At 41.2% G+C, this 144,179-nt stretch overlaps 6 protein-coding genes and 12 non-coding genes across 19 annotated transcripts in view; 16 read left to right on the top strand and 2 right to left on the bottom strand.

Moving 5' to 3' along the window:
- Positions 1–866: 866 nt before the first annotated feature.
- On the bottom strand, positions 867–7,662 carry hspd1 (heat shock 60 protein 1). Its single transcript, XM_077616725.1, has 10 exons — positions 7,465–7,662; positions 6,528–6,863; positions 6,032–6,127; positions 5,763–5,856; positions 5,506–5,674; positions 5,328–5,427; positions 3,450–3,695; positions 3,210–3,384; positions 2,289–2,467; positions 867–1,622 (listed from the first exon to the last, which is right to left on the bottom strand). The coding sequence occupies exons 1-10, from the start codon at positions 7,636–7,638 to the stop codon at positions 1,461–1,463; spliced, it is 1,731 nt and encodes a 576-aa protein (XP_077472851.1). The 5' UTR covers positions 7,639–7,662; the 3' UTR covers positions 867–1,460.
- Positions 7,663–9,561: 1,899 nt separating this feature from the next.
- hspe1 (heat shock 10 protein 1) lies at positions 9,562–12,009 on the top strand. Its single transcript, XM_077616727.1, has 4 exons — positions 9,562–9,814; positions 11,426–11,581; positions 11,660–11,749; positions 11,827–12,009. The coding sequence occupies exons 1-4, from the start codon at positions 9,812–9,814 to the stop codon at positions 11,875–11,877; spliced, it is 300 nt and encodes a 99-aa protein (XP_077472853.1). The 5' UTR covers positions 9,562–9,811; the 3' UTR covers positions 11,878–12,009.
- Positions 12,010–14,873: 2,864 nt separating this feature from the next.
- trnat-ugu (transfer RNA threonine (anticodon UGU)) lies at positions 14,874–14,947 on the top strand. The gene has a single exon. It is a non-coding gene; the product is annotated as a tRNA-Thr (tRNA).
- Positions 14,948–15,725: 778 nt separating this feature from the next.
- On the top strand, positions 15,726–15,799 carry trnan-guu (transfer RNA asparagine (anticodon GUU)). The gene has a single exon. It is a non-coding gene; the product is annotated as a tRNA-Asn (tRNA).
- A 2,418-nt stretch (positions 15,800–18,217) lies between these two features.
- Positions 18,218–18,291, top strand: trnan-guu (transfer RNA asparagine (anticodon GUU)). The gene has a single exon. It is a non-coding gene; the product is annotated as a tRNA-Asn (tRNA).
- An 877-nt stretch (positions 18,292–19,168) lies between these two features.
- trnat-ugu (transfer RNA threonine (anticodon UGU)) lies at positions 19,169–19,242 on the top strand. The gene has a single exon. It is a non-coding gene; the product is annotated as a tRNA-Thr (tRNA).
- A 2,462-nt stretch (positions 19,243–21,704) lies between these two features.
- Positions 21,705–35,137, top strand: LOC144087206 (uncharacterized). The gene is made up of 3 exons (XM_077617573.1): positions 21,705–21,853; positions 23,632–23,798; positions 32,473–35,137. The coding sequence occupies exons 1-3, from the start codon at positions 21,705–21,707 to the stop codon at positions 33,735–33,737; spliced, it is 1,581 nt and encodes a 526-aa protein (XP_077473699.1). The 3' UTR covers positions 33,738–35,137.
- An 8,203-nt stretch (positions 35,138–43,340) lies between these two features.
- On the top strand, positions 43,341–43,414 carry trnat-ugu (transfer RNA threonine (anticodon UGU)). The gene has a single exon. It is a non-coding gene; the product is annotated as a tRNA-Thr (tRNA).
- Positions 43,415–44,143: 729 nt separating this feature from the next.
- Positions 44,144–44,217, top strand: trnan-guu (transfer RNA asparagine (anticodon GUU)). Its single transcript has one exon. It is a non-coding gene; the product is annotated as a tRNA-Asn (tRNA).
- A 2,051-nt stretch (positions 44,218–46,268) lies between these two features.
- Positions 46,269–46,342, top strand: trnat-ugu (transfer RNA threonine (anticodon UGU)). Its single transcript has one exon. It is a non-coding gene; the product is annotated as a tRNA-Thr (tRNA).
- A 2,108-nt stretch (positions 46,343–48,450) lies between these two features.
- Positions 48,451–48,524, top strand: trnan-guu (transfer RNA asparagine (anticodon GUU)). Its single transcript has one exon. It is a non-coding gene; the product is annotated as a tRNA-Asn (tRNA).
- A 354-nt stretch (positions 48,525–48,878) lies between these two features.
- Positions 48,879–48,952, top strand: trnat-ugu (transfer RNA threonine (anticodon UGU)). Its single transcript has one exon. It is a non-coding gene; the product is annotated as a tRNA-Thr (tRNA).
- A 3,890-nt stretch (positions 48,953–52,842) lies between these two features.
- trnat-ugu (transfer RNA threonine (anticodon UGU)) lies at positions 52,843–52,916 on the top strand. The gene has a single exon. It is a non-coding gene; the product is annotated as a tRNA-Thr (tRNA).
- A 739-nt stretch (positions 52,917–53,655) lies between these two features.
- trnan-guu (transfer RNA asparagine (anticodon GUU)) lies at positions 53,656–53,729 on the top strand. Its single transcript has one exon. It is a non-coding gene; the product is annotated as a tRNA-Asn (tRNA).
- Positions 53,730–54,379: 650 nt separating this feature from the next.
- Positions 54,380–54,453, top strand: trnat-cgu (transfer RNA threonine (anticodon CGU)). The gene has a single exon. It is a non-coding gene; the product is annotated as a tRNA-Thr (tRNA).
- Positions 54,454–55,161: 708 nt separating this feature from the next.
- On the top strand, positions 55,162–64,049 carry mob4 (MOB family member 4, phocein). The gene is made up of 8 exons (XM_077616726.1): positions 55,162–55,343; positions 55,852–55,914; positions 57,507–57,607; positions 57,697–57,739; positions 60,435–60,521; positions 60,588–60,667; positions 60,747–60,858; positions 63,210–64,049. The coding sequence occupies exons 1-8, from the start codon at positions 55,284–55,286 to the stop codon at positions 63,342–63,344; spliced, it is 681 nt and encodes a 226-aa protein (XP_077472852.1). The 5' UTR covers positions 55,162–55,283; the 3' UTR covers positions 63,345–64,049.
- Positions 64,050–67,377: 3,328 nt separating this feature from the next.
- rftn2 (raftlin family member 2) lies at positions 67,378–91,216 on the bottom strand. Its single transcript, XM_077617324.1, has 9 exons — positions 90,777–91,216; positions 79,485–79,665; positions 76,842–76,950; positions 74,255–74,432; positions 73,952–74,170; positions 73,572–73,678; positions 72,887–72,990; positions 70,674–70,755; positions 67,378–67,871 (listed from the first exon to the last, which is right to left on the bottom strand). Exons 1-9 carry the CDS (start codon positions 90,913–90,915, stop codon positions 67,677–67,679), a joined length of 1,314 nt encoding a protein of 437 aa, XP_077473450.1. The 5' UTR covers positions 90,916–91,216; the 3' UTR covers positions 67,378–67,676.
- Positions 91,217–112,219: 21,003 nt separating this feature from the next.
- plcl1 (phospholipase C like 1) overlaps positions 112,220–144,179 on the top strand; it is a 74,898-nt gene continuing 42,938 nt past the window's right edge. For both annotated transcript variants that reach the window (XM_077617042.1, XM_077617043.1), the window contains exon 1: positions 112,220–112,857. In XM_077617042.1, coding sequence (XP_077473168.1) covers positions 112,693–112,857 — 165 coding nt within the window. In that variant the 5' untranslated portion in view covers positions 112,220–112,692. The remainder of the gene's footprint in view (positions 112,858–144,179) is intronic.

The following is a 144,179-nucleotide window of genomic DNA, read 5'->3' on the forward strand; positions in this document are numbered from 1 at the left end:
GCATTCATAATGGTCAAAGTTGAAGCCTTGACGTCCTCGAAGGAGACCCGAACCCTTTTTCACAGCCGTCATTGAATGCCACACATGCTAAACAAGCTATGTACACCTGCCATCTAAGCACAAGCCACAAGTCCAACAAACAAGTGATGGCAAAGAGGTTCCATAAGATAATGATTCCCAATTTTCACCTCCAGATTCATGGTTTTAATAGGGAGTACAAATGTGTTACTTTGAAGGGAAAATCTTTTTTAAAAAGCCTGTATTTCTGAGATATATGAATCAAAAGCACATTAGGGTCACTATCATAGGGGATTAATTCATCCAGTAATGGTTTTCTTACTGCAAAACAGAATATAACCAAACAACAGCAAATGTAACTGTGCTGACATCTACTGGTGAAAAAGAGTACAGCATGCGTTGTGCACATTAATCCTACCATTGATTCAGTCATTTTATTGAATTACAAATACATCTCATATGCGATAAAATATGGTACTTGCGGTAGTACCAAATAAATCCCATGACTGTCACTCAGGACACAAATTAAAAGGTGGTGTTTTACTGCATTTGATTTTAACAGGAAACAACTGTTTATTGCAACTAAGCTGTAATACTATTGGCCTCCATTTTAATATTAAAAGGTACCTAGTTTGATTTAGGCTTCTAGCTTCAGCAAGGAATGTATAGTTCTTTAATATGTGCTCAACAATTGTCAAAAAATAGAATTAAACACTAACCTTGACAGCCAGTATGCTATCTTTAAAGCGATGTTATATTACCTACTCACACTATTTAGATTTTACATGGAATTCATATAGACATATTATACATTGTAGGCATCCTAACCAATCAAGACCAAACACAAATCATTTGAAAAAATCTTTTAATTAAATCAAATGAGCCTTCACCCTTTTCATCAGCCGGGCAAAACTATGACATATATATAAAAAAAAAATTAAGTCAAGACAAAAACAAACAACATTGACACATTCCTGACTCCACATATGTTCCATGATTTTTTTTCCTCCTTAAAGATGATCTCTATAGAAGTTGAAGCAGATTCCCACTGCAGGAAGTCAACACGCGGCCAAACAATGATCCCATTGTTAGTAAAACCTCCCATTTTAACATTTGGCGCTGAATTAACACGGTCAACGTAGGCAAGGGCTGCACATGTAAACCTCGTGGCGAGTTCCTGCGAGGGAAGAAAACTTACACCCCTACAGACAGTCGCACATATTTTACAGGATGTTGTGGATTAACTGATGGGGGGGAGGCACAGGCAGATCTCTTCCTGTAAACTGGCTCCTCCAAAGTTGAAAGGTTAACTGCTTGCAATGCCAGCTTCTTATGGGTCAGGTTCAGTGAGTTATGGCCGCAGAGTCTCAGGAGCCATTTGAATCGAGTCTATACAGTCATGGAGGAATGAGAGATGGGCGAGCTAAGGCGGCTGCCGCCTTTTAGAAGCCCATGCCGCCGCCCATGCCCCCCATACCACCCATGCCGCCCATCCCGCCGCCCCCCATCTCCTTCTCTTCCTTGGGGACCTCCGTGACCACCGCTTCGGCGGTGGAGAGCAGCGAGGCCACGCCCGCCGCATCCAGCAGAGCTGTGCGGACCACCTGCAAGAAGATGACATGTCAGTTTATACCTACAAATGTGGCTACCCGATGGTAGATTGTCTGATGTGTTTAAATTGTTCTGTGACCAATTTTGTCACTCAATTTACAGTTAAAAAAATCTATATAAATATAAAAAATCTTTTACTTTAACTACATGGCTAATTGTTTATATAACTCAGATTTTTCCACATCGAAAAACAGATCTCATTTCAAATTGTATAGATAATCGTCGGCTTGGAGGACTACAAGAAATCACAGATTTTCTGGTCTTCATCAACTCTTTTTTTTTTTAAAATGTATAATGCTCATAAGACAAGTAGGAGTGAATAACATTATTTTTGTATTTCACTAAAGGTGAAATAGATAATGGTATTTGCCCACCCTGCATTTTTAAAAACTAAATAATTTAGGTTCCTTTTGTTTTTGCACAAGCACATTTAAATTAAAAAAAGGCTTCACTAATTAAAATCAATTTCAAAACATAAAGAACAAACAAGTTAAAAACAAACTCGTCTTTTCCCCAAAATGTCTCATTAGCTCAGAAACGTGAAGAGCACTATCGCATCTTTTAGCCCAAGCCATTTGGGAGTGGGAGGGCAGGCACGCCCGTCTTTCCCAGTCAAACATTATAATATTGAACATCTAGCAGAAGTAGCAAACGCTTACCTTGGTGGGGTCAATGATGCCCTTCTCCACCATGTTGACGTATTCGCCCAACATGGCATCGTATCCCACCTCGACGGGCCCCTGCAGAATCTTCTCCACCACCAGGGAGCCTTCAACACCAGCGTTCTTGGCGATAGTCATGGCGGGTATACGCAGTGCTCGCTTGATGATTTCCACGCCTAAGAATTGAGCAAAGATAAACCGAATGCTTAGACCAGGGAATTTTTTTTTTGATATTGATGGTGGTCTGACATCGTTGTACAAGAATGCAGGAACTTTCTGTGCTTTCAGATATAAAAGCAAAAACTAGAGACCTATTGACCCCTGATAATCATAATACTAAAAAGTATATCCATCATGATTTAAAAACAAAACAAAACATATAATTTTAATAAAAAACCATTCAAAAATTATTTTTCATAAAAATAAAATCAGGCTTTAACAAAAGATATGTCTGAATGTTAAGACCAATCGAATGTATACAGATGTACACACACACACACACTTCATGCAACACGCTTATTTACTTATTACCCATTTATTTCTGTCTAAAATGTATTTTCCTGTGTCTGTGTTCTCAACCCTCTTGCTACTGCTAAAGTGAATTTCCCGAATACGGGATGAATAAAGTTATGATCTAATAAACACAGAAATACACTACAGTTGTGGCCACTAATAACACTTGAGCTGCATTTATTCTTTTGAACGTTGATGGTATTTAACTCATTGCCTCCCCTTGGCATACATAGATATCCAATTTATTTAAAACAGAACTCGCCAAGGATCACTGTCAGGCTTCCCAGTCAAAAGGGAGAGGGTGTCTAATGCCGTCGATGACAGTTTATGAGGTAATTTAATGCCCTTTAAATTGACTTATGACTTATTTAATTGACTTTATGAAGGGATGAGCTCTTTACTCACCAATCTTCTGGTCTGCGTTGGCAGTTTTGATGGTGTCCAATGAGGGAATGCAGCGCAGCAAAGCACAGCCGCCACCGGGTACAATGCCTTCCTCCACGGCAGCCCGGGTGGCATTCAGGGCATCGGTCACGCGATCTTTCTTCTCATTCACCTCGACGTCACTCGTTCCCCCGATCTGCACAGAAAGCGCTAGCGTTAACGCTGCCTTTGCAACGGCAAGAACATGTCAAGTGCGTGTACCTTTAGCACGGCGACGCCGTCCGAAAGCTTGGCAAGGCGCTCATTGAGCTTCTCTTTCTCGTAATCGCTGGTGGTGCTCTCCAGCTGCTCCACAATCTCAGCCGCCCGCTTCTCCACCTCGGCCGGCGCGCCACCGCCCTTCAGGAGCAGCGTGTCGTCTTTGGTTATCTGGACCTCGCCAACCTTGCCAAAGTCGTGTGCTTGGATGTCCTCCAGAGCTATGGTCAAAGCATCATCGCCGAATACCTGATGAACAAACCCATACATTGTCAGACACAGGATGTGGCTTAAATGTTCAGAGACATTAATACATGTGAATTCAACAAAGTGCGTGATTAAAGTTATACCGAACAAACAAATTCTATTTTTCCAAACACGTGGACCGGGGAGTGTCAAACTTCGTCACAGGCCACATTGTAGTTATGGTTTACTTCAGAGGGCCATTTCACATGCTAGCTAGGGCTGCATGATTAATCACTTGATCGGTTGTTAGGACATTATTTAGCCAATAATTTAGATACCCTTTTTAAAAGTGGTGGTTTGTCTTTTAAAATGACCAAAAATGGTGAACAACAGTAAATGGTTAAACCTGGAAAGGAGACCTGATAAGTACTACCCTACCTTGTGGTTAAAACAACGTTCTTCTTTATTTAATAGTACTAGTGCGAGTGAAACGAAGAAGTGGGCCCTGTCATCCATCGAAGATGCAAAAAATAAAAATATAATAATCGATAGTAGAGGTACTACTTTAATTAATCCTTCAAATTCCTGGGGGTCCATGTCACGGACAAGCTCTCCTGGTCTACCAACACCACGGCAGTGGTGAAGAAGGCCCAAAAACTACTTCATTTCCTCAGGGTACTCAGGAGGAACAACTTGGACACTAAGCTTCTGGTAACCTTCTATTGAGCCACTGTGGAGAGCATCCTGGCATACTGCATTACAGTGTGGTACGCTGGAAGCACGGCAGCAGACAGAAAGGCCATGCAGAGAGTGATCAACACTGCCCAGAAGATCATCGGCTGCTCTCTGCCCTCACTGGAAGACATTGCCAGCCCTCACTACCTCAGCAGAACATTGTCAGGGACCTACACCACCCTGGTAGACTTCAGGACAGTTTTTCCCCACAGCCATCAGGACTCTGAACTTGCGGTAGCACGACACACAATCCCTTCTGTGCAATAACTTCGGGGTCAGGTAACATGAAAGACGTGGGGCGGTGATTTGCCTCCTGCTGGCTGATTGAACGTAAGTGAGGAGGTAAGTAATCCAAGATGGCGGCGCGCACGGGTGCGGCGACTCTTTGCTCTCCAGTTTGGTGTTTTATTTCCTCAATCTTATTGTTATTTACTAACATCTGCGAGGCAAACTTTTTCTAGTCGTCAGGATTTAATTACTCTCGGGTAGAGATCCGATATATCCATCACAACAGATTACCAACGAACCTACAATATCCCGAGGACATCGAGACCACCGGGATCTCCGTGGATAGTGATAATATCTTAGATTAGGCAGTATTTACCTTAACTGGATGTGACTCTGATATTTCTATATTACTTATCTGTGGTCTTTTGCTGAGAAAGCACACTGTGGAGTAACACCACCAATTCCATCATACGCAGCTGTGTATGATGACAATAGGCTTTTGATGATGATGATGATGATGATGATGATAAAGCCAATGTCTGAACATTAATTCCCCTGAACAATTAATGGGCCTTTTTAACTCTATGATTAAGATATTTTAGAATGTAAATTGGCTTAAAAGATTTTAAAACAAATCGTTTAAAGATGTTTTTGAAGGCAGGAGTTGAAAATAATTTTTGGGTGTTGGTTTTTCTCAAGTCTTTTTTGCACAAAAGAGAATATAAGACCTACAGTGCCACCAGTGGCGATGGCCATATCCTTCAGCTGGTTCTTCCTGTTGTCTCCAAACCCTGGTGCTTTGACGGCAACAACCTGCAGGCCGACCTTCAGCCTGCAAAAGAAAACCATCATATCAAATATGTTCCTGTGTCAGTCTTAAGTTTCAAGCCTTTTGTATTTTTAAGCTGACCTGTTCAGGACCAGGGTGCTGAGAGCCTCTCCATCCACATCTTCTGCCACGATGACCAGAGGCTTGCGGTGCTGATTGGCGATCTCCAGGGCGGGAACGATGCTCTGGACGCTTGAGATTTTCTTCTCACTGAGCAGTAGGTAAGCATCCTGGAACTCACATTTCTGACCTGCGCAAGCAAAATATACAGTCAATATAGCATCCCTCACAGAAACTAAAAGGTTGATTGTCAGAACAAGCAAAAGGAGCTTTCTCACCCTTCGCGCTGTTAATAAAGTAGGGGGAGATGTAACCACGGTCAAACTTCATACCCTCAATGACCTCCAACTCATCATGAAGAGTTTTTCCATCCTGAAAGAGAGCATTGAGGGGGAAAAAGGCAAACAGGAAGACCGGAGTGTTGAATTGAACATTGTGTAGGTTCAACCAGTTGTCAAAATAGTGCACTAATCGAATTATAGAGCAATCTCTGTTTTACATGACAGGGGAAAAATATTCTAGTGTCATAATGAAAAGCATTGGCTACCTTCACAGTGATGACTCCTTTGCGACCAACTTTCTTCATGGCGTTGGAGATGATGTTGCCAATCTCAGTGTCGCCATTAGCGGAGATGGTGGCAACCTAAAGAAACAAATTGTTTTTAATATAGATCTATATTCAAGAAATGTTACATAGGTTGACATACTTAAGAATAATTTTGATTGTCGATTAATCATGTTGATTTGATTGTTGACCTTCAAAATAGCCCATATATTCACACCATTTTATTTATTATTATAAATAAAACAGGAAATGTATATATATTCTCATTTCCCCCTCTTTTTTTTGTAAAAGGTTTTTTTTCTTATGAAAACCACAGATAATCATTTACCATTTGCCAAACTAAAAAAAAAGTAAAAAATAAAACGAATCATACAACAATTCCCTATTTTTTAAAATTTAAACAGTAAATACAATCTGTGTATCACGCAATAACAATTGTTTGTGGCAACTTGACTTTAAACTGAACTCAAAGGCCCACCTGCGCAATCTCCTCAGGTGTGGTGACGGGCTTGGAGAGCAGCTTGAGCTCGTTAATGACGGTCTCGACGGCCATCATGACACCGCGACGGATCTCCACGGGGTTGGCGCCCTTGCTGATGGTATCAAAGCCCTCTTTGGCAATGGCGCGCGCCAGCACCGTGGCGGTGGTGGTGCCGTCTCCGGCCTCCTCGTTGGTGTTGTTGGCCACATCCTGCACCAGCTTGGCACCAATGTTCTTGTACTTGTCCTTCAGGTCAATGCTCTTGGCCACAGTCACGCCATCTTTGGTCACCTTGGGGCTACCCCAGCTCTGCTCGATGATGACTGTGCGACCCTGCAAGACATTACCGTGTTAATATATTTTTTTTTTAATAAACAGTTTGACAAACTTCCCTGAAGGTTATTTCATGTCAATTCACACAACCTCACCAGGGACGCCTTCTCAACCATCTGAGGTCGGCGCACGTGCGCCTGCTTATTTATATTTTTTATTTTTTAGTGATTACCACATATATTCGCAAATAGGCTGCATTTGTCGGCCAAAACATGACTAGAGAAAAGGTGCGACTTAATAGTCAGGAAACTACAGTACGTACAAACACACGCTTATACATAAGTACAGTTATAGCAATTTACAGGTCTGCATCAACCCTAAAACAAAAGCTGAAAGTCTCCAAAGGTGGTCTAAAACTTAGTGTGCCATTTCCAGAACCCCAAAGTGGGCATGGCACACAAATTTTAAGCGAGAAACGTGAAATTTTAGCTTCTTTCATTTGACATTACAAGTCATTGATAATAAAAATATGACAAATTGAAGTGTCACTGGGAAGGTTCTGGGTTATTAAGTGAAGTGACACAGAATTACCAATAACTATTCTACTATTTTTCTTTACACACAATGACTAAACATAGTATTTGCTGTAGTCTTGCAGTACCTTCGGGCCCATAGTTACAGCGACAGTATCAGCCAACAGGTCGACCCCCTGCAGCATGAGCGCGCGGGCATCTGCGCCAAACTTGACGTCTTTGACGTAGGCGCGCGCGAGGTGAGGGGCTAGCGACCTGCACACAGGCCTCACCTGCTTCATGATTGTGGGGAGACGAAACATGCCTGCGGAACACAAAGAATAATTCTAGTTGTGTGTTAACGACAGCTGTCATGTGGTACAACAGGTCGAATTACCCTAGGACCTGGCGACCACATTGTGGACATCACATTTTTGGTTGTCTCAAGACTACAATGTTAAATTTTGGACTACAAGGGCCTGGCGTCCACGTAAGATGTGGACGTCATTTTTCTCAGAAACTATCATGTAAAAAGATAATTCTTTGTTTTGACACTCATCAGGTCCCAATTAGCCTAAATATCAATCAGAAAATAAAAATTCATGCCTTGCAAGAATCTAGGTCTTAGGAAGTTAAAAACTTGATGAGTTGACCTATTTGTGAGTGAAAGCAAAGTACAAGTAAACACTCATTTGCAATCTGTCATTGAACAAATCCACACTTGAATGAATTAACTTTAAAAAAAGTTTTCTAAATGGGCGGCGCAGCGGTTGAGTGGTTATTAGCCAGCCTCACAGCTCTGGGATCCTGGGTTCAAACCCAGGTCGGTCCAGCTGTGTGGAGTTAGCATGCTCTCCTGCGTGGGTTTCCTCCGGGTACTCCAGTTTCCTCCACCGTTCCAAAAACATGCAGGATAGGCTGATTGGACACTAAATTGACCCGAGGTATGGGTGTGTGTGTGTGTGTGTATGATTGTCCGTCTCCTTGTGCCCTGCGAACGGCTGCCCACCGATTCAGGGTGTCCCCTGCCTCTAGTCCAGAGTCAGCTGGGATGGGCTCCAGCACCCCCACGACCTTAATGAGGATAAAGTGGTTCAGAAAATGAATGGGGAAAAAAAGTCAACTAATGTTTTTTTCCTTTTTTTCCAGTTATACGCTAGTTCATCTCTATTCACATTATAATACATTTTGACAATTCCACCATGGCAAATTGTACGCACCTCGGTTTCTGTGTGATTGGGGAAAATAAGAAAATCACCCAAACAGTGAGTTTGCTCTCTTATGAGATAGATGAGGCAGCCAATGAACCGTAACGCTAAACGTGACTTAGCTAACTATCTAACCCACGTGTTCTCGTACAGGGTCGTCCGTCACAAGGTCAAATAGTAAGAACGCATGCGCACAAACTGCCTCTCCATCTCTATAGTACCAGCCTAATGGACAAAATACTACTGCGGTACGGGCATTCCCTATTGAAGGCACCAAATGAAAGTCACGCTTCCTACACATGATATTCAACACGCTTGAGATAATTACGTTTGGATTCTTAGATACCTCGGTGCGGCATATCCCATGTTAAGGATACTTATGTAGGCTTGCAACATACATGAATAAGGGTGCCCTTGCAGAGAAGTAGTAAAAATTGTTAGCAAGGAACAAGTCAAGCTAGCTAGCTGGTCACATTTTTATACTGTCGCTTCTCAGCAGTTTTGTTACGCGGCACTCTAGCTTTATTGCCTGTAAGCGGTAGCGATTGATATGAAATCTTTTGAAAAGTGTTGCACTTACTTGCGTCGTGTGGGTTCTTGGAGCTGCTCTGGAGGAGACGCGTCAGAACGACGAGGTGATATAACGACTGGAGGTGAGGGCTGACTGTATGGAAGTGCACATGGCCTATCACGCATCCGGGTATTTCGCCGGTCAGCCCGGGACGCTGTATAACGTCATAAAACCATAAATGAGTCATTTATAACCATAGATTTTAGTGAAATGAAACTTTATTTACCTTGGAATTATTATTTAATGTTATATAAAATACATAAAAGACATTATTTTGCTTTAAAACTGAGAGAATTGGGAGTGAGTATGAACAAATGCTCGTTCCGGGGCGTACCTTTCCAGAAGTTTCTTCCGTCCTATTGGAGGAAAAAAAGAGGTCAAAGTTGACATTGTGCAATGTTGCTCTATGAGGAAACAGTATAAAATAAATTTATTAGCGAGGTTCCATCTCATTCCTTGTGAAAATAATTATAATAATAATCGATATTGGGTTGTGAAAGATAGAATATTTAGGAATCAGACCGAAACTTCCGGGAATTGCCCGAGTCTTTGCAGAGCACGTTAAGGACGTACGTAATGCGCACGCGCACAAGCCTTCTGGACGGTTCCTCACGTGGAAGCTAGTCCCCTTGATCAAGTTGTCGCATCCACGCTCAACGAGAAGAACCACGAGTACTCGCCGCGCCTCGTCCACACTCAGACGTCACAAATTAAGTCATGGTAAGACCGTGGTTGTGATCATATTCATAATTATTGCCTTTTTTTGGAAAGGTCTTACCATCAAGCTAACATAATCACCGGCTAGCATCAAGCAGCATGAAATAGCCTTCCATAACCACAAGGTCATGGAGCTGATGAAACAGTTGACTTGTAATATTTCTAAAACGGACTATTAAACGTGCAAGTTTTTCAATGGTGGTGTATTATCTAAGTTATAAAGAGATACATAAATCGGTTCCCCAATGAATGGGTAACACCATGTGTTACTTGGTGTCCATCTCAAATGATAAATAGGCTGCAAAGACTCATTTGCACTGTTATTCGTCTCCATTGTAATAGTTTTGCATGGACGGCATATGGCTTTATAGTCCGATAACATTTTGCGGAATTATACCTTCATTTCAATTTTCTAAGCAAAAACAAGGTTTATAGGTAATGTGTAGTTCTAGGTTAAACTAAACTAATTTAGGAATGAATGTGTTTCACTGTTCATTTGAAGAAAAACCACATGATACTCGTTTGCCATTTACGCATTATTATTCAAATTGTTGTATTCTATGAAAACAATGAAGTTGCTTTACCCTAAACCCAACAAATTCACAAATATTCATTTTTTTCTTTGTGCTCCAAATAGAGCAAGATTAATTAATACCTTGGACCAGCAATTCCCACCCCCAAATGACCTTGTACGAAGGTCATATGAATAGCTGACGCTCTTAGCAGAACACTTTTACAACTAGCTAGGTTCCTTTCAAATTGCTGGATAAATACAAAACTAAGAGAAGCTGGCTTTTATTGCGATCACTTAATGGCGAAATTGTAAACTAACTTTTCTCATGTGATGTGCCCACGGCGTGGTAATATTCCCGTTACAGACTAAACTGACATTTATACATCTATACATGTTACTATTTCATCATCGGACAAAATGGAGACGACACCGTACATCCGATTTGGATGCGGTTTTGAACAAACAATTGCAAATGTACGGCTCCAGGATGTTACCATGCTCGATTTTTGAATTTGGGCCCCAGTTTTTCAAAAAATCTATTTTTCACGACGAGACGAAACGGTGAAGCGTTCATTAATTGCATTGCAGTCGTCCTCAAAAGACGGTTGCACTAACCTCTCACTCTGGTTAATGGCAAAATGAATTTTAAAAAATTCCAGCAAGTTAGTACCTAAGAAAATCAAATTCAATATTTCGAAATGACAAGTCCGCTGACATTTGATGTAGAAGCCACTGGCGAGCAGGAAGGCGCAAAGGCATCTGATTGGTCAGTTCCGCTTCATTTCAAACTTTTGAGTAGACACAAATCGATTAAATAGCTTACTTAATGCCTTGCATTATTTCCCTTTGCTTTATTGCATGCATGCAATTATATTTGAGAATTGAAACTAGCTTTATTGGCCTAATAATGGAAGATGTGGAATGTGTCAAAATCAAAATGATGCTTGTTTTTACTAAATTCTTGCTTGACCAAATTTGACGACACAACAAAATAGTGGGAATGTTTTTCCTACGTCTTTGTGTTTTTCCCCCCCGAGCAGATAAATTAGTAACCTATTGAGGATCGCCATTGTTTGGTGATGCATTTTTCATTCATTTAGGCCTTCAGAAAATTCCTGCCTCTGTTTGATCGTGTGCTGGTGGAGCGTTTCACGGCAGAGACTGTGACAAAGGGTGGCATCATGCTCCCTGAGAAATCTCAAGGCAAAGTGGTGCAGGCCACCGTGTTGGCAACCGGGCCCGGATCTGTCAACCAGGTCAGAGCGTGAAGTTTTTATTGATATTTTTTTTCTTATGTAATATAAGCAAAGTAACCTTGATGTTTTCTTTGGCAGAAAGGAAATGTACAACCTGTCAGCGTGAAGGTCGGTGAGAAGGTCCTTCTACCGGAGTACGGTGGGACTAAAGTAACATTGGATGATAAGGTAGTGTCTTGTTTTTCTGTTTAAAATCATCAGTTTAGTCATCTTGTTTTTAATATTTCATCATTCTTGTCATCTAGGAGTACTTCTTGTTCCGTGATGGTGATATCCTGGGAAAATATGTGGAATAATGCAAGATGTGGAAGAAACAACCCAACGAGAGAAGAAATCATGTCTTTTTTTTATTTTGTCATATGTAAATAATTCTAATCACATTTTGTTACAATAATAAAAATGGCCATATGCTTTTGTCTCCATGTAAATTGTTTAATGAGCATTTTTTAGTGGTAATAGAAAAAGTATACTACCAGATGAAAAAGATTTGGAATATAATCACGGGTTGTGGTTGGTGGAGTCGCAGTTTCCTCTTTCTTTCTTTTGTTGCTTTATATATATATATATATATATATATATATATATATATATATATATATATATATACATACATACATATACATACATATATATTTATATACATACATATACACAGTGGCGGTCGGTGCATTTTCTCATAGCGCCTTCAACGTATCAATCCAACCCTCAAAAACTATTTTATGGCTATAAAACCTACTGCAGCTAGAACTGCGACACATGAAAAAATAATCAATAAATCAATGCACAAAAATGGGGTAAAATCCACTTCCTAGCAGCAGTTCATGATTAAATGCAAATACTGGAGCTTTTCAGACATTAAAACCAGGCCAGGGGGCGATATTCCCAGGAAAAGACAGCGATGAACGTCAATGGCGTACGGGCAAACATTGCCCGAAAATGGGGTAAAATCCAGCCAAAAACAGCATTTATTGATATACTGGAGCTTTTTAGACATCAGAACCGGGCCCGGGGTATAATTTCCCCGGGTAAAAAGACAGCGATGAACGTCGATACGTCCATACGTGAAATGACAAAAATGCACTAAAATTAGGTAAAATCCCCTTCCTAGCAGCATTTATTGATTGAATACAAATACTGGAGCTTTTGAGACATTACAACCAGGCCAGGGGGGTGATTTCCTCGCGAAAAGACAGCAATGAACGTCAATGCCGAAACGGCAAAAATTAAACTGGGGTAAAAATCCACATCCTAGCAGCATTTAGTGATAAAATACAAACACTGGAGCTAAAATAAAAACACTGGAGCTTTTCAGATATCAGAACCGGGCCAACAATTGAAATATTATTTAGGAATATAGCCATATTATACTCACCAAAAATTCTTTTTAACTGTACACAATATCCATCCTCCTTTCTTTATTCCTTCTTTTCTATCGCCATCGAAGCTAATGATGAAAGTCGAGCCTGTCCTGTCATATTTCCGGCATAGTCCGTAATGAAAATGGCTTTAAATAAACACAACAATATATTTGTTTGTGCAGCTAAGTTAGCGCAATGAAAGTGGCGCACACACCATTTTCCCGGCTGTAACAGGCTTGCTAGCTTCGGAGTTGACCGCCCTTTCTTAATGATGTCCATTTTTTTCTGGAAATGTCCGTCTGGAAAATAGCTTTGTGAACAAATCTGCAACCAAATCTGTCAGCCATTATAATAATAATAATAATAATAATCGGACATAGGCCCTGTCGTCATTATCACAACACAAAAGCCTACTTGTCATCACACGCAGAAACTGCGTGTGACGAAATTGATGGTGCTTCTCCATAAGCTACGTTTTATCGGCAAAAGATCTAATAAGTGTAAGTAACGGACTTGTAATGTGTCATTCCGCTGTTGAGGATACAGGTCGCTTACCTCTCGCTTACCTCTCACTGTCTTCCACTTACCTTTCCTCAGTCAGCTAGTAGGAGGCAGATCACCAACCAAACATCTGTTCATATACCGCAGAGGGGAATGTGTGTTATGTTAGCGCGAGTTTAGATTTCTGATGGATGTGGGGAAAAAACTGTCCTTAAGCCTATTTGTCCGTGCTTTGTGGGACCTATAGCGTCTGCCAGAGGGCAGCAGCTGGAACAGATTGTGACCAGGGTGGTAAGGGTCCCCTATGATGTTCTTGGCTCTGCTGAGGTAACGAGGGCTGGCAATGTCTTCAAGTGAGGGCAGAGAGCAGCCGACAATCCTCTGGGCAGTGTTAATCACTTTCTGCATGGCCTTTTTGTCTGCCGCCGTGCTTCCAGCGTACCACACTGTGATGCCGTACGCCAGGATGCTCTCTACAGTGGTTCTATAGAAGGTTCTCAGAAGATTGGTGCCCAAGTTGTTCTTCCTAAGTACCCTGAGGAAGTGGAGTTGTGGGTGGAGTTTGCGATCTCTGGCTGCCTCCACATCCGCGCTTTGGCCCGCCTACTAGCCAATCATAGTTGGTGAAAGCAATGAAGTATCCCAGCCAGCAAAATGCTAACCCCTATGAAAAATCATTGTGGGGTTGCCAACTCGAAATCTGATTGGTTAAAAGCAACAGTCTTGTTTAATGCAGCAGACCCCGCAGAACTGATTGTGAAGGCTTTGAGGCAGATCTGATCTGGCAACAAATAACGGCTGAAATGTGATTGGTTAAATGCTTCAATATGAAAACACACATCTGGAAGCAGTGACACCAGGGGGAAAAACAATGAAAGGAAGCTAACCGACCATATACTACAGTGGCGGGCCGTCAGGGCCTTCAAGGCCTTCTCTGCTGGCCTAAGAAATATCTGAATCATATTATATTTTGTCCATCAATACTTATTATTCCAAATGGTCTGTTAGCTTCCTTTCATTGCTTTCATCATTAGCTTCGATGGCGATAGGAAAGAAGGAAGAAAGAAAGGAGGATGGATATTGTGTACAGTTAAAAAGGATTTTTGGTGAGTAAAATATGGCTATATTCCTAAATAATATTTCAATTGTGGGCCCGGTTCTGATATCTGAAAAGCTCCAGTGTTTGTATTTAAGCTCCCGTGTTTGTTTTTAATCACTAAATGCTGCTAGGATGTGGATTTTATCCCAGTTTAATTTTTGCCATTTCGCCATTGACGTCCATCGCTGTCTTTTCCCGAGGAAATCACCCCCCTGGCCTGGTTGTAATGTCTCAAAAGCTCCAGTACTTGTATTCAGTCAATAAATGCTGCTAGGAAGTGGATTTGACCTAATTTTAGTGGATTTTTTGTCATGTGCAAATTTGTGTAATAATGGGCACTGTGGCTTAGCTGGTCAAAGTGCCTGTCTTGTAAACAGGAGATCCTGGGTTCAAATCCCAGCAGTGCCTACAAACCTCTTCCTATATTTTTCAGGACACCTTAAAATTTAGATCATAGGTGTGAAATGTATTAACATGTTTACTGCCATGCTCCTTGTGTAACAAAAAGAATGTTTTCGTACGAGTTATAAATGCATCCTTGTCATAGCCCCGCATCATTGTCATAAAGACTTTGTATGTCGCGCAATCTTGTTCTAATGAAACCCGTTGATGCGGAAGAAGGAGTCGGAGATTGGTGGGCGGAAACAGTCGGAGATTGACCGGAGTCTTATGCAGAGTAATTCTCTCCGTGCTCCCCTTCTGCAGAAGCGTCAAAATCTCACTCCATCTGTCTTGGTGTGCTTACTTGTGTTCGACCTTGTTGAATGTTCAGCATGGACCTGACAATAGGTGTCAAACTGATTCCAGAAAGGGCCAGGTGGATGCAGGTTTTCTTCCCAAATGAAACAGCACAGACAATTTGACCAATGAGGTTTCTGCTGGAATAAGCAGAACCAGACTGCCATAAACTGATTATTGTAAGATAAAAGATTGGATGAGAACAAAATGTGTCTGCGAGCTAATGTAATGGTTCTTCCCACCTTGCATTTCAAATCACAAAAAAAGTTAAAAACAAGGCAATATTCTCACTTAGACCTCGTTTTTCTTTCATTTTTTAATCTATTTCAGTATCAGACTTTTCACCATAACATTGAACAACTTACAGGAATTTAAATCTAAAGTCATGTTCCTTTCTGTTTCTTGTTTTATTTTATTTTTTTAATGAGTACATGCACAGGTGATCAGTGTCTCTGTGGCGCAATTGGTCAGCGCGCTCGGCTGTTAACCGCGAGGCTGGTGGTTCAAGCCCACCCAGGGATGTGACTCTTTGAAGAATTCCACTGTGTTTTTTGCCTTGCAAATGTCACGTTCTCACTGGCCCTGCATGGGCTTTCTCTTGGTAATCCATTTTCCTCCCACATTCCAAAGACATACAGGAATGGCTGACTGAACACTCAAAATTACCAATAGTTATGAGTGTCAGCGTTAATGATTATCCATCTACTAGTGCCCTGCGATTGGCTGGCCACCAAGTCAGGTTGTCCCCTGCCTTGTGCCTAAAGTTGGCTGGGATAGTCTCCAGCACCCCCACAACCCTTGTGAGGTTAAGTGCTTCAGAAAATGAATGAATGAATCACATCCATCAGTAGCAGTAATTGGTAACTATTTGTATTGTTTGTTTTTGGCAAAAGTGGGCATTAACGCAAGTTTATACATTTAAAACAATACTTATATTATTTTCAAACTTGGTGGGTTCGTTAGAATTGAGTTTGCAAACTTTGAATTATGCAAAGAAAGTTGATTTTTATAGGAAAAAGGAAGATAGTGTGCATATTTGTGTAATAATGGGCACTGTGGCTTAGCTGGTCAAATCACCTATCTTGTAAATAGAAGATCCTGAATTCATATCCCAGCAGTGCCTCTAAACCTATTCCTAGATTTTTCAAAACACCTTAAAATTTAGATCATAGGTGTGAAATGTATTAACATGTTTACTACCATGCTCCTTGTGTAACAAAAAGAATGTTTCAGTACGAGTTATAAATGCATCCTTGTCATAGCCCTGCATCATTGTCATAAAGACTTTGAGTGTCAGGCAAACTTGTTCCAATAAAACCCGTTCATGCGGAAGGAGTCGGAGATTTAAAGTTAAAAACAAGGCAATATTCTCACTTAGACCTCGACTTTCTCCCATTTTTAAATCTATTTCAGTATCCGACTTTTCACCAAAACATTGAACAACTTACAGCAGGGGTCCCCAAACTTTTTCTTGTGAGGGCCACATAACTTTTCCCTTCTCTGATGGGGGGCCGGTGTCAGTTTGTAACAGAAAAAGCCATGGAACATTAACTTTCTGTTGTGCCATGCACAATCTTCTCCCTTTGCTTTGAAGTTTATGCACGACACCACAACCGTCATTACAGAATCCGACGTCAACATTTTGCAGCACAGTGCTTGGTGGTGAATTTGGCAGTGGACTCGTAGCGGGGCGGTGAGACCCCTTTTTTCCAACTCCCGGTTCATGCGTCCCATTATTAGACCGCGAGTTTCGGCCACCATGCTAGGAGCCCCGTCAGTCGTGATGCTAGCTAGCTTTGACCAGTCCAGGTCCAACTTCTCCATGGTTTGGCACACTTTGTCAAAAATATCCTCTCCCGTTGTAGTCCCTTTGAGACTTTGGAGGGCTGCCAGATCCTCGCAAATCTCAAAGTTTGCGCTAACTCCACGAATAAAAATGAGCAGTTGCGCTGTGTCTTGCACGTCCATGCTTTCATCCAGTGCTAATGAAAAAAAGTCAAATTATTTCGTCTTCTGCTGCAGCTGGGCATATACATTACTCCCGATTTCTTCAACGCGTCTGGTCATTGTACTCACCGACAGACTTACGGCATTAAATGCATCCTTCTTCTCGGGACACACCTCCTCCGCGACAGTATCCATACATTTCTTAACAAACTCTCCGTCAGTGAAAGGCTTACCGCTGCTTGCTATCAATTTAGCAACCCAAAAGCTGGCCCGAACGGATGCCTGGTTCTGCTGAGATAGTAGTCCACTTTTTCGCTTTGAGAGTTTGTCTGCTCGTATTTGGCCTTGCAATCTATCGTACTTGTCTTTGTGACGGGATTCATAGTGTCGGCAAAGATTGTATTCTTTGAATACCGCCACCGTCTCTTGACAAATGAGACAACCAGCCTTTTCTTTGCATTGAACAAAAAAATAATCGTTTGTCCACTCCAGGTTAAATACCCTGCATTCTGAATCAATTTTTCTCTCACCTAACTTTTTCGCCATTATTCCGTTCTCAAACAGGTTGCAGTTTTAATATGCTTGAATAGTCCGCGATGGTCCCAGGGCTCCGCCCTCACCTGCGATCGTCCAGATGTCTCGGTAACACTGCTCGTGCATGCAACGGTGGACGTGCCCGCATGCATCAAAGGGAAACACTCTCCCCGCGCGTGTCACCAAAGAAGCAATGCGAACCCCGCTTCACTGGGATGATTTGTGGGCTCAGCAGGGGTGCAATGAACCAAACACAAGATTAAAATGTCCCAGTCTTCAAGGCCAAATAGGAAAAAAAATCCGATAGCGTCTCTGGTATTGTTCAGAGGGCCGGTCCAAATGTGCCGGCGGGCCGTAGTTTGGTGACCCCTGACTTACAGGAATTTAAATCTGAAGTCATGCTCCCTTTTGTTTTTTGTTTTATATTTTTTCAAATGAGCACATGGCTCATAGCCCAGTGTCTCTGTGGCGCAATTGGTCAGCGCGCTCGGCTGTTAACCGAGAGGCTGGTGGTTCAAGCCCACCCAGGGACGTGCCTCTTTGAAGAATTCCACTGTGTTTTGGCTTGCAAATTTCACATTCTCACTGGCCCTGCATGGGTTTTCTCTTGGTAATCCATTTTCCTCCCACATTCCAAAGACATACAGGGAAGGCTAACTGGACACTCAAAATTACCCATAGTTATGAGCAATGTTCCCTCTAATTTTTTGTTTGTCTGGGCAGAAAGACAGCCTCCCTGAGCACACTGAGTACTGGTGTGAGCAACATCATCATTGCTCGCTAAGGGCACACACCAGTATCACACCTGCCATAAGCAGGTGCATGTCTACTACACATAAATGATTTATTAATAATAAAATGTAATGATTAATATCTATGAATGGGCGGCCCAGCGGATGAGTGGTTCGCGCGTCGGCCTCACAGCTAAAAAAAAGGGATTTTATTTTGTGCGCTCCATATGATTTGATGTGCGCAGAGAAGACGAGAGTAGTGCGCAATCCCGCACGCGCGCAGCTTAGAGGGAACATTGGTTATGAGTGTCAGCGTGAATGGTTATCCATCTCCTAGTGCCCTGCGATTGGCTGGCCACCAAGTCAGGTTGTCCCCTGCCTTGTGTCTAAAGTTGGCTGGGATAGGCCCCAGCACCCCCGCAACCCTTGTGAGGATAAGTGCTTCAGAAAATGAATGAATGAATCACATCCATCAGTAGCAGTAATTGTTTACTATTAGCATTGTTTGTTTTTGGCAAAAGTGGGCATTAATGCAAGTTTATACATTTATAACAATACTTATATTATTTTCAAACTTGGTGGGTTCGTTCAAATTGAGTTTGCAACCTTCAAATTATGTAAAGAAAGCCTTGATTTTTATAGGAAAAACAAAGATAGTGAGCAAATTTATGCATTAATGGGCACTGTGGCTTAGCTGGTCAAAGTGCCTGTCTTGTAAACAGGAGATCCTGGGTTCAAATCCCAGCAGTGCCTACAAACCTCTTCCTATATTTTTCAGAACACCTTAAAATTTAGATCATAGGTGTGAAATGTATTAACATGTTTACTGGCATGCTCCTTGTGTAACAAAAATAATGTTTCAGTACGAGTTATAAATGCATCCTTGTCATAGCCCTGTATCCTTGTCATAGCCCTGCATCATTGTCATAAAGACTTTGTATGTCAAGCAATCTTGTTCTAATGAAACCCGTTGATGCGGGAGAAGGAGTCGGAGATTGGCGGGGGGAAACAGTCGGAGATTGACCGGAGTCTTACGCAGAGTAACTCTCTGTCTGTTTCTCTCCGTGCTCCCCTTCTGCAGAAGCGTCAAAATCTCACTCCATCTGTCTTGGTGTGTTTACTTGTGTTCGACCTTGTTGAATGTTCAGCGTGGACCTGACAATAGGTGTCAAACTGATTCCAGAAAGGGCCAGATGGATGCAGGTTTTCTTCCCAACTGAAACAGCACGGACAATTTGACCAATGAGGTTTCTGCTGGAATAAGCAGAACCAGACTGCCATAAACTAATTATTGTAAGATAAAAGATTGGATGAGAACAAAATGTGTCTGCAAGCCAATGTTCGTCCATCCGTTTCTGTATATTGCGCTATCTGCTGGAATCGGAAGGTAGTGACATTCAGGTGCTGGGCTTGGTCCAGCTGCGCATACTCTGCCTGGGCTGAGAACACAGTGTGGCGCACAAGTGGAGTGTCTCTTGCTAGGCGTGGCAGCGCAGCGCGGCTCAGCGTGTCACTAACATACATTTCAGGCCCAGGCTTATCCACCACATCCAGGTTTTAGTACTGCAGTTGCATCAACATTCCTTGGAGATGTTTTGGCAAACTCAGGAGAGGCTTCTTGAATATGGTGATCAGCGGTTTGTGGTCCGTTTCTGCTGTGACCATTTCTCTGCCATATAAGTACTGGTGGAATCTTTGGCACGCAAAAACTACTATGAAGACCCGAATAATCGTATGCCTACGATTATTTTTTCAACTCAAATTTTCGCATGCCTACGATTCTTATTCGGGTGCCTACGATTATAAATTTTTGCCTCAATTAAGTCCGTACAGCAGCAACATTGTTCTATGTCATTAACTTTCTACGTGTAAAGCACACGTGCTGTTTTTACTAACGTACTAGTACTAGTAAGAACGTGCAATTGCCACTGGTAGAGTTGCAATATACATAATTACAATGTCATACCTGTCAACCTGGGCCAATTCCTCCCCGTATTAATGATTGGAATTCCCCGTATTAAGCAATAGAAAACCTTACAAATGCAACGCGGAACATATTTACTCACATAGGGTGCACGTAAAAGTGTTATGGTCGCGCCGCGTTGTCGTGACGCGACCGTGAATGTATTCGGACCCAAGCGCTATGACTCATAGCTGCTTAAATAACGAAACAGGAAATGATTTAATCATTTCCTGTTTCGTGTGAAAGGGGAATGCGTGTGCGCATGTCATGCTTAAAGCATGACAATATTAGCAGTTCTGTTTAGACACTAATTATCTCGTGCCTACTAATATTCATTATTTTTGGAATTTTCCACTGCCTACTATTATTCCGGTGCCTACTATTATTAATTCATTTGGAATTTTCCACTCCCTACTATTATTCCAGTGCCTACTATTATTCGGGTCTTCATAGTATGCTCAGACACTCTTTCTCGATTTGAGCATAATTTTGTTCAGTTTGTCTTAGGGCTCTCGAGGCGAAAGCCACCGGCTGTCCGCCTTGCAGCAAGCAGCATCCAAGCCCATTCATGCTGGCATCACTCTGGATGGTGACAGGTTTTGTGACGCCATAGACAGGTCTGAGAACAGGTGTGTTGGAGACCAGCCGCTTTATCTCATTTACTGCGTCCTCATGTTTGGCCAGCTAGTGTGTCAGGCCCCAGACTAGACTGGTGGCTGGTTGCACCTGTCACCTGATCACAGGTCCAGCCTCTAATGACTCAAGTGCTGCCTGGTGTTTAGTCATTAGCCTACAAGGAGTATTTAAAGCCACCAGGAACATGTCCATGCTGCTGGATCGTCTAAACAGTTTACTGTGAGGTACACTCTTGTGGTTTTCCTTGCCTGTCTTATTGATATTCGACCTCTTGTTTGCTCCCAGGATTCCGGCCATGCTCTGCCCCCACGACCACGGATCACGGATCACGGATCACGGATCACGGACCACGGACCACGGACCACGGACCACGGACCACGGACCACGGACCACGGACCACGGACCACGGACCACGGATCACGGACCACGGACCACGGACCACGGACCACGGACCACGGACCACGGACCACGGACCACGGACCACGGATCACGGATCACGGATCACGGACCACGGACAACGACCACGGATCACGGATCACGGACCACGGACCACGGACCACGACCACGGATCGCGGACCACGGACAACGACTTCGCCTTCGACCCTGAACACGCCACATGGACTCCACGGCAACCGACCTTCCCGCTATGGCTAACGACCCGCCTCCGCCGTCCCCTCTTGTGCTCGCCCGCCTCGCGGACGATCGAAATAAAGATTTGAAAGAACCCAACTCGCACCCTCACCTGCTTTGGGGTCCTACATCCCCGTACGTAACAGCACGATCCAGCCAGAATGGACGCCGCGGGCTCAGACCGAGCCCCCACCGACCAACCTGCGCAAGTCGTGGACCAGCACACCCAAGCTATAAATTGGACCACAACCAAAGATCTTGATGAAGCTCTGTCTGTGATGTGATGAGATGAAAGAGAAAAGGCATTTTAATGATTAAAAACAGAAATTTACTTATGTTACAGCTCCAATAAAATGGTAAACTTGCTTTAAATAGTTGATGGTATTTAATTTATTGTCTGCCATTGACATCGATAAGTGTCCAATTCAGTTCCATGCTGAAACTGTTTTGCTTTTATAGTTACTTTCCCACCAGTTTTGTTGAGGGTGTTGTGGTCATCATATGTTAAGCAGATTATTGTTATTAGTATAATAATTATTATAAAGACCAAAAAGATATTTCAATGTAATGTTTGTGTTGCAAACCCACTTCCACCTGCTCGGTCTGCATCATTTTACAGGCCACTGGCACTTAAATCTTAATGAAAATGAATTAATAAATGAGACTAATTAAAAACAATTAATGGAATTTGGGAGAGAAACAAGCGGCTTAAATTGCCACCATCCAGTGGCGGGCCGTCAGGGCCTTCAAGGCTTTCTCTGCTGGCCTAAGAAATATCTGAATCACATATTATATTTTGTCCATCAATACTTAGTAAATAATTCCAAATTGTCTGTTAGCTTCCTTTCATTGCCTTTCCCCCTGGTTGCACTGCTTCCAGATGTGTTTTCATATTGAAGCATTTAACCAATCACATTTCAGCCATTATTTGTTGCCAGGGTCAGAAATCTGCCTCAAGGCCTTCACAATCAGTTCTGCGGGCTCTGCTGCATTAATCAAGCGTCGATAAGACTTGCTTTAACCAATCAGATTTCGAGTTGGCAACACCACAATGCATTGTCCCAGGCGTAGGGATACGTCATTGCCTTGTCCTAGGCGTAGGGATACGTCATCGCTTTCACCAACTATGATTGGCTGGTGATTAGCCATAGCTACCAAACTGTATTTGGAGCGAACTGCACACGCAAATATATTGTTGTGTTGATTTAAAGCCATTTTCGGACTATGCCAGAAATACGACAGGATAGGCTCGACTTTCAGCATTAGCTTTGATGGCGATAGAAAAGAAGGAAGAGAGAAAGTAGGATGGATATTGTGTCCAGTTAAAAATGATTTTTGGTGAGTAAAATATGGCTATATTCCTAAATAATATTTCAATAATGGGCCAAGTTCTGATATCTGAAAAGCTCCAGTGTTTGTATTTAATCACTAAATGCTGCGAGGAAGTGGATTTTACCCCATTTTAGTGCAATTTTTGCCGTTTCGCGTATGGACGTATATGGACGTATCGACGTTCATCGCTGTCTTTTTCCCAGGGAAATGATACTCCAGGCCCGGTACGGATGTCTAAAAAGCTGCAGTATTTGTATTTAATCAATAAATGCTGTTTTCGGCTGGATTTTACCCCATTTTCGGGCAATTTTTGCCGGTACGCCATTGACGTTCATCGCTGTCTTTTCCCGGTAAAATCACCCCCCGGCCCGGTTGTAATGTCTGTAAAGCTCCCGTATTTGTATTTAATCATTAAATGCTGATAGGAAGTGGATTTTACCCGTTGAAGGCGCTACGCGAAAATGCACGGACCGCCACTGCCACCATCATATCTGGCGGTCCGCAAGAGGCGGGGCCACGGTCCAAATGTAGATCATAGAGCGTGACGTCACCAGGAGCGCTTTGCTCTTTGATGTCACCAGGAGCTCTTTGCTCTTTGATGTCACCAAAGCAAATATGGAGCAACCAGAGGATGGCATTCAGTCAGATGCTGCAGTTGGACGTCTTCGATCAATCTGGAGACACAAGACTCACTTGTACAAACTTTTCTGCCATCTCAACTTTTTGGAAACACTGAAAATGCTTAGAGGTAAGTTGGATTCAACTTTGAATTAGTTTAGCCACCGACCGAATGAAAGAGTCCTGCCCGTCTGTTGTCGTTTATTTAATTTTGGAATGCGTGTGATGAAAAAACGTGACTGAAACTTATCAAATAAAGTCTGTTAAGATTGTAAAGGAGGCTAAAAGCTTTTACTAAACTTGTTTGGTCGGTCGTTGTCGTTATGCTTCGTGCAAAGTCATCGAGACGTTTTTATTTCATTTGCGACATTTTTTGACGGCTAATATTGATGTTTGCAGGCAGCTCTTCTTTTTTTTATTTAAAAAAAACTGCCATTTCACCTAACGGCAATTTTGCTTCGCATTTAACCGACTGATATCTATAATTTCGTTTCGTCAAGTCGAAAACAACATTTGGCATATCGCGTTGTGCTAAACGCACAGTCGTTAACTGCAAAAATTCAAATTTTTGAACTTAAACATTGAACGCATCAAGTTCAATATTAAATTCATCATTCTGTATGGGTAAATTGCTCAATGCAGAGGGGCTATTTATCGTGCTTTATTTTTTTGGTTTAGTATTTAGCCTCTGCAATTACTTTTTTGAACGTGCCTGTACTGTATTGAAGATGTTAGCCACGACACAGTCATCCGTTTACGTCTTTTACTTAGAACCAAGTGTGCAACAATACAGACACCAAAGTACGCATGCGCGTAATAGGTTGGCATACAGACGTTCCCCTACTTACGAACGAGTTACGTTCCGAGCGATTGTTCGTAAGGTTAATTTGATCGTAAGTTGCTTCAGTGCTATATTTTGTATTATAAGTTATGTTTAAGGCCTATATAAGTATATTGAAGGTTTATATAAGTATGTTTAAGGCTTGTATAAGTAACACACAGTATGTACATGTACGTAATAAGATAAATAAAATGAAGTTTAACTTACTTTTGGAAGATGTACTCGATGCTTAAGGAGATGATGGAGGAGGAGGAGGAGGAGGAGGAAGAAGAAGAGGATTTTATTTCATGAGAGGGTCTTCGTCGTCGCTGGAATGGGTTTTAAAAGTTACTTCCTCCTCCGTAACGTCACTGTAGGAAGAAGTTGAGGGTCGAGGAGAAGAAGATGAGGGTTGATGAGTATCTTCCTTGGAGGATTTACTAGAAACTGGCCGAAAGAAGCGATCTAACGACGATTGCACAGTTTTCTTCTTTTTTTCATCATAAATGATGAGGTAGCACTGTATGGCATCATTCAAATGATTTGCAACCTTTGTGCAACATTCAATATTTGGGTCTTGCTGCTCGAAGAGTGCGATGAGTTTTGTCTTGAATTTCTTCATGGGGACAGGCGTTTTTTCCTCCTCCTCCTCGACACGTTGCTGAGCCTCCTCCCTCTCACAGCGCCAAGCGTCGGTATTAGCGGCGGAAAGAAGCACAACTCGGAAAAAGGCGCTCAATTCAAAATCTAACTTACAGCATCTCTTTCCGAACATTTTTCGACATATGCCATATTCGCAGACATGTTCGTATGTACGGTTGTTCGCAACTCGAATGTTCGTAAGTAGGGGAGCGTCTGTACACCACATCACCCCCTCTTAAATTTAAAGCAGTATTTTTTCAAAATCACCCGTTTCCCTCATAACAAAGTTTTTTTTTTTTTTTTTACAAAAAAAAACAAGTATGAAAACAACAAGTATGAACAGCAGCATGTATCATTTACTTAGCTTTTCAAGATATCTGCTTGGTTTTTTACGCACACAGTCTGAGTGTCTCAGTAAAGGCGGGTCAAATGGAACCGATGGATACAATGGTACATCCCCAGTGACCTTGGGTGTGTTCACTTCATAGTGTGCATCAGGTTCAGACGTAGGTGTGTTCAGTTTATTATGTTCAGAGTGTGCATCAGGTTCAGATGTCTCTGTGTCTATTTCAGTCATTGCAGGTTGAGCTCTGGCACGCAGCTGATCTCCATGACGCCGATGCACAGTGTCAGAGTCTCTTTCTTTGACTTGGTACGACACAGGTCCTGTTTGTTTAACCACTTGTCCAGGAATCCATGTGTTACTGTTACACCCTGCATTTAATCTTGAAACACGGGGGAATAATTACAACAGTGAGACGTTGTTGTTTCCTCAATCCAACTTTTTACTGTAAAGATTCCAAATCCCCCGTGCCTCAAACTATGTGCTAAGACATCAATAATCGAATGCGATATTCTTTAACATGCCACACACTTGTCATATGGATCAAAGGATCAACAATCGAACACCGATACACACATCCAATCCAAACGTGTACATTCTCAACATGCAATCGTTAATTAATCAAACACTCTAGCATGTCACACTCTCCCCCACAAAAACAAATGTCGTCCCGACATCAGTATATTCCAAATATCTTCCCCTTGTTGGTTGTTATGCTGAACAGTCTAGCGAACTTGTCACTTCACATCCTCTTCTGTGAGCTGATACTTATGAAAACTCCAGACGGCAAGGGCCACAGTTCAAATATAATCCACAACTCGTACGGTCCACGTTCACTGGATGGAAACTGTAATCACAGTCCGTAACAGTCCATGCCCGCATAATACATGTCACCCTTGTAGGCTCAAGCCTGTTGGAGTCCATACATAAGGGGTGGTTGAATGTAATATGGCTCCAGGTGTACTAACCAAGGAACCACTCCTGGTGCAGGGTAAGCAGGTAGCAGCTGATGTGGTGACTGAGTACTGTAACAGGAGGGGACACCAAGCTGATCATAAGTCGTTCGTCGTGGTGGATGTCTCTTCCTTCTTGGCTGTTCATAAGTCAACGGCTCAGGTTCATTCACAGCGGTTGGCGGAGAGGTCTCTGATAAATGATCATCACGAGGATCTTCAACAGACAGATTTGTTCCCTCACCAAGCAGGTGCTCCAGCTGATAGTCATCTTCTGCTTGTACTGGTCTGGAAGCAGGGCCCTTCACTTCAAGTCTCTGATCCGCTGGCAGTGGCCTGTGCTCAGACTCCATCCCTTGGGCATCTCTCTCACTTAGCACCTGGAGGGGCTCGTAGTGAAAGTCATCTTCGTTACCACTGTCTTTGTCTGTCCCTTGAAGATGAGATACCGGCTGCTGTTTATTTCTCTCCATACTCTTGTCAATTTTTCCTCCTTCTGCTGTCAGGTTTTTAATCAGGATGCGCTCTCCTGGTTGTAGCACGGAGCTCCTCACTTTGGTATCATAGTGCTTTTTACCTCGTTCTGCAGCTTTTCGTACACTCACGGTGGCAATGGTGTACGCCTCCTCCATCCCTCGTCTCCCTTTCTCCACTTTGGCCTTGTATAACTACATCTTGTGCATTTGCTCCCTGCAGCGTGCCACCTCACTCTCCAGCTTGTCAGCTTTGATTGCGCGTTCTCTCAGCGCATCCAGTTCATCGCGATAGGCGCGGGCTGCATGGGCGTCTACGAGCAGCTTCAAATTCTCCTGCTGGAGCCTCTTTATTTCTCCCTCCATGTTTTCCTGCTTGTGTCTGTTGTCCAGCAGTTGTTCATTCCTCTTTTCTAGCTCTTCTCTAAGTCGTCTGATCTTTGTCTTTGAATCGGCAAGTTCCACCAATAGGTGTTGCTGAGTTCCCACCTGCTGCTGTTGCATGCTGGGAGGATTGACGATGGCCAGTGGACTGGATGTGCCACAAAGCACACGAACCACACCTTCCCTTTCCTGAGTTAGCTCTTCTATAGTCTCTTCTTTTAGTGGTCTGCCTCCTCGGATTTTACATCCAGCTTGGAAATGTTCTCCACTCCCACACCGATAACAATGTGTGCACTTCACATCTCGCCCTCCCTACTGTCAAGCAAAACACCTTCTTGGGACATAAGCAGGGCGGCTAGTGTTCCAGGGGGGTGCTGGGGGCTTGCTGTAGTAATTTTGTTTTGCAGAAGGTGGCTGGGGCTCCCTAACTGGTCTTCTAACTGAAGGTGGGAGGTAGGACTGAGGCTGAAACATAGCCTGCTGTAGTGTCTCTTTGATCTGAGCTATTTCTACATTGAGATCTATAAGAGAAGCAACACTTGTCTTAAGTTCAGTCAACCCCGCTCGTACCTCACGGGACACTTGGTTTTTCTTCTCCAGGGCAATTGGTAGGTCGTAGTTCTTCTGAGTGCACCTTGCTAACATGTGTCGCTGCCTGTGGGGTACTAAACTTCTTTTTATTTCTCCTTTCCGTTTCATTAGCACAGGCTACATTTAACCGCTCTAGCAAAAGCTCATCTGAAGTCTTACAGTTCAGCAAGAGAGGCTGCATATCTACTCTAACACTGTCACTCTGGAGACCAGTGAGTATTGTGTGCAAGCACATACGCTGGACTAAACTTTGGTTGTACTGGATTCCTGATTCTGATTCTCGAGATGCAAACAGTACCTTCTGCCTAAGAACTAAGACTCGCATTAAGAAACTTTGAGGAGTCTCTTTGATATGCTGCACTTCTGAAGCTAACTGTATATAGAGGTCGGTAGCACTCCTCTCCTGAAAATGAGCGCGTAGGATGCATTTCAGTGTGGGAAGAGTGAGGTTAGGTTTTTCTTCCAAGTAATTACGTAGCTGCAAACTGGGGGAGATAGGCCTGATAACTGCATCAATGATTTCCACATCTAGGTAACACCTATTCAGTCCATTTTCAATTTGATGAACGAGGCTGGAGAATGTCAGCGTGTCCCTCTGGCCTGGTTCACCTATTTGGCCGGCAATTTTGAAGTCCTTGCGGCAGTATGAGCTTGGCTGGGGAGACACCCCCCCGCTCGAGGGTCCGCAGCATCTGGTAGCTGGGGCAAAGTTATTGGAGTCTCTTCCAATCTTGATCCTTGTTTTTTGTATTTATCTCTTTTGACTTCATGCTTCATATCTGATATTTTATCCTTCAGTTTCAACAATTCAGACATGCCTTCATCCTGCAGTTCCTCTAGTTCTTCTTTTCTAGGTACTTCACAATGTGAGCCACCAATGATAGACGCGATTTCCGTTTAACACTTCTTAATATGTTAAGAAAATCACATATTTCCAGTAGGTTATTTTCCGTCAGGTTGTTCAATGTTCCTACGACCTCTTCGAGTAACTGCTCCATTTTGTTGACGCTAGGAGCTCTGTTGACTGTACAGGAGTGAACTCTGAACTGGCACGTCTTTACTGTCCCTCTGATGATCTCTTATTGGCCTCAGATGACAAGTACTCAACCGCCAACTTCCAGTTCTTCTTAAACAGCAACACCTCCTCTCACTACCATTTGCCTGGTTTGTAGTGTTTGGGGGGATTTAGCTGGCTCAGAATTCAGTGAGCAGGTCATGGACACTGGACATCTGAGCAGCAATCCCAGCGGTTCCGCCAAAATGTTACACCCTGCATTTAATCTTGAAACACAGGGGGGAATAATTACAACAGTGAGACGTTGTTGTTTCCTCAATCCAACTTTTTACTGTAAAAATTCCAAATCCCCCGTGCCTCAAACTATGTGCTAAGACAACAATAATCGAATGCCGATATTCTTTAACATGCCACACACTTGTCATATGGATCAAAGGATCAACAATTGAACACCGATACACACATCCAATCCAAACTTGTACATTCTCAACATGCAATCGTTAATAAATCAAACATCTAGCATGTCACACTACCTCCTACTGCTGCTGCAAGTTCGTTCTTGTTGAAAGTGCGATCCTCTGCTGAGAAGTCATATTGGTCTTTTTGTTGATACTGCTTTCTGCGAACCGTCTCTCTGATGCTTGTAACAGAACAAACAAATTTAAATTAACTTGGATTAATATATACAGACACACTCAAACATACGTTTAATGTAACTTTACACAAAACTGAATTCTATGTTTTTTTTTTTTTTTTACCTTAGCTGTTTGCTAAGGTAAATAAGTAAATAATAAATAAGTAGAACAATGTCCTTATACTTTTGTCATATTATAAGATGAATCACGTTTTAAACTGATTTAACATGTCATCTTTTTGGTAGTTCCAATAAAGCTCTCTTTTTGGTGAAAAATGCTTTTTGGGTGCTTTTTGTTGACAAAAGCAGCCTTCCAAATTCAAAGGTGACAAAAAAGAGAAGCGTTATTTGCTAAGATTTAAAACTAAGAGGAAAATGAATACATTATTTTGAACAATTGGACAAATTAATATATAAAAGATACAGATCCTAGATTCAATATATAAATTATTTTCTTTAAAATGTATCATGTTTGAATAACACTCAATATTCTTATTGAATTTGCTAGCAAATTCAATAGACAAAAACAGCAATTTTTCAAATTTCTTAGGCATGTCTTTAACTGTGAAGACATATTTTCCATATTATTTACATCACATTATTGATTATTTACTTTGTAATTTACTAATTTAGGCTCCACTATTTCGGATAAATTGTGAAGTAAATAAAATCTTCAACGACACTCAATTTTCTTATACAGTAATACCTTGACATAAAAGTGTTCCAACATACGAGAAATTTGAGATATGAGGAAAATTCTGAGCAAATAGCCCAGCCTTCAACACTATAATACCAGACATTCTGACTGACAAACTCTCCCACCTTGGACTATCCTCTCCCATCTGCTGCTGGATAAAGAACTTCTTAACCAACCGACCACAAACTGACAGACTTGGTCCCCACCTCTCTTCCTCCATTACACTGAGCACCGGCTCCCCTCAAGGCTGTGTACTGAGTCCTCTTCTGTACTCCCTGTACACATACGACCGTACACCGACCCACCAGTCTAACTCCATCATCAAATTTGCCGATGACACCACTGTGGTCGGACTCATCTCAGGGGGGGATGAGTCGGGCGACAGAGATGAGGTCAACAAACTGTCTTTGTGGTGCTCGGTGAACAATCTCACACAGAACACCACAAAATCTAAAGAAATAATCCTGGACTTTCGCAAACAGCACAGATCTGGCCTCACTCCTCATAAATGGAGTATGTGTAGACAGGGTCCAGTCCGTTAAATTCCTGGGGGTCTACGTCACGGATAAGCTCTCCTGGTGTACAAACACCATGGCAGTAGTGAAGAAGGCCCAGAAACGACTCCATTTCCTCAGGGTACTCAGGAGGAACAACTTGGACAGTAAGCTTCTGGTAACCTTCTATAGAGCCATTGTGGAGAGCATCCTGGCATACTGCATCACAGTGTGGTACGCTGGTGGCACGGCAGCAGAAAAAAAGGCCATGCAGAGAGTGATTAACACTGCCCAGAAGATCGTCGGCTGCTCTCTGCCCTCACTGGAAGACATTGCCAGCCCTCGTTTCCTCAGCAGAGCCAGGAATATTGTCGGGGACCCATACCACCCTGGTCACAACCTGTTCCAGCTGCTGCCCTCTGGCAGACGCTATAGGTCTCACAAAGTACGGACAAATAGGCTTAAGGACAGTTTTTTACCCACATCCATCAGGACTCTAAATTTGCGGTAACACGACACACAATCCCTTCTGTATAATAACTTCAGGGTGAGGTAACATGAAAAGACGTTGGGCGGTGATCTGCCTCCTACTGGCTGACTGAAGGTAAGTGAGAGACAGTGAGAGGTAAGTGATCCGTTCGGGGGGTGATGTGATGTATCCATTACGGCAGAATTCCAAATTACGAGTCTGAAATTATTTTCACTTATTTGGGTCTTTTGCCGGGAAAACGCACCTTATGGAGAAGCACTACCAATTTCGTCATACGCAGCTGGGTATGATGACAATTAGGCTTTTGTCGAGTCAATGATGATGACAAAGCCTATGTCCGATTATTATTGTTGTTGTTGTTGTTATTGTTGTTGTCACCCTCACCACCATCACACCATCACACCACCACACCATCACACCATCACAATTACAGTGGTACCGTATTTTGCTGTTTAATATACCCCCTATTTAATATACCCCGGTATATTAAACGGCAGGGGTATATTAAATAGCGCACAAACGGGAAGGTACGATCCACTACGCACTCTTTATGCCGTGACGGGGTGCATCAACGTTTTGTGGGAGGACTGGTTCGAGAATGGAAAGAAGGAATTCACACAGAAAGGAATTAGGAGGCGACCAGGCTGGGATCAGGTAGTACAGTTTGTGTCCCACAGCACGTAAATGCTGGATGCAACCAAATTCCGCAAAGCATTTGAATGTTGTAGCATCAAGGAGAAAGGGGAAGCTCACTGCAACGCTGAACTGAACTCCGGCTTGAAAGCTTTGCTGGAGCAGAAAAAGAAAACCAAAGATCCCTTGCCAAATTTAGGACTTGGGGAGGAAGCTGAAAGTTAGGATGAAGATGAAGTCGTCATTGAAGAGAAGTCTGTTGCTGACAGCGATTCGGAGTCTTTGTCCGACTAGTAACTACTACTTACTGCTGCATAAAGTCTGACTTGGAATTTTAATGAACTTAAGTATCTATAATTATGCCCCCATGAACACCATACAAATCTTGCCAAAAAAGCTGAGTTGCCGTTTAATATACCGGGTATATTAAATGGCAGGGGTATATTAAATGGCGCACAAACGGGAGGCTCAAAAAAGAAAAAAATCATTCAATATATCTGGGTATATTAAACGGCAAAATGGTGACGAAATGAATGTATGGCGCCTTCTTCCGTTTGGTTTCATTTCTGTGAACAAGAAATTTAGTCATTTTATAATTGGAAAATGGTTAATCATTTATCTTCGTGTCTTTGCAGGTTTCAGAAATGATCTTGGTGCTGATGGGCAGGAGTCTGTTGACCTTGAAGGTGAAGTTGAGGAGGAGCCAGAGTTCTCTCAACAGTGCAAAAGAGAAGAGCAACCTTCAATCAAAACCAAGGAAGGTGTCAAATGGTCAACTGGTGAGCCTTTCAAGAGTGAAGATGATCTGGGCGTGGCCAACAGAGGGGCGGAGCTTCTGAGCGGCAGCTCAACAGAAGGATGGCGAGCAGAAAATTTAATTGCTCCTTTATCAGATGGCAACGACTTGCTTTTTGACGATGATGATGTTGAAGATGTTAAGAAAAATCCCAGTGGCGACAAACTCTGCAAATGCTTTCAGTGTGGGAAAACTTTTGGGAAAAAGTCTTCTTTGAAAACACACATGAGGAGCCACACTGGGGAGAAACCCTTATCATGTTCAGTTTGTGGTAAAACATTTACACACAAGGGAACATTTAAAATACACACAAGAACCCACACTGGTGAAAAACCATTTTTGTGCTCAGTTTGTGGTCGAAGATTCACACACAAGGAAAGCTTAAAAACCCACATAAGAACCCACACAGGTGAAAAAACATTTTCGTGTTCAGTTTGTGGTAAAACATTTACAGAAAGGAGAACGTTAAAAACCCACACAAGAATCCACACAGGTGAAAAACCATTTTTGTGCTCAGTTTGTGGTCGAAGATTCACACACAAGGAAAACTTAAAAACCCACATAAGAACCCACACAGGTGAAAAACCATTTTCGTGTTCAGTTTGTGGTCAGACATTTACATGGAAGACAAGCTTAATTAGTCATGGAATAACCCACACAGGTGAAAAACCATTTTCGTGTTCAGTTTGTGGTCAGACATTTACACGGAAGACAAGCTTAATTAGTCATGGAATAACCCACACAGGTGAAAAACCATTTTCGTGTTCAGTTTGCGGTAAAAGATTTACACGGAAGACAAGCTTAATTAGTCATGGAATAACCCACACAGGTGAAAAACAATTTTCGTGTTCAGTTTGCGGTAAAAGATTTACACGGAAGACAAGCTTAATTAGTCATGGAATAACCCACACAGGTGAAAAAACATTTTCGTGTTCAGTTTGTGGTCAGACATTTACACGGAAGGGGACTTTAAAAAGGCACACAAGAACCCACACGGGTGAAAAACCATTTTCGTGTTCAGTTTGTGGTCAGACATTTACACGGAAGACAAACTTAAGTAGTCATGGAATAATCCACACAGGTGAAAAACCATTTTCGTGTTGAGTTTGCGGTAAAAGATTTACAAAGAAGAGAACCTTAAAAAGGCACACAAGAATCCACACAGGTGAAAAACCATTTTCGTGTTCAGTTTGTGATCGAAGATTCATACAAAAGGAAAGCTTAATAGCCCACATAAGAACCCACACTGGTGAAAAACCATTTTTGTGTTGAGTTTGTGGTCGAAGATTCACACAAAAGGAAAGCTTAAAAGCCCACATAAGAACCCACACTGGTGAAAAACCATTTTTTTGTGTTCAGTTTGTGGTAAAGCCTTTTCTCAAAAGCAAGATTTAGGAAAACACACAAGAATCCATACAGGTGAAAAACCATTTTTGTGCTCAGTTTGTGGTCGAAGATTCACACAAAAGGAAAGCTTAAAAGCCCACATAAGAACCCACACTGGTGAAAAAACATTTTCGTGTTCAGTTTGTGGTAAAACATTTACAGATAAGGAACGATAAAAACCCACATAAGAACCCACACTGGTGAAAAAACAATTTCCTGCTCAGTTTGTGGTCGAACATTTTCCCAAAGGAGAAGCTTAAAAGAACACTTATTAACCCACACTGGAGAACAATGTTTTCCTGCTCAGTCTGTGGCCACAGATTTGCTACAACAGCCCAATTAAAAAGCTACACAATTCAAAAACGGTTTCCAGGCGCAGTTAATGTTCCAACATTTTCACCGAAGGGAACCTGAAAAGAACACTTAACAACCCGCAGTGGTGAAAAGCCCTTTCTTTGCTTAATTTGTGGTTCAACACATTGGTTAAAAATACTTAATAATAAATAATACTAAGTCTGTTGCCAAGGATTTATTCATAAGACTTAAAAGACACAAATGTGTGTGTATGTTATCTATTAATTGGCAAAAATGACGAGAAACCCTCGTGTCATTTTTTAATCATGTTGATAAAATTAGTCTGCTGTGAATATGTCTGTGTTTGAAAAAGAGAAATACTAGTCAAATGTTGTTTTATTTCATTTAATCTTCAGAATGTTCTATTAGCTTTGTAAACTACATTCTTTTCCCTTTTTTAACTATAAGAACTGACTTTGGGTTCATTTTAGAGTAGTTCTTTTCGCTATTTATATTTATCCAAACTGATTTGATTTGTATGTAAATAGACCTGGCAGTCGGTATATGAAATCAAATGTGAATAGTTTTTTTAAAATTTTATTTTAATGGTGAACAAACAGATAATACTCAATATTCTTATGTATAAACATTAGTATGAAAAAAATATTGATGGCTTGAAACTTATCGTTGTGATTGTCCATTGCTTTCACCTGTGGTCGCCTCCCCAGTGTGCCACCCACCTGTTTTCCATGTCTCATTAACCCATGCCTTACTGCGTCTTGCGGCTTTTGGTTCCATTTAATTTTTTTGTGTGTAATTTTTGATTTTGGGCTCATGTTTTCAGTTTGCTTTTTGTGTTTTTAATTAAAACTTTTTATGTATACCGTAGTGATTGTATTGACACACTACTAGTGATGTGTTTGTGAGCATCACTTGTCGTTTCCACACAGTGACCTACTGCTTCGCAGAATACTGACATCTGATGGACGTTAAAAATTACTGTAGGAAACTTTATACAAAAAGCCCAAGGGTGCTTTTTCGATTACATGTGGGCCGGACTATTTTAGATATAATATTTATACAGTGGCGGGCCGTCAGGGCCTTCTCTGCTGGCCTAAGAAATATCTGAATCATTATATTTTGTCCATCAATACTTATTATTCCAAATGGTCTGTTAGCTTCCTTTCATTGCTTTTCCCCCTGGTTGCACTGCTTCCAGATGTGTGTTTTCATATTGAAGCATTTAACCAATCACATTTCAGCCATGATTTGTTGCCAGGATCAGAAATCTGCCTCAAAGCTTTCACAATCAGTTCTGCGGGCTCTGCTGCATTAAACAAGACTGTTGCTTTTAACCAGGGGTCCCCAAACTTTTTCTTGTGAGGGCCACATAACTTTTCCCTTCTCTGATGGGGGGCCGGTGTCAGTTTGTAACAGAAAAAGTGTGACGATCGTAGGGGAGCTTAATTTTTTTTATTGTTTTCCAGAAAGCCACACAACCAAATAACCCTTTCCAGGTTCTTTACAGAAAAAAAGTCAGGAAACATATAATAACACTATTAATGAAATGAATAATAACTAAATAACCCTCTCTGAGTTCTTCACAGAAAAAACAGGAAATAAATAACACTATTTATGAAATAAATAATAACTAAATAACTCTCTCTGGGTTCTTCATAGAAAAAAAAGCCATGGAACATTAACTTTCTGTTGTGCCATGCACAATCTTCTCCCTTTGCTCTGAAGTTTATGCACGACACCACAACCGTCATTACGGAATCCCACGTCAACATTTTGCAGCACAGTGCTTGGTGGTGAATTTGGCAGTGGACTCGTAGCGGGGCGGTGAGACCCCTTTTTTCCAACTCCCGGTTCATGCGTCCCATTATTAGACCGCGAGTTTCGACCACCATGCTAGGAGCCCAGTCAGTCGTGATGCTAGCTAGCTTTGACCAGTCCAGGTCCAACTTCTCCATGGTTTGGCACACTTTGTCAAAAATATCCTCTCCCGTTGTAGTCCCTTTGAGACTTTGGAGGGCTGCCAGATCCTCGCAGATCTCAAAGTTTGCATTAACTCCACGAATAAAAATGAGCAGTTGCGCTGTGTCTTGCACGTCCGTGCTTTCATCCAGTGCTAATGAAAAAAAGTCAAATTATTTCGTCTTCTGCTGCAGCTGGGCATATACATTACTCCCGATTTCTTCAACGCGTCTGGTCATTGTACTCACCGACAGACTTACAGCATTAAATGCATCTTTCTTCTCGGGACACACCTCCTCCGCGACAGTATCCATACATTTCTTAACAAACTCTCCGTCAGTGAAAGGCTTACCGCTGCTTGCTATCAATTTAGCAACCCAAAAGCTGGCCCGAACGGATGCCTGGTTCTGCTGAGATAGTAGTCCACTTTTTCGCTTTGAGAGTTTGTCTGCTCGTATTTGGCCTTGCAATCTATCGTACTTGTCTTTGTGACGGGATTCATAGTGTCGGCAAAGATTGTATTCTTTGAATACCGCCACCGTCTCTTGACAAATGAGACAACCAGCCTTTTCTTTGCATTGAACAAAAAAATAATCGTTTGTCCACTCCAGGTTAAATACCCTGCATTCTGAATCAATTTTTCTCTCACCTAACTTTTTCGCCATTATTCCGTTCTCAAACAGGTTGCAGTTTTAATATGCTTGAATAGTCCGCGATGGTCCCAGGGCTCCGCCCTCACCTGCGATCGTCCAGATGTCTCGGTAACACTGCTCGTGCATGCAACGGTGGACGTGCCCGCATGCATCAAAGGGAAACACTCTCCCCGCGCGTGTCACCAAAGAAGCAATGCGAAGCCCCGCTTCACTGGGATGATTTGTGGGCTCAGCAGGGGTCCAATGAACCAAACACAAGATTAAAACGTCCCAGTCTTCAAGGCCAAATAGGAAAAAAAATCCGATAGCGTCTCTGGTATTGTTCAAAGGGCCGGTCCAAATGTGCCAGCGGGCCGCATCCCCCCCAAAAAAAAAAAAAAAATCCGATAGCGTCTCTGGTATTGTTCAGAGGGCCGGTCCAAATGTGCCGACGGACCGTGTCCGGCCCGCGGGCCGTAGTTTGGTGACCCCTGCTTTTAACCATTCAGATTTCGAGTTCGCAACACCACAATGCTTTTTCGCAGGCATTGCCATTTTGCTGGCTGGGATACGTCATTGCTTTCACCAGCTAAGATTGGCTAGCTATAGAGAGTAGGCGGGCCAAAGCCATAGTGAGGCAGCCAGAGATGGCAAACTCCACCCACAATGGCCGACAGGAAAACAAATGGTTGCAGATTTGCTCACAAAGCTATTTTCCAGACGGACTTTTCCAGAAAAAAATTGACATCATTAAGAAAGGGCGGTCAACTCCGAAGCTAGCAAGCCTGTTACAGCCGGGAAAAGGGTGTGTGCGCCAGTTTCAGTGCGCTAAGTACAAAGAACTACCAAACTGTATTTGGAGCACGCTGCACAAGCAAATATATTGTTGTGTCGATTTAAAGCCATTTTCAAGGCGGACTATGTCAGAAACACAACAGGACAGACTCGACTTTCAGCATTAGCTTCGTTGCCGATAGAAAAGGAGGAAAGAAAGGAGGATGGATATTGTGTACAGTTAAAAAGGATTTTTGGTGAGTAAAATATGGCTATATTCCTAAATAATATTTCAATTGTATGAGGTTATTATTGATGATTTTTTATGTGTAGCTACGGTAGAGGTTTTATAGCCATCAAATAGTTTTTGAGGTTTGGATTGATTCCGATAGAAGGTGCTACCCCAAAATGCACGGACCGCCACTGTATATATATATATATATATATATATATATATATATATATATATATATATATATATATTTATTTATATTTAAATCAGATTAAAAGAACTGGATAAAAAGCCTTAAATATTGATTTTTTTATAGATCTAAAACAATGTTTATTTGAGCTTTTTTTTCTTAGTCAGGGAAGATGTCTTTTAATCATTTGTTGAAAATATTTTTATATAGTTATTTTTACATTTCACAAAATACTTATTGAACTAAAACACAAAAAGAAAAAAATTGGAGGGAAAAATTGCAAATATTCGTTAAAAATGGGAAAATAAAGAAATATAATTGACATCTATAGTTGGTCCGGGTTAAGGGAATAATTTAAATAAAAGAAAAAACAAACTTCTCCTTTTGGGTTTAAGACACCTTTGAGAAATTGTTAGTTTTCTGATATAATTTCTTTAAAATGCGCTTCTTCGATAACTTGTGATTGACAGTGTCTTAATTATTGTGTATGTTGCACCCTGCATTTTCACTTGAAACACGGAGAAATAATCACAATAGTGATTCGTTGTTGCTTCCTCAATCCAACTTTAATGATATGAAGAAGATCTCCCGTGCTGGGGTCAAGGTACACGGATCAAGGCCTCAATAATCGAATACCGATATACATCCAATCCAAACTAGTGGTATGGGCATCAAGGCATCAATAATCGAATATCGATATACATCCAATCCAAACTAGTTGCACATTCCCAACATGCCATCGTTAATAAATTAAACACTTTAGCATGTCACACTCTCCCCCACAAAACAAATGTCGTCTTGACATCAGTACATTCCAAGTATCTCTCCACTTTTTGGTTGTTATCCTGAACAGTCTTGTGAACTTGTCACATCACATCCTCTTCTGTGAGCTGATACTCATGAAAACTCCAGACGGCAAGGGCCACAGTTCAAATACAATCCACAACTCATATGGTACACGTTTACCGGATGGAAACTGTAATCACAGTCCGTAACAGTCCATGCCAGCATAATACATGTCACCCTTGTAGGCTCAAGTCTGTTGGAGTCCATACATAAAGGGTGGTTGAGTGTAATATGGCTCCAGGTGTACTAAACAATGGACCACTCCTGGTGCATGGTAAGCAGGTAGCAGCTGATGTGGTGGCTGGATACTGTAACAGGGGGGGACACCAAGCTGATCATAGGTCGTTCGTCGTGGTGGATGTCTCTCCCTTCTTGGCTGTTCATAAGTCAACGCCTCAGGTTCATTCACAGCGGTTGGCGGAGAGGTCTCTGATAAATGATCATCACGAGGATCTTCAACAGACAGATTTGTTCCCTCACCAAGCAGGTCCTCCAGCTGATAGTCAACTTCTGCTTGTACTGGTCCGGAAGCAGGGCCCTTCACTTCAAGTCTCTGATGCGCTGGCAGTGGCCTGTGCTCAGACTCCATCCTTTGGGCATCTCTCTCACTTAGCACCTGGAGGGGCTCGTAGTGAAAGTCATCTTCGTTACCACTGTCTTTGTCTGTCCCTTGAAGATGAGATACCGGCTGCTGTTTATTTCTCTGCATACTTTTGTCAATTTTTCCTTCTTCTGGTGTTGCCTCAACGGGTAATTGGTCACAGGACATCAGTAGATTTCTGTGCAGAACTCTGGAACGCCCTTTACCTTTTTCTGGCCTGACTTCATAGATTGGTAGATGAGATTCCATTCGCCTCACCACTTTGGTGTCATAGTGCTTTTTACCTCGTTCTGCAGCTTTCCGTGCACTCTCGGTTGCAATGGTGTACTCCTCCTCCATCCCCCATCTCCATTTCTCCGCATAGTCCTGCTGGCCATTTGTATCGGACTTGTTGCATAGTCCAAAGAGCATGTCCACTGGAAGCCTCGGCGATCTCCCGAACAGTAGGTAAAATGGTGAATAACTTGTCACTTCACAACGGGTACAGTTGTATGCATACACAAGCTTGTTCAAAGACTCCTTCCAATTCGATTTCTGTGTCTCAGTCAGTGACTGAGCATCTGTAGTAATGTCCTGTTCATTCGTTCCACCTGACCATTGTTGGGGCTACTTGCCAACACTTCAATAAACTCGAACACAGGAGCACACACTGAGACAGAAATAATGATATTTTAGCCACAGAATGTGACTACTACTCTGTGGCTCCTCAAAGCTATTTCCCGCCGAAAAGCTGCTTCAACTGTGTTTTTAATAGAGGTAGAACAAATCATAAAAATGGGAGGCGTTGATACAAATGAAGAGGGTGGTGTCCAAAAGGTGTAGTGCACATTTTAACCAATAGGTGTAAATAAAATTCTATTCTAGTAACTTTTAATACATCAGAGTGCAAAAGTGTGCAAGATTAAATATAAGAATACTATTCATATTTCACATTTCCCCCCTGAAGTAACGAAAATAATTTTCTTTAAACACTTCAATTTGTATCCCTCCTTTTCAGGTTTTAGAATACAAATATCATCATCAGTTACTGATTCACAGGGTATGGAAAATAACGAAGTCACTTGTCAAGGCAGAGGCGAAAACTCAAGTTTACTCAGCGGTACTTGAGAAAAAATTCCTCTACGTCCCTCTTAATGAGCGAACACAATTTTTAAGTCAAGACAAGTACATTTACCCAGAGGATTCGACATCCTGGGATTCGTCACATTTTGGAGTAGTGCAAGAATCTCCAGCATGGTTTGCCATGCGGTGATACTTTATGTCACTGTAAGCTACCAGCGTGTGCTGGATAGTGTTTTGAATCATAGCTTTCATACAAGGGATTACACAAAAAAAAAATACAGAATAGTAGTAAAACCGCAAGAATGGGGGTTGCAAATGTAATCAGAATAGAGAACCACGATCCAGGTGTTAACCACGACCACAGTGATACACCTACGGCTGAGTGATCCTGGGCCATGGTGTTGGCTAGGGCTTTCATTTCAGCTATGGCATGAGTTATGTTACCTTTGTCATCGATTTCATCTGGGATGAAGGTGCAACAGTGTTCTCCAACTATCACACACACCTCCATCCTTGGCTGTTATCAAATCCAGGACCATCCGGTCTTGAAACTCAATTTCTCTAATGGCTTTAAATTCATCTGCTATACCTTGTAGGGCCTTGACTGTTTGGTTAATGAACAGTCCCATTTGATAATTCAATGTCTCTATACGGAGCATACGTTTACCTACTCCAAGCTGGGGAAGTAGTGACAATATGATTTTTTGGGGGGTGGACCATAATTTATGATTGTCAGGAACATCACTGCCCCAAATTGAATCATGTGGTTTGAATTGCACTGGTAGTAATCTCTTATTTCTTACTGGTATTTTCACTCCCCTTAAAAGGAATGCATCTTGGACCATCTCGTGACCGGATGATTCGCCGAAAGACGTTTCGCCGACGGACGTTTGACAGACGGACAGGTCGCCGAATGGACGTTTCGCCGAACAGCCGTTCGGCCGAATAAACGTTTGGCCGAACGGAGGTTTCGCCGAAACGGGATTCGCGCGCTCGCCCCACCCCCGGATCGTGTGTACAAGTTTTTCAACCTTGGCCCGCGGGCCATATACGGCCCGTTAGGATTTTTAATCCGGCCCGCCGCCGGCGTTGTCCAAATTATAGTAAAAATCAATGCTTCATTTCCCTTTGCCGCTCATCACTCTCAATTTATTAGTTTACCGTCAATGGCAGCCCGGGAATAAGCACTCTTGGGCGGGCATGGCAGCCCGGGAATAAGCATTCTTGGGCGGGCAGATGTAGCAGAACCGAGCCGTAAAATGACAGCAATCAGGTCAAATCCAGACGAAAACAGCATTTAATGATTAAATACAAATACTGGAGCTCTTTGGACACTAGAACCGAGCCCAGGGAAGTGAATTCCTCGGTAAAATGTCGCGAGCCGTGAAATGACAGCAATCGGGTCAAATCCAGCCGAAAACAACATTTAATGATTAAATATAAATACTGGAGCTCTTTGGACACTAGAACCGAGCCCAGGGAAGTGAATTCCTCAGTAAAATGTTGCGATGATGTCGCGATGAAGGCAAAAAACTTCCATATACGTCCATTCGCCAAACGGCTCAAAATGCTCTCAAATTCGGTCAAATCCAGCCAAAAACAGCATTTAATGATTAAATACAAATACTGGGGATTTTTAGACATCAGAACCGGGCCCAGGGTGGTTGATTTCCCCGATAAATGTGCACTTTAGAGCGTTACCTGACCCAATTGCAATGAATAAATTTGTCCACCGGATGAAAGAGTTCTGCGGATTCAAAGCAGGGGTATTTTCGTTACAAATAGTGGTAGTATTAGAACCGGTCCATGTCGGTTCTGGTTGGTAGTTTTACTCGGCAATTGTGTCCCATGTGTGGGTAGATGTATTATTGACTAATTTGTGTAAAAATATTGGTTCAGGAAGGTTCTGGGTGTTTTCAGACGTGGAATTAAAAGCAAGTTTTACTCATACAAGGAAATTACTGAAATTGAAATCAATTCTTTGTTTTTACAGGGAAAACCAAGAAAATGGAAGACAAAATGTTGCAGAAATACAACAAGATGTGAAAATGTGAGAGGATGATCTTTAAATGTGTTGCAATACTACCACTCCTTGTAAATAAAGTACACACATGTTGATGACACTATTTCTGGGTAAACAGAACCCCAGCCTGAGAGGCTGGTGGTTCAAGCCCACCCAGGGTTGTGTCTCTTTGAAGAATTCCACTGTGTGTTTTGCCTTGCAAATTTCCCGTTCTCACTAGCCCTGCATTGGTTTTCTCTTGGTAATCCATTTTCCTCCCACATTCCAAAGACATACAGGCTGACTGAACACTCAAAATTACCAATAGTTATGAGTGTCAGCGTTAATGATTATCCATCTACTAGTGCCCTGCAATTGGCTGGCCACCAAGTCAGGTTGTCCCCTGCCTTGTGCCTAAAGTTGGCTGGGATAGGCTCCAGCACCCCCGCAACCCTTGGTGAGGATAAGTTCTTCAGAAAATGAATGAATGAATCACATCCATCAGTAGCAGTAATTGGTTACTATTAGCATTGTTTGTTTTTGGCAAAAGTGGGCATTAATGCAAGTTTATACATTTATAACAATACTTATATTATTTTCAAACTTGGTGGGTTCATTCAAATTGAGTTTGCAACCTTCAAATTATGTAAATAAAGTCTTGATTTTTATACAAACAAGGAAGATAGTGTGCTAATGTATGTAATAAGGGGCACTGTGGCTTAGCTGGTCAAAGTGCCTGTCTTGTAAACAGGAGATCCTGGGTTCAAATCCCAGCAGTACCTCTAATCCTAGATTTTTCAGAACACCTTAAAATTTAGATCATAGGTGTGAAATGTATAAACAGGTTTACTGCCATGCTTCTTGTGTAACAAAAAGAAGGTTTCAGTACGAGTTATAAATGCATCCTTGTCATAGCCCTGCATCATTGTCATAAAGACTTTGTATGTCACGCAATCTTGTTCTAATAAAACCTGTTGATGCGGAAGAAGGAGTCGGAGATTGGCGGGGGGAAACAGTCGGAGATTGTTTCTCTCCGTGCTCCCCTTCTGCAGAAGCATCAAAATCTCACTACATCTGTCTTGGTGTGCTTACTTGTGTTCGACCTTGTTGAATGTTCAGCGTGGACCTGACAATAGGTGTCAAACTGATTCCAGAAAGGGCCAGTTGGATGCAGGTTTTCTTCCCAACTGAAACATCACGGACAATTTGACCAATGAAGTTTCTGCTGGAATAAGCAGCTGATTATTGTAAGATAACAGATTGGATGAGGAAAAAAGTGTCTGCGAGCCAATGTAATGGTTCTTCCCACCTTGCATTTCAAATAACAAAAAAAGTTAAAAACAAGGCAGAACCAGACTGCCATCAACTGATTATTGTTGTAAGACAAACAGATTGGATGAGAAAAAAAGTGTCTGAGAGCAAATGTTTACGGGAATTTAAATCTGAAGTCATGCTCACTTTTGTTTTTTGTTTTATATTTTTTCAAATGAGCACATGGCTCATAGTCCAGTGTCTCTGTGGCGCAATTGGTCAGCGCGCTCGGCTGTTAACCGAGAGGCTGGTGGTTCAAGCCCACCCAGGGACGAATGTATCTCTTTGAAGAATTCCACTGTGTTTTGCCTCGCAAATTTCACGCTCTCACTGGCCCTGCATAGGTTTTCTCTTGGTAATCAATTTTCCTCCCACATTCCAAAGACATACAGGAAAGACTGATTGAGCACTCAAAATTACCCATAGTTATGAGTGTCAGCGTGAATGGTTATCCGTCTCCTAGTGCCCTGCGAGTCAGCTGGGATAGGCTCCGGCACCCCCGCGACCCTAGTGATGAAAAAGCGGTTCAGAAAATGAGATGATATGAAAATTAGGCATTAATGCAAGTTTATACATTCATAACAATACCCATCATTTTCAAACAGCGGGGGCTTCGTTCAAATTGAGTTTGCAACGTTCGAATTATGTACAGAAATTCTTGATTTTTATAGGAAAAAGGAAGGTAGTGTGTAAATTTGGTCATTGGGGTAGTGTCAAGTAGTGTCATTTGGCTATTGGGGCTCCTCCTGATGCACCTCTCGATTTTGAACCGGGACGTCTGGAACTGGAACGATCTCAACGGTGCAAAGATCTGGCCATCATTGTCGATTCCACTTTCAAACCAACTGCCCAATGCATCCAATCAGCCAACAAAGCTCGCGGAGTGCTGTTCCTGATGTTCCGGTCCTTTGCCATCATCACTGCAGACATCTTCCTTCCGCTGTATGTTTCCCTGGTGAGGCCCATTCTCGAGTATGGTGTCCAAGCTGCATCACCGTACCTCGCCAGGGACATCCAGCATCTGGAGCGGGTCCAGAGACTTGCAACGAGGATGGTCCGCGGCCTCAGCACAAAGTCCTACGAGGAAAGATGCCAGCGACTCAATCTTCCGACCCTTGAGGCTAGGCGTTTGCGAGGGGACCTGATACTGGCCTACAACATCCTCCACGGTAACTACAACATGCCCCGTGATCTCTTCTTCACGCCCGCACCTGATCGAGGTCTGAGGGGTCATCCATGGAAGGTGTATCCTCGCAGGTTCTGGTTAAATCGGTCGAAGGCTGCTTTTTCGGTGCGCATCGCCGGACCTTGGAACCGGCTTCCGCAGAGTGTGGTCGAGAAGCCGACGGTCGCTCAGTTCAAGAAAGCTCTGAATGACGTGTTGGCCGTGAACCAGTGACAACACCGTGTTTTGTACACACTCTTTTATCTTTATCTTCTTTACATGGCCCTTAGCCTTTGTGCTTTTCTTTCGCCAATAAATTGAATTGAATTAAACATATGTAAAAATGGCTCCGTGGCTTTGCTGGTTGAAGCATCTATCTTGTAAACAGGCAACCCTAGGTTCAACTCCCATTAGTGCCTCCATTCCACTTCCTGGTAAATTGAGAATCTCAGTCATTCTGAAGGGACTTGAAGTAAAACTGTTCCTCTTCTGGATGGACAGTTTTCTGACAATGCCTAAGGAATAAAATGTGTCTTATATTAAAACGTGTCTTTCGACTTTATTTAGCCAGCCAATCACAGGACACAAGGAGATAGACAACCATCCCCGCTCACACTCATACCTTGGGGCAATTTAGAGTGTTCAACCAACCTACCAAGCATGCTTTTGGGATGTTTATAACAATACTTATATCATTTTCAAACTTGGTGAGTTCGTTCAAATTGAGTTTGCGACCTTCAAATTATGTAAAGAGATGCTTGATTTTTATAGGAAAGGAAATTTTCAGAAAATGAACGAATGAATCACGTCTATCAGTAGGAGTAATTGGTTACTATTAACATTGTTTGTTTTTGACCTTGTAACGACAACGCCGTATGTTTTTTTTTTTGGAAAGACAGACTGAGACACAAAAGACAGACTGAGACCCTCAGGGCCTCACACCAGCGTGCTTTTAGAAATTACGCCTTCCTGATAGCTGACCTCAGTTTATATTATTTTTCAGAAGGCAAAAGTGGCCATTAATGCAAGTTTATACATTTATAACAATACTATTTTCAAACTTGGTGAGTTCATTTGAGTTTGCAACCTTCGAATTATGTAAAGATAGTCTTGATTTTTATAGTAAAAAGGAAGATAGTGTGCAGATTTATGTAATAATGGGCACTGTGGCTTAGCTGGTCAAAGCACCTGTCTTGTAAATGGGAGATCCTGGGTTCAAATCCCAGCAGTGCCTACAATTAATTACCCAGTTTTTTTAGAACACCTTGAAATTTAGATCACAGATGTAAAACTGATTCCAGCAAGGGCCAGGTGGACGCAGGTTTTCCCCCCAACTGAAACAGCACGGACAATTTGACCAATGAGGTTTCTGCTGGAATAAGCAGAACCAGACATTAACTGATTATTGTAAAACAACAGATTGCATGAGAAAAAAAGTGTCTGCGAGCAAATGTAATGGTTCTTCCCACCTTGCATTTCAAATCAAAGTTAAAAAAGTTTTTAAAAAAGGCAATATTCTCACTTAGACCTCGACTTTCTCCCACATTTTTAATCTATTTCAGTATCCGACTACACTGACAATAATGTGTCTGTTAATGCAGATGCCTCACTAGCAGAGGAACTGAACCGTTTCTTTGCCCGCTTTGAGACAGACAAATCGGATTCAGTCTCAACACATCCACCACCCTGCAGCAGTACACTGAAGCTTCAGGAACATGAAGTGATACAGGTACTGTGGACCAGCAAGGCTGCTGGCCCTGACGAAGTACACGGGAAGGTGCTCAAAGCCTGTGCTGACCAGCTGACTGGCGTTTTCACAAAGATTTTCAATTGTTACCTGCAACAATCCATCATCCCATCCTGCCTGAAATCTGCCACCATTATCCCTGTCCCTAAAAAGCCAACCAATGTTCCCTCTAAGCTGCGCGCGTGCGCAATTGCGCAGTACTCTCGTGCTCTCTGCGCACAAGAAAATCTATCCAGCGCACAGACAACACCAACATAACATATTAATTAATATCTAATATTAGACTTAGTCTAATTAATTCGCACAATAATATTAGGTTTTTTTGTTTCTCACTCAGTGAGTGACAGTGTCCAGCCAATGATACGATACGGTTCACTTACGGTACGAAGCCAATCACGGCCTTGACGGGGCGTGCGTCTGGACCCTGCCCATATGTGCCGTGCAGGTTAGCTAGCAGGTTAATAGATACTAATACAAACGCCGTATCACTAATACAAACCCCGTATCATGGCGAAACGAACAGGCAGCGACAAATCCACTTGCCAAGCCACAGTAAAAAAGAAATGCACTTCTTTTAAGATGGAATGGTTGTCGGAGCATGCGACAATAGAAGAAAAAGCGGTGAAATTGGGTGATATTTTTTCTTTTTCAAGTGAGAAAGGTCTACTCTACAAAATATGCAGAGATGCCAAAGTTGCAAGTGAGTTTTCAGATGGAAAAATGTGGATTGAATGGAAGCTGGACTATCTCAGGCGTCACATTCAGCATAAAAGTCATTTAAAAGCTGTCGAAATTTTACGAAGACTCAAGATGGGACAGGGGATTGGTACATTATTGACCGAGGGATATAAGACCGAGGGAAAAGGAACGAGCTGGGTGTGAACTGTATTAACATGTTTACTACCATGCTTCTTGTGTAACAAAAAGAATGTTTCAGTACGAGTTATAAATGCATCCTTGTCATAGCCCTGCATCATTGTCATATAGACTTTGTATGTCACGCAATCTTGTTCTAATAAAACCCATTGATGTAGAAGAAGGAGTCGGAGATTGGCGGGGGGAAACAGTTGGAGATTGACCGGAGTCTTACGCAGAGTAACTCTCTGTCTGTTTCTCTACGTGCTCCCCTTCTGCAGAAACGTCAAAATCTCACTCCTTCTGTCTTGGTGTGCTTACTTGTGTTCGACCTTGTTGAATGTTCAGCGTGGACCTGACAATAGGTGTCAAATTGATTCCAGAAAGGGCCAGGTGGATGCAGGTTTTCTTCCCAACTGAAACATCACGGACAATTTGACCAATGAAGTTTCTGCTGGAATAAGCAGCTGATTATTGTAAGATAACAGATTGGATGAGAAAAAAAGTGTCCGCAAGCCAATGTAATTGTTCTTCCCACCTTGCATTTCAAATCACAAAAAAAGTTAAAAACAAGGCAGAACTAGACTGCCATCAACTGATTATTGTTGAAAGACAAACAGATTGGATGAGAAAAAAAGTGTCTGTGAGCAAATGTTTATGGGAATTTAAATCTGAAGTCATGCTCCCTTTTGTTTTTTGTTTTATACGTTTTCAAATGAGCACATCTTGGATAGTTCAGTGTCTCTGTGGCGTAATTGGTCAGCGCGCTCGGCTGTTAACCGAGAGGTTGGTGGTTCAAGCCCACCCAGGGACGAATGTGTCTCTTTGAAGAATTCCACTGTGTGTTTTGCCTCGCAAATTTCATGTTCTCACTGGCCCTGCATGGGTTTTCTCTTGGTAATCCATTTTCTTCCCACATTCCAAAGACATACAGGAAAGGCTGACTGAGCACTCAAAATTACCCATTGTTATGAGTGTCAGCGTGAATGGTTATCCGTCTCCTAGTGCCCTGCAAGTCAGCTGGGATAGGCTCCGGCACCCCCGCGACCCTAATGATGATAAAGCGGTTCAGAAAATGAGATGATATGAAAATTAGGCATTAATGCAAGTTTATACATTTATAACAATACTATTTTAGGAAGATAGTGTGCACTTTTATGTACCAATGGGCACTGTGGCTTAGCTGGTCAAAGCACCTGTCTTGTAAACAGGAGATCCTGGGTTCAAATCCCAGCAGTGCCCACAATTAATTACCCAGTTTTTTAGAACATTGAAATTTAGATCACAGATGTAAAACTGATTTCAGAAAGGGCCAGGTGGATGCATGTTTTCCTCCCAACTGAAACAGCACGGACAATTTGACCAATGAGGTTTCTGCTGGAATAAGCAGAACCAGACATTAACTGATTATTGTAAAACAACAGATTGCATGAGAAAAAAGTGTCTGCGAGCAAATGTAATGGTTCTTCCCACCTTGCATTTCAAATCAAAGTTAAAAAAAGTTTTAAAAAAAGACAATATTCTCACTTAGACCTCGACTTTCTCCCACATTTTTTAATCTATTTCAGTATCCGACTACACTGACAATAATGTGTCTGTTAATTAATAATCTTTGCCCGCTTTGAGACAGACAAATCGGATTCAGTCTCAACACATCCACCACCCTGCAGCAGTACACTGAAGCTTCAGGAACATGAAGTGAGACAGGTACTGTGGACTGTGAACACCAGCAAGGCTACTGGCCCTGACGGAGTACATGGGAAGGTGCTCAAAGCCTGTGCTGACCAGCTGACTGGGGTTTTCACAAACATTTTCAATTGTTACCCGCAACAATCCATCATCACATCCTGCCAGAAATCTGCCACCATTATCCCTGTCCCTAAAAAGCCAACCGTTGACAGCTTGAATGATTATAGGCCTGTTGCACTTACGCCTGTGATGATGAAGTGCTTTGAAAAGTTGGTCGCCCGCCACATCAGGGAGACACTCCCTCCCTCAGTTGAGCCTCACCAGTTTGCTTATAGAGCAAACAGGTCCACTGAGGACGCCATTGCCTTAGCTCTACACACAGCACTGAGCCACCTGGAGCACCATGGGAACTATGTGAATATGCTTTTCATTGACTATAGCTCAGCCTTCAACACTGTAATACCGGACATTCTGGCTGACAAACTCTCCCACCTTGGACTATCCTCTTCCATCTGCTGCTGGATTAAGAACTTATTAACCAATCGTCCACAAACTCTTAGACTTGGTCCCCACCTCTCTTCCTCAGTTACACTGAGCACTGGCTTCCCTCAAGGCTGTGCACTGAGTCCTCTTCTATACTCCCCGTACACATATGACTGTACACCACCCACCACTCTAACTCCATCATCAAATTGTGGTCGGACTCATCTCAGGGGGGATGAGTCTGTTATGATATTATTATCGATATTAACGATCGAGCGGCATGGAAGTTCCAGAAGACCCGGCGACGTGGTTGTTGAAAAACATGTTTGATTTGAAACAGATTCCCGACGAGAAGTTCTCCCAACTGCTGCAGATGCTGCAAATGCCCGAGAGACCACCTTAAAAAAGTCGATGGCTCTAGTCCAAGAAGCTGGTAAAGCGCCTGAGGATGGAGATGCCCAGAAGAGAGCGCAACGAGCAAAAGATGTCATACAGATGTACTCCTAAAGGCAGGCACGTGCTTGATTTTTTTTGCCCACCACCGGTTTGTAGTAACTAACCATGGAAATTTGACCGTTCCTGCAATATTTTAGAATTTACCTTGCCAAGATGTGACTTTTTATATTTGTATATGTCTTTGTTGGGGTTATTCTGGATATTATAGATGTATGCATTTTAATTACTTTTGTATAAGAGTGTCTTTAATTTGAGACTGGGTCAAACTCGAGGTCATTCTGCTGGCTCCAGCTTGTTGACATAACACCTCACCCTCCAAGGACTGTTTACTGGGAGATAGACCTCGCAACCCAGACACCCAGATGCAAGTTCGCAATGATCTACGAAGGACTCATAAATTGTTTTGACTGGGACGCCGGCCTCAAGGGTGTTATTCGGATACCTTATGCAATTGTTTTGAATCAGATTACATTAAACGTTTTCAGTTATGTGCGACTAAATACAGAGAAGAGGAGACTGCATGTCAGAATGCTCAGGAACGAAGGCGCTGAAGTTGTAATCAGTTATGTTGAACGATGTCTTCTAATTTTAATTAAATATTACTAATAATGATTAAATGGTAGTAATCATTATTCCAACATTTGGTCCTTCGAGCCTGTGGTCAAGATACCGAAGCAGAATCCGGGACGCTTCCGTTCGATATCTGGGAAAAAGACCGTCGCCATGGCGTGTCTAAAAACCCTTTGCGGGCTGGATTACTCGAAGGAGCGCCCTGGATTCTCGACGGTTGACAACTAATCTGGAGAGACATCTGACCGCATCTCTGGTGAGTCCGCGTGAAATGTCTGCATATTGTTGCTGGGTTCCAAGTGCGCGAAGGGCATTCACGCGATGGCCTTTTTTTGAGAAATAAGGCTCGCGTCCTGGGGATGGCGATTTTTTAAAACCCTGTGAATACTAGTCACTAGCAGGTAGACACGAGTGTGGTCTATAAAACGTGGTGGTCGATGTTGTTTTGGTTGTGTGCGTAGTTGTTAAAGCCTAAAGAGAAACAGGAGGAGAGAAAAAAAGTTACTACGAGATTGCACACGAATCCACTCCAAAATGGGTGGCTCAAATAATAAATCGGCTAGAGACGACGATCCAAAGATGCGTCTGCCGTGTAAAGATTGGAAATTTGTTGAAAATCAGACCGCTTTTAGGATTAGACATCTAAACTTATAGATAAAATAAATATGGTTTTGCTACCTTAATATGCATAAGATATTGATACTACGGGATAATGTACGTACTAATGCATAGAAGTAGTATACAGTGGTACCTCGTCATACAAAATGCTCATTTTACGGGGGACATTTCGATCTAATAATTCGCCCCTTATGCGGTCAAAATTTCGTGATGCGACCAAGCCAGGTCTTTTTTGCATATCTTTCGTGTATAACAATATTTACGAGCACGGAACTAATTAATTCAGACGAGTTTCTCATACGACCAGGAAACGCACAACGCGCATGCAAAAAGAGGGCTTTCTGGGTAATGAAGTATACTCCTGCACACATTACCCATAGTCAATGGCAACCTTTCTCAGAATAAAACTTCATTACCCACAATCACTACGTGGGAAGCTCAGCTATGTCATTTCCTGTTATTCTTTCTTAGGAAAGGTCCTGCGATCGTTCCTTAAAGACTATTTCTCGTTGGCAAGTGGTCGTGCGTTATCCTATTGTGAGGACATTTGTGTGCATCATTTTGGGAATATTTTGAAGGCAATACAACAGCAAACAGTCCATCGATAGCGGACGTGAGGGCGGAGGCGTGGCAAACCGCCAACCCGAAAAACAAAGGTAAGAAAAGATTACAACAAAATTAGAATTCAGTTTTGTGTAAAGTTACAGTAAACATATGTTTGAGTGTCTGGATATATTAATCCAAGTTAATTTAAATTTGTTTGTTCCGTTTACGAGTGCGTTGTCATGCGAAGCGACACGGCTTGTTCCACAGATACTAATTATTGTTTTTGATGGCGAGGCGGGGAAAGGCAAAACGTGCTGTTTTGTAAAAAATAGCGGTCATCGGCTGGTTGATAAGAGCGAGGCGATGGGCTGTTTTGTTCTAAAAACAAGGCATGCCTGCTCAAAATGATTTGAATGAGGATTTTGAACATGAGGATGTTGAGCTAAATTTAATGGAAACACGTGCATTTGATTTGGTTAAACCAGAGATCACATTTTTTGTGAATGGAATTCAATTAGAATTTTTGTGTGATGCTGAAACTTGTAAAATGGCAATTAAAATGGTTATTTCCAACTGCTAGACTTACTTTGTTGATAATACCTAAATGTACTGTCAATTTAATTCAACACATGTTGTGTTTGATCATTTTACCTGCTTAAACCTTACAGGGCATGGTCTGAGGCTGGAGACGATAAATGAGACGTGGTGTCCGTGAAAGTCTTGATTTTTATAGGAAAAAGGAAGATAGTGAGCAAATTAATGTAATAATGGGCACTGTGGCTTAGCTGGTCAATGCGCCTGTCTTGTAAACAGAAGATCCTGGGTTCAAATCCCAGCAGTGCCTCTGAATATGATCCCAGATTTTTCAGAACACCTTAAAATTTAGATCATAAGTGTGAAATGTATTAACATGTTTACTGCCATGCTTCTAGTGTAACAAAAAGAATGATTCAGTACAAGTTATAAATGCATCCTTGTCATAGCCCTGCATCATTGTCTTAAAGACTTTGTATGTCACACAATCTTGTTCTAATAAAACCCGTTGATGCGGAAGAAGGAGTCGGAGATTGGCGGGGGGCAACAGTTGGAGATTGACCGGAGTCTTACGCAGAGGAACTGTGTCTGTTTCTCTCCGTGCTCTCCTTCTGGAGAAGCGTCAAAATCTCACTCCATCTGTCTTGGTGTGCTTACTTGTGTTCGACCTTGTTGAATGTTCAGCGTGGACCTGACAATAGGTGTCAAACTGATTCCAGAAAGGGCCAGGTGGATGCCGGTTTTCTTCTCAAATGAAACAGCACGGACAATTTGACCAATGAGGTTTCTGCTGGAATAAGCAGCTGATTATTGTAGGATAACAGATTGGATGAGAAAAAAAGTGTCTGCAAGCCAATGTAATGGTTCTTCCCACCTTGCATTTCAAATCACCAAAAAAGTTAAACACAAAGCAATTTTTTAATCTATTACAGTATCCGACTTTTCACCATAACATTGAACAACTTACAGGAATTTAAATCTGAAGTCATGTTCCTTTCTGTTTCTTGTTTTATTTTATTTTTTAATGAGCACATGCCTGAGCGATCAGTGTTTCTGTGGCGCAATTGGTCAGCGTGCTTGGCTGTTGACCGAGAGGCTGGTGGTTCAATCCCACTCAGGGACGTATGTGTCTATTTGAAGAATACCATTGTGTTTCGCCTTGCAAATTTCATGTTCTCACTGGCCCTGCATGGGTTTTCTCTTGGTAATCCATTTTCCTCCCACATTCCAAAGATAAACAGGAAAGGCTGACTGAACAGTCAAAATTACCGATAGTTATGAGTGTCAGCATTAATGGTTGTCCATCTACTAGTGCCCTGCGATTGGCTGGCCACCAAGTCAGGTTGTCCCCTGCCTCGTGCTTGAAGTTGGCTGGGATAGGCTCCAGCACCCTCGCCACCCTTGTGAGGATAAGTGCTTCAGAAAATGAAGGAATGAATCACATTCATCAGTAGGACAAATTGGTTACTATTAGCATTGTTTGTTTTAGACCTCGTACAACGCCGCATGTTTTTTTTGGAAGACAGACGGAGACACAAAAGACAGACGGAGACTCAAAAGACAAACTGAGACCCTCTGGGTCTCACACCAGCGTGCTTTTAGAATTTACGCCTTGCTGATAGCTGACGTCAGTTTATGCATTTATAGCAATACTTATTTCATTTTCAAACTTGGTGGGTTCGTTCAAATTGTTTGCGACCTTTGAATTATGTAAACAGATGCTTGATTTTTTATAGGAAAATGGAAAAAAGTGTGCAAATATCAGCAATAATGGGCACTCTTGCTTAGCTGGTCAAAGTGCCTGTCTCGTAAACAGGAGACCCTGGGTTCAAATCCCAGCAGTGCCTGTTTACAATTCCTGGTAAATTGAGAAGCATGGTCATTTTTAGGGGGCTCACAGTAGAACTGCTGCTCTTCTGGATGGACAATTGCCTGACAATTTAGGATTGAAGAGTGTCTTATATTAAAATGTGTCTTTTGCCCTTATTTAGCCAGCGGCACAAGGAGATAGACAATCATCCACGCACGCACACATAACTTGGGGCAATTTAGTGTTCAACAAGCCCACCAAGCATGCTTTTGGTATGTGGGAGGAAACCGAAATACCTGGGAAAAAAACTCACACAAGCCTGGTGAGAACATACAAACTCCAGAGTGAGGATCCACCTGGGATCGAACGCCCGACCGCAGAACTGTGAGGCCGACGCGCTAACCACTAGGGCCCCTAGAATTTTATTTGGTACATAAAATGATCGTATGGAATTCACAATACTTACAAAAGACAAGGGCCCAGCATAAAAAAAACTACTTCTGAATCTAATGTATTATAATGTATGGCTAACTACTGGCATGCTAACACAAACACCACTAAGTGGCTTTAATGCAGCAAGCACTTCTAAACACATGGGAGTGTGTCGCGTTTGGGTGTAACTCCAAAAAGGAGGACAAACTAGTGCCGGCATAAAGCAAGACGTATGGCTGTCTTAATTGGATCTCAGTCGTAAACCAAGGCCTCCTTGTAATATCTATGTCATATAAAAAGGACGTGGATGTAAGGAGCATGTATACAAATGAAATAGTTGGAATTTAAAAAAATATTCAATTGACTTATTTTGACGTCAGTTTTAATGTTGTTGTACATCTCAGCGGATATTCCACATCCGGGTATTCTGTCGAGATGGTCATGGCGGAGGGTACTGCAGTTCTCAGGAGGAATCGGCCTGGAACCAAGGCAAAGGTGCGTTCTCGGCTACCGGGAAGGGACGAAAAACACGGGGAATAGAACCCGTACGTGTATTGACTCGAGTCTGCTGGACTGGTGTGGTTTTCAATCGAAATTGACGCTGGCCGATTTCAATTCGGAAGGGCTCGACCTAATGCTAACATTTAGCATTTCCTCCGTCTAGTGCCTGGAGTAACTCAGCGTCACTACACCTGTTTATCTATAAATTTGGACGTATAAACACACTGACGAATATCTTCAAATTAAATTGAGAAAACAGCCGCTATCCAGCTAACATAATCCCCCCGAATGTGTTATCTTTACCGAAAGCAGTCATTGCTTGGTGATCAGCTGGCTTCAAGCTAACTTTTTTAGCAAGGAGTCATGATTGAAACGTCAACACATTGTTGCTGTACCGGTTCGCATACTCCTTCGCATGTATTTGTGTTATGTAGTGAATATATTTCGCCTTGGTGTTATTTTAGTAGCATTCGTCTTTCACGCGTCATTCCCCCTTGTTTAGGATTTCTACAACTGGCCGGATGAGTCATTTGAGGAGATGGACAGCACCCTCGCTGTCCAACAGGTGTGTGAACAAGCTATATAATTGTCTACACTCCGGTGAGTGTCATTAACGCATTATTGCACTCTTCACTCAAGGCGTTAATTATGCATTCATTTTCTGGACTGCTCGCGTGGGGTGCTGGAGCCTATCCCAGCTAACGACGGACATCAAGCGAGGGACACCCTCAATTTGTGGCCTGCCAATCGCAGGGCACAAGGAGATGGACAACCATTCACACTCATACCAAGGGGCAATTTAGAGTGTTCAACCAGTCTAGCCTGAATGTTTTTGGGATGTGGGAGGAAACCAGAGTACCTGGAGAAAACCCACACAAGTCCAGGGATAACACACAAACAACACACAGTGACGACCGACCTGGGATCGAACCCTAGACTGCAGAACTGTGAGGCTGACGCGCTAACCACTTGGAACGCCACGCTTAAATTATTGTTCTGTACCGTATTTTCTCATATAAACCACCCGGTGTATAAACCCGTGACCGGACGTTTGGTCGCCGGACGTTTGGTCGCCGGACGTTTGGTCGCCGGACGTTTGGTCGCCGGACTTTTGGTCGTCGGACTTTTGGTCGCCGGACTTTTGGTCGCCGGACGTTTGGTCGCCGGACGTTTGGTCGCCGGACGTTTGGTCGCCCGGACCCAAACAACCGGCGACCAAACGTCCGGCGACCAAACGTCCGGCGACAAAACAAGGTAAAACAACACGGTCTACGCATCAATGAAAGCCAACAATGGCCCTGAGCAGTTTCACTGAGCAGACGTGTGAGTGTATAAGAGTTTGTATGTACATGGGTTGTCCCCTTAGGAAGGGATGTCAGTCAGGGTCTTAACAAGTTCTCCAACAAAACACAATAAAAGTACGGGAAATTTGGAGCTTTAGCCTAATAATTAATAGAGCATTAAGTATGACTAAATAATAATTTGCAGTATGTATTTAGGTAATTTGAGCAACAATTTTAAATGGTAATTATCAATAACCTTCCGGGCGACCAAACGTCCGCCGACCAAAAGTCCGGCGACCAAACGTCCGGCGACCAAACGTCCGGCGACCAAAAGTCCGGCGACCAAACGGCCGAGTGCCGTATAAACCGCACCCTTAAAATTGCCTTAAGATTTTATAATTTCTCGCGTATAAGCCGCCCCCTGATTCACAATTTTCACCTCCATATTTATGGTTTATTATGGAGTACAAATGTGTAACTTTGAAGGGAAAATCTTTAAAAAAAATCATCGCACGTGGTATTTCTGAGATACTTTATGAATCAAAAGCACATTTTTAGGGTCAATATCATAAGGAAGTTAATAATTCATCCAGTAATTGTTGTTTTCTTACTGCCTAACAGAAAATAACCAACCAATAGTAAATGTAAATTTGCCAACATCTACTTGTTAAAAAGACTATAGTCTTGTGCTCATATAAGCCGTACCCTTGATTCAGTCAGTTTTTTGTTACAAATACGGCTTATATGTGAGAAAATACAATAAATGCTTATTCTTAAGCCACATACACATTTGCTGCCATCGAATGCAATCTATTTGAATTGGATGCCCATCGCCGTCGATGTATTAGTGATTCAGTGGGTGTTTGTGTTACAGTACATTCAGCAGAACATCCGCTCAGATTGCTCTAACATTGACAAAATTCTGGAACCCCCCGAGGGCCAAGATGAGGGGGTGTGGAAATACGAACACCTCAGGTACGAATGTTTTGATGACTTTTTCACGTGGCACAAATGTTTCCTATAATTATGGTTAACACTGCACATTTACTGTGGTGTTTCTGCAGGCAGTTCTGCTTGGAGCTCAACGGATTAGCGGTCAAGCTGCAGGTACGAGATACACATACTGTCGTTGAAGGGAAAGACATATATTATAAATTACCTTAAATTGAAAGATGGTTACAGATGTCACTTATGACTAAGCCTGTTGCGATATTTAATAAATCCATTTATCGCACGGTTAATAAAAATGGTGGTGGTAATTTTCACCACTGTGATTTATCTCCACACACATGCGTGTTTAACCTTCGCCCATTGATTGCATATGACAATACGGTTTTGTTCACATGTTTATAGTTCATTCATCAACATCAACATAAGTAAACATACAAAAAAGTACATTACACATTATACAGCATTAGCATTGTTACATTGAAGCTAATCTTTGCCTGGATTATCATACAAGAAGTTTAAATTTAGTGTAACAAGATAAAAAAAATTTAAGCGTGTGCGTATAGTAATCTAAATTCATTTAAGTTAAATTTAAAGTTTATGATACGAGCGCGTTGCCAAGTCTCTCTCCTGTCCTTTCTTTCTCGTCCACATTAAGATGCTACTGTCTGTCTGTACTGAATGTCACATTTTAGCATTGAAGATCATAACGTCTAGATAGGTATTTGTTACTTTGTGAGTAAGTAGTGAATTAGAACAAATAAAAAGATGTTTCTTCATTGCACTATCCTGTTTTTGGTGTGTTTTTCAGAGGGTGGGAATGGATTAATTTGTATTTATTAGTTCATTCCTATGGGAAAAAGTAGTCATTGCTGTGATCACTGTATAAAGTTAGTTATTAGCAGGCTCACAAAAACGGCTGTCAATTTTCTTTGAGCAATTTTAAAGGGTTTAGTTGCTAGTTGTGTGAGGACCGTGGAACGAATGGGAGAATTTACATATAAAGTACACCTCTACTTACGAAATTTTCAAGTTACGAAAAAAGTTCTGGAACCAATTCATTTCGTAAGTAGGGGTATGACTGTACAGACGCTCCCCTACTTACGAACATTCGAGTTACGAACAACGGTACATACGAACATGTCTGCAAATTGCGTTTATGTCGAAAAATGTTCGTAAGTTCAATTTTGTATTGCGCGCCTTTTTCCGAGTAGTGTTTCTTTCCGCCGCTAATACCGACGCCTGGCGCTGTTAGAGCTCAGCTCACCCAGCATCTACCTTCCTCTGCCCAGTTCATTGCAGTGCGGAAGTGCGTGAACGTATCTCCAGTGCGCAAAGAACCTTTTTCATTTTTATCATTAAATATCTCGTGCATCCATTATTCAATATTGTTGGTGAAAAGCGAAAGGCTTCTATTGAGGGAGGTGCAAGGAAAAGGCAAGCCATTTCATTTGAAATGAGTGGCAATAATAACGAAGCTTGATGCGCGTGAGAAAGCGGTGAGCGTTGCACGTGAATACAACTTGAATCGTTCGACCGTCAGTACCATTTATAAACAGAAAGATCGAGCAGCAGGACCCAAATATTGAACGTTCCACAAAGTTTGCAAATCAATTGAATGATGCCATACAGTGCTACCGCATCATTTATGATGAAAAAAAAGAAAACTGCAATCGTCATTAGATAGCTTCTTTCGCCCAGTTTCTAGTAAATCTCTCTCTCTCTCTCTCTAATGTATGTACAGACACTCCTCAACTTACGAACGCAATTGGTTCCGAGCGATTGTTCATAAGTTGAATTTGTTTGTAAGTTGATTTAGTGCTATATTTTGTATTATAATTTATGTTTAAGGCCTATATAAGTATATTGAAGGTTTATATAAGTGCATTTGTATGTTTAAGGCTTGTATAAGTAACACGCATTGGTTTGTACTGAAAAAAAAACATTTAATAAAATGGAGAGAATATGTATAGTACTGTAGAGAGAGAGATAGATTTATGTATTAGAAACTGGCCAAAAGAAGCGACCTAATGACGATTGCACAGTTTTCTTCTTTTTTTTCATCATAAATGATGCAGTAGCACTGTATGGCATCATTCAATTGATTTGCAAACTTTGTGCAACGTTCAATATTTGGGTCCTGCTGCTCGATCTTTCTGTTTATAAATGGTACTGAATGTGCAACGCTCACCACTCACGCGCATCAAGCTTCGTTATTATTGCCACTCGTTTCAAATGAAATGGCTTGCCTCTTCCTTGCAACTCCCTCAATAGAAGCCTTTAGCTTTTTACCAACCATATTCAATATTGGATGCATGAGATATTTAATGATACAAATGAAAAAGGTTCTTTGCACACTGGAGATACATTAACGCACTTCCGCATTGCAACGAAGAAGGTAGATGCTGGGTGAGCTGAGCTCTCACAGCGCCAGGCGTCGGTATTAGCGGCGGAAAGAAGTACTACTCGGAAAAAGACGCGAAATACAAAATTGGACTTGCGAACATTTTTGGACTTAAACGCAATTCGCAGACATGTTCGTATGTACCGTTGTTCGTAAGTTGAATGTTCGTAAGTAGGGGAGCGTCTGTATACAGTACTGTATGTATTCTCTCCATGTTATTAAATGTTTTTTTCAGTACAAACCAATGCGTGTTACTTATACAAGCCTTAAACATACAAATGCACTTATATAAACCTTCAATATACTTATATAGGCCTTAAACATAAATTATAATACAAAATATAGCACTGAGCAACTTACGAACAAATTCAACTTATGAACAATCGCTCGGAACCTAACTCGTTCGTAAGTAGGGGAGCGTCTGTAATGTGTTCTTGTTCTTCCTTGCAGAGTGAATGTCATCCAGACACCTGCACTCAGATGACAGCCACCGAGCAGTGGATCTTTTTATGCGCCGCCCACAAGAACCCCAAAGAGGCGAGTCCTCACCTGCGCCCCTCGCAGGCACTTTGTTCTTATATTTGTGTGTTTAAACACGTGCAGTGCCCCGCCATCGACTACACAAGGCACACGCTGGACGGAGCTGCCTGTCTTCTCAATAGCAACAAATACTTCCCCAGCAGGTGGCTTTTTTCATACATATTTTCTATTTGATTAAAAAAAAAGTATTTATTTACAGAGCTTAATCCATCTGTTTTGCAGGGTGAGCATCAAGGAGTCGTCCGTGGCGAAGTTGGGCTCGGTGTGTCGACGCATCTATAGGATATTCTCTCATGCATACTTTCATCACCGCCAGATATTTGACAAATATGAGGTGGGAATCTTTGCAAAATGACAGAAAAAGAGACCCAAATCATCTCTGAAACCCTTTTAGGGGGAGTGATTATTTGGGGTACTTAGAAAAAATAAAAGTAACCAATTTTGGGTCATGTAGGCTATACAGTGGTACCTCGACATACGATCTTAATCTGTTCCAGGACTGCGATCGTATGTCGAGCTTTTCGTAACTCGAGCGGACGTTTCCCATTGAAATGAACTAAAAACAAATTAATTTGTTCCAACCCTCTGAAAAAACACCAAAAACAGGATATTGGATTGGAAAAAAAAAGTTTTATTTCTTCTAATTCACCATCTATTAACAAAGTAACACATAACTAGTGGTTTAATAGTAATAAAATGTGTTTAATAGAAGTAAAATTAGACACATTTCGAAGGGGGAAGAGAGAGAGAGACGGACAGAGAGAGGGGTGGGGGTGTTAATTTGTTCCAACCCTCTGAAAAAACACCAAAAACAAGATATTGGAATGGAAAAAATGTTTTATTTCTTCTAATTTGCCATCTATTAACAAAGTAACACATAACTAGTGGTTTAATAGTAATAAAATGTGTTTAAAATAACTAAAATTGGGCGGTGTTGTGTGCACGAGTATACTTCATTACCCAGAAAGCCCTCTTTTTGCCTGCGCATGTGCGTTGTGCGTTTCCTGGTTGAAACTCGTCTGAATAAATCGTTCAGTGCTCGTAGATATCTGTTTAGACGAAAGAGATGTGGCAAAAAAAGACAGTGCGCTACAATGATAAACAGCCTCTCGTGTCATGGCCACCTGGTTTGGTCGTATTTCGAAATTTTGATTGTATCTCGGGCGAATTATTCGATCGAAATTTTCGTCGTACCACTGTAATATTTACATTTGGTATGCTGTAATCCCTTAAATATCATGGCTTCAATTTTCGCGGCTTCAAGATATCTCAGATTTTTTTGTGGGGGAATTATTTTTTAAATTTTTGGGGGATTTTTATTTTATTTTTAAAGTTGATAAAAATATGAAAAACCATGCTGAAACTCGCAAGCGAAAGCCACTCCCGTCTTCCGCTTGCTACTTGGACTCAGCACTGAAGAATTATTTATTTATTTATTCTTTTTAAAGTTCATAAATATGTGAAAATCCACGCTGAAACTCGTAGTCTGTCTTCCGCTTGCTACTAGGACTCGGCGCTGAAGAAAAAAAAAGTACTTATAATAGGGGTGATCCTACTTTGCGTTTTTTTGTTTATCGTGGCTATGTCTGGTCTACATTACCCACGATATTCGAGGGATTACTGTAATACAAGTGTGCCAACATGGCCCCAAAATGTGATGTCTACATATGTGGATTGCGGGTATCAATTTTATTTATACTTAATTTGTGTATTATTTTCATGTATGAATATAATTATTAATACAATTCCTATAATTAAAAACAGAAATTCCCTGTTGTTATGGGCCCTCAATAAAAAGAATTAACCCACAGAAATCTGACATCAGATTTTGGGTCATGTGGGACCACAATATTGACATTTGGTATAGTACAAGTGTGCTAACATGGCCCCCAATGTGATGTCTACATCTGGAGATGCCAGGTCTTAATTTGATTCTTATTATTTTTTCACTCATTTTCCATATCCTTGAAAGGGTTGCAGGGGTTGCTGGAGCCTAACCCAGCTGTCTTCGGGCAAAAGGCAGACTACACCCTAGATTGGTCGCCAGTCAGTCGTAGGGCACACAGTGAGACAGACAACCACTCGTAATCACACTGCTATCGAGTGGGAATTGAACCCAGACTGCCCGCACCAAAGTCAGGCGGGAGAACCACCACACCATCGGGTGGCTCAATTTGATTTATTAATAAATGTGTGTAGTTTTTCATGAATGTATGCAATTATTAATTAATACAAATCCAAATGAATAAAAACAGAAATACACCCGGATCAAGCGGAGGATGGGGGAGTGGCTTCCGCTGGGCAGTTTCAGCGTTTTCACATTTATGAATTTACAAAAAAAATGTAATTAACAAAAATAAAAAATCCTCCAGAAAAAAACACAATGTAGTGAAGCTGCGGTATGCGAGGGATTACTGTAGTGCAATCTATCATTTAATCTTCATTATATTTTGATTTGAATCCTGTAATAGTTTCATTTTATTCTCGTAATATTAAGATTTTTCCCCCAGAACATTACAATGTATGACTTGTGGTTTCCCACGATACACCTGACCATCTCTAAGTAGTTGGGAAACACTGATCTAGAGCAAATTTTAAATCTCAATCCACAATTTACTGTTGTGTATTTCCCGACTGCTGGAATCGCATGTCATGACCGTTTTTTCCCCTTTTCTTCTCGCCCAGAACGAAACGTTCCTGTGTCACCGCTTCACACGCTTTGTGATGAAATACAACCTGATGTCTAAGGACAACCTGATCGTGCCCATCCTGGAGGAGGAGGTGCAGAACACCTCGCCGGCCGGTGAGAGCGAGGCCTGAGGATGGTGCGCCCACACCCACACTTCTACCACACACTACTGTACAGCCTACTAAGACCTCCTGCTTGGCACCTTGTTCCTCCTCCATTATCAAAGAAAGCCTGTGGGAAATTGAGTCAAAAAATAAAGCACCATACTTCTCTAGGGAACATTTTATCAATTGAGCAGCTGGAATTGCAAAAAAACTAAAACAAAAGAAAAACAACAACAAAAAGTATCCGTTATCTCTCCCTGTATTGTTGACAAAGGCACACATTATAAGAGCCACCCCCTTTTGTAAATAATAGCCGGTTTTAGCTTGTTTTTTTAACGGTGATTCAGTCTTCTACCTTTCTCCCTACTTTCGCTCTTGGCTTTTCTGTCGCCTGTCATTTTGTGCAGAGTAGAGCAGCTATAGTTTCACTTGGTGACTGTAAAAAATATCCCCAAACGTAGGCACAAGCCGTGCATTAGCGAATGACGGAAAACTCCCAGGTATCCAATTGTGCTCCCGATATACTCTGTTCATAACATAGCTGATTATTTCGCTTAAACAGGTGAAATATTGGCCATGTTTACAACCTGCCTTTTTTTTCTTCCATCACCTGAATTAAGTTATTTTGCTTCAAATATCTAATCTGCTTTTTTTTTAAAATGAACTAAAAAGAACTTTGTTACTGTTTGTGACATTTTCACGTCTGTTAATAAAAGACTTATTATTCTGGAACCTGTGTGACTGTTAAAGGGGGAGGGGTGGGGGTTTCACTGCTATTAATTAAACACTCAAACTCAACTGGATGCAATGTTCCCTCTAAGCTGCGCACGTGCGCAATTGCGCACTATGCTCGTCTTCTCTGCGCACAGCAAATCATATGGAGCGCACAATTTTTTTTATTTTTTAGCTGTGAGGCCGACGCGCGAACCACTCAGATAGATATTAATCATTACATTTTATTATTACTAAATCATTTATGTGTAGTAGACATGCACCTGCGTATGGTAGGTGTGATACTGGTGTGTGCCCATAGCGAGCAATGATGATGTTGCTCACACCGGTACTCAGTGTGCTCAGGGAGGTTGTCTTTCTGACCGGACAAACAAAAAATTAGAGGGAACATTGACTGGATGTTTAAGCCATTTTGACTGGGGGATAGAATTAGACGTCTAGTGCTGTCAATGGCAAAAATGTTTTAAATACATTTTAAAAACCCACTACAAGGGAACAGTTGCTATTAAGAAGCTCCAAGAAGATTTATACCAATTTTAACGTCCAAAAATGATCTTTCCACGATCGGAGAAGCTTGTCAATTCATTAATCGATTAATTTTGACAGCCTAATTGGAAGACATAACGGCCCTCCGGATGAAATGAGTTTGACACCCCTGCACGAAGCCATCAGGTGGCGCTAATCTTATTTAAGACCCAAAATGTAGCCAATGTGGACACCGACTCTATGAGGTTTGTGTTAAATCAGCAAAAAAATAGCCACTTACCCTTTAAAAGTTAATCATAAATGCAAACTGTGCCAAATTATGGAGAAATTTATTTCTTACAATAATCACTATCCGTACAAGGGAAGCAAAATGTACAACAACAACAAAATGACATTGTAATACTGACAGAATCTTTTACCTCCATTTAGAATGTACTTTTCCCTATAATAGCAACATTTCCCCAATGGGAAAGCTGGTTTAAATGTACAAATATTCCCAAAATTGTATTCCTTTTATAATACTGCTGTAGTTCTTTGTAACACCATGATTTTAATACCTATAAACTCTTTATTCCGTGGAGTACCGTACACACTAGTAATACTGTTAAGAGATTCGAAATGTTAAACACAACCAGCATAGCATTTAAAAGTACTGGGACATTCTTCACTTATTTTTGTCCAGGGGTGGCGAACACGTGGCTCTCGAGCCGCAAGCGGCTCCCGGCCAAAAAATATTTTGTATATACTGTGGCTCTTTGCCTTGTTTCATTTTTCTCTTATATTTATCCTCTCTTAAAACACACCCAAATTCCCATTAAAAACAAATAAAAACATATTTAAAAATTTGTGTCCAACTTGTTCGCCACCTCTGAACTAGTGTAAATACGTTCAACCAGTTTGCTGTGACTTCCAAGAAAAAAAAAATTGGAATGTATCTAAAACACAAAAAGTCCCCAGGAATAAAGAAGAATGATTTTAACACGTTTATGCATTAAAAAAAAAATCCAAACCAATAAATAAAATCCTGCTTGCCAGCTAACCTCATGGCCTGAATCGAAATTTGCCAATATACAAATTGACCAACAATTCAGTTTAAAAAATACAATGCTCCCATAAAATGTAACCAAAACCATTGGAATTCAGGGCGTGTCAAATTACTTGAAAAGTAAGGTTAGCTGTTTTTTTTGTATTAAACTTTTGTGTCACTGTTACAAAACAACAGTGATTTTTTCCCCCTGACACCATAGCACTTGACTAACGTATTTTTCGGATTATAAGACGCAGTTTTTTTTCTCATAGTTTGGCCGGTACACGGTCGATTGGTCGCCTGGAAGGTTATTGATAATTACCATTTAAATTGTTGCTCAAATTCCCTAAATAGAAACTGTGAATTACTATTTAATCATACTTAATGCCCTATTAATTATTAGGCTAAAGAAAAGCTCCAAATTTCCCGTACTTTTATTGTGTTTTGTTGGAGAACTTGTTAAGACCCTGACTGACGTACCTTCTTAAAGGGACAACGCATGTACATACAAACTCTTAGACACTCACACGTCGGCTCAGTGAAACTGCTTATGGCCATTGTTGGCTTTTATTGATGTGTAGACCGTGTTGTTTTACCTTGTTTTGTCGCCGGTCTTTTGGCCGCCCGTTGTCGCGGTCGGGGCGACCAAAAGACCTGCGACCAATCGACCGGCGACCAATCGACCGCACATGGTTTGGCCAGGGGTGCGACTTATGCGTGAAATTATTAACACATTATTATATAATTTCACATGTTATTTTCACACTAAACCGCAAGATGGCGCTCTAAGCCTGTGTTGATAATTTAAACATTAAAAAAAACAACTGAGAAGGGCTGAACCAAAATGGCACCAAAAAGAAAAATAGTGCAAACAGTGAATTACGCAGCCAAAAACGGTAATCGAGCAGCAGAAAGAAAGTTTGGAGTTAGCTAACTTGTAAAAGACTGGCGAAAAGCGGAGGTTACTTTTACTGAAATGACCAAAACCATCCTGTCAGGATTCAGAAAGGCTGGAATAATTGGAACTACAACCTTGTAGACTTCCTGTGTGTGGCTCCAGTTTTTTTTACCTAGGTCTACAATGTCTTGTGTGTCTTGTGTCTGTCTTGCTACTGCAACCAAGAAATTTCCCAAATACGGGATGAAATAAAGTTCTAATCCAATCTAATTTCTATCAGTCGAGAAGATGATGGCCAAATGTCGATGTGCTATTTGCATGTTATGCTCAGAATAAAGCTGTTATAAAATAATCCATTTCACATTGAATGTGAGAACCAATACAACAAAGGCTTGCTTGCTATTTGCTATCATCAGCAATAAATTCTCCAAATTTTTAAAATAAAAAGTTAGGTGTCAACATTTGGACTCGAACCCAAGAGAAAGTGATCACACCTGCTACTACGGTGCAGTAATACTTAAGAGTACTAAAGGTTAAGTAAAGGATTTGTAACGTTTGGGAAATATGCTAAAAAACGTACCGTATTTTTCAGACCATTAGACAAACCAGCCAGATAATGCACAATATGAGTTGCATTTTAGCCAGGGCAATTTTTCCATGTGATCAGAAACCTACAACAAACACTTTAAACTAGTTAAATGGAAAACAACAAATGGACCTGTTAATCTAACATTTACATTTTTTTTAAATATAGCTTAAGAAAAACAGGCTTTCTGTGGTCAGAGAAAAAAAAAAAAAAAACAAGTCGCACTTGAATTTTAGTTGCAAACTACGAAAAAAAAAACTGATTTATAGTCTGAAAAATACAGTACTAATGCGGTTGGATGTAGTTAATATTTTTCCTACAAACGAGGTGGTGACGACGTAGATTTTTTATTTCTTGTCGGAGTGGGCAAAATACCCTTATACGTGTAGACAAGGCCTTACTTCACAAGCAAGATGAAGTTGTTGTCCTTAGTATGCTCAATTTATCCTGCCAATGAGGAATACAACGCATACTACAACATGTATATTGAAGGAATGCGCAAATGCTATTCCATATGTTCTTGTTATGGCTTGGGTTCAAAACAAAACCAAAAAAAGTGCAGTTTTCCCACAGAGGAGAAATATTTTGCCAGAAAAATATTTCCTTCATCTGGAATCCCCCGGAGTCCGTTCACATACACGTCACCTCCGCTTTGCCTTCCTCCTGGTCGAAGCCACCCTCCTCTAGGGAGCTGGGGAACCCACCTCCGAACACCGGAAACCCCCCGATGCCCCCGGAGACAGGGGAGACCTCCTGGTGAAGGGCAGCACCGCTGACGGCGCGACTGACGGATCGGTTAGACACTTCGCTGTGGACTGACAGAACCTGCACATAAATGTCACGTTGATCACTTTATGATCAGATGATATGAAGTCATTTATTATCACTTTTAATCGTTCAGGCTTTTTCAATATTTAACAAATTCATTGTCATTGACATCAGTCATCTTTAAATGTCACCTATTGGACCCCCACTGACGAAATTATCACGTGTTTTGCATTCCAACACTTTATCATTCATTTAGTATTACAATCAAGCACTGGCCAGAGATGTACCCAAATTGCAAGCGTAAACAAATAAAATAAACAGAATAGATAAAAAGAGCATGGGTTTTTATCGGTTAGAAGTTGTTTATCAGTTAACATATGTCAAGAGTATTATTAGTACAGTGGTACACCTCTACATACGAGCAGCTCTACATACGAGATGCTCGAGATATGAGGAAAATTTTGAGCATTTTTTATTTATTTTTTATTTAAATAATTCGCTCTAGATACGAGAACAATTTCGAGATGCGAGAAAGCCAGGTGGCCATGACATGAGAGGCTGTTTATCTGTCTTTTTTGCCGCATCCCTTTCGTGTATAACAGATATCTACGAGCACTGAACGATTTCTTCAAACAAGTTTCTCCCACACATGGACCAGAAAACGCCCAACGCGCATGCGCGGGAAAAAAGAGGGCTTTCTGGGTAATGAAGTAAACTCGTGCACACAACACCGATAGCCAATGGCACCCTTTCTCTGAATAAAACTTCATTACCCACAATCAATACGTGGGTAGGCTGAGCTGTTGCATTTCCTGCTTTTCCTTCCTTAGCCTGTTAGCTCCCGCGATCACTCATTCAAGACTACTTCTCGTTGGCAAGAGGTCGTGCGTTATCCTATTGTGAGGACATTTGTGTGCATCATTTTCGGAATATTTTGAAAGGAATACAACAGCAAACAGCCCATCGATAGCGAACGTGAGGGTGGAGGCGTGGCAAACAGCTAACCCGGCCAGAACGAAGGTAAAAAAAATTAATTAGAATTCAGTTTTGTGTTTTAGTGTGTCTGTATATATTAATCCAAGTTAATTTAAATTTGTTTGTTCGGTTACGAGTGCGTTGCCGTGGATAAAGTCACCCCTAACCCCCCCGCCTGCCTCTATCTCCGTCTGTGTATCCTCCGTGAAATGCGTCTAATTTTAGTTATATTAAACACATTATATTACTATTAAACCACTAGTTATGTGTTACTTTGTTAATAGATGGCGAATTAGAAGAAATGAAAAAATATCCAATCCAATATCCTGTTTTTGGTGTTTTTTCAGAGGGTTGGAAATAATTAATTTGTTTTTAGTTCATTTCAATGGGAAACGTTCGCTCGGGTTACGAGAAGATCGACATACGAGCTCAGTCCCGGAACGAATTAAGATCGTATGTAGAGGTACCACTGTACAGTCATACCTTGAGATACGAGCTTAATGCGTTCCGGGACTGAGCTCGCATGTTGATTTACTCGTATCTGAAATCAACGTTTCCCATAAAAATTAACTACTAAATATAAATTAATTCAAACCCACCCTCTGAAGAAAACACCAAAAAACAGGATATTACAATGGAAAAACATTTTTATTGGTTGTAATTCACCATATACTAACAGGGTAACAAATAACTAGTGGTTATGATGTTTAATACTAAAATGAGACATTCAGTACAACACAGAGTGCGCGGAGAGAGAGAGAGACTTGACGGATGCGCTCGTAACATAACATAAACTTTAAATTTAACTTAAATTAACTTACACACACAAAAAGTTTCAATCTTACGTTACACAAAATTCAAACCTTTTTGTGCAATAACCAAGGCAAAGAGGTTAATGTATTCCACCGCGGCTTTCGAGGCGAACTTCCTGCTTCTCAATACGTTATGGCGAGCCAGCTCAGTCACTCGTACACTACTCATGTTTTTAGATTACTTCGTGCTTAATATCGATTGTCATCATACGCCTTTTCTTCGCACTACCCTTCATTGCACCGGCTTGCTTTGGATCCATTGTGTTTCCCTTAATTCTGCACTGACTATCGCCCCAAAAAAAAACACGGGAAAAAAATGCATCGCTCCGCCCAGTGCTCGTAGAGATCTTTGCACAGGGAGATGTGGCGAGAAAAATTACAAGCAGCCTCTCGTGGCCACCTAGCTGTCTTGAATGCTTGTATCTCAAAATTTGTCTCGTAGCTCAAGGTAAATATTTGCTAGGAATTTTACTCGTATCTCAAATTCCTCGTATGTCGGGGTACTCGTATGTCAAGGTATTACTGTATGTTCAAAGGGCCTAAGTTTCCCACTCGTTTCCTTAAATTTTTACTAAGAGTTTCAATAGTTCCAAAGTGGGGTAGACAAAAAGGGCCATACAGAACTTAAAGAGTTCCCAGGGAATTTTCCGCAAAAACTTTCATCACTTTGCTTAGCAAATCAGCCTGCGTTCTTGGTTGACATTTAACTTTTGCCACTATTGCATGGAAAAAACACAAATGCTTGATGTTTAAATTATTAAACATAGTTTTTAGCTGAATTTTATTCGTACTTGATTTTCAGCATGACGTCTCTGTCGCCAGTGACATTTTTTTGGCTTAAAGTCTGTCCTCTGTTAGTTGTGGCTTTTCCTAATATTTAATTTTACCTGGCCAAGTCATTGAATTCCCACAAACCTTGTGAGGATAAGCGGAACGGAAAATGACGGAATGAAAGTTGAATTAACAGCTTAGAAATATTTGAAAACTGTTCTCACAGTGATTTAAAACGTATTCCGGATTGAAATTTGACTATCATGGCCCAATATAAACTGACCTTTTATAAATTTCTCACCTGGTTCCTGTGCAGTGTAGCCACCGGATTCCTGACAGGCCGCTGAAGGAAAATAACTTGCTTGGTTGCCAGATTACCATCACTAACATGGACAAATATAGAAGAATAAGAAAACATGAATTCCAAACGTGCAATTACATACTACATTTCATGCAATAAGAATCCTATATTAGATTAGATTCGATTAAACTAAACTATATTCCGCGCCAGCCCACAATAGTGTGAGTAAAAAAAATCTGACTTATAAAGAAATCTTATAAACCTCTGGAAAGGTATTCAAACACTATTAATACATATAATGTTAAAAAGCTATTTTAACCAAAATTGTACATACATATACATTTTTCTAAGGCAAATTTACACTGTCTTATCACCTGATTTACTCATTCTTTCGAGTAGTTTTGACACAATATAACGTCAAAAGTGTCTCCCTTCTTGCGCTACAAACACTGGATGTTTACACTGTTACGGGGAATTTTATTACTATTCTAATGACGAGTTTAGCCATTCATCCACCCCGTTCGCCATTCCTACAGTGTCACGCATTGTGGCGAGCGGGGGTGAAAACGAGGATGGACCCAATTGCAGGGAATCAAGGTCATAACTCAAAAGGTTTAAATAAAGAGACCAAAAAAAGTGCAAAAAAAGCAGGGAATGCAAAATTACCAAGGTAAACCCAAAGCTTTAGAATCAAACATACCAAGGCCACCTTGAACACACAGCGAACCCCGACTTGACATTAACAAGGAGGCAACAAGAAATGAACAAACAACGGGGACTGAAATACAGAGAGAAATGGAGAACAAGTGGGTGACACACGAGGCAGCAAATAGGCTGAGACGCATAGGGGAGGTGACAACAGGTGGAAAGCAATGGACAATCACGACTAGTTACACAGAGGCAAAAGGGACTCACCGTATTTTCTCGCATATAAGCCCAATTTGTAACAAAAAAAAAAGATGACTGAGTCAAGGGTGCGGCTTATATGCGCACAAGACTTACAGCGTTGCTATGCTCTTTTTCACCAGTAGATGTCGGCAAATTAACATTTACTATTTGTTGGTAATTTTCTGTTTTGCAGTACTGGATGAATTACTAACTTCTTTATGATATTGACCCTAATAATGTGCTTTTGATTCATATATTATCTCAGAAATACCACGTGCGATGATTTTTCTTAAGAATTTCCCTTCAAAGTAACACATTTATACTCCCCATTAAAACCATGACTACATATGAAGGTGAAAATTGTGAATCAGGGCGTGCCCGATGCATTTTATCTGGATTTTTTTTGCGTTAGTCAGAGCAGAAATTGTAAAGTTCAACAATTTTAAGCCAATTTTAAGGGTGCGGCTTATACACAGGGCATCTTATATGCGAGAAAATATGATATGCATCCCCCACTCGGCTCCAGTCTATCACAGTTATGATGTACTTCACATGAGTCGTGCGTTGACAAAATGCAGTTCAATCCTTTTAATCTGGGCCCCAAAAACCCTATTGTTTACTACTACTACTACCCCTAACACCTACCAATATTGTAAATCTTGCCGGCGTTGGGAAGTGCCCCCCTTTTCTGCTTCCGTGTCAGATGATCCGTTTACTTCATCATTGAAATTGTATGTCCGTTCAAATCAAAAGGCTTTGATGCCAAACATGTCTGTTTGAAAAACACTCATCTTTACTCGACTATATTTGCACCAAAAGGTCTGAAATATCGACCAATTTGAGTTTTGGTTGTGAACCCGCCTTGTTGGTGTTTGGCTGTTAACGTTGTACTATGAAAAAACCTTTCCAGAAAGCCAAATTCACTTTTCCTGCACTGTGATAATAAATGCGTTTTTTTACACGATGGATAAAAATGAGTGCATTCAGCTACCGATACGTTATTATTCAGATATATAGCAATAGTTTAGGGTGGAATAAAAGTCCTCAATAATAGCCCCTGTGAATTGTGTGTCCACTGAATACACTTGTTAATCACTGTCAAATCATTTTAAAATTACAACTCCCTTTTTGCACTTACCTTGTATGAAGGTAGATTTGTGTTAAAAAAGATTCAAAAAAACTCTAACAAAAGCCCTTAAGTTGCAACATCAAAAAAGACTTTGTAGCATTTGTGATATCACAGTGTTCGGTGTACAGCATTATCCCATCTCGTGGAATGCTGATTAACTGTGGGTTGAAAAATATCTTCTCTTGCACATTGTTACCTATCATGACGTATGATGGGAGTGGGCAGCACGCACGTCAGTAGCCACCCAAACTCGGCCAGAGTGTGAAGCAGTGGCCCATAGTCTGTTTTCACACTGGATCCCTGGATGGATAAGACAAATTCACAATATTGAAAACTATTTTTATCTTCAAAAGTTACATAGTATCAAATAATACATTTTTTATTGATTTAAAACAATTTGAATATGGTCTAAACTTCCAGCGATACCATAATATGATGTTTTTTCATCAATTTTGTTAATTACTCGCATTAAAATAACAAAGGTGGCCCGGCGGATAAGTGGTTAGCACGTTGGCGTCACAGTTCTGGGGTTCAAGGTTCAAATCCAGGTCGGTCCACCTGTGTGGAGTTTGTATGTTCTCCGCGGCTCTGAGTAGGTTTTCTCCGGGTACTCTGGTTTCCTCCCACATTCCAAAGACATGCACGGTAGACTGATTGAACACTCTAAATTGCCCCTAGGTATGAGTGTGAGCGTGAATGGTTGTTTATCTCTTTGTGCCCTGCGATTGGCTGGCCACCAATTCAGGGTGTCCCCCGCCTCTGGCCCAAAGTCAGCTGGGATAGGCTCCAGCACCCCCCGCGACCCTAGTGAGGATTAAGCAGTTCAGAAAATGAGATGAGACAATTACAAAGGCTCATAATGACAAATGTAAAGTTTCAACCTCAATGACAGTCCATTGTTCTACTACGATGGTGTCATTGGCAGGAGGGGCGGTGCTCTTCTCTTCGTACACAAAAAGGCCCTCTAGCGACCGCGGTACGGGTTCGCCTGTAACACAATTTTTTTTGCCATCATCACTTTGCTTCCGTGAGAAACCGTGACTGCGGTTTTAGAACTAATCCACAGAGTGAAAGCTCCCTCGTGTGAAAGGAATGGGAAATGAGGTCATTAAGGCATCGGAGACAGCACTAAAAATAGTCACAGAGGACAACAGGATGCAACAGCCACTAAAGGAAGTGCTAAATTTCATGCATGAATCTTTCTTTTATTTACCAACCAACAACAGAATGCCTCCATATGGGGATTGGATGCGCGGCTGACCTTTCGGGGTGTCCCAGTAGACGAAGGAGTCCATTAGCGACCAGCCTCTGCGGTAGTAGGCCGCTGTCAGCTCCAGCCAGTCGGCCTCCAGGGCGCTGACCACCTGGCCCTTCCTGGACACGCGCATGGACAACGCCCCCTGATGGTACTGGTACGCCAACGACTCCGAAGGGTTACATCCCGGGGCCCAAGAATGGAAGAAGACCAAAAGTCGCATGTCTGGGGAAAAAAAGAATGATAGTCAGCGTCTTCTATTTGGTTAGAATCTTTGAGAACAAAATGAGTAGTCCCAGGAGGTCTCACCAGGACAGTAGATGTTCTCCTCCAGCTCCCGCTCTACTGGGGGTGTGCGAGGCGGAGAATGTGGGGGTGAGCGGCATCCCCTCTTTGGACTGTGTAGCCTGCTGCCGTTGCTCAACACGCTCACCTGCTGGAGGACTGAACCAACAAAACGGACACCCCCGCGGGCGCTGTTGTTCACCTTCAAAAGAAGGTAATAAAGACAAAAAATACATAAATAAATAAACCAAGCAAGTGAGAACATGTCTTTGCACCTTAAAACATTTGTGACATTCACCCCAAGAATGACTGTGTTGGACAAAGTTTATCAAGACAAAGCAGTAATTTTACTTGAGAAAACAAAATCACAAAGCACAACAAGAAAGAAAAATGCATCATAAGCAAATGCACAAATTGTTAGTTAGTTGATAGAGTTTTATTTGAATGATCCTGAATGTCACCCACACTGCTAAATAATTTGTGGTCAAGACTTAGGACATTTCTGAACAAAGAAAACAATTCCACAGTACAGAATTGCTGATAGATTGTAATGGATTACAGTAATCCCTCGATTATCGCGGTTAATGTAGACCAGACATAGCCGCAATAAACGAAAAACCAAGGAGTAGGGTCACCCCTATTTTTAAAAATAAATAAATATATATATATTTTTTCTTTAGTGCTGAGTCCTAGTAGCAAGCAGGGGTGGGGGAGTGGCTTCCGCTTGCGAGTTTCAGCGTGGATTTTCACATTTTTATGAACTTTAATAAAAAAATTGCATCAGTGCCGAGTTCTCTGTTTTCCACAATTTTCCTAATTTATTAAAAAAATCCCCCAGAAAAAAATCTGCAATGTAGTGAAGCCGCGATATTCGAGGGATTACTGTAAAGGCATTTCAATTTCTTTCAATAGCAAGAATTGATTTGTGGCACTGTACATGGATGATAACTGAGATAGAATGATTCCCCTCAAGTAATCTGAGAAAGGGCTTCACTGTGCAACATAGGGTTCCACATTATTGATGAAGGCAAATTCATGAAATGAGAAGTGAAATTGATAGTTTACACCAGGGGTCACCAAACTACGGCCCGCGGGCCGGATACGGCCCGCCGGCACATTTGGACCGGCCCTCTGAACAATACCAGAGACGCTATCGGATTTTTTTTTTTTTTTTATTTTTTTTTTTTTTTTTTTGGGGGGGGGGGGGATGCGGCCCGCTGGCACATTTGGACCGGCCCTCTGAACAATACCAGAGACGCTATCGGATTTTTTTTCCTATTTGGCCTTGAAGACTGGGACATTTTAATCTTGTGTTTGGTTCATTGCACCCCTGCTGAGCCCACAAATCATCCCAGTGAAGTGGGGCTTCGCATTGCTTCTTTGGTGACACGCGCGGGGAGAGTGTTTCCCTTTGATGCATGCGGGCACGTCCACCGTTGCATGCACGAGCAGTGTTACCGAGACATCTGGACGATCGCAGGTGAGGGCGGAGCCCTGGGACCATCGCGGACTATTCAAGCATATTAAAACTGCAACCTGTTTGAGAACGGAATAATGGCGAAAAAGTTAGGTGTGAGAAAAATTGATTCAGAATGCAGGATATTTAACCTGGAGTGGACAAACGATTATTTTTTTGTTCAATGCAAAGAAAAGGCTGTTTGTCTCATTTGTCAAGAGAGGGTGGCGGTATTCAAAGAATACAATCTTTGCCGACACTATGAATCCCGTCACAAAGACAAGTACGATAGATTGCAAGGCCAAATACGAGCAGACAAACTCTCAAAGCGAAAAAGTGGACTACTATCTCAGCAGAACCAGGCATCCGTTCGGGCCAGCTTTTGGGTTGCTAAATTGATAGCAAGCAGCGGTAAGCGTTTCACTGACGGAGAGTTTGTTAAGAAATGTATGGATACTGTCGCGGAGGAGGTGTGTCCCGAGAAGAAAGATGCATTTAATGCCGTAAGTCTGTCGGTGAGTACAATGACCAGACGCGTTGAAGAAATCGGGAGTAATGTATATGCCCAGCTGCAGCAGAAGACGAAATAATTTGACTTTTTTTCATTAGCACTGGATGAAAGCACGGACGTGCAAGACACAGCGCAACTGCTCATTTTTATTCGTGGAGTTAGCGCAAACTTTGAGATTTGCGAGGATCTGGCAGCCCTCCAAAGTCTCAAAGGGACTACAACGGGAGAGGATATTTTTGACAAAGTGTGCCAAACCATGGAGAAGTTGGGCCTGGACTGGTCAAAGCTAGCTAGCATCACGACTGACGGGGCTCCTAGCATGGTGGCCGAAACTCGCGGTCTAATAATGGGACGCATGAACCGGGAGTTGGAAAAAAGGGGTCTCACCGCCCCGCTACGAGTCCACTGCCAAATTCACCACCAAGCACTGTGCTGCAAAATGTTGACGTGGGATTCTGTAATGACGGTTGTGGTGTTGTGCATAAACTTCAGAGCAAAGGGAGAAGATTGTGCATGGCACAACAGAAAGTTAATGTTCCATGGCTTTTTCTGTTACAAACTGACACCGGCCCCCCATCAGAGAAGGGAAAAGTTATGTGGCCCTCACAAGAAAAAGTTTGGGGACCCCTGGTTTACACACTCACCCTATCGACAAGCGCCCGAACAATGTCGCTCGTCAGCGAATCTCCAGGTAATGGCCACTCCTCCACCCTCAGCACGGGCACACTGTGGCACGCCGATGCTTTCTGTCGACTATATGGAAAAAAATAATAATAATTGAAACTGAACTAAACACAAATAAAAATCGATTAATTTGAGAAGGAAAAAAGCCTTGAAACATTTTTGCTGCTTTGATTAACCATTCAGCCACCCAATGGTGAAGTGGTCCTTTTGCCTGCCTTTGGTGTAGGAAGCGTGCGGCTGATTCCCATTCGGTAGCGGGGTAATTGTGAGTGCGAATGGTTGTCTTTCTCTATCTCTGCCTTACAACTATAGCTTGCAACTAGTCTAGGGTGTAGTCCGCCTTTCACCCAAAGCGAACCTGACAGGTAGGTAGGTATAAGCGGTGTTGAAAATGAATGAACAAGTAATCTTTAAATTAGTGTGGCGTTCTAATGGTTTGTTTTAAAAGTGTGGTATTTAGTTTTAATAATATTGGGAGGATATATTTTATTCTAGTGGCAACAATGAATATGACAAATCATTGTGAACGAGCAGAGCAAGCTTCCTGTACAAAATATAATGCACAAAAAACCCAATGATGAACACATTTATATCAAAGAGCTGTAGTCACTCATGTAGATCTCCAGTAAGCAAGGCATGTTATAGATTAGGCCTCAATGCTTGATCGTGCTCCAATATGTTATAGTACTGCTCAACTACGTCCTGTTCGAAAATTTCTGAAGAGCAATCACATTTCTAGAAGTGGTATTATATATTAATGTAAGGGTTGTATTATCATTATACTTCAAATAGAATGTCTGGGCCTTCCTGTGTTATGTTTGCATTTTCTCCCTGTGCTTGTGTGGTTTTTCTCTGGGTCCTTCGGTTTCCTCCCACATCCCAAAAACATGCATGGTAGGCTGGTTGAACACTCTAAATTGCCACGAGTTACGAGTGTGAGTGTGAATGGTTGTCTGTCTCCTTGTGCCCTGCAATTGGCTGGCCACCAATCCAGGGTGTCCCCCAACTGTTGCCCATAGTTGCTTGGGATATGCTCCAGCACCCCTGCAACCATTGAGAGGATAAACGGTATAGATAGACCTGTGCGATAAAAAGATAACGGTAATTATCGTTAAATAATTTTTGTCACTACTAAAAATAAAAACTTTCAATAAAATTTGATAGATTTAAACTGCAATTACACCACCCAAACACCACAACGCACGGGGTCCTAATGCGATGTGAACGCTAGTTCAAGACCAACGTGCAGGTGACGAAAAAGATGGCGAGGAACAGCTAATGTAGCTGCACAGTTAGCAATGGAGCGGCGCACACAAAGCATGAAAGCGGAAGGAATATTAAAGGCAAAATGAGCGAATATGAGATGCAGGACAACAACGAACCTGCTCACTAAAAGAGCCAAGTGTTGTATACTTTATCAATACTTATGACACACTCAGATTGAGCAGAGCGCCATATTATACCCTCTTCTAAACAAGGACACGACAAGGGATTACTTATTTTTTTAAATGCCTCTTAAATACCTGTACCTAAACAGCAGCCTTATTGAAAATGTTGTTAACCCATTTTAACCCACTCTCCTCATTTGAGGACAGCCCGTAATGCTTTTCTTACTTGATATCAAGAATTTTCCACATTTTATTTAAATTGTATGAAAATTGTTAACATGGGTTAACATTGGTTAAATTGATCCAATTTTTAAAAATGGCTATGTCAGGTAAATGTACGTCGTTTCTTTTTGTGAGGCTGAAAATAGTCTACTTCCCAATGGTGATGATGTCTTCAGTTGGATAATTTATTGATTTCATTTTTCATAGCAATTTTTTGTTTGGAAGCAAATCTATAAAAATAAAGATGCCTGCCAAAATTTGGTTCAGGTTTTATTTTTCATTACTTTTCATAGTGTAAGGAGGCAGTTGTCTTATCTTTATTGCACAGCAGACCAACAAAAATACTTTTTGAAATCATATTTTATATTCTCTTTTTTAAGTAAGCTTAAGTTTATTTACTCAATCACAGAAGTTTGAGGTTTCAAATTTGAAAGACAAAAGATGTTATAGTTATCGTGATAATTATCGATAGACTGATATTTTTTTTTATCGTGATAATTTTTGTTATCTCACCCCGGCTGAGGTATGGAAAATGAATAAATGAATGATTGTACTTGTAAGACGCAAGACCGGTGAAAAGGTGTGGCTGCTTGGTAGGAATCCAATCTTACCCCCATTGCAGCCTTTTGTGGAATAGTTTGGTGACCCCAGATCTAGACCATTCTGTAGTGATTTAATGTTAAAACATAATGACTACGCTCATTGTTAATATATGCAGACCTGCGGAACCACCTATCCTGATTGGCTGATGGATGTTGGCAAGTGGGTTTCTCACCAATAGAAACCAGCGCATCAGTCTGGTGAAACCAGGACAAGCAAGAGTCGGGCCTCTCTGGCTCGCCACTGTGACCTTCTGACAGGGTTTTGCATGAAATATGCAACTGGCCCCATCAATCATTCATGGATTCACTCGACAGTTTGCTGCCGAGTGAACCAGCAAGCACGTGATTTTGTTTTGGAGTTTTCTAAGTAGAGTTTAGTCCATCGACTTACCTCAATCTGGGCCGAGCCAGCACGGCGCGGTACAGCAGGCTGAAAGGAAGCGAGCGCGTGCGGCCTACAGACAGGATGATGGGGTGAATAGCAGCCAGGATGTAGCCTTGTGTGTAGTATGGCTGCAGTGCCTGTGGCAGCTCAGCCAATGATGACACATACTGCACTGTGGGACGGCTACCTGCACCAAGAAAAAGGATAGAATTCAGTAAGTTGTGTTGTTATTCATTCATTCATTTTCAACAGTGTTTATCTTCACAAGAGTCACAAAGCTGCTGCAGTCTATCTCAGCCAACTTTGGGCAGTCGGCGAGTTCGGCAACAATGCTGGGTTCCATCTCATTGCCAGAGTTGTTGCCATGGGGTTTCGTAAGAGTGATTCCAGCATTTGACGAAAGCTCAAACTACAGTGCTTGCCGGCATTTTGACCCAGGTATCGACAATCCATTCCAAATCGTCAGGTAACTCGTTCGATGCTGCCTGCCCGTCTTTGTATGGAGGTTTAAAAGCGCTATGAGCACATGGAAGTCAAGTGCCTTGCCACTCATCTGGGATGTTTTGAATGGATTTATCGTAATGCTTGGAATACGAGTGGATCTATTTTAGAGTAGATTAGATAACTTTATTTATCCCGTATTTGGGAAATTTCACTGTCACAGTAGCAAGAGGGTGAGAATACAGACACAGAAAAGACATTTTAGATATAAATAAATAGGTAATAGATAAGTAAATCAATAAATAAACTTGTTGAATGAAATATATATACAGACGCTCCCCTACTTACGAACGCAATTGGTTCCGAGCGATTGTTCATAAGTTGAATTTGTTTGTAAGTTGATTCAGTGCTATATTTTGTATTATAATTTATGTTTAAGGCCGATATAAGTATATTGAAGGTTTATACAAGTGCATTTGTATGTTTAAGGCTTGTATAAGTAACACGCATTGGTTTGTACTGAAAAAAAACATTTAATAAAATGGAGAATATGTACAGTACTGTAGAGAGATTTATGTATTAGAAACTGGCCAAAAGAAGCGAGCTAATGACGATTGCACAGTTTTCTTCTTTTTTTCATCATAAATGATGAGGTAGCACTGTATGGCATCATTCAATTGATTTGCAAACTTTGTGCAACGTTCAATATTTGGGTCCTGCTGCTCGATCTTTCTGTTTATAAATGGTACTGAATGTGCAACGCTCACCACTCTCACGCGCATCAAGCTTCGTTATTATTGCCACTCGTTTCAAATGAAATGGCTTGCCTCTTCCTTGCAACTCCCTCAATAGAAGCCTTTAGCTTTTTACCAACCATATTCAATATTGGATGCATGAGATATTTAATGATACAAATGAAAAAGGTTCTTTGCACACTGGAGATACATTCACGCACTTCCGCATTGCAACGAAGAAGAAGGTAGATGCTGGGTGAGCTGAGCTCTCACAGCGCCAGGCGTCGGTATTAGCGGCGGAAAGAAGTACTACTCCGAAAAAGGTGCGAAATACAAAATTGGACTTGCGAACATTTTTGGACTTAAACGCAATTTGCAGACATGTTCGTATGTACCGTTGTTCGTAAGTTGAATGTTCGTAAGTAGGGGAGCGTCTGTATACACATACAATATATACATATATACATACATACACACACATGCAGATATATATATACACACATATATATATATATATATATATATACACACAAACATATATATATATATATATATATATATATATATATATATATATATATATATATACACACAAACATATATATATACATATATATACACACACACAAATATGTGTACATACAGTATTCAGACATTTTTTTGTTAAAGTTTTAGGGTGAATGTCCGCTGGGTTGATCACAATAAGTAGCATGTCGGCAAGAAATGAAACCAGTCAGTCAAGTGGTCAGGCTCATACAAAATTTTGAATTTAGCCCCTAAAACAAGGCGCACTGACTGCTTGGGCGCCCCTTTCATTTTAGATAAAATTTTAGACGTTTAAGTGCGCCCCATAGGTGTGAAATTACGGTATGCTTTTCTAAGTCAGATGTTCCCATGCATTGCTTCGCCCTGCCCTTGCATCACTTTGCGCCTCACTATTTGAGAAGCACTGATTTAACGTATGCTGTATTTCTAAAAATAAACAACGCACTATTCTTTTCTGGAAAATCAATCATCTGATTTAAATCCTGCCTATCTGGTATTGCATTTAAAATTGTAATGTTAGTTCTGCTCGTGCTGTGATGCCAGTGTGCAATTGCATGACTACATGCCAGTGTGCTTTTAGCGTATAAAAGTGGGCATGTTCCATTTGGGAAAATGCCCCTCTTAAACTATTGAGGAGCTCACTACACAGCTGTGAGACCACAAGAGACCCCTGTGAACCTACACTGCTCCAGTTTACTTGCATTCCAGCAGGACTAAATGGGGATTCCGATTACTATTACGACTGATACAAAACAACACAACATATTTTCGTTGGGACTTTTATGGCAAGTCTCCTACCATTTAGTTTATATGTGGATTACTAAAGTCTTAAAAGGCCACTCTGGAAAAACAGGCAACAAGGCTGTATTTAACGCGTCCCCAGAGGACCATACACATATTCACACAAACACAGTGTTTTCAGTGGCAACACCCCCTCCCATCTCACTGCCACCAACACACTGAGGCCTCTGTTCACAGCAACAAAAAGTGAGGGAACAAAATAAAGGTCCGGTGGAATGGCAAAGAGGGTGAAAAGCAAAAAAGATGGGAGGTGTATGAGGGAGGGGGTTATTTAGAGGTCTGACAAGATGTGTCTTGTGAAAGATAGGAGATGGGGGGGTTTACGAGATGGAGTTTAGGAGTCCGTCAAGGAAAGTGGGAAGAGTAAAATTTAAAAACAAAAGAAAAAGCAACAAGCAGTTCAGGAAAACAGAGTTATACGTATAGGGGAGAGATAACATAGTGACCACACCAAAAAAACAATACTAATATTTTGAAGCTGTCTCTTGGAACCATAATTTAACAAGTTGAATAGTAATAGGAATAATTTAAATTGTCCTTTTTTTTCTTTCAGAAGCAGTATAATTTGTAACAATGTGAGGAAAAAGCGGTCATAATATTTAAAAAATGATATTCTATAGGGCAGCCCGGTGGCGCGAGTGGTTAGCGCCTCGGAGTCACAGTGGGGCACCTAGGTTCAAATCCAGGTCGGTCCACCAGTATGGAGTTTGCATGTTCTGCGTGGGTTTTCTCTGGTTTCCTCCCACATTCCAAACACATGCATGGTAGGCTGATTGGAAATTGAGCCTAGGTATGAGTGTGAATGGTTGTTTGTCTCCTTGTACCCTGCGATTGGCTGGCCACCAATTCAGCGTGTCCCCTGCCTCTGGCCTGAAGTCAGCTGGGATAGTGGGGCACCTAGGTTCAAATCCAGGTCGGTCCACCAGTATGGAGTTTGCATGTTCTGCGTGGGTTTTCTCTGGTTTCCTCCCACATTCCAAACACATGCATGGTAGGCTGATTGGAAATTGAGCCTAGGTATGAGTGTGAGTGTGAATGGTTGTTTGTCTCCTTGTACCCTGCGATTGGCTGGCCACCAATTCAGCGTGTCCCCTGCCTCTGGCCTGAAGTCAGCTGGGATAGGCTCCAGCACCCTCCACGACCCTAGTGAGGATTCTGGTCAGTAATACTACAGAGCATGCGCGAGGACTGGACTGTGAGCACTCATGGTGTTCTAAAAATGAAAACAATTTGAACTCCTATGCAACGGATTTCATGCCTCTAGATAATGGTCAATTTATTTTAGGATTAGTGTCAGATTTTGTATCAATTTAGGCTGCCATCGATATCTTTGTCACTCGCATTGACGAATGGGTGAAATGATTGAAGGGCTAAATCGGTTTATTGTGCCAACTCCAATTACCTCCATGTCAGAGACTCAAATGAGTGTCAATGGAGAACAATGGCTCCAAAAACATAGATTAATGGTGGTGGCATTGATACAAAAGCGCGCTGGCCTTTGAATCACCTCCAGATTAATAAGAAAAAAAAATCTCCATTTAATCGTAAATAATCTGGCAAAGCCCGTTAGATGAGCAGATTAGACAGAGATTAGAGGAAACCTGCATTCATCCGGGGAAATAATGACTGTCACATAAATGCCCATTTTTATAAATGGGACAGAAAATAATCCAGGGCATGCTCCATAGGTATACATACTAGCCATCTACTTTATTTGTTAATTTTTCATTGCATTACACATCACCTCAGGTCAGTAAGTGTTTGTAGAATGTGAATAAGGGCTGAAATCTGGTTCCAACATGAAGGTCTTTGGATAGGATTCTGATGTTGTTTGGGGCAGAATTTATCAGTTTGGTGATCCTCTGCTGTTTGGCAAATGTCAAGCAATGTCAATTCACAGTAGCAACTGTGCTGGAGCTGTCATACTTCAGCATGCCCAACTATACCGGAATCTTCCGGTCATAATTTTTCACTATGGGAGAGTAAGTACCCAATTTTGAGAATAGAAAGTGCAATCTCTGTTTTCTGTCTGTTATATTCTTGTCTTTTTTCCATAATTCAATTCAATTCAATTCAATTTATTGGCAAGAAAAAGCACCAGGCTAAGGGCCATGTAACAAGATACAAGAAATGTGCACAAAACGCGGTGTAGTCACTGGTTCACGGCCAAAAAGTCATCCAGAGCCCGCTTGAACTGGGCGACCGTCGGCTTCTCGACCACACCCTGCGGAAGCCGGTTCCAAGAACCGGCGATGCGCACTGAAAAAGCAGCCTTCCGCCGATTCAACCGGAACCCACGAGGGTACAGCTTCCACGGATGACCCCTCAGACCACGATCAGGTGCGGGCGTGAAGAAGAGGTCGCGGGGCACGCTGTAGATACCGTGGAGGATGTTGTAGGCCAGTATCAGGTCCCCTCGCAGACGCCTAGCCTCAAGGGTCGGCAGGTTGAGTCGCTGGCATCTTTCCTCGTAAGACATTAAGCTGAGGCCGCGGACCATCCTCGTTGCAAGCCTCTGGACCCGATCCAGATGCTGGATGTCCTTGGCGAGGTACGGTGATGCGGCTTGGATCCCATACTCGAGAATGGGCCTCACCAGGGAAACATACAACGGCAGGAAGATGTCTGCTGTGATGACGGCAAAGGACCGGAACATTAGGAACAGTACTCCGCGAGCTTTGTTGGCTGCTTGGATGCATTGGGCCGTTGGTTTGAACGTGTCGTCGACAATGATGCCCAGATCTTTGCACCGTTGAGTTCGCTCCAGTTCCAGGCGTCCCGGTTCAAAGTCAAGAGGTGAATCAGGAGGAGCCCCAATAGCCAGATGACTGCATTTCGTGATATTGAGCCGCAGGTCCGACCAACTCCACACATGATGAAGGCACCTACGCAGGTCCTCGTAGTCGCTCCGGGGAGCAACGAGCTTCACATCATCGGCGAAGAGGAGAACCCGCTGGGAGATGTGCTCTGGCAGGTCGTTTACAAACACCACGAACAGTAGTGGTCCAAGAACGGAGCCTTGGGGGACACCACTGGGGGCGTTGTGAGTCTCTGAGAGTATGCCGTTGACTTGTACTTGAAAGGTGCGGCCAGCCAAAAACGCATCAATCCACCTCACGACCGCTGGGTGAATCGCATACGCTTCCAACTTGCGGAGTAGCAAGCGATGGTTGACCGAGTCAAACGCCTTGGCGAAGTCCAGGAAGACCAGGTCGGCAGTTTGTCGATCGTCCATTAATTGAGTGACCCATTCCTCCATCATCAGCAAGTTGGTGAGGCAGGATCTCTTGGACACGAATCCATGCTGACTATCGGAGATCGCCGCTGTGTTCTGGAGATGGGCCATCATGGACGTTTTGATAATTGATTCTAACATTTTGCAGATTACTGAAGTGAGGGAGACCGGTCGGTAATTCAACGGGTCCTCTCGGTCTCCCTTCTTGTAGATAGGGCAGATGACGGCCCGTCTCCAGTCTTCGGGGACTTCACCTGATTGCAAGGACAGTGTGAAGAGATATGCGAGGGGAAGTGCTACGGTCGGAGCGAGTGCCTGGAGGACCCTCGGGTGAATACCATCCGGACCATGGCTTTTAGTGGCGTCCAGACACATCAAGGCTCGGTAGACTTCAGGAGGTGTAATGGCAACTGCAGGCATTGGGGGAACATCCCGAGCAAATGGGGGTGTTGGCCGCCCATCATCGGCTTTGTAAATGCCTGCGAACACCCTAGCAAAAAGAGAGCTTTGCCCCTCTGCATCCGTGACACCGACTCCATCAGCATCCCTGAGTTTAACCACTTGATTGTGCAGACGTTTGTTGGCTTGAACATGGGCGAAGAAGCGTTTGGGGTTTGCACGAGATGACTGCGCCAACCTCAGCTCATACTTGCTCCGCTCTTGCCTTTCAGTGAACATAAGTATCTGTATATGTTCCAATTTTCATGTTTGTGTCACAATTTGAACGATTCATTAATTACTCCAATATCAAGTACAGTATTTACTCACATATAAGCCGCATCCTTAAAATTGCCTTAAAATCATTGAATTTTAAAATTTCTCATGTATAAGCCACCTCGATTCACAATTTTCACCTCCATATTCATGGATTTAATAGGGAGTACAAATGTGTTACTTTGAAGGGAAAATCTTAAGAAAAATTATCGCACGTGGTATTTCTGAGATACTGTATGAATCAAAAGCACATTATTAGGGTCAATGTAATAAGGAATTAATTCATCCAGTAATGGTTGTTTTCTTACTGCAAAACAGAAAATAACCAACAAATAGTAAATGTTACTTCGTCTTCTACTGGTGAAAAAGAGTATACCAGGTCTTGTGTGCTTATAAGTCGCACCCGTGATTCAGTCATCATTTTATGAGTTACAAATACGGCATATATGCAAGAAAATACGACAATGGGATTATTTCAATGTGTAAATCAAATGTCAGACATGACAATGACAATCAAATTGAGTCGTGTGAAAAGTGTGCCCAGTTCTGTCATTATTGTGCTTCCCTTAGTTTTGTGTAACAAGCAACAGTGGATAAATGACAGTTCTTTTAAGTTCTCCAAACTGCCAAAATCTTTATAATTTGATTTATAGTGAATATCAGTACGTTTTGACATATTTTACTTCTCTGACTGGCTACAGAAATGTATACGTTGAAAGCATGTTCTAACCTCATAAAAAGCTACGCAAAAGTTTTTTGTCTTCAAATCAGAGACAAAACCTTGTTTCAGTTTTGAATTTTCACTCAACAATTAAAAGTGAAAACTCCAATTGAGTATGTTTGAGATTAAAAACCTATTTCTAGTGAGGCGCACAGTCTGACCCACATCCGAACTAAAATCTCCTCACTACCAGCCAACCCTTTCTAGGGCACACGTGATCACAACTGTCAAACGCTTAACTTTCAACTTGAATGCAGAAATGCAGCAAATTAGCCATCACCATCCTGCCACATTTCCCAGTACTACCCCCAGTCAGTTTGGCCCCATTCTATATACGCCAAAAGGAAACAGGGCCACATCAAACCAAATGTACCTCACAGTGAAAGTGCTATCCCAGGCGTGGACAGCCAACAAGAAAATACTGTATGAAATTTGTGAGGCATTTGTCAGCCAGGTGCTCAATAGTTATTACTCACAAAGATTTTGATTCCGTACAAACAGGCTTCCCATCCATCCAAGACCAATCTCGCCAACATCCCTTAACGGTGAAGTTTCTACAGTAACTAAGCCTTCTATAAGATCAATCAGCCTTTTTAATGTGGTTTCAAACGAGAGTGGACAACAGTAGATACCAAAGCCTTAAGATGGCAAGGACCCTTGGTGGAATAGATGGTACATTTAACGTAGTAAATGCTATTTTCTATGAATTGTAAACCACATGAGATGATAACACAGGATTAGGCTATGGTCCGTAGCATCCAATAAAGTTTTGTAAATTGCTCCTGAACAAAGTTGCAATATTCAAATAAACATGATTGGAATTCACTACATTATAATCATGTTTTAAGTGTCAATCTCCACTATGACCACTTGAAATATTGAAACAAACATGACTTTAATTTCCAGAATGATAAACACCTTAATTACCAGTCTCCAACACAATTTCCGGTGAATTGGTGGGTTTAGAATGCAAACATGGCCTCCTTTTGAATTCTTGAATTGACTGTTTTGAATCACAAAGACTAAAAAAAATATCAAGTAACATGCTGAAACAAGAATAAAATGTAATCAGGTGGCAACAACTTTTTTTGTATTCACGCTTGTATTATTATAAATACAACTCAACAAGGACCACCCATGGTGTAGTAGTTCACATGGCTGACTTCGGTGCGGAAAAGCATGCGATAGAAACCCTCATGAGGATGTGCGGTATGGATGATAAATGAATATCTCAACAAGTAGTAACCCCAGGACCCAAAGAAAATCCCAGAACTGGGAGGAACATGTGCTTAAACACTAACCCACCATGATGCCCCTAACCACAAGTATTTTATTCATCTTATTCATTCATTTTCCATTCCACTTATCTTCACAAGGGTTACTGGGCTGTTGGAGATGATCCCAACCAACTCCAAGCAGTAGGCGGGGAATACCATGAACACAGTGACTTAAACAACCAAATAATAGAAACACTCAAAATTTTCCTTAGCTAGGTATGAATTAGTGTGAGCATGAATGGTTGGTTGTCTGTGTGGTCCCCGTAGTTAGCAGGGATAGGCTACAGCACCCCCTGTGACGTTTGTGAGGATAAGTGCTTCAGAAAATGAATGAATTAACAAGATCCCTTTAGATTTTAAAATAAATCTAAGTCAAGATTCTTGAGGTACTGTATCGGAGCTAGATTTTTGTTGTTTACTAGCTAGTTTGCACCAAATATTCTCGCCTATAAGCCACCCCGCGGATAAGCCTCACCATTACAATAGTTGAATTTTACAATTTCTCGCGTATAAGCCGCACCATTACAATTGTTGAATTTTACAATTTCTCGCGTATTAACCGCACCATTACAATTGTTGAATTTTACAATTTCTCGCGTATAAGCCGCACCATTACAATTGTTGAATTTTACAATTTCTCGCGTATAAACCGCCCCGATTCCCGATTTTCCCCTCCATATTCATACTCATTTAATAGGGAGTACAAATGTTGCTGACATCTACCGGTAAAAAAAAAAAGAGTATAGCAACGCTGTAAGTCTTGTGCGCATATAAATCGTACCCTTGAGTCAGTCATCATTTTTTTAGTTACAAATACGGCTTATATGCGAGAAAATAAGATAGTTTACTAGCCTAAATCTAAACGTTTCAGTTGCAGTTAAACTTGTCTATCCAAATATTGTCTGTCTATTTGTTGACATGACGGTCTTCCATTCACTACTTAATCGCCACTTCCTCCCAAATGGGTCACCAGAAAACCCCAAGAAAGGATTATCCCTTAGAAAATAATACAAAGAAAACCAGATGAACATCTCAGATTATCACACCGAAAATTAGATGAAGTAATCAATGAAGGTACCTTTTTGCATTCCAATGCCCGGCTAGCACAGGCCCACAAAGTGTGTGAAACTATGCATGAATGTGTATGTCTGTGTGGGTGATACTACGAGGCTATTCGGCTCTCCTGACCTATTTTTCCATCGGCTGAAAGAAGGAGCCTGTTGCTGGGAAGAAAATGTCATTTACATTCTTTTCCATGTAGGTAAACTGTGGAAAGTGGGCCATATGTGGTCATTTCACTGTACAATTCTAAAAGCACTAAAATATCTCAGCGTAACTGTCATGAGTCCCAAAACACTCATCATATTCACTGCTCATCATATATTATCCAATTGCCCCATGCAGTCAATTTATCGTAGTTGTATGTTTGAAGGTTGTGGAAATATCAGGAAATCAAGTGTTATCCAGTGAGGGACCGCATCCTGCCAAAAAGATCAAAACTTCTAATTTATTTATTTAAAATGGACACTTAATAGTCTTTAACTAGAAATATACCACTATAATCCCAAACACTTTTATTTAACATCATCCTAAAATATTACGTTAAAATATGATCATTTGATTTAAATATAGAAATGTATCAGATATGCACTTGTTCATTCACATGTGCAAATATTCTCAGAAAAACCAACAACCCAAGCTAAATTTACCTCCCCCTGACATTTGTAAAAATCTCTAAATTGAGAAGAAATATTACTTGAACATAATTTCGTGAGAAAAAATACTATTTTCCTATTAGCTAGTACAGGAAATAATCCACAAAAACACAACTGGGTAAGAATAGGTCCCACAACGACAAAAATACATGCCAGTCAAACAAAATCTAGACGCATACATCTGACTCTGCCCAATTAATAATAAAGATCAAGTTGCAAAACAGGGCGGCCCGGTGTATGAGTGGTTAGCGTGTCGGCCTCACAGTGCGAGACCTGGGTTCAAATCCAGATCCAAATCTAGGTACTCCAGTTTCCTCCCACATTCCAAACACATGCATGGTAGGCTGATTGGTCACTCTAAATTGCCCCTAGGTATGAGTGTGAGCCCTGCGATTGGCTGGCCACCAATTCACGGTGGCCTGAAGTCAGCTGGGAATGGCTCCAGCACCCCCTGCGACCCTAGTGAGGATGAAGCGGTTCAGAAAATGAGATGAGAAGTTCCAAAACATTGAATCTTCACATAGCCACAAGATATGTTAATGAAGGACCTACAAATATCAATGGGAGGGCACTAAACCTAAATTCATCATGGAAATTAGAAAAAAGGAAAACATGCAAACATTTAAAACAAATGTAAAAATTGCCCAAACAAAAACATACAAAGAAAGAACACACATTTGTCTTTGTTAAATAACATCCTACATTTGATTGTGTTTTAACTGCATTTAATTGACCTGGTTAATCACCCAAAGACCCCACTTTAAGAAACCTAAAATACAAAAATAACCCCAAAACTTTATAAATAACATCACTGCTACTACATACTTTCCAAGCTAACACACAAAGACTAAAAAAATAAAACGTAACACGCTAAATTAGTCATGCTAAGACAAAATAAAATGTAATCAAATGGCACCAACTTTTGTGGTAAAAATTCCACTAACAAAAACGTACAAAAGAACACTCTTTAGTGTTTGTTGATTGATTTGATTTGATTAAACCCTTTTGTATTTTAATTGTATTTACTAATTGACATGCTTAATCATTAATAGACCCCACTTTAAGAAACCTAAAAACAAAAAACTTTATAAATACCATCACTAAAAAAACATACCTTCCAAGCTGAAGTCTAAAAGGACATAATCGTAGACAGTCTCAGTCTTTGTCTCCACTTGAGGTCTCTTCAGCGTCGAGTAAATCTTCCCGGGACTGCTGTCCTCCGGGTCCTCCAGCTTCCTCAAGCCGCAGCCCATGGCCCCGGAGGCGGGGAAAGAGCAGTGGAGGAGCCCGCTGAAGGTCTTCCTGGAGCCCGGCCGACGGCTTCCACTTTCTCTCTCCCTCTCTGTCTGTTCCACTCGTTTGCGGGGATTTACACTCCCTAACGGGCTTCGCTCCTCTCCTCGAAAACAATGTTTTCTCGCTCCGGGTGAAACAGGGGGACAAAGAAAGCCGTAGTCGGACGTGAGAAGAAAACTACGCCGGAACTTTCAGACACGCAGCGGGCGGAAGACACTTGTGAGGCGTAGAGAGACGGAGTGGACTCTTCTCTGGAGAAAAACTTTCCAACATTGTCCAGTTTGCAAAAATGACACAACTTCCTTTGAAACCTTTCAGAATAAGACAGTTCCTGCTTGAAGTTTTCCAGTGGATGATTCGAAGTGTTAAATAACTATACTACCATCAATGGTTGTTTTTGATCATAAAAAAAAAAAAATGATTGAATTTTCTTTTGAAGGCGGCCTTGCGGCACAAGTGGTTATCTTTAAAAGTTACATAGTACCAAATAATACATTTTTAATTGATTTAAAACAATTTGAATATGGTCTAAACTTCCAGCGATACCATAATATGATGTTTTTTCATCAATTTTGTTAATTACTCGCATTAAAATAACAAAGGTGGCCCGGCGGATGAGTGGTTAGCGCGCCGGCCTCACAGCTTTGGGGTCCTGGGTTCAAATCCAGGGCGGTCCACCTGTGTGGAGTTTGCATGTTCTCCCTGGGCCTGTGTGGGTTTTCTCCGGGTACTCCGGCTTCCTCCCACATTCCAAAAACATGCATGGTAGGCTGATTGGACATACTAAATCTAGTGTGAGCGTGAATAGTTGTTTGTCTCCTTGTGCCCTGCGATTGGCTGGCCACCAATTCAGGGTCTCCCCGGCCCCTGCCCCAAAGTCAGCTGATATAGGCTCCAGCACCCCCTGCAACCCTAATGAGGATAAAGCAGTTTAGAAAATGAATTAATTTTCTTTTGAAGTAAACAGGCAAAAAAGTTTCAAGATATTCTGTTCAATTCAACAGGTAGCAGTAATTATCTTTACATTGTTCAAATGATAGATTTGCTTATGTGCTTTTATTTTGAAAGATGAAAGATTTTTCTTCTTCCAATTGTGGATTCTTACCGTTTATCCTCACAAGGGCCGAGAGGGATGCCGAAGCGTTTTAGTTTTAAAAACAAATTAAATTATCATTACAATTGAAGGTACAAATTGTGCAATTTTTTGTTCCTATATTTTTTTTCAACTGATTTTTCCATAGCTGAGTTTTGATGCCAACAAAAAATGGTGTGTTAGAAATCTGTGGCAAAGACCATTTAATTCAAAATTTACTGGCACAGCCTGACCTAAAATCAGACAAGGATTATTTATTTTTTTCTCGCCAGGTTAATTTTTTGTTGTTGTGGTGAATGGAAAAATGTGTGTTCAAAATTCAAATTCAAAACGTAATGCCAGTGATCCTTATTCGAAATAAAATACTGAAAAGAAAACTTCAAACTGACTGACAAAAATGTAATAATTTGTGTGGTTTAAAAAGTGTATCTGCATGGAGAATGGTGAATTGCAAATATTGAGTCAATTCTTTTTTTCTAAATAAATAGTATGTATGCCTTTGAGGATTATTTTGTTCTCATATTTGAAGAACATCTGCTTACTCTCGGCACATGGCTTATCCTCACATTTCATCTTTTTAAAATCTGGATCCCTGATCCTCCTTTGGGAAGAAACATTGTGCTCTTCCCATGTTACCACGGCAACGGTGGCTCAGGTCTTGTCCCCGTTTGACACATCTGGACTGTAGGCCTCGTGGCCCTATTGGTATTTGCTTTAAGTGTCTATTTTTATCTGTTCATCCTGTTTTTCCATACCCCAAAACAATATTTCATGGAATCTTTTTCAATTCTGTGCAAACATCTATTTCCTGTTTGCGGGTCCATACAGGATGAAGGATCCTCCTCCTGTTTTGCCCTTTTTGTTCTCAAATTGAAAGACATATTTCAAAAGGAAGAGAAAACAAAATGGTACAGTGTATTTAATCACAGACAGAAAATGAGGCGACAAATTCTTGTCAGCACGTCCGTCTCATAGTTATGAGGTCGTGGGTTCAATTTCCGGTGGGTTCTGACCTTCTTGTGTGGAATTTGTATGTTCTCCCCAGGCCTGTGTGGGTTTTTGTTCCAGATCCTCTGGTTTCCTCCCACATCCCAAAAATATGCATGTTAGGCTGGTTGAACACTATAAATTGTCCTTAAGTATGAGTGTGAGCGAACATTTTTGTGTGTCTTCTCGTCCTCTGTGATTGGCTGGCAAACAATTCAGGGTCTGCTGCTGACCATTGTTTGCTACGATAGGCTCAAGCACAGTGTTTCACAAACTTTTTGAAAAAATCTCAAGGGACATAAACCTCCAAAATGATTCCAAAATCAAATTTATCACACTGACCTAATGTCACCAAAAGTTGATCTCTGCAGACCCTGAACAACTTCCGGTTCGAGTGATGCAAAAATAAGTAATGTCATGTTTATAATTGTATACTTTTATAATTTTTCTCCAAATATTACTTAAATCTCCGAATATTACGCAAAAAAATGGTGTGCTCACACAGACTTTATGTGGCCAAAAGTTGATGCCCGAGAAACTAAACAACTTCCGGTTCATGTTAGAGAAAAATAAGCAACAAAATGACTGTTTCACAATTTGAATCTTCTCATCTCATCTCATTTTCTGAACCATTTTATCCGGAGCCTATCTCAGCTGACTTCGGGCCAGAGACGGGGGACACCCTGATTCGGTGGGCAGCCAATCGCGGTACACGGTCGATTGGTCGCCGGTCTTTTGGTCGCCGATCTTTTGGTCGCCGGTCTTTTGGTCGCCCGGAAGGTTATTGATAATTACCATTTAAATTGTTGCTCAAATTCCCTAAATACAAACTGCGAATTACTATTTAGTCATACTTAATGCCCTAGTAATTATTAGGCTAAAGAAAAGCTCCAAATTTCCCGGACTTTTATTGTTTTTTGTTGGAGAACTTGTTAAGACCCTGACTGACGTAGCTTCTTAAAGGGACAATGCATCTACATACAAACTCTTATACACTCACACGTCGGCTCAGTGAAACTGCTCATGGCCATGGTTGGCTTTTATTGATGCATTGACCGTGTTGTTTTACCTTGTTTTGTCTCCGGTCTTTTGGTCGCCGGTCTTTTGGTCGCCCGTTGTCGCGGTCCGGGCGACCGAAAGACCGCGACCAAAAGACCGGCGACCAAAAGGCGGCGACCAAAAGACCGGCGACCAATCGACCGCACACGGCCAATCGCAGGGCACAAGGAGACAAACAACCATTTACGCTCACACTCATAAATAGGGGCAATTTAAAGTGTCCAATAAGCCTACCATGCATGTTTTTGGAATGTGGGAGGAAACCTGAGTACCCAGAGAAAACCCACGCAGGCCCGGGGAGAACATGCAAACTCCACACAGGTGGACCGACGCGCTAACCACTCATGGCCCGCCCAATTTCAATCTTGTAATAGTGTAGTCTATAATTTACTATTCATCATATTTTGATTTTAACCTTGTAATAGTTCAATTTTAATCTCGTTATATTCATATTAATTTTTCTCTCTGAATATTACAGTGTAGGACTTCTTGCAATTTCCCGTGGCACACCTGACCATTGCTCACGGCACACCAGTGTGCATGGTGGCTGGGAAACACTGCTCTAGCACCCCCGCGACTCTTGTAAGGATAAGCGTTACGGAAAACAAATGAATACATGTATATGTATAAACAAAAGATGTGTTGCTCTTGTTATTGACTGGAGTTTTAATATAAGGATTTTCAATTTGAAATGTCTACTGATCAAATGACTTCACATTTGCACCTATTTTATGTGCAGCCTTGAGGGCTCAACATTAACGTGGTGCACTAGAAGATTTCAGTGAGTGGTCGTGTCAGATGAGTTGAACATCCCCCCGCCCCCCACCAGCCTTCACTTGGAGGCCATCTGCTTCTTTCACTAATTCAATCAGTGGCAGACAGTCAGGAATGAGCAATCAAGGAGTGTTATCTAATCATTCACTCATCAGCGATTAGGTCTGTAGTCGCAACACAACTCTATTCACACCCTTGTTTCGTCTCCCTGTGTCAAAAGATGTCAAGAGGAGTTGACTTCAGACACATTTTGTGAAGTAATATGACAATGAAGTGAGCTAATAAACACTTCACTGTAAAACACTTAATCCAATCAGTTGTTGGCCATGTGATTCCAGGTTCAGAGATGTTGTAAAATGAGCGAGACCTGATCAAATACTAAGACTACCTGTCAATACCTTAGGTTAGGTAGCGTTTTTATCTCACTAACCAAGAGGACACTTTCTGTGAAAGAAACACACGAATAACCCTACATGACATGAAGGGGCGTTGGAAAGGGGGTGGGCAGAAAAAGTAAAGGATTGGAATAGAAATAAATGTGGCGAGTTCGTCATCAGTGCTTAGTTCAGTAATCCTTCGAATATCGGTTAATGTAGACCAGACATGGTCGCAATAAACGAAAAACTGCGAAGTAGGATTATCCCATTATAACTACCACAAATGTTTTCGCACCTATACATATACATATTTATTAAATATTACAGCTATATGCATGGGAAAACTGAAATGTATTGATATCTAAATATAATGTATATATTTAAAAATGTAACTACTTTAAATACTGCTACTATATATATATGTATATTATATATATATATATATATATGTATATATATATATATATATATATATATATATACACAAACTGAATGTTTTTATTGTCATTATACATGTATTATGAGATTTAAAGCTTTCGCCTCCTAGTGCACAAATAACAACAACAAACAGAAAAATAAATACTCAATAAATATATAAATAAGTAATGTAAGTTGCTGAGCTGTCTCGTGGTGTAAGGGTTCACTCTCCTGGCTTCAGTGTGGACAGGCGTGGGCTCAATTCCCGCTGGTGGCAGTATGATTGGGAGTGCGGATTGTTGTTTGTCTCTGTCTGCCCTATGACTGACTGGTGACCAGTCTAGGGTGTAGTCTGACTTTTGCCCAAAGACACCTGGTTTAGGCTCCAGCAACCCTTTCGAGGATGGGGGGTATGGAAGATGAATGAATGAATGTTAGTTGACAATAATAATGTGGGAATTATGCATGACCTAAGATTAGACCATTTGACCCTTTCAACACTCACATTTTCTCCTGCTTTTCTGACTTCCATTTACCTTTATTTGCCCATAAATCTCCCGTCATACATGTGCTACAGTAAATTTGTGTGTAATGATGTTCAGAATTGAAAAGGATGAAAGGAAGGAAGCAAACTGGATTAGAGGTATTATTTAGACTAGGGACGAAGTAAGAGGAAATACTTAAAAGAATATTCACTGTGTGTGCTCCTTGTATATTTATATCTTATTGTGGCAGATGGCGCTTGTATTAAGCCAGCTGACCACTGTTTAAACCTTCACTTAAGACAACAATAACTCTAAACTACAGTTGATTGTTTCACTGTATGCATTTTATTGAGCAGATCCATTTTTAAAATGTTTTTTTATACCGGTAATTTTTCACTGTATGCATTTTTTTGAGCAGATCCATTTTTAAAATGTTTTTTATACTGGTATTTTTTCTCTGTATGCATTGTATTGAGCAGATCCATTTTTAAATTGTTTTTATACTGGTAAGTTTTCACTGTATGCATTTTATTGAGCACATCCATTTTTTTATACTAATAATTTTTCCCTGTATATCGAGATTGGTATAAAAGTAAATTGTTGGCGGAATAAAGCGTCTTCATTGTAGATTTTCTTGGAGATGGCGTTCTCTAGTGGTTAAAAGGCATAGCGCATTTCTAATTTGGTGCCATTACGGGACACCGATTGCGAACACGTATACGTAATCCAATGTAATTTATGCATTCTACCATTTGTATTAATTCATTGATTTCAAGTTGCTAGGTTCAATCAGTTTATTATTTTTATTATTATCTCAGCTTTTCTGATTTCTGAACCGCTTTATCCTCACTAGGGTCACAGGGGGTGCTGGAGCCTATCCCAGCTGACTTCAGACCAGAGGCAGGGGACACCCTGAATCGGTGACCAGCCAATCTCAGGGCACAAGGAGACAGACAACCATGCACACTCACACCCATACCTAGGGGCAATTTAGAGTCTCCAATCAGCCTACCATGCATGTTTTTGGAATGTGGGAGGAAACCAGAGTACCCGGAGGAAACCCACGCAGGCCCGGAGAACATGCAAACTCCACACAGGTGGACGTGACCTGGATTTGAACCCAGGACCCCAGAGCTGTGAGGCCGACACGCTAACCACTCGCACCACCGGGCCACCCATAGAAACTCAGTCTAAAACCAAATAGGTTTCAGAAAAAAACATATAAACACATTAACATTCTGTGTGACAGATTAAAAACAATTCACGGTTACATCATTGTTTCCCTTGTCTGTATTTATACCACATTCTATATCTCAGTATATTGACAAAATCTATGTTATTTTTGAGCCACAATTTCCCATTTTTATCCCGTTTCAGTTCAAAATCACAAATTCTTGGTCAGTTTACCTTCATTTTAACCATCATCATCATCATCACTCACTCCACCGGGCCGCCTGAATGAATAACAAAATCAATGAAATTCACCAAAAAAGCCACCCTACTTCTAGCCACAACACAGCCTGTTAGCCAACCACACCTGCAGTACCCATCTGAAATTTGTTATCCAACCACCTAAAAAAACTCACTGCTCGTCACCTTTCTAGTGAATGCCTTCTCGAGTCACTACTATTTTCTTCTGATCGTGCCTGTCTTTGGCCTTCCCCCATCATATCTGCACTGCTAAGACTAACCTTCTCTTTTGAATCATCACCAGTTTTACCTCTGCCTCTGTCTACTTGCAATTGACCTTTTTGCTGTCCTGCCTAACTCAGACGAATCCCTTCAGTCTGAAATGCAAGTGACCCAGTTTAAAGAAAAAACAGTTTGTGTTGACTGGCGAGCTATTCCAAAATACAGTGCAATCTGTTTTTTGTTTCATGTGTTGGAAATCAATCTCCACTGTGGCCTGTTAGTCTCTGTGAGAGCAAATTTTAAACGCAGCTGTGGATAATGCTGTGTGACCTTCTCTACCTGATGACAGCTCCTCCCACGTTTCACAAGTCGAGTATGTATTTACGTTTTGCTGTTTCGTTCTGTTTCTTGTGTGCTGAGATGTTTTATTTCCTCTGATCGTTTCCCGTAGGAGCATAGATGTGGATTTTTTTCCCTCTCCCATCTGGTTGTTTTTCCCATTTTGTATTGCCTTACCGGATGGTTCTTCCCTTTATCCATGCTCTTTACAATGTACCTGTAGTTAAGTGGGAATTGTAAAGATGATACAGTGAAATCTTGTTACTATGCTACCTTGTTACTATGCCACTGTCGCTATTATGCCACTTTTGCTCGGTCCCGACAAAATTCAATACAAAATAAATGTACTATGCCAGCCCCTAACACAGAAATGGGCAAACTACGGCCCGCGGGCCATATACGGCCCGTTAGGCCTTTTAATCCGGCCCGCCGACGTTGTCCAAATTATTATTATTTTTTTTTATGCGGTCAAAATACAGGAAATCATTGGATGACCTGCATGAGCAATTCTGCCGTCGGTTTTGTGATTTTGGAAAAATTAACAGCTGGTGTCATGTCCTTTCTCACAAGACCCGGAAACGGTTCCACAGGAGTTGCAGTCTAATTTTTCATGTAAAACATGCTGTAAAACACGAAAAACATAAGAGTGGACAGAGCCACTGCCACTGGCTGCCGCTTAAACGGCGCCATCATGGGGAAAGGGGTAAAAAAAAAAATACTGCGCGCCATATGATTGCTGCTGCGCAGAGAAGACGAGAGTAGTGCGCAATTGCGCACGCGCGCAGCTTAGAGGGAACATTGGTTAGAACTGATTGATCTCCAATGTGACAAGTTCAACTCCCTGAAAGTCTCTGAGTTTTAGGCTTCATTAAGTGCAGCCAAATTTCCAAACATCCAGAAGATGGCACAGAGGATTCTGGTGTTATTTGGCTCTACATATGTGTGAAGAGACCTTTAGTCTGATGAAAACCAAGAAAGCACCCCATAAATCCCAGATGAGTGATGAGTATGTTCATACTTTAGTCCTTTTTTTCTGTTTATGTTTCATATGTACTGTTAACGGATGCAGTTTTTTATATGTATCGTATCTTGTGCTGACCCGGCTAGCCAGTCAAATTTTTAAAGTCAATGTGGCCCCCGGGCCGAAAAGTTTGCCCAACCCTGCCCTAACACCATTGTGTGTGTGTTGTATTTTCTAATTCATTTATTTTGAAATTTAGCCCACAATGTCAGCTCAGAAACGCAAGAGAACCGACTTTACGCTGCAGGAGAAGGAGATAATCGATGGTCAAATCAAATCATATCAAAAGCCTTTATTGTCATTATACACACCTCCGTATAACGGAATTGGTGGTGCTACTCCACAAAGTGCGTTTTTCCAAGTAAAAACATAAATAAGTAATTTTAAAAGTCACGTCCGGGCAAGGTAATTCTAATAACAATTAGACTGAGGAAACAAAGCACCAAACTGGAGATCAAAGAGCCGCTGCACACGTGCGCGCCGCCATCTTGGATCAAGGATCGAAGAAGGACTCGAATCAGTCCAACCTAGCCAGGGAGAAAGCAAAAAATGGGGCGCCGAATTTAAGAGAACCACTGTGAAGGGCATTCTCAGCAAGGATGCAATTATTGTCAGCTATTTATTCTAATCAGCCGAGTTAAAAGATTTTGTGTTAAAAACATCATAACTAATCTGCATAGGAGTCCAAAGTCAGCCCTACATTCTTAATTGTGTGGACTGACAGTATTATACGTTAAATATTGCTCACTTTCTGTCATACAGTACATTCCATTCCTCTTTTTCCTTTTTGTGATTCCATTGTGGGTGAGTGAAATCAATTTGGACTGAGCTGATGGATAACATGAGAAAATAAAGCCGTTTTTTTGTTTTTTTTAAACAATGAAACCGTTTTTAAAAACCTTCGTTAGTATGCCACTCTCGCTTCTATACCACTTTTGCTCAGTCCCGACAGGTGGCATAGTAATGAGAATTGACTGTAACAGCTTTACGGTTGCCGCTTCAGTATCAAGATCTTCATAGTCATGTTCATGCTGAAGGTATATTGCTAACAATATAATAAAGTTTGGCTGTTAAAACCAATGAGATTTAGACAATTGGTCATGTTGTAGCTCAGAAAGGTTGAAATCTGATTGGACACATTTTAAACACAACGATATGTACTGCATGAAATGGTGAGAATAGATTCATTGGACATAATTAGCTTAACTCCCCATACAGAATTTGGGTTGTATGTGTGTGTGGGGGCGGCCCGGCGGCTGAGTGGTTAGCGCGTCGGCCTCACAGTGGGAAACCTGAAATCAAATCCAAGTCGGTCCATCTGTGTGGAGTTTGAGTGGGTTTTCTCCCGGTACTCTGGTTTCCTCCCACATTCCAAAGACATGCATAGAAGGCTGATTGGACACTCTAAATTGCCCCTAGGCATGAGTGTGAGCGTGAATGGTTGTTTGTCCCCTTGTGCCCTGCGATTGGCTGGCCACCAATTCGAGGTGTCCCCCGCCTCTAGCCTGAAGTCAGCTGGGATAGGCTCCAACACTCCCCGCGAACCTAGTGAGGATAAAGCGGTACAGAAAATGAGATGAGAGACATATATGTGCTTCTGATGTCATAGGCCAACTGGAAAATGATCCAGTTACTGAATGTACGTGTTCATGGTAAAAATGGGACAGTAAGACCTTTTCGTTCCCTTTTTATAGAAATTGGCTCGAGGTCTTGAAGACGACCCAGCGGAATGCTATGTAAACCATCTTGCATCTGCACATGCCTCCAAAAGCAATTTTGAATCTTTCCACACCACAGTGGGAACATAGCATGAAGGCATGATTTTCAACAGTAAGACACTATAAAGGGAAATCTGATTAGGCCCACCCGGAGCCCTTATACTGGCAAACAGGACCCCGCAGAGCAAAGTTTTCCAAGCCCTTTTAAGCTGAAACACCCGAAAATCTACATGGCCCCCGCAATAAAGCATCACCGTATCGTGGTGGGTGGGTTTGTGTGTCTCAATGGTCCTCGGAGCTATGTTGTTTGGAGCTTTTTGCCCCTGGCAGGCTGAGTCATAAAATCAGGTCCTAGGTGAGGGACTAGACAAAGAATGGCTCAAAAGACCTTTATGACGTGTAACATTAGTGGACTCCATTTCCGCTCAACTGGCTGCGGGTCACCAGCACCCCTCTCTAGGGCACGATCATGAACACCCGTTGGTCTGGCCCGGGCACGCACACCCCGAATAGGCAACATGGGTTACCCTTGCTATGGCCTCACCACCTGTGGGAAGGGCCAAGGAGGTCAGGTGGATAGTCAGTTGGGTGGCAGCCAAAGGAATTGCCATTGGCTCTAGAATGGCACCTCTCTGGATGGGAAGGAGCCCATGGCTGTCTGTGAGGTTGAGAAGTTCTGACACACTTCGGGTGGGCATATAGGTCCTGGCTATTGTTTTTGCTTATGGACCAAACCGCAGCTCAGAGTACCCACCCTTTTTGGAGACCATAGAGGGTATGCTGGAAATTACTTTTTTGGGGGACTCCCTCGTTTAGCTGCAGGAATTGAATGCTCACCTAGGCAATGAAAGTCAGACCGTAATTGGGAAATGGAATAGGATAGGAATGTAGCACTCGTCATGGGTTGTCATTAATGAACACCATGTTCAGGAATAAGGGTGTCCGTATATGCACATGGCAGCAGGACATCCTAGTCTGCAGTTCCATGATTGACTTCGTAGTCATTTTATTGGATTTGCAGCTAGATTAAATTAGATTAGAATTTATTTGTACCCATATTCGGGAAATTTCTTGGTTGCAGTAGCAAGACAGACACAAGACACACAAGACATTGTAGACCTAGGTAAGAAACTGGAGCCACACACAAGAAGTCCACAAGGTGGGGACCTTCTGCAGACTGAGACTGTGTTACGATCACGCCGCGTCGTCATGGCATCATCGGGAAAGGATTAGGACCCAGTCGCGGGGAAGCAGGTGAGGATGAGGCAGTTAGATTCAAAACAATAACTTTAATACTCAGAAGGGACCTTACAAAACAAACGAGGACTTGTGAAAACGGAAACGAAACCAAACCGAAAACAGGAACACAATTGGTATCAAGGAGAAGGGTAGCGTGGCTGCATGGCAATGGAATTACACAGTGACATCCAGGAGTTTGCAGGAGCATGCAGGACGATCCGACACCGATACTAAAACTCATTCATGTTTAAATACAAACTCAGGAAGTAATCAACAGATTGATTGCAGCTGCTCTGCCTTGACAGCAAGCCCGGAGGGACAAACGGGCCGCTCCTGACAGACTGAGGTTACCACACAGTCCCTCAGTCTTCTGGAGGTTTTAAAGATCATCTTACTTGCCTCGATCCTACATATTTTGGATACTTGGATAAAAAGAGGGACAGAGCTATCACTGGATCACCGCCTGGTGGTGAGTTGGCTCCAGTGGTGGGCTGGCCTGGTATACCAGAGTAGTATGTTGAGAACGCAAAGCGAAGTCCCCTGTCAGATGGACTATAAACCCACTTTGCCCATGTCCAATGTGAGGCGTGGGACAATGAGTCTGAATAGACCATGTTCTGTGCCTTTCTTGCTGAAGGGGTGACCGGAGCTGCTGGGGGACACCAGTGGAAAGGGGTCCCGTGAGTTGAAGGAGTCATATCGGTCTTTTTTGGCCCGTGGTAGGCTGACTGGACACTCTAAATTGCCCCTAGGTATGAGTGTGAGCGTGAATGGTTGTTTGTCTCCTTGTGCCCTGTACGGGTTCATGGATGGGCCAGCTATCCTGTCCACCTACAGTGTGCCAACCTCAGGTCTGGCATCATGGAGACACAGATCCCACTTAGCAAATGTTAGGACAGCGTGTTGGGAGTTGGCCAATGGGAGAGCAACTCTATGGTGATGATTTCAAAGTAAAATAGAGTGGATTTTTCAGATTTCGCGGTTTGTAACTTTCATAATTTCATTCGTATCTAGAGACAAAAGTTTCCCATTGAGCCTTTTCATAGCCGTAATATTACATATGAAGATGTTCTGAAGTAGAGGTACCACTCTGTATGTGTGTGTGTATAAATAAGTGGATGTAACACTACTTTTTTTGGAGATGCACCTCCAATGCACCCATGTATGTTTAGCAGTGCTGGCTGCAGTAAAAGAAAAGGCAGGTTGGCAATTTTAAACTCTTCCCGCTGATAAACTATCAACTTTTAGGTGCCACAGATCAGTCAATTTCGGTTCTCTATGTGAGCGTTAACCTGTTACATTGCATATATTTCTGATTTCCTTAAGCACAAACCTCTCTCGTCAGGAACAAATGAAGTGACTTATCAAGGAATTGATCATGTGGGAGAACCGTAAGCACTATTAATCTAGTTAGAAAACTTGCAAATTTAATTTTCCAATCAAATGCCCTTTGGTTCAGAGTTTGAAGGGATAGCTGGGTCAAATCCAGGTCGGTCCGCCTGTGTGGAGTTTGCATGTTCTCTCCAGGCCTCTGTAGGTTTTGTCCGGGTACTCCACTTTCCTCCCACATTCCAAAGACATGCATGGTAGGCTGATTGGACACTCTAAATTGCCCCTATTTATGAGTGTGAGTTGTTGGTCTCCTGGTGCTCTGTGATTGGTAGGCCACCAATTCAGGGTGTCCCCTGCCTCTGGCCTGAAATCAGCTGGGATAGGCTTCAGCACCCTCCGCGACCCTATTGAGGATAAAGCGGTTCAGAGAATGAGATGAGATGAGATATTTTAACATGTAAAATTTGCATTCATTTGGTCCCAACCATTCATTCATTCATTTATCTTCCATACCACCCATCCTCGAAAGGGTTGCAGGGGTTGCTGGAGCCTAACCCAACTGTCTTCGGGCAAAAGGCAGACTACTAGACTATTTGCCAGTCATTCGTAGGGCAAACAGAGAGACAGACAACCACTCGCAATGCTACCGGACGGAAATCAAGCTCAGACTGCCCGTACCCAAGACAAGCAGAAGAACCACTGCACCATCCAGAGGCTTTAAATTGTTTAACGCTACATTAATTCAACCTGGGGACAGATTAATAGTACCATATTTGGTAAGGAGTTTCTACCCAACAGAAGCAATATATATGTACGTATGTGTAGATACTTTTCTTCAAAATCGGCAACACTACCAAGTATTGCATTGCCTAGTTTTCTGTCAACTTCACTTCATGTCCAGGCTCTCTGCAAAAAGGAGTAACACATCATCTTGTAATAGCAGCAACCTAGTGCAATGTCGGTATTTTGCAACACTTAACGGAGTAGTGTGAGGGGTGAGTTGGGTGCACTAATGGGCTTCACTAGCTGACCACATTCCACAGCTGTGTGACTCAAGGACCGACGCATATCTCCTCTGCCTCGAATGTATTTTCGAGGCATGTCTTCGAAATGTTTTTCTAAAACAAGCAACACTGCTGTATGCATCGTTTTGATAGCTAACAGAAAAAAAGTGTCAGAAATGTCTTAAAATTGTAGTCTTCAAATTATTGGGATAGCTTCCTTTCCCTGGGGTTCTCCCAACAGTGTCTCCATATATTCAGCTCTGTCTTTGGCATTTTTTCTTTCCCATCTCCAGAGAATAAATCCTATAAATAGAGGACATTTTCAGGCTTTGAGGGATATTTGAACATTACGGATACAAACTTGTCCCTCAAGGATTAGAATCCATGGGAATATTTTGGCAGTACTGTATCATTTCAGATCTGTAAATTAGAAATAATTTCTGCTTGATAACCTCCAATTGTTAGTTGACTAAAATTCTTTGTTTTTTTAATAAAAGATGCAGTGGGATGAAAAAGTTAGGTTACCCTGAATAATTTTGAAATATGCAAGTAATAACTGAATGTGTTTTTTTAATTATTATGTGTTATGGAAATGCAATAATCATTTAAGCAAAAGATGCCAGGTGCAAAAATTGCATCAATTTTTAGTTGATACTCTGCTAACAAAACAGCCAGCAAACACTTTGTCCAATGAGGGTCTGGATTCTGGTTTAATGTATATTTTGGACCATCCTTCTCTACAAAATGAGGCTTGATGCTTTCTGAGCATTGACAGCGTGCTTTAAACCCCAGCGGGATCGAGATGCCCATTCTGGAATGTAGTACCCATTTTTCTTCTGCATGAATGGCTTTATTGATTTTGAGCTGTGTTTGGGGTCAATCTCTTGTTTAAGTATCCAGCCCTGGGGCAACTTCAACTTTGTCACTGATTCTTGAAGATTGTTCTCAAGAATTTGCTGATACGGACTGGAATTCATGGAGCCTTCAATTTTAACAAGATTACCAGTACCTGCACTGGCCACATAGCCCAACAGCATGATAAAAACACAATAAATTTGTTTGTGGGTCGCAAGTATTTGTCTTGGAATACTGTGTTCTTCATCCTCCATCAATACCGCCCAATGAACGATGACACAGTATTCAGTAATATCATGTTTGAGGTTGAGGAACTATGTGGGTTGAATTCGACTATTCTCAACATGCTTCACTTCTGCTTCGCTGGGATTTTTCTTGACCTACCCCTCCTTAACTAAAAATGTGCCTGTGCTCATTCATTTCATCATTGTGTTCTTCACAGTGGAAACTGACATCTGAAATCTCTGAGCTATCTTTATGTATCCACACGCTAACCATGATATAGATTGAATTCTTTTCAGGTAATTTGTTCTTGATGCCAGGTAACTTTGTAAAAGTCTAACATGCTTAATTTGGACAAAAGTAAACATGTGTCACTATCTTGTGAATTATATATGTAATTTTATATGGTTTTGCTGTCAGTTACTTGTGGATTTTCGCTACTCCCTTAAAAATATCTAGGTGAAGATATACATTTTATGTACAGTAATTAAAACCCACTGGCCATTGATACAACTAACAAAAACAGTGTCCATCCATTCACTTACAATAACATTTCTGTTAAACCACTTGCATTCCACTTCAATTTTTAATGAAATAGTCCTCGAGGAACACACCTCACTCTTTTACATCCAAAAGACACATAGACTTTCAATCTTGAGGCAGGATAATTCAAGTCAAAGAGTAACAATACTATGAGACCTCTCAAACAACATTTTAGATTAGTTTAATGTATTCATTCATTCATCTTCCATACCGCCCATCCTCGAAAGGGTTGCAGGGGTTGCTGGAGCCTAACACAGCTGTCTTTGGGCAAAAGGTAGACTACACCCTAGACTGGTCGCCAGTCAGTCATAGGGCACACAGAGAGACAAACGATGATCCGCACTCCCAATCATACCACCACCAGCGGGAATTGAGCCCGTGCCTGCCTTCACTAAAGTCAGGCAAGTGAACCTGGGGCATCAGTTTAAAGTATATATAGAAATTATGAGTGAGTATGAGTTTAATTTATTTAAAAAGGGCCAGCACATATTAATGAACATATTTATATTCATTTTAAGGTGGCCCGGTGGAGCGAGTGGTTAATGCTTCGGCCTCACAGTGGGAGACCTGAGTTCAAATCTAGTGTTCACCTGTGTGGAATTTGCATGTTCTCTGCGGCCCTGCGTGGGTTTTCTCCGGGTACTCTGGTTTCCTCCCACATTCCAAAGAGGCTGATTGGACACTCTAAATTGCCCTTAGGTATGGGTGTGAGTGTGAATGATTGTTTGTCTCCTTGTGCCCTGCGATTGGCTGCCCACCAATTCAGGGTGTCCCTGCCTTTTGCCCAAAGTCACATGGGATAGGCTACAGCACCCGCCGCGACCCTAGTGAGGATAAAGCGGTTCAGAAAATGAGATGAGATGAGATATTCATGAACACATATGTAAATATAAAGACTGCGAAACAAAGCATCCAAAAATGTTATGATTTCTTTTTTTTTATACGACAGCAAGAATTTGTTGATATGAATGGGTGGCACACAAAAAAACATCTGTTTGGCAGGCACTAGTGGACTTTCACTTGTTTTTCAGTTTAGATGTTGTACAGGCAGAACCGCCTTGCACATTATCACCGTCAACATGTTTGTAGGAATCCTCCTAGATAGCAAGAGTGACCTTGATTTCAATATCCCAGTCAACAAAAAGTCTATTGTAGGGAACACACTCGCTATAAGAATATTCGTTGTAGCTCAACTCATCTTATTTTCCGAACCGCTTTATCCTCATTAGGGTTGCTGGGGGTGCTGGAGCTTATCCCAGCTGACTCCGGGCCAGAGGAGGGGGACACCCTGAATGGTGGCCAGCTGATTGCAGGGCACAAGGAGACAGACAACCATTCACACTCACACCCATACCTAGGGGCAATTTAGAGTCTCCAATCAGCCTACCATGCATGTCTCTGGAATGTGGGAGGAAACCGGAGTACCCGGAGGAAACCCACGCAGGCCCAGACAGAACATGCAAACTCCACACAAGTGGACCAACCTGGATTTTAACTCAGGTCCCCCACTGTGAGGCCAACGTGCTAACAACTTGCGCCAACGGGCCGCCCTTGTTGTAACTGAGGAAAGTAAAATTTTAGCACTTTTTTTTAACTGAAAAGGAAAACAACACTAACAATTGTGGTAAGTAAGGTATAATGGCGACATATCATGCTATGAGCGTTTTTTCCCCCTATTTTCTTGAAGATTTTGTGAATTTAATAAGGTAACCAATTCAAAGCCATAGTAAGAGTTGGTAAACAACTAAAATCATCACAAAACCAGAATTGATTTTGACTATGTGGAGGGGGGTTCAAAGGTTCAGGAAAGACCCGGAAACTAGTCAAAATGTTCTGGAATATTTTGTACTCGTGGAAGCAAGAACATTATCAGTTGTAGCCGTTAGGTAGCACAATAGATGCTGAGGTCAAAGGACACTGGGCGCATAACGACATTGCTATTCAAAAGTTGCTGAATCTTTCAGTGGTATTTGTTACTGCTGCAAGGATGTTGTTTCAAATTATCTGTTTGTGAGTTTAATAGCAGGGCAGCCCGGTGGTGCAAGTGGTTAGTGTGTCGGCCTCACAGCTCTGAGGTCCTTGGTTCAGATCTAGGTCATGTTGACTTGTGTGGAGTGTGTATTTTCTCCCCAGGCCTGCGTGGTTTTCCTCTGGGTCCTCTGGTTTCCTCCCACATTCCAAAAACATGCATGGTAGGCTGATTAGACACTCTAAATTGCTCCTAGGTATGAATGTGAGTGTGCTTGGTTGTTCTTTGTCTCCTTGTTCCTCGGCTGGCCACCAATTCAGGGTGTCCACCACCTCTGGCCCGGAGAGAGCTGGGATTGGCTCCAGCACCCCCGTGACCCTAATAAGGATAAAGCAGTTCAGAAATTAGGTACTTTAATAGGAGCTTGTGAATTCAAATTAATTTTATTAAATACCCCTTAAGCCGCCTAGTGGTGTGGAGGTTCACTTGCCTGATTTTGGTGAGGGTCAGGGGTGGGCTCAATTCCCAGTGGTGGTGGTATGATTGTCAGTGCGTATGGTCGTTTGTCAGACGGCTGACTGGCGACCAGTCTAGGGTGTAGTCTGCCTTTCGCCCAAAATCAGATGACATATGCTTCGGCAACCCCCGCAGCCCTTACGAGGACACCCGGTACGGAAGATGAATAAATGAATTCCCCTTAATTGTTCTATGAGTCAAACATGATTCTTAATCTCAAATGTGTGTGTATGTACAGGAACTTTAATTTCCTGCTCATTAAATTTGATAACATTCTCAATCAACCGCAAGATGGAATCCCTCTGTGATCAATCTGGATCTTTTTAGCACAAGACATCACATTATTCTGTTATATGAATACCAACAGACACAACCATTTATAGTTTTAATCTCCTTAAGCCTGATGATGTTTAGAATGGAAGAAGGGCTCATTTTCCTACCGAGGTTAAATGATCTTTACTCACCTCCTCTGTTATTTTAATGCATCGGTTTGAGAAATCTACTGACTCCTTAAAAACAGTGTTCTGATGAGCAAAACTGCATTTTCCTTGTTGGGTGTGTATTGCAAGAATGTTGGAGGCAGCAGATCTAAATAACTATTTTTACACCATTTTTCTCTAGGTTCAGTAAACTCATGGAATGCTGTTACCTTTGAAAAATATTTTGGAGTGACTATATAACACAGTTATTGTGCAGCTTGTTTTGTGTCTTCATTTCTAGATGTTCTTAAATGGAATTATATGCCAATAAAGTCAAATTTTCTGAGCAAAGAACATTTTTGTAATGAAAATTTTCATTTTTAGATGATGAAGGACCTCTAAGTAATAATACTCCTGTATTTTTATTTGTCAGCTGTGGATGATTGAAAAAAGAAAATTAGCCTATGTCCAAGTAAGACCAGAAATTATGTCTTTTTGGAGTAGCATTAAAAAAATCTGTTGGAAATATACAATGAGTGAAATAGCCCTCAGATCAAAATGTTTGCAAATGGCTGTCTTCATTAAATGAAGTACAGTGGTACCTCGACCTACGATCAGCTCGTGGAACGACATGCTCGTGGTATGACGAAAATTTCGATCGAATAATTCACCCGAGATACGATCAAAATTTTGACATGCGACCAAGCCAGGTGGCCATGGCACTGTCTTTTTTGCATCTCTTTCATGTATAAAATATATCTACGAGCACTGGGCGGACTTTGCATTTCCCCACCCGTTTTTTCCCACCACGTTGGTCTACATTTACACACAAGGTAAACAACAATGGATCGGCAGAGTTTTGCAAAGAAAAGGCGACAGTTGACAATCGACATGAAGCGCGAAATAATTGAAAAATATGAGAGTGGGGTACGTGTTACCGAGCTTGCTCGGCAATACGAGATGAATCCGTCAACCATATCCACCATCCTTAAGCAAAAGGACGCAATCAAGGAGAAGAGGCCTTCCAATGGACTAACTATAATTTCCCACTGGCGCAGTGACATTCACGACGAGATGGAGAGCCTTCTTTTATTGTGGATAAAAGAAAAACAGTTAGCAGGAGATAGCGTGACCGAGTCAACCATATGTGAAAAAGCCAGCGGAATTTACATGGATTTGATAACAACGAAAGGAGAGCCTTCAACACCTTCAGAACCCTTTAAAGCAAGTCATGGCTGGTTCGATTTTTTTTTAAAAAGATCTGGAATACACTCGGAAATCAGACACGGGGAAGCGGCAAGTTCCAAACAACTCTTGATGCGTTCGTTTTGAAGACTCCGGCGGAACGTCCGGGTTGGGTCAACCCGTAGAACTAAGGTAAAAAAGAAATTAGAGTTCAGTTTTGTGTGAAGTTACATTAAACGTTGAGTGTCTGTATATATTTATCCAAGTTAATTTAAATTTGTTTGTTCGTTTACGAGTGCGTTGTTGCCGTAGATAAAGTCCCCCCGAAAATGCCGCTGTCTCTACCCTCCGCGAAATGCGTCTAATTTTACTTCTATTAAACACATTTTATTACTATTAAACCACTCGTTATTTATTACTTTGTAAATATATGGCGAATTAGAAGAAATAAAACATTTTTTCCAATCCAATATCCTGTTTTGGTGTTTTTTCAGAGGGTTGGAACAAATTAATTTGTTTTCAGTTCATTTCAACGGAAAACGTTCGCTTGAGTTACGAAAAGCTCGACATACGATATCAGTCTCAGAACGGATTACGATCGTATGTCGAGGTACCACTATAGGTGTGAGACTGGGGATAGTTGTCACACGGTTAAATTGTCATAATGTAATTATCTTCTCCACCAGAGGGCACATCTAAAAAGTGGAATGCCAGTTCCTTTACATGCTCAGGTCTCAATACTACTACTTTGTGAATTCAAATGAGTACCAATAACTCATATTACCTTACCCAAAAGAAAAATATTTACTGATCTATTTTCTTGGTAACCTTAATTCTGTTATAAATCATAGCTGTTATGTGGGCTTGTAAGTGTATATATATTAAAGACAAAGCATACAATAATACCTCACACATATTTCAGATTTAAAATAGAAACAGCATTAGGAAACAGTTTGGAAAACTTGTCACATTCATTTTGGGGTTAAGTTGTTAAACAGCATGTGACCGCTTATCCTTACAATGGTTGTAGGGGTTGTGACAACATGCTGAAACTGCAATTAAAAAGCGAGTCTGACTAATAAACTCAGATTTTTTATTTTTTTAGATTTACTTAAATTCCAGGACTAGTTTAAGTAAGTTTCGTAATGAGTGTTGGTGAGTATTTTACATTATTTAATGAGTCCTATAAGTCAATTTTCAGTGGTTCACTTTCAATTATAAAGAAGATGACTATAATAAGTTTGTCTTAGTTTGATTTGGTTTTACTATCTTGTGACATCCCTTCCTAGCAGGAAGCTACACCTCCATAATGGAGGTTAGCGTGCTGTAATCAGGTGATAGCTAATTTGTGCAGAGTAGCACTTTTTAAACTTCTCCGGGACCACGGCCTATCAGCACAAGCCAGCAGTGAGTTCCTGATTCGTGCGCCTTTGAAACCCGTTTGACACATAGTTGTTTCTTGAGAATGTGTGTGACATCATTTGAAATTAAGTTGTGTTTACATGCGTGTGTACGCATTTTTACTCAGATGCCAAACGTTTTCCTTCTTCCGGCCCGTTGGAAATGACAATCTTATTCATTTTGATGCCATTTTTACATTCGCATACATACCTTCATTCATTTTCCGGACTGCTTATCCTCACAAGGGTCATGGGGGTTGCTGGGGAATATCCCAGCTGACTATGGGATTCAGACTACGGGCTAATTATAATTATGTTGGTTCAATGTAAAATATGCTTCCCTTTATGAAAAATCCAAGTTACAAAATCACTTCTGGAACCAATTAATTTTGTAAGTACAGTAACACTTTATACGTATATATAGTTTTTTGCATTTTCACGGTAATGCTCGGTTTCTAACTCATACGCGAAATGAGAGGTTCCACTGTATACCGTGTCGAAGAGAATTTATGACAACATGCCCGGGTCTCCCCTACTACAGCCAATCGTTTGACTTTTTTCCCCTTGTTTATTATGGCAGCGTTCATTTGAATTGCGCGTATTGGTCGAAGCGCACGTCAATCATGATTGAGGTCACCATTAGGGCGGGGCTTAAAGGGAAGCGAGGAGGCGGGCGCGTGTGTCAATTGTTCGGGCTTGCCGTCAAAAGTCTCTCGCTGGGGCGGTTGCTGTGACCAGTGAACCCGGGTGGTCGGTACCAGTAACACTTTCTGGGGGAGGAAGATCACTGGCATGTGCTGTGGAGAGGTAGCAACGCGCTTCCTTCACCTACTTTCAATTTGGATTCCTTGGCGTACTTTGACATCGGACAGGACGCGACCTAGCTAAGCAAGGGGTTAGGGTTCGAAACCCATTTGGATTGGGTCCACTTCAAGTGCAACGCCAGCGACGTGGGCGGGTTTTGACGCACACACGCGGAGCGCAAAACCATTGAGAGGACTTGTTGCGCTTCACCGGGGGAAACGCACTCACAAGTCCTGATTCGTTTTTTATTCGAACATCTCAATGGCATTCGAGCACAGCCTAGACAAACTTTCCTAGGTTAATTCATTTTCCTCCTTGAAATCGCCAACGGAAACTGCCTCATTATGTCCGAGCGCGATGGACAGTGTAGCGACGGCGCGCCGGATTTTATCCCGGCCAGAGTGCCCCGTGGCCGGCGAAGCGGTGTCATCCTGCCCGGTGGCACGGACTCGGAGAGCATGCTGATGGAGTCCGTGAAGGTAGCACCGCGTCGTAGCAGCATCATAAAGGTAAGAAAGAGAAGGTATTCTTTTATTGCTTTCATGCCGAAGGTTCAACTTTTTAAGAAAATGTTTAGTGTCATTAGTTGTTCAAATATCGAAGCATTATTCAGGTTTATTTCAAACTGTTCAATTTGTAATGACAAATCATTTAAGTCTGTGGTCCCCAACCACCGGTGCGTGGACCGGTACCGTTCCAAGAGCCACCTGGTGCCGGTCCGTCAGATTAATAAATATTAACATTTTCAATCTTGCCCTCCTACTTGAAATGAGAAAAGTTGAATAAATAATTACTACTATGCTTAGGACTTGTTTTTTTTTGTTTTGCCATCGTGGACGTCGTTCGTGCACGGACCCCAACCCCACCTAATTTTGTCTTAAGTTGTCACCCTCCCCGTTAGCCGGAGAAAGAGCTTTACCGATCCGAGAGAAAATAGACAGAGCTTTTCCGGTCCGCGGTGGGAAAAAGGTTGGGGACCGCTGATCTAAGTGATAACTCTTTCGTTTTGTGATTTTTTTTCTTACAGTAATCTGTGAAAACGTCATAGTTTCTATGCAGATGTCTCACATTAAGTAGGGCAAATTTGAATTGGATACTGAGCTTTAAGATGAACCAAATATGGTTACTATCTTAGGAAAGACTACATTTAATGTGGTCAATACGGACATTTTGCGTGGCCTATCCTTCTACATCAGAGGTGGCGAACACGTGGCTCACGAGCAATATTCTGCTCCCGACCTATGTTCCCTCTAATTTTTTGTTTGTCTGGGCAGAAAGACAACCTCCCTGAGCACACTGAGTACCCGTGTGAGCAACATCATCATTGCTCGCTATGGGCACACACCAGTATCACACTTGCCATAAGCAGGTGTATGTCTACTACACATAAATGATATAGTAATAATAAAATGTAATGATTAATATCTATGAATGGGCGGCCCGGTGGATGAGTGGTTCGCGGGTCGGCCTCACAGCTAAATTTTTTTTTTTTTTTAAATTGGGATTTTATTTTGTGCGCTCCATATGATTTGCTGTTTGCAGAGAAGACGAGAGTAGTGCGCAATTGCGCACGCGCGCACCTTAGAGGGAACATTGCTCCAGACCAAAATAAATTCAGCTCTTTGCTTCTTATCATATTTTGTATATACTTTTTTAAAACACTCAAATTCATCAGGGCCATTAAAAACAAATTATACATAATATTTATAAAAGTAATTTGGTAGATGGCGGCCCAGCGGTTGAGTGGTTAGCGTGTCGGCCTCACAGCTTTGGGGTCCTGGGCTTGAATTCAGGTCGATCCACCTGTGTGGAGTTTGCATGTTCTCCCTGGGCCTGTGTGGGTTTTCTCTGGGTACTCCAGTTACATCCCACATTCCCAAAAAACATGCATGATATGCTGATTGGACACTGTAAATTGCCCCTAGGTGAGTGTGAATGGTTGTCTGTTTCCTTGTGCCCTGTGATTAGCTGACCACCGATATAGCGCGTCCCCTGCCTCTGGCCGCAGGATAGGGATAGGCTCCAGCATCCTCCACGTCCCTTGTGAGGATAAAGCGGTTCAGAAAATGAATGCATGAATTTGGCAGATTGGATTATTTTTTATGGTGCTTCTGATGTAAGGTGTCGCTCTTTGACTCTCACAGTATAACACAGTGGTCTCCAAACTATTCCACAAAGGGCCGCGTGGGTGCAGGTTTTCATTCCAACCCAGAAAGAGGACACCTTTTCACCAATCTGGTGTCATACAAGTGCAAGATTGCAGTCAGCTGCTTCTTGTTTTCTGCAGAAATCTGCTTGGTTAAAGTGTCTGTGCTGGATCGGTTGGAACAAAAACCTGCACCCACACCACCCTCGAGGACCCGGTATAACATTTTTGGCTCTTTATGTATAATTTGTTCGTCACCCCTGCTCTACATGAATGCTTTAGTAGATTTTGAGCAGTATTTTCGGGTCCTTGTCTAAATGAAGACATTTTAAAATGTTTTTTTTCAAACATTGTTCTCAAGAATCTGGTGATACTGACTGAAATCCATTCATCCTTCAACTTTAACAATATTTATTGTGCCTGGACGGGCCACTACCAAATATTACTCTTCGGAAGCAAAAGTTTGTCATTTTTCATGCATATATATTATGTCCAAAACGTAATGTTAGTTTTATCTGTACACAGTACCTTATTCGGAATGAAGCTGGTTTATTCAAATCTGCTTTTGAATACCTGAACCAACACTCCCATACAGAATTTCCTCGTGCAAAGTTTGCTGATTAGTTGAACAATGCACAATGATACCATCTGCAGTAATGTCTTGTTTTAAATCTTTGGCCGTGGCCTGTCGGTTGAGTTCAACTGTTCTCACCCATCCTCTGAGATTTTTCTCAGGCTGCCAGTTTGGCTTGACCAAGAACTGTTGTACCTGTGGTCTTCTATTTCCACACTGTGTTCCTCGCAGTAGAAACTAACACCTGAAATATCTGAGCTAGCTATTTCTCTCCTTCCTCAAAATTATGATGTTGACCAATCTTTATTCATAGATCAGTTGTTTCTGGCGTCTCATGATGGCCATCTTCAAAGAAGATTGTCAAAGAAAAAAATCGTACAAAAAGCCACTTTTAATACAGTATCTTATGATTGCCTTCACCATTGTATGTAGGTCAAAAGTCATTGAGCTTATTGAACAAAATCTGAGTTCCAATAACTCGTGCTAAAGGTAATCAAAACAAACAACAAGTGTTTCCAAATGAATTGACCCTTTTTTTCTGTATTTAATAAATTATTGCACACATTCTTTAACACATCTTAGCAATTTTCCAAATCTCAAATATTACTGTTTGTTCTGTATGGTATATTTACTGAAATTCATGATACATACAACAATAATTTATTAAGCTAAGTCTGTTTTACATTGATAAACTTAAAACTCAATAATTCCTCACACATAAAAACCTAAGTTATCAATTGCACTTGAAAAACAAAGAATGTTTAAAAAAAAAAAAATATTTGTATTTTTACAAATAAAAAGAATGTTTTTTTTAAATCCTTTTATTTGTATTCATACAAATAAAAATATTTTTTAAAAATCTTTTTTTACTTGATTCTTCTGAAAATCAAGTGTTTAAACCCAACCTTCGATATTATGAGCGGTTAGGGCACATCTTTGATTTTGAAAGAGGGAAGAAATATTGAGATGCATGCTTTTTATTTGATTATGGTAACAGGTTGCATGGAATGAAAAGGTGAGTGGACCTCTTAAAACTGCTATAACCTCACGAAATGAATGTGACCTTGAATGTGCTACTTTGTATTTTATTTATTTATTTTTAATTTAAGGGAGCCTTATTTGTGGTTTTTATCCTGAGCACCAATTGCCGCCTGTTAACAAATTCAAATGTTGCAAAACTAGCTCGTTTTCCAAGTTGCATCTTTTTTGTATGCTCTTCTGGGTTTTAATTTTGTGTTAATATCCATAGAGCGTACAAGGCCTCCACCTGATTATGGTTGTGATCCATTACCCCAGTTTCAGAGCTCTGTACTGTGACCTCATGGTTTTCCATGCTCACCTGTGTCAGGTTGCAGATCTGTAAGAAACAGGATTAGGAAGTGAGGAGGATCATGTTTGGCCATCGTTACACTTCATGTTCAAGCTTCATTTTTCAGTAAATGTGTGCCGGTTTCATGTAACTAGGAAAAATAAACATACAGTGCATGTCACCACCATAAGTGGCTGTGAATGAATCCTTCATCTTCCGTGCCTTCCGTACTGCTTATCCTCATGGGGGTCAAATGTTTGTATCTGATTTGTCCACAAAGTCATTCACCACAATAATAAAATTCAAGAAGTTTGTAAATGCTGAATGGTTACAACATTAACCAGAAATTAGCATCTTTTTCTACTACAAATATTACTCTTTGTTTTTTCAATCATTTTCTGAACTGCTTATCTGAATTGCTTATCCTTGCAAGGGTTGTTGCCGGGCCTATCCCGGTTAACTATGGGCACCAGGCGGGGAACACCCTGAATTGGTGGCCAGCCAATCACAGGGCACAATGAGACAGACAACCATTCACACTCGGTGCAGTTTTAGTGTTCAATCAACCTACTCCGCATGTTTTTGGGGTGTGGAAGGAAACTGGCACACAATCTGCATCTCACAGGTTGAGACTTAAGAAGAGTTGTGGGTGTAAGTGCTATCATTAGCAATGGTGGACTATCTGAAATACTTGCATATGAATCATTAAAACAATTCTGGCATTTGAAAATATCTGCTAATGCCAATTTGATCTACTTCCTTGATATATTGACTTATGTATGGCATGTTTACTTTGTTCATATTCAAAGTGTAAGATTATTATACAGTGGTACCTCGACATACGATCACCCCGACATACGAGCATTTCCAGACACGAGTAAAATTTAGAGCAAATAATTATCTCTAGATATGAGAAAAATTTCGAGATACGAGAAAGCCAGGTGGCCAAGACATGACAGGCTGTTTATGATTTTAGCGCACTGTCTTTTTTGCCGCATCTCTTTCATGTATAACAGATATCTACGAGCACTGGGCGGAGTGTTGCATTTTTTTCAGTGTTTTTTTTCCGTCACTCAGCGCGAATGGCAGAGCAATCGCTAATACGAGGAGTATATATTACTTCTCGTTGGCTGCTCATAAGAACATTGGCACTGGCTCTCTCCCCGCAACTCCCTCGTGTAATGTCTCTGGTCGCAACTCCCTCTTTGTAATGTCTCTGCGAGCACTGGGCGGAGGGTTGCATTTTTTCAGTGTTTTTTCCCCCCCCCCTTAGCCTGTTTGCTCCCGTTGGCGGAGCGATCGCTAATACAAGACTACTTTTGGTTGGCAAATGGTCGTGCGTTATCCTATTGTGAGGACATTTGTGTGCATCATTTTCGGAATATTTTGAAGGGAATACAAAAGCAAACAATCGATAGGTTGCATGTGAAAGTCAGGGTGGAGGCGGGGCAAACAGCCAACCCGGCCGGGAGAACAGAGGTATAAAAATGTAAAACAAAATTAGTATTAAGTTTAGTGTAAGGTTAGATTAAACTTATTTTTGAGTGTGTCTGCATCGTAATCCAAGTTCATTTAAATTTGTTTATGTTATATTACGATTCACCGGTGCAAAAAGTCTCCCCCGCTCAAACATACATATTACTATACAGGAAGGTAATGTAGGTAAACTCAAAAGTACATCCTCGAGAGGGTTGCAACTTTGTCGTCTCACGCCTATTTTTTTCTCCTCACCAGTTGTTTCCATTGTTCAAAGTCAATGTGTACTATTGTTTTGTTTCTAATTTTGTCATGACTCATTTGACATTTGAAGTGACATAGTTAATTCTTGCTATGAAAGTGGTAGCAAACTTAGTTTATGTAGCCTACAGAGCTCGTAAATGGTCGATGGTGGAGGGCAGCACATCTGTTGTAAACACAGAATGAAAACAACAACTCAGAGTTGAGGGGTCTCAGATTCAGGAAGGTCATTTAGTGTTAAAAAAAAACCCAAAAAACAGTATGTACAAGCAATATTTGGACTGCAAACTAGTTGGGACTGTTTTAATTGTGCCCTCTGCTGGTTGCTTCTGAAGAGACCCCTCCATTACCCATCATAGCTTCATGACATTGATTACGCTACACAAAAATTCAGCATAATTGGTATAACGGTGGAAATTGATGAAGAAATGTCACCATCTTTTACTTGGTAAACCCCCGGCTCATTTCACTCAGAGTAAACAGCCGTCTCCATATTTTCAATCAACGGTCTGTGACAGCAACCTGCCCATCTGGAAGGGCCAGACCAACAGATCGCCCTCCCTCAGCTCTGCTGACAGGAAGGGACGAATGAGAGGTGCCATGTCAGTGATGGGCTCTGTCATATGTGACAACGTCGCTCCTTCGGCACAGACTGAGAGCTCTCACCGTGTCACATCACTGTCAGTGGGAGAAGGTGACATAATCACATTCCCTGCCTTAGGTGTCAATTGGAAGTTCTTTCATCTCATTTCATTTTCTGAGCCGCTTTATCCTCATTAGGGTCGCGGGGGGTGCTGGAGCCAATCCCAGCTGTCTCCGGGCCAGAGGCGGGGGCCACCATGAATCGGGGCCAGCCGATCGCAGGGCACGAGGAGATGGACAACCATGCACACTCGCACCCATACCTAGGCGCAATTTAGAGTGTCCAATCAGCCTAACATGCATCTTTTTGGAATGTGGGAGGAAACCGGAGTACCCAGAGGAAACCTGCGCAGGGCTGGGAGAACATGCAAACTCCACACAGATGGACATGATCTGGATTTGAACCCAGGACCCTAGAGCTGTGTGGCCGACACGCTAACCAATCCCTCCACCGGGGCGCCCCAATTTGAAGTTTTCTAATTATATTGAATGGTTAATTTTTGTTTAGAGCAGTGATTCTTAACCTTGTTTGAGCTAGCGAACCCCACCGATTTCATTTGCGCATTCACCGAACCCCACCAGTTGCATATGCGCATTCACCGAACCCTACTTTAGTGTAAAATAATAAGATTTTTTTTCAAATATCAAGATATAAAAATTCCTCGCAGCTCTGATTGGCCAAGCAATGTCACGCGATCATCTGCGGCCAGTGATGTTGACGTCAAGCGGGGCATGTTATCGTGAATAGAGTCGATGCGTCTTGACCTCCGCAGTAGAGGCTCCACCGAACCCCTGAGATCGACTCACCGAACCCCTAGTGTTTAATCGAACCCAGGTTAAGAACCACTGGTTTAGAGTATACAAATACAAAATTAATATGTTCCAAGAATTTTAAGGGAATCCACCCCCTAAAAATGTAACCATTGAAAATGTAAGTATTTAATCAGGATTTTTTTACGCTTTAAGAGAGAAAATAACCATTCAGTCAAATAAGGTGTACTCACGTCTGGCCAGTCTGAGCACGTTCAACTAAGATAAGATGGCCATGCCCCGAGTGAGCAGTGACGGGAACGTTTTATGCAAGTTACATACGTTTTTTTTCTTGAATTTCATTCATAGACTTTCATGAATTCATAAATTTTGTTTAGCGTTTTATCTGTTTATCTTTTCTCTGTTTTGAAATATATTAAAGTGTTGGCCGAACTCGTGACGTCAAAGCACCCACGCAAGGCCGCCATCTTGAACTGACGTTATCGTGTCGCGGCGCCGTCAATTTGCAGTTTCTTTTGCATGTCATGTTTTTATGCGCATAAAAGCCGTACCCTCGATTCAGTCATCATTTTCTTGTCCGACAAAAGCGGCTTATATGCGAGTAAATACGGTAAGTGGCTTAGAGATTCACCTCTTGTTTTTTGATGATTCACAGAGACAATAGTAGTCCAAGTGATCATCGCGACGTCATTTGTCAAAACTTCTCAGCTCACTCATTCGATTGAAAGTAATCATGCACATTTTGATGACAGATTTAAAGATGTGCTATTTTATCCAGATAAATTCATGTGTGGCTTTGGAATTTAAAACAGATCAGACTCATCTAGAGTATATTTGTATGTTACAGATGGAACAGTAAAATATGATTTTGATGGTATGATCCCTTAAACTCTCCAAATATAGTGTCCAATAAAATGAAACCGTCATCTATGGAAATTGTTAGTGCATTGTTTCTAATATTTACTCGTAATTTTCTGCCAATTTTCATACCCTGTTCAGTGATTAGATATTTTTTTAGGTAACACTGGTGATGGTCTTCAGTCTGTGAAGCTCCAAGATGTTCTTACAATGTTTGCAGTTGGCCTTTAAAGGAAATCCATCAAGGAGGACGGGTTGCAATGGTGGGGAAATCTCTGGGCTGGTTTCACATTACTACGACAACACGTATGTTAAATGCCTACATGCACGCACACATACACGCTCGTGTTATTTCAACTTTAAAAAAACACACAGGAAATTGAAGGGAACCTCATTAGGTTACATAGATGTAGTGATTGCGTATTCAACAAAAAAAATGCGTATGCAAGTACGATTCCAAATAATCATCATTATGGTCACCATTAATAAACTTTAATGGAATTTTCTGCTTAAGTTTAAAATTGATTTTAGTCTTGTTTTCTTGTCTGTCAGGCTACAGAAATGTCCAATCTAACTGGCGTATTGTTCTTGGCAAGGCAAACCGCAGCGGAATATCATTAGGAAAATCACAATTTTTGACAAGTTTGCCATCTTTTTTGTTGGAAATCAGTACTCTAACCTTCTCAACTCAGACTCTCTTGAATGTTTTAATACTATTATGAGTTTACGTAACGCAGATGAATTATGAACACCTTCTAGTATACAAGTTCATGCTGTTCCCATCTATGACACATGGCCAACACACCTAAAAAGACTCATCCATTCCATCTAATAGTCCAATTTTGTTCCCCATCACCCAGAAGTCATGAATGACTTCTGATGCGCCTGTGACTGTGTCAGCTACGCAACACGCATGGCGTGATAGTGTGAGGGAGAAGACATACAAATTGGGTTTATTAAAAACGTGTATTTCATTTTGGGATATTCAAAACGGACGGCCCGGCGGCTGTGTGGTTAGCACGTCGGCCTCACAGTTTTGCCGTCCTGGGTTCAAATCCAGGTCGATCCACCTGTGTGGTGTTGGCATGTTCTCCCCGGGCCTGCGTGGGTTTCCTCTGGGTACTCCGGTTTCCTTCCACATTCCAAAGACATGCATGGTAGGCTGGTTGGACACTTTAAATTGCCCCTAGGTATCGGTGTGAGCATGAATGGTTGTCTGTCTCCTCGTGCCATGCAATCAGCTGGCCACCGATTCAGGGTGTCTCCTGAAAGTCAGCTTAGATAGGCTCCAGCACCCTCCGCGACCCTTGTGAGGATAAAACGGTTCAGAAAATTAGATGAGATGAGAGATGATTGGAGAAGCAGGTGACTTCTGTATGGAGTGATCCTACTTTGCGATTTTTCAATTATCGTGGTCATGTCTGGTCTACATTATCTGCAAAAAAATGAGGGATTAGTGTACAGTAATACCTTGACATACGAGTGCCCCGACATACGAGGAATTTGAGATGCAATTAAAATTCCGAGAAAAAATTTACCTTGAGATACGAGACAAATTTTGAGATACGAGGATACGAGAAGCGAGAGGCTGCTTATAATTTCAGCGCAGTGTCTTTCTCGCCACATCTCCCTCGTGTAAAGATTTCTACAAGCACTGGGCGGAGCGTGCATTTTTTTCCATTAAAGGTGTACACGTGACCGAGCTAGCTCGCCAATACGAAAGGAGTTTTTCAACAATATGCTCCATTCTTAAGCAGAAGGACGCTATTAAGGATATCAGGTCTTCCAAAGTAACCATAATTTCCAAGCTGTGCAGTGACATTCATAACGAGATGCAGAGCCTTCTTTAAATATGGATCAAAGATAAACAATTAGCGGGAGATAGCGTGACCGAGTCGATAATATTTACATGAATTTAAAAGTAAAGCAAGCATCTGAAAAAGGGGAACCTTTAACACCACCAGAACCCTTCATTTAAGTTACATTTATGTTTACGTATGTTATGTGACGATCGCGTTGCTGTCCAACAAGTGTCTCTTACTTTCTCTTTCTCTCTCTCTCTCCCCTGCGCACTCCCCGCGTTGTACTGAATAATGTCTCATTATGGTATTAAAAATTATAACGACTAGTTATTTGTTACTCTGTTAGGAGATGGTGAATTAGAACCAATACAAATGTCTTTCCATTGTAATATCCTGTTTTTTGGTGTTTTTTTTTCAGAAGGTGCGAACAAATTAATTTGTATTTAGTTCATTTCTATGGGAAACGTTGATTTTAGATACAACTAAATCGACATACGAGCTCGGTCCCGGAACGCATTGAGCTCGTATCTCAAGGTATTACTGTATACGATTGTTGCATTATGTTCATCAAATACTAAAACAAAAGATATGTTTATTAAAGATAGCTGTGACACGGTGGTTAGCACATCCATCTGTTCAATCCTAGTTGGAGTTTGGATGCTCATCCCGTCCGTGCCTGTGTGGGTTTTCTTCGGGTGCTTCAGCTTCCCCCCAAATCACCGAAACATGCATTGGTAGGCTGAAAGACCACTCCAAACTTTCTGTAGATATGTGTGTATGAATGGTTGTTTGACTCCTTGTGCCCTGTGATTGGCTGGCAATCAATTCAGGGTGACTTTGCCTACTGCCCACACTTAGCTGGGCTCCAGCACCCCCGACCCTTGTGACCATAAGCGTATTGGAAAATGAATGAATACATTTAAGGATACGATCAATTTTGTCGAGGCCTGTTATATAAAATATTTTTTTAGAAGTTTAAAGAAACATCTGTTTTTATTTTCATTTTTTGTTAAAATATATCTGTGACCATGGGATTTTTCTTTCTTTAACTAGGAGGGTATCAAAACTTCTTGGCATGTGTCTATTGGGAACATACTGTGCAAATTTTTGTATTTATTAAATCCTTTCAGAGGCTGGTGGGTTAGTATGTAACTTCTGCAAGTCAGATGGAGATCTGTTGTGGTCAGTGTTAAAAAAAATGGGGATCGATACAGATAATACATAATTTTGGTAAAGTAATTATGGGTTTAATCTTAGCTGACAAAGACTTAACTGGATAAAACTGAATAAGACTTAACATTAAACAAAATGTGAACAATCACTGGTATTTATAGATAGCGATATGCCATAATGACAATTAGCTTTGTTGTCTCATAAATTGGGCAGGGAATGGTAATCTCAATCCTCATCTCAGGTCAACCTCAGGCTGTGATATCAATGCTAGCCCAGGAAAGGTCCTTTCAATTAGCTCGAAGTGTTGGCGTGTAAAATGCCAGAAGGCAAATGTGGTGACGGATAGTGATAGTGTGAGATTAACAGGGATTAGCTCATATTAATGAGAGAGAGATATGCACGTATGACTGTGTCTATTATAGTTGTTGTGGAATGATGTGTGAATTAAGTAGAAATCTAGCCCAATCAGTTTCTCCCTGAGTCGCTTGATTAATAACTGAAGTGTCAATCTGTGTTGAGGTATTCCCAATTTGTGCAATTAGAAGGAAGGCAGTGTGACAGTGATAACATCATGCTGATGATGGGTGTTGTGATTTTAGAAAAATCATGCATCATGAAGCCATCTGGCGAGATGAGCCTATGGATTTTACGCATTTGACTTAAAAAAAAAAGGAGAACATTGTGTCAGATGTGAATCAAATAGAGCATAAAAGGCCCCCACATATTAGATTAGATTAGATTAGATAACTTTATTCATCCTGTATTTGGGAAATTTCATTGTCACAGTAGCAAGAGGGTGAGAATACAGACAGGAAAATACATTTTAGACATAAATAAATAGGTAGTAAATACGTTAATAAATAAATAAATGTATAAATAATGTATATAAAATATATAAAAATAACATATGAGCCATCAAACATTTTTGTCTTAATAAAAATATGACACGAATGAAAAAAATGCTCGTTACTATGTTTTTATCCACCGTAACACTGGAAAAAATAGTTCCTTTCTTCTCACTTTGACCAAATCATTTCGTTTTAAGGAAAGTGTAGTTGCTTAATGATAGCAATTGATGAAAAACACCTCAGATAGGCTAATGGACACGTTTATCCATGGTATGACTTTTATATACCTTTTAAACAACTCCTAAAACAAGAACAGAAATACAGAAACAATATTTAATCCTCAAAGGCATATATTATTTCTGCTTTGTTAAAGCAGTACATATAAAAATGTCAGAAAGACACAACTATTCCATTTTAATCTTTCAATAACAACATTCAGAAAAGTCACATTGAATCTCAGCATGGAATGTCGAGGACATCAACTAAATCTAAATCTTTTTTCTTGAAAAAAAGTGGGTGGTTAAAAACAACTGCAGTTAAGCATCACTGAAAAGTCTGAAGAACGTTATCTTTTCTAAAAACTGCAATGGGACATTTAAAAAAAATGGGATCAATTGTTTTGCTTGCAAAAGCAGTTAACTTGATCAAAGTTTTTTGTTTTTGTATTTTAACATCAACATTTATGTTAGGTTCATTTGTCGTCTAAGTTTGCAGAATTTGCACCCTAATTTTGAACAAAAATATAAACTAAAAGTAACCTCCAAACAACAAGTGAACATGCAATCAGAGTCGGAACTGCATATAAAGTACACAAGGGAAGATTATGTTTCAGGTGCAGAGTTTATTTTTATCGCTTCTCTCGAGTGCTTCTGATCACTCCACCTGGCCCGTGTGTTTGTTTGCTTTTTAAATCTGATTTCAAACCCTGGATTTCTTTTAAATGTTTACATTGATTCATCTCCTTGATCTCACTTTGTTGTGTCAGTAAGACTCTCATATCCTCTCTTGCAGTGCCAAGCAGAGAACAATCATTTGTTTACTCTGGTCAACACTAGTGCTTGTGTGTGAGTGTGTGTGCGTGCATGCAAAGCAATGCTGACCACTGAGGGTCCACTGTGGGATGGTGTCATGCTGCTCCTGGTGCAGTCAGATCAGCTCATCACAGCTGCTGACTTTTGGAGACAAAGTATCTTCTGTGCTGTATGACTAAACAACTTTATGTAATCATAGGATGCAACACAAGGTGCAACCTGCACACATTTTTTTTACATTTAAATGGGTTTACTTTGTGTTAAGTGTGACAACACAATGCAATTTCTTTGCCTATACTATATGCGACATGTATCAATTTTTTTCATGCAGTATGAAAGTCCAAAGTCCAGCAGGCAATGATTTAGGAAAGATGCTCATTTGCCAACAAGAATGTTGCAATAGTAAAGTGTTGCTATATTTAATTACAAACATGATGTCATCGTCTATGAGGAAGGCTAAGTTTTGACAGAATGCAAGGGTCCAAATAAGCATTGTTTTCCCCCGATTTAGAAATATTTTAAAAATATGTTTTTCAATTAAAGTATCATAGTATAACAAGATTGATTTCCTGTATCAACAACTGTTTTTTCACCATCTCATTTCATCTCATCTTCTGAACCACTTTTATCCTCATTAGGGTCACAGGGGGTGCTGGAGCTAATCCCAGCTGACTCCAGGGCAGAGGCAGGGACACCCTGAATTGGTGGGCAGCCAATCGCAGGGCACAAGGAGACGTACAACAATGGACACTCACCCATACCTAAGGGCAATTTAGAGTGTCCAATCAGCCTACCATGGATGTTTTTGGAATGTGGGAGGAAACTGGAGTATTCGGAGGAAACCCACGCAGGGCTGGGGAGAACATGCAAACTCCACACAGATGGACGTAACCTGGATTTGAACCTAGGACCCCTGAGCTGTGAGGCTGACGCGCTAACCACTCGCGCCACCGGGCCGCCCTTGTTTCACCATATTGTGAGATAATAGTTCGTTAACCTTGAATTGGAAGCACCCAGAGGTTTTTTTCCCCTTCTATTAGGACATTTGTGTGAATTATGCTGGATTAATGAGTTTGACCTTCTCTCCACCATTCCTCGTAATGTGGAATTAAAACACCAAAGCATCAAAAAAGCATTTGAAAAAAAAATTGAGGTTGAAGTAGAGCAAGAGAACTAAGCGACAAGCTGTTTATCTACAAATCACTTCCTGTCCCGCCCACTTTGTGTGTGTAAACACATCTCACCATGTCCTTGCTAACACAGACACACACACACACACACGCAGACACACACACCCCAATTCTGTCTGCAAGAGTGAAAATGACAAACTAGCAAATGTGCGTGTATTATGTGTTTGTGTGTGTTGATCTCTGGGCTGAAGCTGGAAACTACAAAACCATCCGATATGCAGTCTCTAGATTTACCCCAGATCTTTTCACCCCGAGGTTAATGCTATGCACAGTTTTTTTTAACACACATGCCCACAAGATGACATAACAAGCTGTAGTAGTGTAGAAGTATCGCAGTTCTCTCTTATGACCTGACCAACTTCAATTATTGGACAAATTCCAAGTTGTTTGTGCTTAATGCAAATCTTAACTGACTTAAGCAAAATCATAATAATGCAGTCAAACTGTCATATTATCAAATATTTTTTCACTTTCAATTTACAAAGTAAAAATCTGAACTTGTGTTCAAGTATAGCATAAAATCGTAATTGTAAATAATAAAAGGCATGTAAACAGTTTAAGGCCCAACTACCGTATTTACTTGCGTATGAGCTGCATTTGTCGCACAAAAAAATGATGACTGAATCGAGGGTACGGCTTATATGAGCATAAAAAGACAACATGCACGAAACCGCAAGGTGACAAAGACAAAACGCCATAACGCAAGACAATGCGCCCGATAAGGTCATTTATTTCAAAATAGAGAAAAAGTAAACAGATAAAACGCTAAACAAAATTTCTTTTGACGTTTATGAATGAAATTCAAGAGAAAAAAAGGTATCTTGCATAAAATGTGAAAAAACTCACTTGTGCCTGCCACTGCTTGCTCAGGGCGTCGCCATCTTACCTAGAGCGCAACCATCTTACCTACGCCGCCGCCGTCTGACCTAGTTAAACATGCTCCGACTGGCCGGACGCGAGTAGCCTTGATAGATCTGTTCATAGCGTTTACCATGTCAGCACATCCCAATAGTTGTTAAAGCTGATCGAAGGTCTTGCAGTCGATCGTTAAAATATCAGCCTTGATATCTGCGTAATGTGTATCTCATGCTATTATTGCACCCAGAGACTTGGTGAACACTATGGACACGCTTCCTGGTTCTGCTTACGTTACTTCCTTTTAAAAAGGAAATTAATGTACATTTGTGACGATGAAATAAAACAAAATTCCACTTTGATTTTTTTCTTTTTATTTCTTGTTATATAGTCAAGTAAATATGGTAAATGTCTTTCAACTGTTAGACAGACGTGCTTACTACTCATCCACCAGGTGGCCTCTAATAGTATTATTATTGAAATTTAATATTGTATCCTTAAATATGAATCATACTGGTAAGCGGCAGACCATAAACACTAATTAATAAAGGGCCAAGAACTGCTCTTGGTCGGACTCTACACATGAAATCACAATACTCCAGTGGCGGGCCGTCAGGGCCTTCAAGGCCTTCTATGCTGGCCTAAGAAATATCTGAATCATATATTATATTTTGTCCATCAATATTTATTAAATAATTCCAAATTGTCTGTTAGCTTCCTCTCATTGCTTTTCCCCCTGGTTACACTGCTTCCAGATGAGTGTTTTCATATTGAAGGATTTAACCAATCACATTTCAGCCATTATTTGTTGCCAGGGTCAGAAATCTGCCCCTAAGCCTTCACAATCAGTTCTGCGGGCTCTGCTGCATTAAACAAGCGTCGATAAGACTGTTGCTTTAACCAATTAGATTTCAAGTTGGCAACACCACAATGTATTGTCGCAGGCGTAGGGATACGTCATTGCCTTGTCCTAGGCGTAGGGATACGTCATCGCTTTCACCAACTCTGATTAGCCAGCTGCACAAGCAAATATATTGTTGTGTTTATTTAAAGCCATTTTCAAGACGGACTATGCCCGAAATACGACAGGACAGGCTCGACTTTCAGCATTAGCTTCGATGGCGATAGAAAAGAAGGAAGAAAGAAAGCAGGATGGATATTGTGTACAGTTAAAAATGATTTTTGGTGAGTAAAATAGGGCTATATTCCTAAACAATATTTCAGTTGTGGGCCCGGTTCTGATATCTGAAAAGCTCCAGTGTTTGTATTTAAGCTCCAGTATTTGTATTTAATCATTAAATGCTGCCAGGAAGTGGATTTTACCCGTTGAAGGCGCTACAAGAAAATGCACGGACCGCCACTGCAATACTCGGAGGTCACATTACCATAAATTACATGAATAACTGAATAATGGCTATAATAGCAGTGTAATAGTTCACCCCAAAATATGCAAAGGGATACATTTGCAAATGCTGAACTGTGAATACTTATACATTCAGTGGAAACAGTTGTCAAAAAGTGTCAGTGTCTTGAATGGTCATAGTGCTTCTCATTTTGAAGTTAGCTGACTGTTAATGCAAGGCATTTCTCTGGTAGATAAGGTTAAAAAGGTATTCCTTTTATACTGTTTTTGAGATAAAACCCTAACTTTACAATTTTAACAAAGTCTTCCCTACAAATATTGTGTTGGGTAATATGTAAAATTATTAACTTTACATAGGTACATTGGAGATAAATTCACATTTTACATATGGACGTTTTCAATAATTTTTAATGCTCTTGATTTTTGTTTTGTTTGTTCTGGTGATTAACATTGGATCCATTTTAATTGGGGCTGTAGATGGCAAGGAATGAGCTAAAAGCAAGAAGCAAGCTTCTTCCGCGTAATTGCTGTTTTAATATTTGTCCTGCTGAAGACAGCAACTCGGAATGTCCTTGTGTTTTGTTGAATGTTTTTGTGTTATTGAATCTATTTTGTTTTGGCCCCACTCACTCGGGACAAATTCTTATTGCGTGCGGTACCCCCTGGTTTTTAAATTATTATTTTTTTAAATCCTGCCTTCTATGCATGTTTAATCTGGTGAGAAAATCTGAAATAAATAATTCTGCAGTCTACCAGATTTCAATGTGTGAATTCTCTAGTAGTCTGAGGTCACCCTTTGGTGTGGAGGCATTTTTGTTAAATGCTACTAAATATATATATATATATATATATATATATATATATATATATATATATATATATATATATATATATATATATATATATATATATATATATATTGTTATTTCAGTAAACATTTGTATGACACTTGATGGTCAGAATATCAAAAAAGGCGGAGACTGTGTTGTATCACAAACTTTTTTACAATGCCTCTTTTTTGTTTAATTGTGGAACGGGTGAACATGTGAACAATATTTTGACAAAGCAGATCGGATATTTCCTTTCCTGAGAAACTAATGGAATTCCTGCATTCCTCCAACCCCCTTCTGTATATACAAACAGCAACTGGTCCTTAACAACCATTTAAATTCAGTGGGAAAGGAAGAATAGATTTTAACTCTGACTTGTGTATGTTAAAGTGTCGCATACTTCAGTATGACATAGAGCATCATCCATCTATCCATCCTATTTGTAAAGTACAGCACTCGTCTTTTTTTGGATTGCGGGTAATCTGCACATTTTAGACATACTTATGCTGCATACACACAACCCCAAGTGATGGGGTTACATTAATGTTTAAATGAGGCCCAAGTAATTATAATAACTAACACCTCATTATCATGATTAGAAACATAATTAAGACACTGAAATAAATTATCTAATATTTTGTCTGGCCACCAGCACCCCTCCTTGTGAGAAAATGAATGAATGAAAGAACGAAGAAATAAACAGACTGTTTAAAAAAATGAAAGCAAACATACAGCATATGTAAGCAAATAGCAATTGAAATTTTGGGGAGAGGATGTGGAAAATGTCTGTGAATTATCCTTCTCTACCAGTTTCTGGGCTACATTGTCTGAAACAGTGTCTCCCAACCTTTTTTGAGCTGCGGCACACTTTTTGCATTGAAAAAATCTCAGGGGACACCACCATCTGAAAATATTTTCATTTAAAACTATAGCGCCTATATTAACAATAGTCATTCTCATCAAAGTTTTATCGGCAGGAATCACATAAACCTCCAAAATGATTCCAAAATCTAATATTTCACACTGACTTAATGTCACCAAAAGTTGATGTCTGCAGACCCTGAACAACTTGCGGTTCGAGTGATGCAAAAACAAGTCGCATAATTTTATGACTTTTCTCCAAATATTACTTAAATCTCCTAATATTACAATAAAAAATGTTGCGCTCACACAGACTTTACGTTGCCAAAAGTCGATTTCCTCAAAACCAAACAACTTCCGGTTCAAAAATAAGCAACAAAATGACTGTTTCACAATTTGAATCTAATAATTTAACGTTCATCCTGTTTTATTTTAACCTTGAAATAGTTCATTTTTAATCTCGTTATATTCATATTCGTTTTTCTCTCTGGATATTACATTGTATGACTTGCAATTTCCCGCGGCACACCTGACCATTGCTCACGGCACAACAGTGGTCTGAAACACTATCATGTCAAGGGCAAAAATATTGTAAAAAGCCAAACAGCATTGTGAGGCTGGTGAATTATGCTAATGCAAAGCGTTTTTATTCCTTTAGCAGAATTTAACTGACATGAAATTCATATTTCAGTTTAGGTAAATGAGCCTTTCTGTGATATAATTCAGCTATCTACAAACACACTTGAAGATGAGGGCAAGCTCGGTCTGGATTTAATGACAGTCATGTGAGTTATTATAAAGAGAACATAACTAGTTTTTAACCACACCTTCAAATTATAATGTGTTTTTCCCTTAACCACACCTGACTGTGGTATAAGCAAATAATAACTTGAAAATAATTAAACGTACATTCTACAAACAATATTGCAATATTCTACCGTCAGCATGCACAATGTAGACCTGGGTCAAGTGATCTTTTACAGCTGTCATTTTGCCAAGCAGGAGCTCCGCATGTTTTGATTTGTCACATTTCCATAAGTGTGAGCTGGCAGAATCTTCGGTAAAAGGCAACAAAGTTTCACTTGGTGGAAATGTTTGGAATTTGCTTTTTCTCATTAAATATTCAATACACAAACCCGAGGCTGATGTAGGTTTCAAAGGTTTGTGTTCTACAGTAATTTGGGCGTATAGTACATAGTTGTATGTTTCTTGTATACACTACATTATAAAGATTTTTTCAACTTACATTTGCATCACATTTAATTCACTGTTAAGATGCCATTAGATTCACTCGTTTTAAAATGCTGTCATTTTAGAACAGAAAACACCTTTATTATGGGCCATGTTTAATATATTCCAAAAACACAGAATTTCCTTTTTAGACTGTCTAATAGTGGAGAAAAAACTTTTAAAAAGCCACTATTTCCAGGAAGTCGCTGGCGAACATTTTATCAATCCCGGTGCAACAGTGTTTTTACTAATCAAAAAGGATTTCGCATATTGCCCGCCCTTCATCATGACATCAGTAACACAGTACCCATCATCCCATTCACGCGGTCGCGTCTATCTTTTTACGTGGTTGGGTGCAAGTGACGTGACACAATGGCTGTGCACGTAAACAGTTTTATTTAAACACTATTTTCTCCGTTATCAGAGGTCCGCTAAATTTGAGATTGTCATTTATACTTGTGTGTGCATTTAAGCCTCGTTAGAACTCTTTGAATGTCTATTATTTCCTATTGAGAAAATGACTTATTGAGGGAGTGTGTTATGGGAAAGATGAAGAGAAGTGTAATAGGTGTTGTCATTAATCCTTCTTTGTTATTAAACTCTACTACTATTCTGGTCTCAGTAGCCTAAAGCAAGACTTGTCCATCCTGTCGCTTACTATTACAGTAATCCCTCGATTATCGCGTCTTCACTTATCGCAAATTCACTACTTCGCGATTTTTCCCCGCTATTAATTATTTAAATTTTGTATTTTTTTTTAAAGGTCATAAAAATGTGAAAATCCACGCTGAAACTTGTAAGGAGAAGCCAGTTTTGCTACTAGGACTCAGCAATGAAGATTTTTTTTTTTAAGTTCATAAAAATGTGAAAATCCTCGCTGAAACTCGTAAGCAGTAGTCACTCTTGCTACTAGGACTCAGCACTGAAAATAAAAAAGTTATAATAGTGGTGACCCTACTTCGGTCATGTTTACTTCCTTACGTTGTTTGTATGTTTAGCTTTGCAGGCTTTAAAAAGCTCCTTCATGGCTAATATGTTTTATAATAGTGGCCTTCTCTGGTGCTCATGTTGAGTGAGTGGGAATATCATAGGATAATTAAAATGAAGTCAAATGGTGGTCACACGCAGGGCCAGGAAGGTCACTGTGCCATAGTCTGAAAAACACCTTCTTAGTGAATAACAATTACGTAGCTCCCTCTCAAGGCTGTTAAAGAATGAAGTCTGATTTACTGTACATCGTTATCTTGGTCACATTTCAATATCTGAAAGTGAATCGCAAGTTCATTCATTCATACATTTTCCGAACCGCTTATCCACACAAGGGGTGCTGGAGGCAGGGGACACCATGAATCGGTGGCCAGCCAATAGAAGGGCACAAGGAGACGGGCAACCATTCATACTCATTCCTATGGGCTATTTAGAGTGTTCCACCAGCCGACCTGGATGTTTTTGGGATGTGGGAGAAAAACGGAGCACCTGGAGAAAACCCATGTAGGCCCAGGGAGAAAATGCAAACTCTACACAGTAAGAACCCTCGCCCCAAGAACTGTGAGGTGGACCACTGGGCTGTTGAAATTCCCCGAATACGGGATGAAATAAAGTTCTAACCTAACCTAATAAATTACAACCTATATTATCGTAGGTGAACAACACATTAAGCATTGAACAGCACCTAAAGCATTGATTTTTTTTAAGTAACAAAAAAAGGAAGTTAAATAATAGATTTGAAAAGTGACAAATGATGTGCAATAGGTGGTGTTACGTCCACGGGAGACGTCGAGGCGAGGTATCAGGGATTAGGACCCAGTCGCGGGGAAGCAGGTGAGAACGAGGCAAATGGTGCTCATAACCAAAACTTTATTAACTTAGGAGGGATCTTACAAAATAACAAGGACTTGTGAAACGAAACATGAAACCAAACCGGACTAGGGAAAACACGTGGACTCGAGGAGCAAGGTAGCATGGATGCATGGTAAGGGAATTTAGGCAGACGATTCAACAATGACATTAAACTCAGTGGGGTTTAAATAGACACATCAGGGACTAATTTCGAATCACGTGCAGCTGCGCAAACACAACGGCAAGGAGGGACAAATGACAGTTGGGAAAAACAATAGCAGGCTGCTCCTAACAGGTGGACTGTAAAGATAATTTTGGTTTATCATGTTCTGCAGTCATGAAGCATTCTTTTACACACAAGTGAAGCAAAAGTAAAGCACGGTAAAATGTAAACGTCTTCATGTAGTCGTACAATAGAATAGCAGTTCTGTAAGTGAATCAAGAGCCTATTAGTAGTATAGCATTGCCATGTAAAGTTTGATTAATACTTTTAGAGCCATTAATTAGACACTAACATGTACATGAATCTTATGATGTATAAATTATGGGATTAATAAACGTTTGTCTGCAAAAAATGTTGTGCATAGAACAAAAGTCAAAGTTTTGATTAATTCACTTTTGCGTTGTTTTCTTTTTTTCCATTCATTTTCTGAACCGTTTTATCCTGGAGCCCATTCTAGCTGACTTAAGGTTAGAGGCGGGGGACCTCCTGTATCGGGGGCCAGCCGATCGCAGGGCATAAGCAGACGGACAACCATTTGCACTCGACCCATACCTAGGGGAAATTTAGAGTGTCCAATCAGCTTGCCATGCATGTCTTTTGAATGTGGAAGGAAACCGGAGTACCCATAGAAAACCCACGTGGGCCCGGGGAGAACATGCAAACTCCACACAGGTGGACCGACCTTTATTTGAACCCAGGACCCCACAGCTGTGAGGCCAACGGGCTAACCACTCAAACTAAATTTTGTAATAGTTTGATATGGCATCAGATTATGGTGTTCTTCCAAGAACAAGTGAATACATAATAATTTGCATTTTGTGGCAGAGTGGTTAGTGAATCCGCCTCCCAGTTCGTGTTGGTTCCTGCTTTACTGTTTGCAGTTTGCATGTTCTCTCCGTGCCAGTGTGAGTTTTTCTGGGTGTACTCTGGTTTCCTCCCACATCCCAAAAACATGCATGGTAGGCTGATTAATAGCTCAAAATTGTCTGTGCATGCATGATTCTTAATCTCCTTGTGCCCTTCAATTGGCTGGCAACCAATTCTGGGTGTAGCATTGTTAGCTGCAATAAGCCCCAGCACCCCTGCGGCCCTTGTGCGGGTAAGCAGTTCGGAAAATGAATGAATGTGTAAAAGCATTTGCCTTTTTAAAGTTTTGACAAAAATAATTAATCAACTGTTGTACTCACTATGACAAAAAACTATTATAATTTATGGTAAAAAAATTGACAGCTGTGGTTGCGGATGGTCGTTGGTCTCTCTGTGTGCCCTATGGTTGACTGGCGACCATTTTAGGGTATAGTCTGCTTTTCTCCCAAAGACAGCTGGGTTAATTCGGTTACCTCCCACATTCCAAAAACATCCAGGGTAGGCTGGTTGAACGCACTAAATTGACTAAATTAGAGTCAATGTTAATTGTTTTTGTTAAAATGAATTTATGTACATTCTTCAAGCATGCATACCTGTCAACTTATATGTCTTTTGTAAGATATACGTTTTTTGTAAGACCAATGTCGTTTTACCCATTTCGGATCTAATCTGTCTCAGTCACTGCGGGCGTCAGCAAGCAATGAACCCAGACAGTCAAGCTGTCAGCGTCATACAGCGTCATCTAATCTCAAATTTAGTGCATACAAAAGGCGGACCGACTGTTTGGGCACCCCGTCCACTTTGGGGCAAAATTTTTGACTTTTAAGTGCGCCCTATGTGACCAAATATGTGCCGCGTTGTTTGTATTGTTTATTATCACTTAATAAAGGGAATTGCAATCATTAATAAGGGGAGCAATTGGCCGAGGTTCACAGGTATGACCACGTGGTTAGTGTGTCGGCCTCACAGTTCTAAGGTCAAAGGTTTGATCTCAGGTCGGTTCTCCCTGGACTTACACAGGTTTTCTCCAGGTACTCCAATTTCCTCCCACATTCGAAAAACATGCATGGTAGGCTGGTTGAATGGTCTAAATTGCCCCTAGGTATGAATGGTAGGCTTCTTCGTCTCCTTGTGCCCTGTGATTGGCTGGCCACTGATTCAGGGTGTCTGCCGCCTGGTGCCCATAGTTAGCTGGGATAGGCTCCAGCACCCCCTGTGACACTTGTGAGGATAAGCGGTTTGGAAAATGAATGAATGAATAAAAGAAAAGAATTGAATTAATAGAGAGAAAATAAAGAATTGTACCTTGAACCATAAGGTTATTATCATGCCACCTGTCTCTTGAGAGATTAAGCACATTTAAAGCGTTACGGATTTGAAAGGATAAAAAGATAACATAAAATAATTCAAACAATTCAAAATCCCATTGGAATGGAGCTTTAGATGAAACTTGATCATTTACTACCAACCAGTTCAGTTTGTTGGATTGGACCTCTACCGTCGTCAATGTCAGCGAATGATTTAAATAATGTTAAAGAAATTCCATAGATTTTACAATCTGTTGGATGAAAAAAATAATTTTATATATTGCTCTTTAGATCTAATTGAATCTCAATTTATATACAAGCTAGTGGCAATTAAACCATTGACCATGAATAGCATAAAACAGTCACTTCCTTGTACAGTGTTACCTCTACATACGAGCTTAATTTGTTCCAGGACTGAGCTCGTATGTCGATCTTCTCGTAACTCGAACGAACGTTTCCCATTGAAATGAACTAAAAAATTAATTCGTTCCAACCCTCTGAAAAAACACCAAAAACTTTATCCACGGCAACGCACTCGTAACCGAACAAACAGATTTAAATTAACTTGGATTAATATATACAGACACACTCAAACATACGTTTAATGTAACTTTACACAAAACTGAATTCTAATTTTGTTTGAATTTTTTTGTTCTCCGGGTTGACTCCACCCGGACGTTCAGCGGGAGTTTTTAGAACAAACGCATCAAGAGTTGTTATTTTTTGCCTTCCCTTCAAAATATTAAAAAAATGACACGCACAAATGTCCTCACAATACGATGACGCGTGACCACTTGCCAGCTTGTCAGGGTGCCTCTTTTCTACAAAATCAGAAAACTCTTGCCACTTCGCTAGCATGTCTTTGATATCCTTTGTAGCCAGGCGGCCCCCCTCGTCCACCTACTCCTCGCTACTGAGTTACGGCAACACCTCCAAATGTTCACTCTCATGGAGCTCGATTAAATCCTGTGTCATCAGTTCTTCGTGGTGCTTGGCGATTAGATCATTCACATCTGCCTCGTTAACCTCCAGCCCCAAGGAAATTCCAAGTGACACAATATCATCCATGACAACGAGCAAGCTCTGTGACACGGGAAAATGCAAGCTCCGCCCAGTGCTCGTAGATATCTGTTATACACAAAAGAGATGTGGCAAAAAAGACAGTGCGCTACAATGATAAACAGCCTCTCATGTCATGGCCACCTGGCTTTCTCGCATCTCGAAATTTTTCTCGTATCTAGAGATAATTATTTGCTCAAAATTTTCCTCGTATCTCGAGCATCTCGTAGGTAGAGCTGCTCGTATGTAGAGGTACCACTGTATTTTGGACCACAGCCATAAAACTTAAGATATTTACACTGCGAGCCAACCTGATCTTTGCTCTCCCAAAACAAATGATTATAATGCACACTTTCTGTGGAACTTTTTATTGTTCTCGCATCTTGCATCATCTACCATTCTCAGTGTTTTGTTTTGTCCATCTTATATTTTGATGAAATATAACAGCTTGATTGATTAATGTTTGCCCTCCTCGCTCATACACCCTCCCCATGTCTCTAGCTTCGGGATGTCTTTGTCTAGACGTCCTAATAAAGTCGATAACATGGGGAATTTTTGCAACCAAAGGCAGCCCAAGGTGACATATTTCCCTCCTCTTGCGAGCTCGTTAGCATGCTGTGTCTCCCTGGTGGACGTGTTAATATTGGTTTCTAAGCCAATATTTTAACATGCTTTTAATCTTCAGATGATGACAGAGGTAAGATAAAAAAAATCACCTAAATTGCCATTTGACCAAACCGTTGCTGATGCTGACATTTAGTCCGTCGCATCAGTGCACACAGGTTTCATAATAACACTAGGGAGCACAACTTTTATGGTTTTATCACCATTTTTTCTCCATTGGACTTTTTAAACCATAATATCTGCTTGCTAACATTAACATTAACGTTAACATTTTCAAATTTTGACATTCACTGGAATATGAGCCACCGGGTGATGTACAGTGGTACCTCGAGATACGAGCTTAATGTGTTTTCCGGCACTGAGCTCGTATGTCGATTTACTCGTAACTCAAATGAACGTTTCCCAAAGAAATGAACTAAAAACAAAGTAATTCGTTCCAACCCTCTGAAAAAACACCAAAAACAGGATATTGGATTGGAAAAACATTTTTATTTTAAATTGGTATACCTTTCTTCTATTTGCCCCGCCTCCACCCTGACTTTCAGATGCAATCTATCGAGGGTTGTTTGCTTTTGTCTTCCCTTCAAAATATTGCAAAAATGATGCACACAAATGTCCTCACAATAGGACAACGCACGACCACTTGCCAACTTGTCCGGGAAGTAGTACTCCTCTCGTATTAGAGAACAAGCTCCACCATTCGCACTGGCTAACTGAAAAATGCAACGTTCCGCCCAGTGCTCGTAGAGACATTACACGATGGAGTTCCGATTAGAAAGCCAGTGCCCATGATGTTCTTATGAGCAGCCTCTTGCGTCCGCTGTATGCTCGTATATCAAAATTTGTCTCTTATCTCAAGATAAATATTTGCAATTTTTTTACTCGTATCTCAAATTGCTCGTATGTCAGGGCACTCGTATGTTGAGGTATTACTGTAGTGCTACAACGCCTGACTTTGGTGCGAGCAGAGTGGGATCGATTGCCACTTAATGCTGGTGCCCGTGATGCGATCCTGTCAAGGTTAATAGGTGTGGAAAGTGAATTAATTTGGGGTGTCCATCGCCCAAAGTTAGGTGGGTCACACAGACACAGTCAACCATTGGCACTCACAATCATACCGCCACTGAGCGGAAATCGATCCCACACTTGTCCACATCGAAGTCAGATGAGTGAACCACTTCAACACCAGGTGGCCATTTTTTGATTCTGTACCTTAAAATTTGTTAAAAAAACTACTAACTAACTAAAAATGTGAGCCGGTTATGTGTATACTATTGCTTCTTCCAGGTCATGGCTCTGGGTTGGTGTGGTGATGGCATCAAAATTATATATTGGATTCATTGTGTGTGTGTGCGAGGCATGGAGTGTGCCACATCTGTGCATGGTGATGCGGTGGTGGCAGTCATTTCCATGGTTACAGTGATCCACGATGGCCTGTGAATCTGTACCTCCTGCAGACAATGTTGCACGCTCTCATTACTGCCCGCCATGCGTCCTACATCATGCTGGGAATGCCACTTGGTAGGGGAATGAGGACAGGAAAGCCTACAATGTGAATAGTGAAGGGAGGCGTGGAATGAAAAGAAAGATGATAGTAAAATGATGCTGAGACATGTAGGAGTCAAATAAAGGCAATTGGGATGAGATTCGCTGGGACTAATATAAAAGTAGTTCACACTTGAACCGCTATAGCCACTCAGTTTGGACTTGAACTGGACCTGAATAGGGGTACCTCTACCTACGAATGCTTCTACATACAAAAATTTCAGGATACATGCAAATTGCTGTTACAAAACCAAGATCCAAGTTACGAAATCTCCCAAAACGTCAATATATTTCCTGTATTCCTTTTTTTATTTTGAAATTGTGTGGTAGCGTTGTGTCCTGCTTAACAATCTTCCTACACTCGGCTGGCCTTGGCTGTCTTACAACAACTCCATGATTTAATTTTCTTTTTTTATCCCCTTGAATACCCTTCTGCCTCAGTTATTTCATTTTTGTTAGACCACTCCGCGAACTAGTTCCTTGCCTTCATTTTGTTCCTACTCTACGTTACACGGTCGAAACCACACTTTCGTAACATCGGCTTCTACCTCGTCAACCTGCTGCCCTCTGGCAGGCGCAACAAGACCATAACAGCCAAAACAAACAGACTTAAGTTGGTTCCTTCCTAAGAGCCACAACAATACTCAACTCGAGTTCTGTTATTATACAGTGGTACCTCGAGATACAAGCTTAATTCGTTCCAGGACTGAGCACGCATATCGATTTTCTCGTAACTCAAACGAACGTTTCCCATTGAAATGAACTGAAAACAAATTAATTCGTTCCAACCCTCTGAAAAAACACCAAAAACTGGATATTGGATTGGAAAAAATGTTTTATTTGTTTTAATTCGCCATCTTTTAACAGTAACACATAACTAGTGGTTTAATATTACCAAATGTGTTTAATAGTACTAAAATGATACGGATTTCGAAGGGGGGAGAGAGAGACGGACAGAGCGAGGGGGGTCTTTTTGCACGGCTATCGTAACATAACATAAACAAATTTAAATGACCTTGGATTACGATGCAGACACACTCAAAAATAAGTTTCATCAAACCTAACACTAAACATAATTGTAAATTTTTTTTGATACCTTTCTTCTCCTGGGTTGGCTCTTTTTGCTCCCCCCCCCCCAAACCCCCCCCCCCCCAACTTACTTTCAGTCCATATCGAGGGTTGTTTGAGTTTGTATTCCCTTCAAAATATTCCCAAAATGATGCACACAAACGTCCTCACAATAGGATAACGCACGGCCACTTGCCAACGTGAAGTAGTATATACGCCAATCGCACTGACTAACGGGAAAAAACACTGAAAAAATGCAACGCTCCGCCCATACTCGCAAAGACATTACAAAGAGGGAGTTGCGACCAGAGAAATTACACGAGGGAGATGCGGGGAGAGAGACAGTGCCCATGATGTTCTTATGAGCAGCATCTCGCGTCCGCTGTCTGCTCGTATATCAAAATTTGTCTTGTATCTCAAGATAAATATTTGCCCGAAATTTTACTCGTATCTCGAATTGCTCGTATGTCGGGCCACTCGTATGTCGAGGTACCACTGTACTTGTATAATGACAATAAAGACATTCATTTCAAGTTTGTGAATTCATTTATACTTTTATCAATTTATGAGCATTTTTTCTGCAATTACATTCGCTTTGCCATCGTGGTTCAGGACAAAGTTGCCAGTGTGAGATGCCCTGTCTTGTGACTGCTAAGGGCCCAGCTCCAGAATCTGGTGACAAGTATAGACCAGGGTTGGGCAAACTTTTCGGCCCGGGGGCCACATTGACTTTAAAAATTTGACAGGCGGGCCGGGTCAGCACAAGATACGATACATATAAAAAAACTGCATCCGTTAACATTACATATGAAACATAAACAGAAAAAAGGACTAAAGTATGAACATACTCCTCAATCATCTGGGATTTATGGGGTGCTTTCTTGGTTTTCATCAGACTAAAGGTCTGTTCACACACATATGTAGAGCCAAGTAACACCAGAATCCTCTGTGCCATCTTCTGGATGTTTGGAAATTTGGCTGCACTTAATGAAGCCTAAAACTCAGAGACTTTCAGGGAATTTAACTTGTCACATTGGAGATCAATCAGTTCCAACTGCAACGCCTGTGGAACCCTTTCCGGGTCTTGTGAGAAAGGACATGACACCAGCTGTCAATTTTTCCAAAATCACAAAACTGACGGCAGAATTGCTCATGCAGGTCATCCAATAATTTCCTGTATTTTGACAGCATTTTTTTTTTTTTTTTTAATTATAATAATTTGGACAGCGTCGGCTGGCCGGATTAAAAGGAGTAACGGGCCGTATATGGCCCACGGGCCGTAGTTTGCCCATGTCTGGTATAGACAAAACTTGGCCATCAACTTTGCTGTGATTGGTTGGTTAGCATTTGTGGGACCAGTCAAAATGCTTGTATTCTCTGCCTGCATTGATGTATATGGATGTGTCTATCTGTGGTCAGATCAGTGGGGAGAGTTGCCAATTTTATTACATGTATCACATTTCCCATTATTGGTATTGCAATATTTGCCAATGTATTGGCTCAGCACTAAGCAACAATTAGTTTTACTCTTGTTTTGCAAGACATTTCATGAGGACACGTTCTGCTAATGCTCCCGCAAAGTACTTCTTGGACTTGTACATGGCGACAGGACCTCCGGGGGGACATGAATCTCTAAATATAGTTTGTGTTTGTGTGTCTAATGGTGCATGTGAGAAATAGCAGATGTCATATGTGCATTAAGGAGATACAACAAGCGTACAAAAAGTGCAAATGAGTTCAAGCCTGATAAGGAGGTTGCAGCAATGACAAATTATAGTGCCTAAGTAGGACATGGTCATATTAGTCCTTCCTTTTGCCATCGTTATGTTGTAAATTAAGATCTTATATACATACTCGACTACATCCATAGCTGTCCTAGCTACAAAATATAGTCATTGTGCTCAGCATGCCTCAAAAAAGAATAATATCCAAGTTAAATATGTTTAGTTTTAAAATTTTAAATCAATCAAGTGTGGAAATATTTTATCTGCTTGAAGTAGCCCTTTAGTTTTAGAATATAAATCTGCTGTTACTTGACTTTGCTTGCTTGCTGGTGAGATTATCTTATTTATGACTTATAAAGTTAATTTAGATGTTACAGTGGTACCTCGAGATACGAGCTTAATTCGTTCCGGGACTGAGCTCGTATGTCGATATTCTCGTAACGAGAGGGACATAGAGGGAGGCGGGGGGGGGGGTCGAGCGGGGGAGACTTTTTGCACCGGTGAATCGTAATATAACAAACAAATTTAAATGAACTTGGATTACGATGCAGACACACTAAAAATAAGTTTAATCTAACCTTACACTAAAATTAATTCTAATTTTGTTTTACATTTTTATAACGTCTCCTGGGTTGGCTGTTTGCCCCGCCTCCACCCTCACTTTGACTATCGATGGACTGTTTGCTGTTGTATTCCCTTCAAAATATTCCGAAAATGACGCACACAAATGTCCTCACAATAGGATAACGCACGGCCACTTGCCAACAAGAAGTAGTCTTGAATTAGCGATTGCTCCGGCATTCGCGCCGAGTGACGGAAAAAAAACACTGAAAAAAATGCAACGCTCCGCCCAGTGCTCGTAGATATCTGTTATACACGAAAGAGATGCGGCAAAAAAGACAGTGCGCTACAATGATAAACAGCCTCTCATGTCTTGGCCACCTGGCTTTCTCGTATCTCGAAAATTTTCTCGCATCTAGAGATAATTATTTGCTCGAAATTTTACTCGTATCTCGAAATGCTCGTAAGTCGGGGTGCTCGTATGTCGGGGTGCTTGTATGTCAAGGTACCACTGTATTCCCAAAAAATACTGCTGTAAGTTATGGGCACAATTAAATGTTACTGTGCTGTAGTGGGAGAAATTATTATTAGTGAGGAAGTCAAATATCCGTTGTTGAGATCAGAATGTTCAGTAGAGTGGGGGAGGCACCACTCATGCCAAGCCTCAGGGAATGTCACTTATCCCCCGTTTAGCCCTGAAAAGGTGATAAAGAGCTTAATGCTACAGTATATCTGTTACGATCGCGCCGCGTCGTCGTGGCACGATCGGGAATGGATTCGGACCCAGGCGCGGGGAAGTAGGTATTAGCTTCAAAACAACATCTTTAATAAATCAAAAGGGATCTACAAATCAACAAAGGGTTGGAACCAAAACGCGAGTATGCAGGAATATGCAGGAATATGCAGGAATATGCAGGAATATGCAGGAATATGCAGGAATATGCAGGAATATGCAGGAATATGCAGGAATATGCAGGAATATGCAGGAATATGCAGGAATATGCAGGAATATGCAGGAATATGCAGGAATATGCAGGAATATGCAGGAATATGCAGGAATATGCAGGAATATGCAGGAATATGCAGGAATATGCAGGAATATGCAGGAATATGCAGGAATATGCAGCAGCATGCAGGACGCATGCAGGAACGATCCGACAATGATACTAGGACTCATTCATGTTTAAATACCAAAACAGGAAGTAATCAACAGATTGACCGCAGCCGCTCTGCCCTGACGGCATGCCAGGAGGGACAAACGGTCTGCTCCTGACAATATCTCAGCAATTCAACAAAGAATTGTCCTCAAATTCTCCATGTTTCCCACACTTATCTTCATAGTCCCACTTTCACAGATTTTTACACACCAATTTTGATAGAATGCTATCAAGGACTAGATAAAAATAAACAATCAATATTCATGCTGATCCATAACTGTTGAAATTGTACAAAAAATATTATTTATATAACTTTGCCATCACCTTTCTTCAAAAAAACAATGACATCTCAGGAGTACTAGAGCCAGCACAGGGCCAATGTCTTAATAGAATAGTATGTCGACGTGCTTTTATCGTGGAATATGAAATTGAAAGTAGTAAAAATTGTCCCAAAGAACATGAAATTGTACGATTCCACAAGCAAATGTGGTGATTTAAAATGTAATAATTTATCATCTGATATAAACCATGATTTTTAAAAAAATTTCACCACCTACTCACAAAGTAACAAATACCTATCTAGAGGTTATGATCTTCAATACTAAAATGTGACATTATTCAGTACAGACAGATTGTA

The sequence above is a fragment of the Stigmatopora argus genome, chromosome 13, assembly GCF_051989625.1.
Source record: "Stigmatopora argus isolate UIUO_Sarg chromosome 13, RoL_Sarg_1.0, whole genome shotgun sequence".
NCBI classification, from domain to species: Eukaryota; Metazoa; Chordata; class Actinopteri; order Syngnathiformes; family Syngnathidae; genus Stigmatopora; species Stigmatopora argus.

Excerpts from the sequence above, each read along its gene's own strand:
- hspe1 (XM_077616727.1), top strand. Across the intron at positions 11,582-11,659 it reads GGCCCGGATCTGTCAACCAG|AAAGGAAATGTACAACCTGT; the intron begins GTCAGAGCGTGA and ends TTTCTTTGGCAG. Across the intron at positions 11,750-11,826 it reads AAGTAACATTGGATGATAAG|GAGTACTTCTTGTTCCGTGA; the intron begins GTAGTGTCTTGT and ends CTTGTCATCTAG.
- mob4 (XM_077616726.1), top strand. The coding sequence starts at position 55,284 with ATGGTCATGGCGGAGGGTACTGCAGTTCTCAGGAGGAATCGGCCTGGA. Across the intron at positions 57,608-57,696 it reads TGGAAATACGAACACCTCAG|GCAGTTCTGCTTGGAGCTCA; the intron begins GTACGAATGTTT and ends GTGTTTCTGCAG. Across the intron at positions 57,740-60,434 it reads GATTAGCGGTCAAGCTGCAG|AGTGAATGTCATCCAGACAC; the intron begins GTACGAGATACA and ends TCTTCCTTGCAG.
- rftn2 (XM_077617324.1), bottom strand. The coding sequence starts at position 90,915 with ATGGGCTGCGGCTTGAGGAAGCTGGAGGACCCGGAGGACAGCAGTCCC. Across the intron at positions 79,666-90,776 it reads TTTAGACTTCAGCTTGGAAG|GTAGCCGTCCCACAGTGCAG; the intron begins GTATGTTTTTTT and ends TTCTTGGTGCAG. Across the intron at positions 72,991-73,571 it reads AACAATGGACTGTCATTGAG|GGATCCAGTGTGAAAACAGA; the intron begins GTTGAAACTTTA and ends TTATCCATCCAG.
- hspd1 (XM_077616725.1), bottom strand. The coding sequence starts at position 7,638 with ATGTTTCGTCTCCCCACAATCATGAAGCAGGTGAGGCCTGTGTGCAGG. Across the intron at positions 3,696-5,327 it reads CCATCGCCACTGGTGGCACT|GTATTCGGCGATGATGCTTT; the intron begins GTAGGTCTTATA and ends TTTGTTCATCAG. Across the intron at positions 1,623-2,288 it reads GCATCATTGACCCCACCAAG|GTGGTCCGCACAGCTCTGCT; the intron begins GTAAGCGTTTGC and ends ATCTTCTTGCAG.
- LOC144087206 (XM_077617573.1), top strand. The coding sequence starts at position 21,705 with ATGGACTCCACGGCAACCGACCTTCCCGCTATGGCTAACGACCCGCCT. Across the intron at positions 21,854-23,631 it reads CTTTGGGGTCCTACATCCCC|GAGCTCTTTGCTCTTTGATG; the intron begins GTACGTAACAGC and ends TGATGTCACCAG. Across the intron at positions 23,799-32,472 it reads AACACTGAAAATGCTTAGAG|GTTTCAGAAATGATCTTGGT; the intron begins GTAAGTTGGATT and ends GTGTCTTTGCAG.